The sequence below is a fragment of the Tasmannia lanceolata genome, unplaced genomic scaffold, assembly GCF_043159265.1.
Source record: "Tasmannia lanceolata isolate RefF3 unplaced genomic scaffold, GAP_Taslan_0.1 ptg000044l, whole genome shotgun sequence".
Classification (NCBI taxonomy): Eukaryota; Viridiplantae; Streptophyta; class Magnoliopsida; order Canellales; family Winteraceae; genus Tasmannia; species Tasmannia lanceolata.
The window spans coordinates 10,204,708-10,348,886 of NW_027518721.1; positions in this window are offsets into that span (position 1 = coordinate 10,204,708).

Below are 144,179 nucleotides of genomic sequence, written 5' to 3' on the forward strand. Positions count from 1 at the left end.
CGTAATTCATTTAAATTAGTTTCATTTCGAAGGAATCGAAGTGTAGTTTAAAACAAAAGAAACGGAGATGAAAAACTCCAAGTATTTTGAGAGTTATGATGGAAATAGTTAGACTCGCGCTTTGGTTTAGCAATTTACTGACCTACCTTTGATTGATTGACCATAACTCTCTTAATTTAACTTGTAATTCATTTAAATTAGTTTCATTTCGAAGGAATCGAAGTATAGTTTAAAACGAAAGAAACGGAGATGAAAAACTCCAAGTATTTTGAGAGTTATGATGGAAATAGTTAGACTCGCGCTTTGGTTTAGCGATTTACTGACCTACCTCCGATTGATTGACCATAACTCTCTCAATTTAACTCTTAATTCATTGAAATTAGTTTCATTTCGAAGGAATCAAAGTGTAGTTTAAAACGAAAGAAACGGAGATGAAAAATTCCAAGTATTTTGAGAGTTATGATAGAAATAGTTAGACTCGCGCTTTGGTTTAGCAATTTACTGACCTACCTCCGATTGATTGACCATAACTCTCTCAATTTAACTCGTAATTCATTGAAATTAGTTTCATTTCGAAGGAATCGAAGTGTAGTTTAAAACGAAAGAAACGGAGATGAAAAACTCCAAGTATTTTGAGAGTTATGATGGAAATAGTTAGACTCACGCTTTGGTTTAGCAATTTACTGACCTACCTCCGCTTGATTGACCATAACTCTCTCAATTTAACTCTTAACTCTTTGAAATTAGTTTCATTTCGAAGGAATCGAAGTGTAGTTTAAAACGAAAGAAACGGAGATGAAAAACTCCAAGTATTTTGAGAGTTATGATGGAAATAGTTAGACTCGCGCTTTGGTTTAGCAATTTACTGACCTACCTCCGATTGATTGACCATAACTCTCTCAATTTAACTCGTAATTCATTTAAATTAGTTTCATTTCGAAGGAATCGAAGTGTAATTTAAAACGAAAGAAACGGAGATGAAAAACTCCAAGTATTTTGAGAGTTATGATGGAAATAGTTAGACTCGCGCTTTAGTTTAGCAATTTACTGACCTACCTCCGATTGATTGAACATAACTCACTCAATTTAACTCGTAATTCATTGAAATTAGTTTCATTTCGAAGGAATCGAAGTGTAGTTTAAAACGAAAGAAATGGAGATGAAAAACTCCAAGTATTTTGAGAGTTATGATGGAAATAGTTAGACTCGCGCTTTGGTTTAGCAATTTACTGACCTACCTCCAATTGATTGACCATAACTCTCTCAATTTAACTCTTAATTCATTGAAATTAGTTTCATTTCGAAGGAATCGAAGTGTAGTTTAAGACGAAAGAAACGGAGATGAAAAACTCCAAGTATTTTGAGAGTTATGATGGAAATAGTTAGACTCGCGCTTTGGTTTAGCAATTTACTGACCTACCTCCGATTGATTGACCATAACTCTCTCAATTTAACTCTTAACTCATTGAAATTAGTTTCATTTCGAAGGAATCGAAGTGTAGTTTAAAACGAAAGAAACGGAGATGAAAAACTCCAAGTATTTTGAGAGTTATGATGGAAATAGTTAGACTCGCGCTTTGGTTTAGCAATTTACTGACCTCCCTCCGATTGATTGACCATAAATCACTCAATTTAACTCGTAATTCATTGAAATTAGTTTCATTTCGAAGGAATCGAAGTGTAGTTTAAAACGAAAGAAACGGAGATGAAAAACTCCAAGTATTTTGAGAGTTATGATGGAAATAGTTAGACTCGCGCTTTGGTTTAGCAATTTACTGACCTACCTCCGATTGATTGATCATAACTCTCTCAATTTAACTCTTAATTCATTGAAATTAGTTTCATTTCGAAGGAATCGAAGTGTAGTTTAAAACGAAAGAAACGGAGATGAAAAACTCCAAGTATTCTGAGAGTTATTATGGAAATAGTTAGACTCGCGCTTTGGTTTAGCAATTTACTGATCTACCTCCGATTGATGGACCATAAATCACTCAATTTAAATCGTAATTCATTGAAATTAGTTTCATTTCGAAGGAATCGAAGTGTAGTTTAAAACGAAAGAAACGGAGATGAAAAACTCCAAGTATTTTGAGAGTTATGATGGAAATAGTTAGACTCGCGCTTTGGTTTAGCAATTTACTGACCTACCTCCGATTGATTGACCATAACTGTCACAATTTAACTCTTAATTCATTGAAATTAGTTTCATTTAGAAGGAATCGAAGTGTAGTTTAGGACGAAAGAAACGGAGATGAAAAACTCCAAGTATTTTGAGAGTTATGATGGAAATAGTTAGACTCGCGCTTTGGTTTAGCAATTTACTGACCTACCTCCGATTGATTGACCATAACTGTCACAATTTAACTCTTAATTCATTGAAATTAGTTTCATTTAGAAGGAATCGAAGTGTAGTTTAGGACGAAAGAAACGGAGATGAAAAACTCCAAGTATTTTGAGAGTTATGATGGAAATAGTTAGACTCGCGCTTTGGTTTAGCAATTTACTGACCTACCTCCGATTGATTGACCATAACTCTCTCAATTTAACTCGTAATTCATTTAAATTAGGTTCATTTCGAAGGAATCGAAGTGTAGTTTAAAACGAAAGAAACGGAGATGAAAAACTCCAAGTATTTTGAGAGTTATGATGGAAATAGTTAGACTCGCGCTTTGGTTTAGCAATTTACTGACCTACCTCCGATTGATTGACCATAACTCTCTCAATTTAACTCGTAATTCATTTAAATTAGGTTCATTTCGAAGGAATCGAAGTGTAGTTTAAAACGAAAAAAACGGAGATGAAAAACTCCAAGTATTTTGAGAGTTATGATGGAAATAGTTAGACTCGCGCTTTGGTTTAGCAATTTACTGACCTACCTCCGATTGATTGACCATAACTCTCTCAATTTAACTCTTAACTCATTGAAATTAGTTTCATTTCGAAGGAATCGAAGTGTAGTTTAAAACGAAAGAAACGGAGATGAAAAACTCCAAGTATTTTGAGAGTTATGATGGAAATAGTTAGACTCGCGCTTTGGTTTAGCAATTTACTGACCTACATCCGATTGATTGACCATAACTCTCTCAATTTAACTCTTAACTCATTGAAATTAGTTTCATTTCGAAGGAATCGAAGTGTAGTTTAAAACGAAAGAAACGGAGATGAAAAACTCCAAGTATTTTGAGAGTTATGATGGAAATAGTTAGACTCGCGCTTTGGTTTAGCAATTTACTGACCTACCTCCGATTGATTGACCATAACTCTCTCAATTTAACTCTTAATTCATTGAAATTAGTTTCATTTCGAAGGAATCGAAGTGTAGTTTAAAACGAAAGAAACGGAGATGAAAAATTCTAAGTATTTTGAGAGTTATGATAGAAATAGTTAGAATCGCGCTTTGGTTTAGCAATTTACTGACTTACATCCGATTGATTAACCATAACTCTCTCAATTTAACTCTTAAGTCATTGAAATTAGTTTCATTTCGAAGGAATCGAAGTGTAGTTTAAAACGAAAGAAACGGAGATGAAAAACTCCAAGTATTTTGAGAGTTATGATGGAAATAGTTAGACTCGCGCTTTGGTTTAACAATTTACTGACCTACCTCCGATTGATTGATCATAACTCTCTAAATTTAACTCTTAATTCATTGAAATTAGTTTCATTTCGAAGGAATCGAAGTGTAGTTTAAAACGAAAGAAACGGAGATGAAAAACTCCAAGTATTTTGAGAGTTATGATGGAAATAGTTAGACTCGCGCTTTGGTTTAGCAATTTACCGACGTACCTACGATTGATTGACCATAACTCTCTCAATTTAACTTTTAATTCATTGAAATTTGTTTCATTTCGAAGGAATCGAAGTGTAGTTTAAAACGAAAGAAACGGAGATGAAAAACTCCAAGTATTTTGAGAGTTTTGATGGAAATAGTTAGACTCGCGCTTTGGTTTAGCAATTTACTGACCTACCTCCGATTGATTGACCATTACCCACTCAATTTTACTTGTAATTGATTGAAATTAGTTTCATTTCGAAGGAATCGAAGTTTAGTTTAAAACGAAAGAAACGGAGATGAAAAACTCCAAGTATTTTGAGAGTTATGATGGAAATAGTTAGACTCGGGCTTTGGTTTAGCAATTTACTGACCTACCCCCGATTGATTGAACATAACTCACTCAATTTAACTCGTAATTCATTGAAATAAGTTTCATTTCGAAGGAATCGAAGTGTAGTTTAAAACGAAAGAAACGGAGATGAAAAACTCTAAGTATTTTTAGAGTTATGATGGAAATAGTTAGACTCGCGCTTTGGTTTAGCAATTTACTGACCTACCTCCGATTGATTGACCATAACTCTCTCAATTTAACTCGTAATTCATTTAAATTAGTTTCATTTCGAAGGAATCGAAGTGTAGTTTAAAACAAAAGAAACGGAGATGAAAAACTCCAAGTATTTTGAGAGTTATGATGGAAATAGTTAGACTCGCGCTTTGGTTTAGCAATTTACTGACCTACCTTTGATTGATTGACCATAACTCTCTCAATTTAACTTGTAATTCATTTAAATTAGTTTCATTTCGAAGGAATCGAAGTATAGTTTAAAACGAAAGAAACGGAGATGAAAAACTCCAAGTATTTTGAGAGTTATGATGGAAATAGTTAGACTCGCGCTTTGGTTTAGCGATTTACTGACCTACCTCCGATTGATTGACCATAACTCTCTCAATTTAACTCTTAATTCATTGAAATTAGTTTCATTTCGAAGGAATCAAAGTGTAGTTTAAAACGAAAGAAACGGAGATGAAAAATTCTAAGTATTTTGAGAGTTATGATAGAAATAGTTAGACTCGCGCTTTGGTTTAGCAATTTACTGACCTACCTCCGATTGATTGACCATAACTCTCTCAATTTAACTCGTAATTCATTGAAATTAGTTTCATTTCGAAGGAATCGAAGTGTAGTTTAAAACGAAAGAAACGGAGATGAAAAACTCCAAGTATTTTGAGAGTTATGATGGAAATAGTTAGACTCACGCTTTGGTTTAGCAATTTACTGACCTACCTCCGCTTGATTGACCATAACTCCCTCAATTTAACTCTTAACTCTTTGAAATTAGTTTCATTTCGAAGGAATCGAAGTGTAGTTTAAAACGAAAGAAACGGAGATGAAAAACTCCAAGTATTTTGAGAGTTATGATGGAAATAGTTAGACTCGCGCTTTGGTTTAGCAATTTACTGACCTACCTCCGATTGATTGACCATAACTCTCTCAATTTAACTCGTAATTCATTTAAATTAGTTTCATTTCGAAGGAATCGAAGTGTAATTTAAAACGAAAGAAACGGAGATGAAAAACTCCAAGTATTTTGAAAGTTATGATGGAAATATTTAGACTCGCGCTTTAGTTTAGCAATTTACTGACCTACCTCCGATTGATTGAACATAACTCACTCAATTTAACTCGTAATTCATTGAAATTAGTTTCATTTCGAAGGAATCGAAGTGTAGTTTAAAACGAAAGAAATGGAGATGAAAAACTCCAAGTATTTTGAGAGTTATGATGGAAATAGTTAGACTCGCGCTTTGGTTTAGCAATTTACTGACCTACCTCCGATTGATTGACCATAACTCTCTCAATTTAACTCTTAATTCATTGAAATTAGTTTCATTTCGAAGGAATCGAAGTGTAGTTTAAGACGAAAGAAACGGAGATGAAAAACTCCAAGTATTTTGAGAGTTATGATGGAAATAGTTAGACTCGCGCTTTGGTTTAGCAATTTACTGACCTACCTCCGATTGATTGACCATAACTCTCTCAATTTAACTCTTAACTCATTGAAATTAGTTTCATTTCGAAGGAATCGAAGTGTAGTTTAAAACGAAAGAAACGGAAATGAAAAACTCCAAGTATTTTGAGAGTTATGATGGAAATAGTTAGACTCGCGCTTTGGTTTAGCAATTTACTGACCTCCCTCCGATTGATTGACCATAAATCACTCAATTTAACTCGTAATTCATTGAAATTAGTTTCATTTCGAAGGAATCAAAGTGTAGTTTAAAACGAAAGAAACGGAGATGAAAAACTCCAAGTATTTTGAGAGTTATGATGGAAATAGTTAGACTCGCGCTTTGGTTTAGCAATTTACTGACCTACCTCCGATTGATTGATCATAACTCTCTCAATTTAACTCTTAATTCATTGAAATTAGTTTCATTTCGAAGGAATCGAAGTGTAGTTTAAAACGAAAGAAACGGAGATGAAAAACTCCAAGTATTCAGAGAGTTATTATGGAAATAGTTAGACTCGCGCTTTGGTTTAGCAATTTACTGATCTACCTCCGATTGATGGACCATAAATCACTCAATTTAAATCGTAATTCATTGAAATTAGTTTCATTTCGAAGGAATCGAAGTGTAGTTTAAAACGAAAGAAACGGAGATGAAAAACTCCAAGTATTTTGAGAGTTATGATGGAAATAGTTAGACTCGCGCTTTGGTTTAGCAATTTACTGACCTACCTCCGATTGATTGACCATAACTGTCACAATTTAACTCTTAATTCATTGAAATTAGTTTCATTTCGAAGGAATCGAAGTGTAGTTTAGGACGAAAGAAACGGAGATGAAAAACTCCAAGTATTTTGAGAGTTATGATGGAAATAGTTAGACTCGCGCTTTGGTTTAGCAATTTACTGACCTACCTCCGATTGATTGACCATAACTCTCTCAATTTAACTCGTAATTCATTTAAATTAGGTTCATTTCGAAGGAATCGAAGTGTAGTTTAAAACGAAAGAAACGGAGATGAAAAACTCCAAGTATTTTGAGAGTTATGATGGAAATAGTTAGACTCGCGCTTTGGTTTAGCAATTTACTGACCTACCTCCGATTGATTGACCATAACTCTCTCAATTTAACTCTTAACTCATTGAAATTAGTTTCATTTCGAAGGAATCGAAGTGTAGTTTAAAACGAAAGAAACGGAGATGAAAAACTCCAAGTATTTTGAGAGTTATGATGGAAATAGTTAGACTCGCGCTTTGGTTTAGCAATTTACTGACCTACATCCGATTGATTGACCATAACTCTCTCAATTTAACTCTTAACTCATTGAAATTAGTTTCATTTCGAAGGAATCGAAGTGTAGTTTAAAACGAAAGAAACGGAGATGAAAAACTCCAAGTATTTTGAGAGTTATGATGGAAATAGTTAGACTCGCGCTTTGGTTTAGCAATTTACTGACCTACCTCCGATTGATTGACCATAACTCTCTCAATTTAACTCTTAATTCATTGAAATTAGTTTCATTTCGAAGGAATCGAAGTGTAGTTTAAAACGAAAGAAACGGAGATGAAAAATTCTAAGTATTTTGAGAGTTATGATAGAAATAGTTAGAATCGCGCTTTGGTTTAGCAATTTACTGACTTACATCCGATTGATTAACCATAACTCTCTCAATTTAACTCTTAAGTCATTGAAATTAGTTTCATTTCGAAGGAATCGAAGTGTAGTTTAAAACGAAAGAAACGGAGATGAAAAACTCCAAGTATTTTGAGAGTTATGATGGAAATAGTTAGACTCGCGCTTTGGTTTAGCAATTTACTGACCTACCTCCGATTGATTGATCATAACTCTCTAAATTTAACTCTTAATTCATTGAAATTAGTTTCATTTCGAAGGAATCGAAGTGTAGTTTAAAACGAAAGAAACGGAGATGAAAAACTCCAAGTATTTTGAGAGTTATGATGGAAATAGTTAGACTCGCGCTTTGGTTTAGCAATTTACTGACCTCCCTCCGATTGATTGACCATAAATCACTCAATTTAACTCGTAATTCATTGAAATTAGTTTCATTTCGAAGGAATCGACGTGTAGTTTAAAACGAAAGAAACGGAGATGAAAAACTCCAAGTATTTTGAGAGTTATGATGGAAATAGTTAGACTCGCGCTTTGGTTTAGCAATTTACCGACGTACCTACGATTGATTGACCATAACTCTCTCAATTTAACTTTTAATTCATTGAAATTTGTTTCATTTCGAAGGAATCGAAGTGTAGTTTAAAACGAAAGAAACGGAGATGAAAAACTCCAAGTATTTTGAGAGTTATGATGGAAATAGTTAGACTCGCGCTTTGGTTTAGCAATTTACTGACCTACCTCCGATTGATTGACCATTACCCACTCAATTTTACTTGTAATTGATTGAAATTAGTTTCATTTCGAAGGAATCGAAGTTTAGTTTAAAACGAAAGAAACGGAGATGAAAAACTCCAAGTATTTTGAGAGTTATGATGGAAATAGTTAGACTCGGGCTTTGGTTTAGCAATTTACTGACCTACCCCCGATTGATTGAACATAACTCACTCAATTTAACTCGTAATTCATTGAAATTAGTTTCATTTCGAAGGAATCGAAGTGTAGTTTAAAACGAAAGAAACGGAGATGAAAAACTCCAAGTATTTTTAGAGTTATGATGGAAATAGTTAGACTCGCGCTTTGGTTTAGCAATTTACTGACCTACCTCCGATTGATTGACCATAACTCTCTCAATTTAACTCGTAATTCATTTAAATTAGTTTCATTTCGAAGGAATCGAAGTGTAGTTTAAAACAAAAGAAACGGAGATGAAAAACTCCAAGTATTTTGAGAGTTATGATGGAAATAGTTAGACTCGCGCTTTGGTTTAGCAATTTACTGACCTACCTTTGATTGATTGACCATAACTCTGTCAATTTAACTTGTAATTCATTTAAATTAGTTTCATTTCGAAGGAATCGAAGTATAGTTTAAAACGAAAGAAACGGAGATGAAAAACTCCAAGTATTTTGAGAGTTATGATGGAAATAGTTAGACTCGCGCTTTAGTTTAGCAATTTACTGACCTACCTCCGATTGATTGACCATAACTCACTCAATTTAACTCGTAATTCATTGAAATTAGTTTCATTTCGAAGGAATCGAAGTGTAGTTTAAAACGAAAGAAACGGAGATGAAAAACTCCAAGTATTTTGAGAGTTATGATGGAAATAGTTAGACTCGCGCTTTGGTTTAGCAATTTACTGACCTACCTCCGATTGATTGACCATAACTCTCTCAATTTAACTCTTAACTCATTGAAATTAGTTTCATTTCGAAGGAATCGAAGTGTAGTTTAAAACGAAAGAAACGGAGATGAAAAACTCCAAGTATTTTGAGAGTTATGATGGAAATAGTTAGACTCGCGCTTTGGTTTAGCAATTTACTGACCTCCCTCCGATTGATTGACCATAAATCACTCAATTTAACTCGTAATTCATTGAAATTAGTTTCATTTCGAAGGAATCGAAGTGTAGTTTAAAACGAAAGAAACGGAGATGAAAAACTCCAAGTATTTTGAGAGTTATGATGGAAATAGTTAGACTCGCGCTTTGGTTTAGCAATTTACTGACCTACCTCCGATTGATTGACAATAACTCTCTCAATTTAACTCTTAATTCATTGAAATTAGTTTCATTTCGAAGGAATCAAAGTGTAGTTTAAAACGAAAGAAACGGAGATGAAAAATTCCAAGTATTTTGAGAGTTATGATAGAAATAGTTAGACTCGCGCTTTGGTTTAGCAATTTACTGACCTACCTCCGATTGATTGACCATAACTCTCTCAATTTAACTCGTAATTCATTGAAATTAGTATCATTTCGAAGGAATCGAAGTGTAGTTTAAAACGAAAGAAACGGAGATGAAAAACTCCAAGTATTTTGAGAGTTATGATGGAAATAGTTAGACTCACGCTTTGGTTTAGCAATTTACTGACCTACCTCCGCTTGATTGACCATAACTCTCTCAATTTAACTCTTAACTCTTTGAAATTAGTTTCATTTCGAAGGAATCGAAGTGTAGTTTAAAACGAAAGAAACGGAGATGAAAAACTCCAAGTATTTTGAGAGTTATGATGGAAATAGTTAGACTCGCGCTTTGGTTTAGCAATTTACTGACCTACCTCCGATTGATTGACCATAACTCTCTCAATTTAACTCTTAATTCATTGAAATTAGTTTCATTTCGAAGGAATCGAAGTGTAGTTTAAAACGAAAGAAACGGAGATGAAAAACTCCAAGTATTCAGAGAGTTATGATGGAAATAGTTAGACTCGCGCTTTGGTTTAGCAATTTACTGACCTCCCTCCGATTGATGGACCATAAATCACTCAATTTAAATCGTAATTCATTGAAATTAGTTTCATTTCGAAGGAATCGACGTGTAGTTTAAAACGAAAGAAACGGAGATGAAAAACTCCAAGTATTTTGAGAGTTATGATGGAAATAGTTAGACTCGCGCTTTGGTTTAGCAATTTACCGACGTACCTACGATTGATTGACCATAACTCTCTCAATTTAACTTTTAATTCATTGAAATTTGTTTCATTTCGAAGGAATCGAAGTGTAGTTTAAAACGAAAGAAACGGAGATGAAAAACTCCAAGTATTTTGAGAGTTATGATGGAAATAGTTAGACTCGCGCTTTGGTTTAGCAATTTACTGACCTACCTCCGATTGATTGACCATTACCCACTCAATTTTACTTGTAATTGATTGAAATTAGTTTCATTTCGAAGGAATCGAAGTTTAGTTTAAAACGAAAGAAACGGAGATGAAAAACTCCAAGTATTTTGAGAGTTATGATGGAAATAGTTAGACTCGGGCTTTGGTTTAGCAATTTACTGACCTACCCCCGATTGATTGAACATAACTCACTCAATTTAACTCGTAATTCATTGAAATTAGTTTCATTTCGAAGGAATCGAAGTGTAGTTTAAAACGAAAGAAACGGAGATGAAAAACTCCAAGTATTTTTAGAGTTATGATGGAAATAGTTAGACTCGCGCTTTGGTTTAGCAATTTACTGACCTACCTCCGATTGATTGACCATAACTCTCTCAATTTAACTCGTAATTCATTTAAATTAGTTTCATTTCGAAGGAATCGAAGTGTAGTTTAAAACAAAAGAAACGGAGATGAAAAACTCCAAGTATTTTGAGAGTTATGATGGAAATAGTTAGACTCGCGCTTTGGTTTAGCAATTTACTGACCTACCTTTGATTGATTGACCATAACTCTGTCAATTTAACTTGTAATTCATTTAAATTAGTTTCATTTCGAAGGAATCGAAGTATAGTTTAAAACGAAAGAAACGGAGATGAAAAACTCCAAGTATTTTGAGAGTTATGATGGAAATAGTTAGACTCGCGCTTTAGTTTAGCAATTTACTGACCTCCCTCCGATTGATTGACCATAACTCACTCAATTTAACTCGTAATTCATTGAAATTAGTTTCATTTCGAAGGAATCGAAGTGTAGTTTAAAACGAAAGAAACGGAGATGAAAAACTCCAAGTATTTTGAGAGTTATGATGGAAATAGTTAGACTCGCGCTTTGGTTTAGCAATTTACTGACCTACCTCCGATTGATTGACCATAACTCTCTCAATTTAACTCTTAACTCATTGAAATTAGTTTCATTTCGAAGGAATCGAAGTGTAGTTTAAAACGAAAGAAACGGAGATGAAAAACTCCAAGTATTTTGAGAGTTATGATGGAAATAGTTAGACTCGCGCTTTGGTTTAGCAATTTACTGACCTCCCTCCGATTGATTGACCATAAATCACTCAATTTAACTCGTAATTCATTGAAATTAGTTTCATTTCGAAGGAATCGAAGTGTAGTTTAAAACGAAAGAAACGGAGATGAAAAACTCCAAGTATTTTGAGAGTTATGATGGAAATAGTTAGACTCGCGCTTTGGTTTAGCAATTTACTGACCTACCTCCGATTGATTGACAATAACTCTCTCAATTTAACTCTTAATTCATTGAAATTAGTTTCATTTCGAAGGAATCAAAGTGTAGTTTAAAACGAAAGAAACGGAGATGAAAAATTCCAAGTATTTTGAGAGTTATGATAGAAATAGTTAGACTCGCGCTTTGGTTTAGCAATTTACTGACCTACCTCCGATTGATTGACCATAACTCTCTCAATTTAACTCGTAATTCATTGAAATTAGTATCATTTCGAAGGAATCGAAGTGTAGTTTAAAACGAAAGAAACGGAGATGAAAAACTCCAAGTATTTTGAGAGTTATGATGGAAATAGTTAGACTCACGCTTTGGTTTAGCAATTTACTGACCTACCTCCGCTTGATTGACCATAACTCTCTCAATTTAACTCTTAACTCTTTGAAATTAGTTTCATTTCGAAGGAATCGAAGTGTAGTTTAAAACGAAAGAAACGGAGATGAAAAACTCCAAGTATTTTGAGAGTTATGATGGAAATAGTTAGACTCGCGCTTTGGTTTAGCAATTTACTGACCTACCTCCGATTGATTGACCATAACTCTCTCAATTTAACTCGTAATTCATTTAAATTAGTTTCATTTCGAAGGAATCGAAGTGTAATTTAAAACGAAAGAAACGGAGATGAAAAACTCCAAGTATTTTGAAAGTTATGATGGAAATAGTTAGACTCGCGCTTTAGTTTAGCAATTTACTGACCTACCTCCGATTGATTGAACATAACTCACTCAATTTAACTCGTAATTCATTGAAATTAGTTTCATTTCGAAGGAATCGAAGTGTAGTTTAAAACGAAAGAAATGGAGATGAAAAACTCCAAGTATTTTGAGAGTTATGATGGAAATAGTTAGACTCGCGCTTTGGTTTAGCAATTTACTGACCTACCTCCGATTGATTGACCATAACTCTCTCAATTTAACTCTTAATTCATTGAAATTAGTTTCATTTCGAAGGAATCGAAGTGTAGTTTAAGACGAAAGAAACGGAGATGAAAAACTCCAAGTATTTTGAGAGTTATGATGGAAATAGTTAGACTCGCGCTTTGGTTTAGCAATTTACTGACCTACATCCGATTGATTGACCATAACTCTCTAAATTTAACTCTTAACTCATTGAAATTAGTTTCATTTCGAAGGAATCGAAGTATAGTTTAAAACGAAAGAAACGGAGATGAAAAACTCCAAGTATTTTGAGAGTTATGATGGAAATAGTTAGACTCGCGCTTTAGTTTAGCAATTTACTGACCTCCCTCCGATTGATTGACCATAACTCACTCAATTTAACTCGTAATTCATTGAAATTAGTTTCATTTCGAAGGAATCGAAGTGTAGTTTAAAACGAAAGAAACGGAGATGAAAAACTCCAAGTATTTTGAGAGTTATGATGGAAATAGTTAGACTCGCGCTTTGGTTTAGCAATTTACTGACCTACCTCCGATTGATTGACCATAACTCTCTCAATTTAACTCTTAACTCATTGAAATTAGTTTCATTTCGAAGGAATCGAAGTGTAGTTTAAAACGAAAGAAACGGAGATGAAAAACTCCAAGTATTTTGCGAGTTATGATGGAAATAGTTAGACTCGCGCTTTGGTTTAGCAATTTACTGACCTCCCTCCGATTGATTGACCATAAATCACTCAATTTAACTCGTAATTCATTGAAATTAGTTTCATTTCGAAGGAATCGAAGTGTAGTTTAAAACGAAAGAAACGGAGATGAAAAACTCCAAGTATTTTGAGAGTTATGATGGAAATAGTTAGACTCGCGCTTTGGTTTAGCAATTTACTGACCTACCTCCGATTGATTGACAATAACTCTCTCAATTTAACTCTTAATTCATTGAAATTAGTTTCATTTCGAAGGAATCAAAGTGTAGTTTAAAACGAAAGAAACGGAGATGAAAAATTCCAAGTATTTTGAGAGTTATGATAGAAATAGTTAGACTCGCGCTTTGGTTTAGCAATTTACTGACCTACCTCCGATTGATTGACCATAACTCTCTCAATTTAACTCGTAATTCATTGAAATTAGTATCATTTCGAAGGAATCGAAGTGTAGTTTAAAACGAAAGAAACGGAGATGAAAAACTCCAAGTATTTTGAGAGTTATGATGGAAATAGTTAGACTCACGCTTTGGTTTAGCAATTTACTGACCTACCTCCGCTTGATTGACCATAACTCTCTCAATTTAACTCTTAACTCTTTGAAATTAGTTTCATTTCGAAGGAATCGAAGTGTAGTTTAAAATGAAAGAAACGGAGATGAAAAACTCCAAGTATTTTGAGAGTTATGATGGAAATAGTTAGACTCGCGCTTTGGTTTAGCAATTTACTGACCTCCCTCCGATTGATTGACCATAAATCACTCAATTTAACTCGTAATTCATTGAAATTAGTTTCATTTCGAAGGAATCGAAGTGTAGTTTAAAACGAAAGAAACGGAGATGAAAAACTCCAAGTATTTTGAGAGTTATGATGGAAATAGTTAGACTCGCGCTTTGGTTTAGCAATTTACTGACCTACCTCCGATTGATTGATCATAACTCTCTCAATTTAACTCTTATTTCATTGAAATTAGTTTCATTTCGAAGGAATCGAAGTGTAGTTTAAAACGAAAGAAACGGAGATGAAAAACTCCAAGTATTTTGAGAGTTATGATGGAAATAGTTAGACTCGCGCTTTGGTTTAGCAATTTACTGACCTACCTCCGATTGATTGACAATAACTCTCTCAATTTAACTCTTAATTCATTGAAATTAGTTTCATTTCGAAGGAATCAAAGTGTAGTTTAAAACGAAAGAAACGGAGATGAAAAATTCCAAGTATTTTGAGAGTTATGATAGAAATAGTTAGACTCGCGCTTTGGTTTAGCAATTTACTGACCTACCTCCGATTGATTGACCATAACTCTCTCAATTTAACTCGTAATTCATTGAAATTAGTATCATTTCGAAGGAATCGAAGTGTAGTTTAAAACGAAAGAAACGGAGATGAAAAACTCCAAGTATTTTGAGAGTTATGATGGAAATAGTTAGACTCACGCTTTGGTTTAGCAATTTACTGACCTACCTCCGCTTGATTGACCATAACTCTCTCAATTTAACTCTTAACTCTTTGAAATTAGTTTCATTTCGAAGGAATCGAAGTGTAGTTTAAAATGAAAGAAACGGAGATGAAAAACTCCAAGTATTTTGAGAGTTATGATGGAAATAGTTAGACTCGCGCTTTGGTTTAGCAATTTACTGACCTCCCTCCGATTGATTGACCATAAATCACTCAATTTAACTCGTAATTCATTGAAATTAGTTTCATTTCGAAGGAATCGAAGTGTAGTTTAAAACGAAAGAAACGGAGATGAAAAACTCCAAGTATTTTGAGAGTTATGATGGAAATAGTTAGACTCGCGCTTTGGTTTAGCAATTTACTGACCTACCTCCGATTGATTGATCATAACTCTCTCAATTTAACTCTTATTTCATTGAAATTAGTTTCATTTCGAAGGAATCGAAGTGTAGTTTAAAACGAAAGAAACGGAGATGAAAAACTCCAAGTATTTTGAGAGTTATTATGGAAATAGTTAGAATCTCGCGCTTTGGTTTAGCAATTTACTGATCTACCTCCGATTGATGGACCATAAATCACTCAATTTAAATCGTAATTCATTGAAATTAGTTTCATTTCGAAGGAATCGAAGTGTAGTTTAAAACGAAAGAAACGGAGATGAAAAACTCCAAGTATTTTGAGAGTTATGATGGAAATAGTTAGACTCGCGCTTTGGTTTAGCAATTTACTGACCTACCTCCGATTGATTGACCATAACTCTCTCAATTTAACTCTTAATTCATTGAAATTAGTTTCATTTCGAAGGAATCGAAGTGTAGTTTAAAACGAAAGAAACGGAGATGAAAAATTCTAAGTATTTTGAGAGTTATGATAGAAATAGTTAGAATCGCGCTTTGGTTTAGCAATTTACTGACTTACATCCGATTGATTGACCATAACTCTCTCAATTTAACTCTTAAGTCATTGAAATTAGTTTCATTTCGAAGGAATCGAAGTGTAGTTTAAAACGAAAGAAACGGAGCTGAAAAACTCCAAGTATTTTGAGAGTTATGATGGAAATAGTTAAACTCGCGCTTTGGTTTAGCAATTTACTGACCTACCTCCAATTAATTGATCATAACTCTCTAAATTTAACTCTTAATTCATTGAAATTAGTTTCATTTCGAAGGAATCGAAGTGTAGTTTAAAACGAAAGAAACGGAGATGAAAAACTCCAAGTATTTTGAGAGTTATGATGGAAATAGTTAGACTCGCGCTTTGGTTTAGCAATTTACTGACCTCCCTCCGATTGATTGACCATAAATCACTCAATTTAACTCGTAATTCATTGAAATTAGTTTCATTTCGAAGGAATCGACGTGTAGTTTAAAACGAAAGAAACGGAGATGAAAAACTCCAAGTATTTTGAGAGTTATGATAGAAATAGTTAGACTCGCGCTTTGGTTTAGCAATTTACTGACGTACCTACGATTGATTGACCATAACTCTCTCAATTTAACTCGTAATTCATTTAAATTAGTTTCATTTCGAAGGAATCGAAGTGTAATTTAAAACGAAAGAAACGGAGATGAAAAACTCCAAGTATTTTGAGAGTTATGATGGAAATAGTTAGACTCGCGCTTTAGTTTAGCAATTTACTAACCTACCTCCGATTGATTGAACATAACTCACTCAATTTAACTCGTAATTCATTGAAATTAGTTTCATTTCGAAGGAATCGAAGTGTAGTTTAAAACGAAAGAAATGGAGATGAAAAACTCCAAGTATTTTGAGAGTTATGATGGAAATAGTTAGACTCGTGCTTTGGTTTAGCAATTTACTGACCTACCTCCGATTGATTGACCATAACTCTCTCAATTTAACGCTTAATTCATTGAAATTAGTTTCATTTCGAAGGAATCGAAGTGTAGTTTAAGACGAAAGAAACGGAGATGAAAAACTCCAAGTATTTTGAGAGTTATGATGGAAATAGTTAGACTCGCGCTTTGGTTTAGCAATTTACTGACCTACCTCCGATTGATTGACCATAACTCTCTCAATTTAACTCTTAACTCATTGAAATTAGTTTCATTTCGAAGGAATCGAAGTGTAGTTTAAAACGAAAGAAACGGAGATGAAAAACTCCAAGTATTTTGAGAGTTATGATGGAAATAGTTAGACTCGCGCTTTGGTTTAGCAATTTACTGACCTCCCTCCGATTGATTGACCATAAATCACTCAATTTAACTCGTAATACATTGAAATTAGTTTCATTTCGAAGGAATCGAAGTGTAGTTTAAAACGAAAGAAACGGAGATGAAAAACTCCAAGTATTTTGAGAGTTATGATGGAAATAGTTAGACTCGCGCTTTGGTTTAGCAATTTACTGACCTACCTCCGATTGATTGACCATAACTCTCTCAATTTAACTCTTAACTCATTGAAATTAGTTTCATTTCGAAGGAATCGAAGTGTAGTTTAAAACGAAAGAAACGGAGATGAAAAACTCCAAGTATTTTGAGAGTTATGATGGAAATAGTTAGACTCGCGCTTTAGTTTAGCAATTTACTGACCTACCTCCGATTGATTGAACATAACTCACTCAATTTAACTCGTAATTCATTGAAATTAGTTTCATTTCGAAGGAATCGAAGTGTAGTTTAAAACGAAAGAAATGGAGATGAAAAACTCCAAGTATTTTGAGAGTTATGATGGAAATAGTTAGACTCGCGCTTTGGTTTAGCAATTTACTGACCTACCTCCGATTGATTGACCATAACTCTCTCAATTTAACTCTTAATTCATTGAAATTAGTTTCATTTCGAAGGAATCGAAGTGTAGTTTAAAACGAAAGAAACGGAGATGAAAAACTCCAAGTATTTTGAGAGTTATTATGGAAATATTTAGACTCGCGCTTTGGTTTAGCAATTTACTGATCTACCTCCGATTGATGGACCATAAATCACTCAATTTAAATCGTAATTCATTGAAATTAGTTTCATTTCGAAGGAATCAAAGTGTAGTTTAAAACGAAAGAAACGGAGATGAAAAACTCCAAGTATTTTGAGAGTTATGATGGAAATAGTTAGACTCGCGCTTTGGTTTAGCAATTTACTGACCTACCTCCGATTGATTGACCATAACTCTCTCAATTTAACTCGTAATTCATTTAAATTAGTTTCATTTCGAAGGAATCGAAGTGTAATTTAAAACGAAAGAAACGGAGATGAAAAACTCCAAGTATTTTGAGAGTTATGATGGAAATAGTTAGACTCGCGCTTTAGTTTAGCAATTTACTGACCTACCTCCGATTGATTGAACATAACTCACTCAATTTAACTCGTAATTCATTGAAATTAGTTTCATTTCGAAGGAATCGAAGTGTAGTTTAAAACGAAAGAAATGGAGATGAAAAACTCCAAGTATTTTGAGAGTTATGATGCAAATAGTTAGACTCGCGCTTTGGTTTAGCAATTTACTGACCTACCTCCGATTGATTGACCATAACTCTCTCAATTTAACTCTTAATTCATTGAAATTAGTTTCATTTCGAAGGAATCGAAGTGTAGTTTAAGACGAAAGAAACGGAGATGAAAAACTCCAAGTATTTTGAGAGTTATGATGGAAATAGTTAGACTCGCGCTTTGGTTTAGCAATTTACTGACCTACCTCCGATTGATTGACCATAACTCTCTCAATTTAACTCTTAATTCATTGAAATTAGTTTCATTTCGAAGGAATCGAAGTGTAGTTTAAAACGAAAGAAACGGAGATGAAAAACTCCAAGTATTTTGAGAGTTATGATGGAAATAGTTAGACTCGCGCTTTGGTTTAGCAATTTACTGACCTCCCTCCGATTGATTGACCATAAATCACTCAATTTAACTCGTAATTCATTGAAATTAGTTTCATTTCGAAGGAATCGAAGTGTAGTTTAAAACGAAAGAAACGGAGATGAAAAACTCCAAGTATTTTGAGAGTTATGATGGAAATAGTTAGACTCGCGCTTTGGTTTAGCAATTTACTGACCTACCTCCGATTGATTGATCATAACTCTCTCAATTTAACTCTTAATTCATTGAAATTAGTTTCATTTCGAAGGAATCGAAGTGTAGTTTAAAACGAAAGAAACGGAGATGAAAAACTCCAAGTATTCTGAGAGTTATTATGGAAATAGTTAGACTCGCGCTTTGGTTTAGCAATTTACTGATCTACCTCCGATTGATGGACCATAAATCACTCAATTTAAATCGTAATTCATTGAAATTAGTTTCATTTCGAAGGAATCGAAGTGTAGTTTAAAACGAAAGAAACGGAGATGAAAAACTCCAAGTATTTTGAGAGTTATGATGGAAATAGTTAGACTCGCGCTTTGGTTTAGCAATTTACTGACCTACCTCCGATTGATTGACCATAACTGTCGCAATTTAACTCTTAATTCATTGAAATTAGTTTCATTTCGAAGGAATCGAAGTGTAGTTTAGGACGAAAGAAACGGAGATGAAAAACTCCAAGTATTTTGAGAGTTATGATGGAAATAGTTAGACTCGCGCTTTGGTTTAGCAATTTACTGACCTACCTCCGATTGATTGACCATAACTCTCTCAATTTAACTCGTAATTCATTTAAATTAGGTTCATTTCGAAGGAATCGAAGTGTAGTTTAAAACGAAAGAAACGGAGATGAAAAACTCCAAGTATTTTGAGAGTTATGATGGAAATAGTTAGACTCGCGCTTTGGTTTAGCAATTTACTGACCTACCTCCGATTGATTGACCATAACTCTCTCAATTTAACTCTTAACTCATTGAAATTAGTTTCATTTCGAAGGAATCGAAGTGTAGTTTAAAACGAAAGAAACGGAGATGAAAAACTCCAAGTATTTTGAGAGTTATGCTGGAAATAGTTAGACTCGCGCTTTGGTTTAGCAATTTACTGACCTACATCCGATTGATTGACCATAACTCTCTCAATTTAACTCTTAACTCATTGAAATTAGTTTCATTTCGAAGGAATCGAAGTGTAGTTTAAAACGAAAGAAACGGAGATGAAAAACTCCAAGTATTTTGAGAGTTATGATGGAAATAGTTAGACTCGCGCTTTGGTTTAGCAATTTACTGACCTACCTCCGATTGATTGACCATAACTCTCTCAATTTAACTCTTAATTCATTGAAATTAGTTTCATTTCGAAGGAATCGAAGTGTAGTTTAAAACGAAAGAAACGGAGATGAAAAATTCTAAGTATTTTGAGAGTTATGATAGAAATAGTTAGAATCGCGCTTTGGTTTAGCAATTTACTGACTTACATCCGATTGATTAACCATAACTCTCTCAATTTAACTCTTAAGTCATTGAAATTAGTTTCATTTCGAAGGAATCGAAGTGTAGTTTAAAACGAAAGAAACGGAGATGAAAAACTCCAAGTATTTTGAGAGTTATGATGGAAATAGTTAGACTCGCGCTTTGGTTTAACAATTTACTGACCTACCTCCGATTGATTGATCATAACTCTCTAAATTTAACTCTTAATTCATTGAAATTAGTTTCATTTCGAAGGAATCGAAGTGTAGTTTAAAACGAAAGAAACGGAGATGAAAAACTCCAAGTATTTTGAGAGTTATGATGGAAATAGTTAGACTCGCGCTTTGGTTTAGCAATTTACTGACCTCCCTCCGATTGATTGACCATAAATCACTCAATTTAACTCGTAATTCATTGAAATTAGTTTCATTTCGAAGGAATCGACGTGTAGTTTAAAACGAAAGAAACGGAGATGAAAAACTCCAAGTATTTTGAGAGTTATGATGGAAATAGTTAGACTCGCGCTTTGGTTTAGCAATTTACCGACGTACCTACGATTGATTGACCATAACTCTCTCAATTTAACTTTTAATTCATTGAAATTTGTTTCATTTCGAAGGAATCGAAGTGTAGTTTAAAACGAAAGAAACGGAGATGAAAAACTCCAAGTATTTTGAGAGTTTTGATGGAAATAGTTAGACTCGCGCTTTGGTTTAGCAATTTACTGACCTACCTCCGATTGATTGACCATTACCCACTCAATTTTACTTGTAATTGATTGAAATTAGTTTCATTTCGAAGGAATCGAAGTTTAGTTTAAAACGAAAGAAACGGAGATGAAAAACTCCAAGTATTTTGAGAGTTATGATGGAAATAGTTAGACTCGGGCTTTGGTTTAGCAATTTACTGACCTACCCCCGATTGATTGAACATAACTCACTCAATTTAACTCGTAATTCATTGAAATTAGTTTCATTTCGAAGGAATCGAAGTGTAGTTTAAAACGAAAGAAACGGAGATGAAAAACTCCAAGTATTTTTAGAGTTATGATGGAAATAGTTAGACTCGCGCTTTGGTTTAGCAATTTACTGACCTACCTCCGATTGATTGACCATAACTCTCTCAATTTAACTCGTAATTCATTTAAATTAGTTTCATTTCGAAGGAATCGAAGTGTAGTTTAAAACGAAAGAAACGGAGATGAAAAACTCCAAGTATTCTGAGAGTTATTATGGAAATAGTTAGACTCGCGCTTTGGTTTAGCAATTTACTGATCTACCTCCGATTGATGGACCATAAATCACTCAATTTAAATCGTAATTCATTGAAATTAGTTTCATTTCGAAGGAATCGAAGTGTAGTTTAAAACGAAAGAAACGGAGATGAAAAACTCCAAGTATTTTGAGAGTTATGATGGAAATAGTTAGACTCGCGCTTTGGTTTAGCAATTTACTGACCTACCTCCGATTGATTGACCATAACTGTCGCAATTTAACTCTTAATTCATTGAAATTAGTTTCATTTCGAAGGAATCGAAGTGTAGTTTAGGACGAAAGAAACGGAGATGAAAAACTCCAAGTATTTTGAGAGTTATGATGGAAATAGTTAGACTCGCGCTTTGGTTTAGCAATTTACTGACCTACCTCCGATTGATTGACCATAACTCTCTCAATTTAACTCGTAATTCATTTAAATTAGGTTCATTTCGAAGGAATCGAAGTGTAGTTTAAAACGAAAGAAACGGAGATGAAAAACTCCAAGTATTTTGAGAGTTATGATGGAAATAGTTAGACTCGCGCTTTGGTTTAGCAATTTACTGACCTACCTCCGATTGATTGACCATAACTCTCTCAATTTAACTCTTAACTCATTGAAATTAGTTTCATTTCGAAGGAATCGAAGTGTAGTTTAAAACGAAAGAAACGGAGATGAAAAACTCCAAGTATTTTGAGAGTTATGATGGAAATAGTTAGACTCGCGCTTTGGTTTAGCAATTTACTGACCTACATCCGATTGATTGACCATAACTCTCTCAATTTAACTCTTAACTCATTGAAATTAGTTTCATTTCGAAGGAATCGAAGTGTAGTTTAAAACGAAAGAAACGGAGATGAAAAACTCCAAGTATTTTGAGAGTTATGATGGAAATAGTTAGACTCGCGCTTTGGTTTAGCAATTTACTGACCTACCTCCGATTGATTGACCATAACTCTCTCAATTTAACTCTTAATTCATTGAAATTAGTTTCATTTCGAAGGAATCGAAGTGTAGTTTAAAACGAAAGAAACGGAGATGAAAAATTCTAAGTATTTTGAGAGTTATGATAGAAATAGTTAGAATCGCGCTTTGGTTTAGCAATTTACTGACTTACATCCGATTGATTAACCATAACTCTCTCAATTTAACTCTTAAGTCATTGAAATTAGTTTCATTTCGAAGGAATCGAAGTGTAGTTTAAAACGAAAGAAACGGAGATGAAAAACTACAAGTATTTTGAGAGTTATGATGGAAATAGTTAGACTCGCGCTTTGGTTTAACAATTTACTGACCTACCTCCGATTGATTGATCATAACTCTCTAAATTTAACTCTTAATTCATTGAAATTAGTTTCATTTCGAAGGAATCGAAGTGTAGTTTAAAACGAAAGAAACGGAGATGAAAAACTCCAAGTATTTTGAGAGTTATGATGGAAATAGTTAGACTCGCGCTTTGGTTTAGCAATTTACTGACCTCCCTCCGATTGATTGACCATAAATCACTCAATTTAACTCGTAATTCATTGAAATTAGTTTCATTTCGAAGGAATCGACGTGTAGTTTAAAACGAAAGAAACGGAGATGAAAAACTCCAAGTATTTTGAGAGTTATGATGGAAATAGTTAGACTCGCGCTTTGGTTTAGCAATTTACCGACGTACCTACGATTGATTGACCATAACTCTCTCAATTTAACTTTTAATTCATTGAAATTTGTTTCATTTCGAAGGAATCGAAGTGTAGTTTAAAACGAAAGAAACGGAGATGAAAAACTCCAAGTATTTTGAGAGTTTTGATGGAAATAGTTAGACTCGCGCTTTGGTTTAGCAATTTACTGACCTACCTCCGATTGATTGACCATTACCCACTCAATTTTACTTGTAATTGATTGAAATTAGTTTCATTTCGAAGGAATCGAAGTTTAGTTTAAAACGAAAGAAACGGAGATGAAAAACTCCAAGTATTTTGAGAGTTATGGTGGAAATAGTTAGACTCGGGCTTTGGTTTAGCAATTTACTGACCTACCCCCGATTGATTGAACATAACTCACTCAATTTAACTCGTAATTCATTGAAATTAGTTTCATTTCGAAGGAATCGAAGTGTAGTTTAAAACGAAAGAAACGGAGATGAAAAACTCCAAGTATTTTGAGAGTTATGATGGAAATAGTTAGACTCGCGCTTTGGTTTAACAATTTACTGACCTACCTCCGATTGATTGATCATAACTCTCTAAATTTAACTCTTAATTCATTGAAATTAGTTTCATTTCGAAGGAATCGAAGTGTAGTTTAAAACGAAAGAAACGGAGATGAAAAACTCCAAGTATTTTGAGAGTTATGATGGAAATAGTTAGACTCGCGCTTTGGTTTAGCAATTTACTGACCTCCCTCCGATTGATTGACCATAAATCACTCAATTTAACTCGTAATTCATTGAAATTAGTTTCATTTCGAAGGAATCGACGTGTAGTTTAAAACGAAAGAAACGGAGATGAAAAACTCCAAGTATTTTGAGAGTTATGATGGAAATAGTTAGACTCGCGCTTTGGTTTAGCAATTTACCGACGTACCTACGATTGATTGACCATAACTCTCTCAATTTAACTTTTAATTCATTGAAATTTGTTTCATTTCGAAGGAATCGAAGTGTAGTTTAAAACGAAAGAAACGGAGATGAAAAACTCCAAGTATTTTGAGAGTTTTGATGGAAATAGTTAGACTCGCGCTTTGGTTTAGCAATTTACTGACCTACCTCCGATTGATTGACCATTACCCACTCAATTTTACTTGTAATTGATTGAAATTAGTTTCATTTCGAAGGAATCGAAGTTTAGTTTAAAACGAAAGAAACGGAGATGAAAAACTCCAAGTATTTTGAGAGTTATGATGGAAATAGTTAGACTCGGGCTTTGGTTTAGCAATTTACTGACCTACCCCCGATTGATTGAACATAACTCACTCAATTTAACTCGTAATTCATTGAAATTAGTTTCATTTCGAAGGAATCGAAGTGTAGTTTAAAACGAAAGAAACGGAGATGAAAAACTCCAAGTATTTTTAGAGTTATGATGGAAATAGTTAGACTCGCGCTTTGGTTTAGCAATTTACTGACCTACCTCCGATTGATTGACCATAACTCTCTCAATTTAACTCGTAATTCATTTAAATTAGTTTCATTTCGAAGGAATCGAAGTGTAGTTTAAAACGAAAGAAACGGAGATGAAAAACTCCAAGTATTCTGAGAGTTATTATGGAAATAGTTAGACTCGCGCTTTGGTTTAGCAATTTACTGATCTACCTCCGATTGATGGACCATAAATCACTCAATTTAAATCGTAATTCATTGAAATTAGTTTCATTTCGAAGGAATCGAAGTGTAGTTTAAAACGAAAGAAACGGAGATGAAAAACTCCAAGTATTTTGAGAGTTATGATGGAAATAGTTAGACTCGCGCTTTGGTTTAGCAATTTACTGACCTACCTCCGATTGATTGACCATAACTGTCGCAATTTAACTCTTAATTCATTGAAATTAGTTTCATTTCGAAGGAATCGAAGTGTAGTTTAGGACGAAAGAAACGGAGATGAAAAACTCCAAGTATTTTGAGAGTTATGATGGAAATAGTTAGACTCGCGCTTTGGTTTAGCAATTTACTGACCTACCTCCGATTGATTGACCATAACTCTCTCAATTTAACTCGTAATTCATTTAAATTAGGTTCATTTCGAAGGAATCGAAGTGTAGTTTAAAACGAAAGAAACGGAGATGAAAAACTCCAAGTATTTTGAGAGTTATGATGGAAATAGTTAGACTCGCGCTTTGGTTTAGCAATTTACTGACCTACCTCCGATTGATTGACCATAACTCTCTCAATTTAACTCTTAACTCATTGAAATTAGTTTCATTTCGAAGGAATCGAAGTGTAGTTTAAAACGAAAGAAACGGAGATGAAAAACTCCAAGTATTTTGAGAGTTATGATGGAAATAGTTAGACTCGCGCTTTGGTTTAGCAATTTACTGACCTACATCCGATTGATTGACCATAACTCTCTCAATTTAACTCTTAACTCATTGAAATTAGTTTCATTTCGAAGGAATCGAAGTGTAGTTTAAAACGAAAGAAACGGAGATGAAAAACTCCAAGTATTTTGAGAGTTATGATGGAAATAGTTAGACTCGCGCTTTGGTTTAGCAATTTACTGACCTACCTCCGATTGATTGACCATAACTCTCTCAATTTAACTCTTAATTCATTGAAATTAGTTTCATTTCGAAGGAATCGAAGTGTAGTTTAAAACGAAAGAAACGGAGATGAAAAATTCTAAGTATTTTGAGAGTTATGATAGAAATAGTTAGAATCGCGCTTTGGTTTAGCAATTTACTGACTTACATCCGATTGATTAACCATAACTCTCTCAATTTAACTCTTAAGTCATTGAAATTAGTTTCATTTCGAAGGAATCGAAGTGTAGTTTAAAACGAAAGAAACGGAGATGAAAAACTACAAGTATTTTGAGAGTTATGATGGAAATAGTTAGACTCGCGCTTTGGTTTAACAATTTACTGACCTACCTCTGATTGATTGATCATAACTCTCTAAATTTAACTCTTAATTCATTGAAATTAGTTTCATTTCGAAGGAATCGAAGTGTAGTTTAAAACGAAAGAAACGGAGATGAAAAACTCCAAGTATTTTGAGAGTTATGATGGAAATAGTTAGACTCGCGCTTTGGTTTAGCAATTTACTGACCTCCCTCCGATTGATTGACCATAAATCACTCAATTTAACTCGTAATTCATTGAAATTAGTTTCATTTCGAAGGAATCGACGTGTAGTTTAAAACGAAAGAAACGGAGATGAAAAACTCCAAGTATTTTGAGAGTTATGATGGAAATAGTTAGACTCGCGCTTTGGTTTAGCAATTTACCGACGTACCTACGATTGATTGACCATAACTCTCTCAATTTAACTTTTAATTCATTGAAATTTGTTTCATTTCGAAGGAATCGAAGTGTAGTTTAAAACGAAAGAAACGGAGATGAAAAACTCCAAGTATTTTGAGAGTTTTGATGGAAATAGTTAGACTCGCGCTTTGGTTTAGCAATTTACTGACCTACCTCCGATTGATTGACCATTACCCACTCAATTTTACTTGTAATTGATTGAAATTAGTTTCATTTCGAAGGAATCGAAGTTTAGTTTAAAACGAAAGAAACGGAGATGAAAAACTCCAAGTATTTTGAGAGTTATGATGGAAATAGTTAGACTCGGGCTTTGGTTTAGCAATTTACTGACCTACCCCCGATTGATTGAACATAACTCACTCAATTTAACTCGTAATTCATTGAAATTAGTTTCATTTCGAAGGAATCGAAGTGTAGTTTAAAACGAAAGAAACGGAGATGAAAAACTCCAAGTATTTTTAGAGTTATGATGGAAATAGTTAGACTCGCGCTTTGGTTTAGCAATTTACTGACCTACCTCCGATTGATTGACCATAACTCTCTCAATTTAACTCGTAATTCATTTAAATTAGTTTCATTTCGAAGGAATCGAAGTGTAGTTTAAAACAAAAGAAACGGAGATGAAAAACTCCAAGTATTTTGAGAGTTATGATGGAAATAGTTAGACTCGCGCTTTGGTTTAGCAATTTACTGACCTACCTTTGATTGATTGACCATAACTCTCTCAATTTAACTTGTAATTCATATAAATTAGTTTCATTTCGAAGGAATCGAAGTATAGTTTAAAACGAAAGAAACGGAGATGAAAAACTCCAAGTATTTTGAGAGTTATGATGGAAATAGTTAGACTCGCGCTTTGGTTTAGCGATTTACTGACCTACCTCCGATTGATTGACCATAACTCTCTCAATTTAACTCTTAATTCATTGAAATTAGTTTCATTTCGAAGGAATCAAAGTGTAGTTTAAAACGAAAGAAACGGAGATGAAAAATTCCAAGTATTTTGAGAGTTATGATAGAAATAGTTAGACTCGCGCTTTGGTTTAGCAATTTACTGACCTACCTCCGATTGATTGACCATAACTCTCTCAATTTAACTCGTAATTCATTGAAATTAGTTTCATTTCGAAGGAATCGAAGTGTAGTTTAAAACGAAAGAAACGGAGATGAAAAACTCCAAGTATTTTGAGAGTTATGATGAAAATAGTTAGACTTACGCTTTGGTTTAGCAATTTACTGACCTACCTCCGCTTGATTGACCATAACTCTCTCAATTTAACTCTTAACTCTTTGAAATTAGTTTCATTTCGAAGGAATCGAAGTGTAGTTTAAAACGAAAGAAACGGAGATGAAAAACTCCAAGTATTTTGAGAGTTATGATGGAAATAGTTAGACTCGCGCTTTGGTTTAGCAATTTACTGACCTACCTCCGATTGATTGACCATAACTCTCTCAATTTAACTCGTAATTCATTTAAATTAGTTTCATTTCGAAGGAATCGAAGTGTAATTTAAAACGAAAGAAACGGAGATGAAAAACTCCAAGTATTTTGAGAGTTATGATGGAAATAGTTAGACTCGCGCTTTAGTTTAGCAATTTACTGACCTACCTCCGATTGATTGAACATAACTCACTCAATTTAACTCGTAATTCATTGAAATTAGTTTCATTTCGAAGGAATCGAAGTGTAGTTTAAAACGAAAGAAATGGAGATGAAAAACTCCAAGTATTTTGAGAGTTATGATGGAAATAGTTAGACTCGCGCTTTGGTTTAGCAATTTACTGACCTACCTCCGATTGATTGACCATAACTCTCTCAATTTAACTCTTAATTCATTGAAATTAGTTTCATTTCGAAGGAATCGAAGTGTAGTTTAAGACGAAAGAAACGGAGATGAAAAACTCCAAGTATTTTGAGAGTTATGATGGAAATAGTTAGACTCGCGCTTTGGTTTAGCAATTTACTGACCTACCTCCGATTGATTGACCATAACTCTCTCAATTTAACTCTTAACTCATTGAAATTAGTTTCATTTCGAAGGAATCGAAGTGTAGTTTAAAACGAAAGAAACGGAGATGAAAAACTCCAAGTATTTTGAGAGTTATGATGGAAATAGTTAGACTCGCGCTTTGGTTTAGCAATTTACTGACCTCCCTCCGATTGATTGACCATAAATCACTCAATTTAACTCGTAATTCATTGAAATTAGTTTCATTTCGAAGGAATCGACGTGTAGTTTAAAACGAAAGAAACGGAGATGAAAAACTCCAAGTATTTTGAGAGTTATGATAGAAATAGTTAGACTCGCGCTTTGGTTTAGCAATTTACTGACGTACCTACGATTGATTGACCATAACTCTCTCAATTTAACTCGTAATTCATTTAAATTAGTTTCATTTCGAAGGAATCGAAGTGTAATTTAAAACGAAAGAAACGGAGATGAAAAACTCCAAGTATTTTGAGAGTTATGATGGAAATAGTTAGACTCGCGCTTTAGTTTAGCAATTTACTAACCTACCTCCGATTGATTGAACATAACTCACTCAATTTAACTCGTAATTCATTGAAATTAGTTTCATTTCGAAGGAATCGAAGTGTAGTTTAAAACGAAAGAAATGGAGATGAAAAACTCCAAGTATTTTGAGAGTTATGATGGAAATAGTTAGACTCGTGCTTTGGTTTAGCAATTTACTGACCTACCTCCGATTGATTGACCATAACTCTCTCAATTTAACGCTTAATTTATTGAAATTAGTTTCATTTCGAAGGAATCGAAGTGTAGTTTAAGACGAAAGAAACGGAGATGAAAAACTCCAAGTATTTTGAGAGTTATGATGGAAATAGTTAGACTCGCGCTTTGGTTTAGCAATTTACTGACCTACCTCCGATTGATTGACCATAACTCTCTCAATTTAACTCTTAACTTATTGAAATTAGTTTCATTTCGAAGGAATCGAAGTGTAGTTTAAAACGAAAGAAACGGAGATGAAAAACTCCAAGTATTTTGAGAGTTATGATGGAAATAGTTAGACTCGCGCTTTGGTTTAGCAATTTACTGACCTCCCTCCGATTGATTGACCATAAATCACTCAATTTAACTCGTAATACATTGAAATTAGTTTCATTTCGAAGGAATCGAAGTGTAGTTTAAAACGAAAGAAACGGAGATGAAAAACTCCAAGTATTTTGAGAGTTATGATGGAAATAGTTAGACTCGCGCTTTGGTTTAGCAATTTACTGACCTACCTCCGATTGATTGACCATAACTCTCTCAATTTAACTCTTAACTCATTGAAATTAGTTTCATTTCGAAGGAATCGAAGTGTAGTTTAAAACGAAAGAAACGGAGATGAAAAACTCCAAGTATTTTGAGAGTTATGATGGAAATAGTTAGACTCGCGCTTTAGTTTAGCAATTTACTGACCTACCTCCGATTGATTGAACATAACTCACTCAATTTAACTCGTAATTCATTGAAATTAGTTTCATTTCGAAGGAATCGAAGTGTAGTTTAAAACGAAAGAAATGGAGATGAAAAACTCCAAGTATTTTGAGAGTTATGATGGAAATAGTTAGACTCGCGCTTTGGTTTAGCAATTTACTGACCTACCTCCGATTGATTGACCATAACTCTCTCAATTTAACTCTTAATTCATTGAAATTAGTTTCATTTCGAAGGAATCGAAGTGTAGTTTAAAACGAAAGAAACGGAGATGAAAAACTCCAAGTATTTTGAGAGTTATTATGGAAATATTTAGACTCGCGCTTTGGTTTAGCAATTTACTGATCTACCTCCGATTGATGGACCATAAATCACTCAATTTAAATCGTAATTCATTGAAATTAGTTTCATTTCGAAGGAATCAAAGTGTAGTTTAAAACGAAAGAAACGGAGATGAAAAACTCCAAGTATTTTGAGAGTTATGATGGAAATAGTTAGACTCGCGCTTTGGTTTAGCAATTTACTGACCTACCTCCGATTGATTGACCATAACTCTCTCAATTTAACTCGTAATTCATTTAAATTAGTTTCATTTCGAAGGAATCGAAGTGTAATTTAAAACGAAAGAAACGGAGATGAAAAACTCCAAGTATTTTGAGAGTTATGATGGAAATAGTTAGACTCGCGCTTTAGTTTAGCAATTTACTGACCTACCTCCGATTGATTGACCATAACTCTCTCAATTTAACTCTTAAGTCCTTGAAATTAATTTCATTTCAAATGAATCGAAGTGTAGTTTAAAACGAAAGAAATGGAGATGAAAAACTCCAAGTATTTTGAGAGTTATGATGGAAATAGTTAGACTCGCGCTTTGGTTTAGCAATTTACTGACCTACCTCCGATTGATTGACCATAACTCTCTCAATTTAACTCTTAACTTATTGAAATTAGTTTCATTTCGAAGGAATCGAAGTGTAGTTTAAAACGAAAGAAACGGAGATGAAAAACTCCAAGTATTTTGAGAGTTATGATGGAAATAGTTAGACTCGCGCTTTGGTTTAGCAATTTACTGACCTACCTCCGATTGATTGACCATAACTCTCTCAATTTAACTCGTAATTCATTTAAATTAGTTTCATTTCGAAGGAATCGAAGTGTAATTTAAAACGAAAGAAACGGAGATGAAAAACTCCAAGTATTTTGAGAGTTATGATGGAAATAGTTAGACTCGCGCTTTAGTTTAGCAATTTACTGACCTACCTCCGATTGATTGAACATAACTCACTCAATTTAACTCGTAATTCATTGAAATTAGTTTCATTTCGAAGGAATCGAAGTGTAGTTTAAAACGAAAGAAATGGAGATGAAAAACTCCAAGTATTTTGAGAGTTATGATGCAAATAGTTAGACTCGCGCTTTGGTTTAGCAATTTACTGACCTACCTCCGATTGATTGACCATAACTCTCTCAATTTAACTCTTAATTCATTGAAATTAGTTTCATTTCGAAGGAATCGAAGTGTAGTTTAAGACGAAAGAAACGGAGATGAAAAACTCCAAGTATTTTGAGAGTTATGATGGAAATAGTTAGACTCGCGCTTTGGTTTAGCAATTTACTGACCTACCTCCGATTGATTGACCATAACTCTCTCAATTTAACTCTTAATTCATTGAAATTAGTTTCATTTCGAAGGAATCGAAGTGTAGTTTAAAACGAAAGAAACGGAGATGAAAAACTCCAAGTATTTTGAGAGTTATGATGGAAATAGTTAGACTCGCGCTTTGGTTTAGCAATTTACTGACCTCCCTCCGATTGATTGACCATAAATCACTCAATTTAACTCGTAATTCATTGAAATTAGTTTCATTTCGAAGGAATCGAAGTGTAGTTTAAAACGAAAGAAACGGAGATGAAAAACTCCAAGTATTTTGAGAGTTATGATGGAAATAGTTAGACTCGCGCTTTGGTTTAGCAATTTACTGACCTACCTCCGATTGATTGATCATAACTCTCTCAATTTAACTCTTAATTCATTGAAATTAGTTTCATTTCGAAGGAATCGAAGTGTAGTTTAAAACGAAAGAAACGGAGATGAAAAACTCCAAGTATTCTGAGAGTTATTATGGAAATAGTTAGACTCGCGCTTTGGTTTAGCAATTTACTGATCTACCTCCGATTGATGGACCATAAATCACTCAATTTAAATCGTAATTCATTGAAATTAGTTTCATTTCGAAGGAATCGAAGTGTAGTTTAAAACGAAAGAAACGGAGATGAAAAACTCCAAGTATTTTGAGAGTTATGATGGAAATAGTTAGACTCGCGCTTTGGTTTAGCAATTTACTGACCTACCTCCGATTGATTGACCATAACTGTCGCAATTTAACTCTTAATTCATTGAAATTAGTTTCATTTCGAAGGAATCGAAGTGTAGTTTAGGACGAAAGAAACGGAGATGAAAAACTCCAAGTATTTTGAGAGTTATGATGGAAATAGTTAGACTCGCGCTTTGGTTTAGCAATTTACTGACCTACCTCCGATTGATTGACCATAACTCTCTCAATTTAACTCGTAATTCATTTAAATTAGGTTCATTTCGAAGGAATCGAAGTGTAGTTTAAAACGAAAGAAACGGAGATGAAAAACTCCAAGTATTTTGAGAGTTATGATGGAAATAGTTAGACTCGCGCTTTGGTTTAGCAATTTACTGACCTACCTCCGATTGATTGACCATAACTCTCTCAATTTAACTCTTAACTCATTGAAATTAGTTTCATTTCGAAGGAATCGAAGTGTAGTTTAAAACGAAAGAAACGGAGATGAAAAACTCCAAGTATTTTGAGAGTTATGATGGAAATAGTTAGACTCGCGCTTTGGTTTAGCAATTTACTGACCTACATCCGATTGATTGACCATAACTCTCTCAATTTAACTCTTAACTCATTGAAATTAGTTTCATTTCGAAGGAATCGAAGTGTAGTTTAAAACGAAAGAAACGGAGATGAAAAACTCCAAGTATTTTGAGAGTTATGATGGAAATAGTTAGACTCGCGCTTTGGTTTAGCAATTTACTGACCTACCTCCGATTGATTGACCATAACTCTCTCAATTTAACTCTTAATTCATTGAAATTAGTTTTATTTCGAAGGAATCGACGTGTAGTTTAAAACGAAAGAAACGGAGATGAAAAACTCCAAGTATTTTGAGAGTTATGATAGAAATAGTTAGACTCGCGCTTTGGTTTAGCAATTTACTGACGTACCTACGATTGATTGACCATAACTCTCTCAATTTAACTCGTAATTCATTTAAATTAGTTTCATTTCGAAGGAATCGAAGTGTAATTTAAAACGAAAGAAACGGAGATGAAAAACTCCAAGTATTTTGAGAGTTATGATGGAAATAGTTAGACTCGCGCTTTAGTTTAGCAATTTACTAACCTACCTCCGATTGATTGAACATAACTCACTCAATTTAACTCGTAATTCATTGAAATTAGTTTCATTTCGAAGGAATCGAAGTGTAGTTTAAAACGAAAGAAATGGAGATGAAAAACTCCAAGTATTTTGAGAGTTATGATGGAAATAGTTAGACTCGTGCTTTGGTTTAGCAATTTACTGACCTACCTCCGATTGATTGACCATAACTCTCTCAATTTAACGCTTAATTCATTGAAATTAGTTTCATTTCGAAGGAATCGAAGTGTAGTTTAAGACGAAAGAAACGGAGATGAAAAACTCCAAGTATTTTGAGAGTTATGATGGAAATAGTTAGACTCGCGCTTTGGTTTAGCAATTTACTGACCTACCTCCGATTGATTGACCATAACTCTCTCAATTTAACTCTTAACTTATTGAAATTAGTTTCATTTCGAAGGAATCGAAGTGTAGTTTAAAACGAAAGAAACGGAGATGAAAAACTCCAAGTATTTTGAGAGTTATGATGGAAATAGTTAGACTCGCGCTTTGGTTTAGCAATTTACTGACCTCCCTCCGATTGATTGACCATAAATCACTCAATTTAACTCGTAATACATTGAAATTAGTTTCATTTCGAAGGAATCGAAGTGTAGTTTAAAACGAAAGAAACGGAGATGAAAAACTCCAAGTATTTTGAGAGTTATGATGGAAATAGTTAGACTCGCGCTTTGGTTTAGCAATTTACTGACCTACCTCCGATTGATTGACCATAACTCTCTCAATTTAACTCTTAACTCATTGAAATTAGTTTCATTTCGAAGGAATCGAAGTGTAGTTTAAAACGAAAGAAACGGAGATGAAAAACTCCAAGTATTTTGAGAGTTATGATGGAAATAGTTAGACTCGCGCTTTAGTTTAGCAATTTACTGACCTACCTCCGATTGATTGAACATAACTCACTCAATTTAACTCGTAATTCATTGAAATTAGTTTCATTTCGAAGGAATCGAAGTGTAGTTTAAAACGAAAGAAACGGAGATGAAAAACTCCAAGTATTTTGAGAGTTATGATGGAAATAGTTAGACTCGCGCTTTGGTTTAGCAATTTACTGACCTACCTCCGATTGATTGACCATAACTCTCTCAATTTAACTCTTAATTCATTGAAATTAGTTTCATTTCGAAGGAATCGAAGTGTAGTTTAAAACGAAAGAAACGGAGATGAAAAACTCCAAGTATTTTGAGAGTTATTATGGAAATATTTAGACTCGCGCTTTGGTTTAGCAATTTACTGATCTACCTCCGATTGATGGACCATAAATCACTCAATTTAAATCGTAATTCATTGAAATTAGTTTCATTTCGAAGGAATCAAAGTGTAGTTTAAAACGAAAGAAACGGAGATGAAAAACTCCAAGTATTTTGAGAGTTATGATGGAAATAGTTAGACTCGCGCTTTGGTTTAGCAATTTACTGACCTACCTCCGATTGATTGACCATAACTCTCTCAATTTAACTCGTAATTCATTTAAATTAGTTTCATTTCGAAGGAATCGAAGTGTAATTTAAAACGAAAGAAACGGAGATGAAAAACTCCAAGTATTTTGAGAGTTATGATGGAAATAGTTAGACTCGCGCTTTAGTTTAGCAATTTACTGACCTACCTCCGATTGATTGAACATAACTCACTCAATTTAACTCGTAATTCATTGAAATTAGTTTCATTTCGAAGGAATCGAAGTGTAGTTTAAAACGAAAGAAATGGAGATGAAAAACTCCAAGTATTTTGAGAGTTATGATGCAAATAGTTAGACTCGCGCTTTGGTTTAGCAATTTACTGACCTACCTCCGATTGATTAACCATAACTCTCTCAATTTAACTCTTAATTCATTGAAATTAGTTTCATTTCGAAGGAATCGAAGTGTAGTTTAAGACGAAAGAAACGGAGATGAAAAACTCCAAGTATTTTGAGAGTTATGATGGAAATAGTTAGACTCGCGCTTTGGTTTAGCAATTTACTGACCTACCTCCGATTGATTGACCATAACTCTCTCAATTTAACTCTTAATTCATTGAAATTAGTTTCATTTCGAAGGAATCGAAGTGTAGTTTAAAACGAAAGAAACGGAGATGAAAAACTCCAAGTATTTTGAGAGTTATGATGGAAATAGTTAGACTCGCGCTTTGGTTTAGCAATTTACTGACCTCCCTCCGATTGATTGACCATAAATCACTCAATTTAACTCGTAATTCATTGAAATTAGTTTCATTTCGAAGGAATCGAAGTGTAGTTTAAAACGAAAGAAACGGAGATGAAAAACTCCAAGTATTTTGAGAGTTATGATGGAAATAGTTAGACTCGCGCTTTGGTTTAGCAATTTACTGACCTACCTCCGATTGATTGATCATAACTCTCTCAATTTAACTCTTAATTCATTGAAATTAGTTTCATTTCGAAGGAATCGAAGTGTAGTTTAAAACGAAAGAAACGGAGATGAAAAACTCCAAGTATTCTGAGAGTTATTATGGAAATAGTTAGACTCGCGCTTTGGTTTAGCAATTTACTGATCTACCTCCGATTGATGGACCATAAATCACTCAATTTAAATCGTAATTCATTGAAATTAGTTTCATTTCGAAGGAATCGAAGTGTAGTTTAAAACGAAAGAAACGGAGATGAAAAACTCCAAGTATTTTGAGAGTTATGATGGAAATAGTTAGACTCGCGCTTTGGTTTAGCAATTTACTGACCTACCTCCGATTGATTGACCATAACTGTCGCAATTTAACTCTTAATTCATTGAAATTAGTTTCATTTCGAAGGAATCGAAGTGTAGTTTAGGACGAAAGAAACGGAGATGAAAAACTCCAAGTATTTTGAGAGTTATGATGGAAATAGTTAGACTCGCGCTTTGGTTTAGCAATTTACTGACCTACCTCCGATTGATTGACCATAACTCTCTCAATTTAACTCGTAATTCATTTAAATTAGGTTCATTTCGAAGGAATCGAAGTGTAGTTTAAAACGAAAGAAACGGAGATGAAAAACTCCAAGTATTTTGAGAGTTATGATGGAAATAGTTAGACTCGCGCTTTGGTTTAGCAATTTACTGACCTACCTCCGATTGATTGACCATAACTCTCTCAATTTAACTCTTAACTCATTGAAATTAGTTTCATTTCGAAGGAATCGAAGTGTAGTTTAAAACGAAAGAAACGGAGATGAAAAACTCCAAGTATTTTGAGAGTTATGATGGAAATAGTTAGACTCGCGCTTTGGTTTAGCAATTTACTGACCTACATCCGATTGATTGACCATAACTCTCTCAATTTAACTCTTAACTCATTGAAATTAGTTTCATTTCGAAGGAATCGAAGTGTAGTTTAAAACGAAAGAAACGGAGATGAAAAACTCCAAGTATTTTGAGAGTTATGATGGAAATAGTTAGACTCGCGCTTTGGTTTAGCAATTTACTGACCTACCTCCGATTGATTGACCATAACTCTCTCAATTTAACTCTTAATTCATTGAAATTAGTTTCATTTCGAAGGAATCGAAGTGTAGTTTAAAACGAAAGAAACGGAGATGAAAAATTCTAAGTATTTTGAGAGTTATGATAGAAATAGTTAGAATCGCGCTTTGGTTTAGCAATTTACTGACTTACATCCGATTGATTAACCATAACTCTCTCAATTTAACTCTTAAGTCATTGAAATTAGTTTCATTTCGAAGGAATCGAAGTGTAGTTTAAAACGAAAGAAACGGAGATGAAAAACTCCAAGTATTTTGAGAGTTATGATGGAAATAGTTAGACTCGCGCTTTGGTTTAGCAATTTACTGACCTACCTCCGATTGATTGATCATAACTCTCTCAATTTAAATCTTAATTCATTGAAATTAGTTTCATTTCGAAGGAATCGAAGTGTAGTTTAAAACGAAAGAAACGGAGATGAAAAACTCCAAGTATTCTGAGAGTTATTATGGAAATAGTTAGACTCGCGCTTTGGTTTAGCAATTTACTGATCTACCTCCGATTGATGGACCATAAATCACTCAATTTAAATCGTAATTCATTGAAATTAGTTTCATTTCGAAGGAATCGAAGTGTAGTTTAAAACGAAAGAAACGGAGATGAAAAACTCCAAGTATTTTGAGAGTTATGATGGAAATAGTTAGACTCGCGCTTTGGTTTAGCAATTTACTGACCTACCTCCGATTGATTGACCATAACTGTCGCAATTTAACTCTTAATTCATTGAAATTAGTTTCATTTCGAAGGAATCGAAGTGTAGTTTAGGACGAAAGAAACGGAGATGAAAAACTCCAAGTATTTTGAGAGTTATGATGGAAATAGTTAGACTCGCGCTTTGGTTTAGCAATTTACTGACCTACCTCCGATTGATTGACCATAACTCTCTCAATTTAACTCGTAATTCATTTAAATTAGGTTCATTTCGAAGGAATCGAAGTGTAGTTTAAAACGAAAGAAACGGAGATGAAAAACTCCAAGTATTTTGAGAGTTATGATGGAAATAGTTAGACTCGCGCTTTGGTTTAGCAATTTACTGACCTACCTCCGATTGATTGACCATAACTCTCTCAATTTAACTCTTAACTCATTGAAATTAGTTTCATTTCGAAGGAATCGAAGTGTAGTTTAAAACGAAAGAAACGGAGATGAAAAACTCCAAGTATTTTGAGAGTTATGATGGAAATAGTTAGACTCGCGCTTTGGTTTAGCAATTTACTGACCTACATCCGATTGATTGACCATAACTCTCTCAATTTAACTCTTAACTCATTGAAATTAGTTTCATTTCGAAGGAATCGAAGTGTAGTTTAAAACGAAAGAAACGGAGATGAAAAACTCCAAGTATTTTGAGAGTTATGATGGAAATAGTTAGACTCGCGCTTTGGTTTAGCAATTTACTGACCTACCTCCGATTGATTGACCATAACTCTCTCAATTTAACTCTTAATTCATTGAAATTAGTTTCATTTCGAAGGAATCGAAGTGTAGTTTAAAACGAAAGAAACGGAGATGAAAAATTCTAAGTATTTTGAGAGTTATGATAGAAATAGTTAGAATCGCGCTTTGGTTTAGCAATTTACTGACTTACATCCGATTGATTAACCATAACTCTCTCAATTTAACTCTTAAGTCATTGAAATTAGTTTCATTTCGAAGGAATCGAAGTGTAGTTTAAAACGAAAGAAACGGAGATGAAAAACTCCAAGTATTTTGAGAGTTATGATGGAAATAGTTAGACTCGCGCTTTGGTTTAACAATTTACTGACCTACCTCCGATTGATTGATAATAACTCTCTAAATTTAACTCTTAATTCATTGAAATTAGTTTCATTTCGAAGGAATCGAAGTGTAGTTTAAAACGAAAGAAACGGAGATGAAAAACTCCAAGTATTTTGAGAGTTATGATGGAAATAGTTAGACTCGCGCTTTGGTTTAGCAATTTACTGACCTCCCTCCGATTGATTGACCATAAATCACTCAATTTAACTCGTAATTCATTGAAATTAGTTTCATTTCGAAGGAATCGACGTGTAGTTTAAAACGAAAGAAACGGAGATGAAAAACTCCAAGTATTTTGAGAGTTATGATGGAAATAGTTAGACTCGCGCTTTGGTTTAGCAATTTACCGACGTACCTACGATTGATTGACCATAACTCTCTCAATTTAACTTTTAATTCATTGAAATTTGTTTCATTTCGAAGGAATCGAAGTGTAGTTTAAAACGAAAGAAACGGAGATGAAAAACTCCAAGTATTTTGAGAGTTTTGATGGAAATAGTTAGACTCGCGCTTTGGTTTAGCAATTTACTGACCTACCTCCGATTGATTGACCATTACCCACTCAATTTTACTTGTAATTGATTGAAATTAGTTTCATTTCGAAGGAATCGAAGTTTAGTTTAAAACGAAAGAAACGGAGATGAAAAACTCCAAGTATTTTGAGAGTTATGATGGAAATAGTTAGACTCGGGCTTTGGTTTAGCAATTTACTGACCTACCCCCGATTGATTGAACATAACTCACTCAATTTAACTCGTAATTCATTGAAATTAGTTTCATTTCGAAGGAATCGAAGTGTAGTTTAAAACGAAAGAAACGGAGATGAAAAACTCCAAGTATTTTTAGAGTTATGATGGAAATAGTTAGACTCGCGCTTTGGTTTAGCAATTTACTGACCTACCTCCGATTGATTGACCATAACTCTCTCAATTTAACTCGTAATTCATTTAAATTAGTTTCATTTCGAAGGAATCGAAGTGTAGTTTAAAACAAAAGAAACGGAGATGAAAAACTCCAAGTATTTTGAGAGTTATGATGGAAATAGTTAGACTCGCGCTTTGGTTTAGCAATTTACTGACCTACCTTTGATTGATTGACCATAACTCTCTCAATTTAACTTGTAATTCATATAAATTAGTTTCATTTCGAAGGAATCGAAGTATAGTTTAAAACGAAAGAAACGGAGATGAAAAACTCTAAGTATTTTGAGAGTTATGATGGAAATAGTTAGACTCGCGCTTTGGTTTAGCGATTTACTGACCTACCTCCGATTGATTGACCATAACTCTCTCAATTTAACTCTTAATTCATTGAAATTAGTTTCATTTCGAAGGAATCAAAGTGTAGTTTAAAACGAAAGAAACGGAGATGAAAAATTCCAAGTATTTTGAGAGTTATGATAGAAATAGTTAGACTCGCGCTTTGGTTTAGCAATTTACTGACCTACCTCCGATTGATTGACCATAACTCTCTCAATTTAACTCGTAATTCATTGAAATTAGTTTCATTTCGAAGGAATCGAAGTGTAGTTTAAAACGAAAGAAACGGAGATGAAAAACTCCAAGTATTTTGAGAGTTATGATGGAAATAGTTAGACTCACGCTTTGGTTTAGCAATTTACTGACCTACCTCCGCTTGATTGACCATAACTCTCTCAATTTAACTCTTAACTCTTTGAAATTAGTTTCATTTCGAAGGAATCGAAGTGTAGTTTAAAACGAAAGAAACGGAGATGAAAAACTCCAAGTATTTTGAGAGTTATGATGGAAATAGTTAGACTCGCGCTTTGGTTTAGCAATTTACTGACCTACCTCCGATTGATTGACCATAACTCTCTCAATTTAACTCGTAATTCATTTAAATTAGTTTCATTTCGAAGGAATCGAAGTGTAATTTAAAACGAAAGAAACGGAGATGAAAAACTCCAAGTATTTTGAGAGTTATGATGGAAATAGTTAGACTCGCGCTTTAGTTTAGCAATTTACTGACCTACCTCCGATTGATTGAACATAACTCACTCAATTTAACTCGTAATTCATTGAAATTAGTTTCATTTCGAAGGAATCGAAGTGTAGTTTAAAACGAAAGAAATGGAGATGAAAAACTCCAAGTATTTTGAGAGTTATGATGGAAATAGTTAGACTCGCGCTTTGGTTTAGCAATTTACTGACCTACCTCCGATTGATTGACCATAACTCTCTCAATTTAACTCTTAATTCATTGAAATTAGTTTCATTTCGAAGGAATCGAAGTGTAGTTTAAGACGAAAGAAACGGAGATGAAAAACTCTAAGTATTTTGAGAGTTATGATGGAAATAGTTAGACTCGCGCTTTGGTTTAGCAATTTACTGACCTACCTCCGATTGATTGACCATAACTCTCTCAATTTAACTCTTAACTCATTGAAATTAGTTTCATTTCGAAGGAATCGAAGTGTAGTTTAAAACGAAAGAAACGGAGATGAAAAACTCCAAGTATTTTGAGAGTTATGATGGAAATAGTTAGACTCGCGCTTTGGTTTAGCAATTTACTGACCTCCCTCCGATTGATTGACCATAAATCACTCAATTTAACTCGTAATTCATTGAAATTAGTTTCATTTCGAAGGAATCGAAGTGTAGTTTAAAACGAAAGAAACGGAGATGAAAAACTCCAAGTATTTTGAGAGTTATGATGGAAATAGTTAGACTCGCGCTTTGGTTTAGCAATTTACTGACCTACCTCCGATTGATTGATCATAACTCTCTCAATTTAACTCTTAATTCATTGAAATTAGTTTCATTTCGAAGGAATCGAAGTGTAGTTTAAAACGAAAGAAACGGAGATGAAAAACTCCAAGTATTCTGAGAGTTATTATGGAAATAGTTAGACTCGCGCTTTGGTTTAGCAATTTACTGATCTACCTCCGATTGATGGACCATAAATCACTCAATTTAAATCGTAATTCATTGAAATTAGTTTCATTTCGAAGGAATCGAAGTGTAGTTTAAAACGAAAGAAACGGAGATGAAAAACTCCAAGTATTTTGAGAGTTATGATGGAAATAGTTAGACTCGCGCTTTGGTTTAGCAATTTACTGACCTACCTCCGATTGATTGACCATAACTGTCACAATTTAACTCTTAATTCATTGAAATTAGTTTCATTTCGAAGGAATCGAAGTGTAGTTTAGGACGAAAGAAACGGAGATGAAAAACTCCAAGTATTTTGAGAGTTATGATGGAAATAGTTAGACTCGCGCTTTGGTTTAGCAATTTACTGACCTACCTCCGATTGATTGACCATAACTCTCTCAATTTAACTCGTAATTCATTGAAATTAGTTTCATTTCGAAGGAATCGAAGTGTAGTTTAAAACGAAAGAAACGGAGATGAAAAACTCCAAGTATTTTGAGAGTTATGATGGAAATAGTTAGACTCGCGCTTTGGTTTAGCAATTTACTGACCTACATCCGATTGATTGACCATAACTCTCTCAATTTAACTCTTAACTCATTGAAATTAGTTTCATTTCGAAGGAATCGAAGTGTAGTTTAAAACGAAAGAAACGGAGATGAAAAACTCCAAGTATTTTGAGAGTTATGATGGAAATAGTTAGACTCGCGCTTTGGTTTAGCAATTTACTGACCTACCTCCGATTGATTGACCATAACTCTCTCAATTTAACTCTTAATTCATTGAAATTAGTTTCATTTCGAAGGAATCGAAGTGTAGTTTAAAACGAAAGAAACGGAGATGAAAAATTCTAAGTATTTTGAGAGTTATGATAGAAATAGTTAGACTCGCGCTTTGGTTTAGCAATTTACTGACCTACCTCCGATTGATTAACCATAACTCTCTCAATTTAACTCTTAAGTCATTGAAATTAGTTTCATTTCGAAGGAATCGAAGTGTAGTTTAAAACGAAAGAAACGGAGATGAAAAACTCCAAGTATTTTGAGAGTTATGATGGAAATAGTTAGACTCGCGCTTTGGTTTAACAATTTACTGACCTACCTCCGATTGATTGATCATAACTCTCTAAATTTAACTCTTAATTCATTGAAATTAGTTTCATTTCGAAGGAATCGAAGTGTAGTTTAAAACGAAAGAAACGGAGATGAAAAACTCCAAGTATTTTGAGAGTTATGATGGAAATAGTTAGACTCGCGCTTTGGTTTAGCAATTTACTGACGTACATCCGATTGATTGACCATAACTGTCACAATTTAACTCTTAATTCATTGAAATTAGTTTCATTTCGAAGGAATCGAAGTGTAGTTTAGGACGAAAGAAACGGAGATGAAAAACTCCAAGTATTTTGAAAGTTATGATGGAAATAGTTAGACTCGCGCTTTGGTTTAGCAATTTACTGACCTACCTCCGATTGATTGACCATAACTCTCTCAATTTAACTCGTAATTCATTTAAATTAGGTTCATTTCGAAGGAATCGAAGTGTAGTTTAAAACGAAAGAAACGGAGATGAAAAACTCCAAGTATTTTGAGAGTTATGATGGAAATAGTTAGACTCGCGCTTTGGTTTAGCAATTTACTGACGTACCTCCGATTGATTGACCATAACTGTCACAATTTAACTCTTAATTCATTGAAATTAGTTTCATTTCGAAGGAATCGAAGTGTAGTTTAGGACGAAAGAAACGGAGATGAAAAACTCCAAGTATTTTGAAAGTTATGACGGAAATAGTTAGACTCGCGCTTTGGTTTAGCAATTTACTGACCTACCTCCGATTGATTGACCATAACTCTCTCAATTTAACTCGTAATTCATTTAAATTAGGTTCATTTCGAAGGAATCGAAGTGTAGTTTAAAACGAAAGAAACGGAGATGAAAAACTCCAAGTATTTTGAGAGTTATGATGGAAATAGTTAGACTCGCGCTTTGGTTTAGCAATTTACTGACCTACCTCCGATTGATTGACCATAACTCTCTCAATTTAACTCTTAACTCATTGAAATTAGTTTCATTTCGAAGGAATCGAAGTGTAGTTTAAAACGAAAGAAACGGAGATGAAAAACTCCAAGTATTTTGAGAGTTATGATGGAAATAGTTAGACTCGCGCTTTGGTTTAGCAATTTACTGACCTACATCCGATTGATTGACCATAACTCTCTCAATTTAACTCTTAACTCATTGAAATTAGTTTCATTTCGAAGGAATCGAAGTGTAGTTTAAAACGAAAGAAACGGAGATGAAAAACTCCAAGTATTTTGAGAGTTATGATGGAAATAGTTAGACTCGCGCTTTGGTTTAGCAATTTACTGACCTACCTCCGATTGATTGACCATAACTCTCTCAATTTAACTCTTAATTCATTGAAATTAGTTTCATTTCGAAGGAATCGAAGTGTAGTTTAAAACGAAAGAAACGGAGATGAAAAATTCTAAGTATTTTGAGAGTTATGATAGAAATAGTTAGAATCGCGCTTTGGTTTAGCAATTTACTGACTTACATCCGATTGATTAACCATAACTCTCTCAATTTAACTCTTAAGTCATTGAAATTAGTTTCATTTCGAAGGAATCGAAGTGTAGTTTAAAACGAAAGAAACGGAGATGAAAAACTCCAAGTATTTTGAGAGTTATGATGGAAATAGTTAGACTCGCGCTTTGGTTTAACAATTTACTGACCTACCTCCGATTGATTGATCATAACTCTCTAAATTTAACTCTTAATTCATTGAAATTAGTTTCATTTCGAAGGAATCGAAGTGTAGTTTAAAACGAAAGAAACGGAGATGAAAAACTCCAAGTATTTTGAGAGTTATGATGGAAATAGTTAGACTCGCGCTTTGGTTTAGCAATTTACTGACCTCCCTCCGATTGATTGACCATAAATCACTCAATTTAACTCGTAATTCATTGAAATTAGTTTCATTTCGAAGGAATCGACGTGTAGTTTAAAACGAAAGAAACGGAGATGAAAAACTCTAAGTATTTTGAGAGTTATGATGGAAATAGTTAGACTCGCGCTTTGGTTTAGCAATTTACCGACGTACCTACGATTGATTGACCATAACTCTCTCAATTTAACTTTTAATTCATTGAAATTTGTTTCATTTCGAAGGAATCGAAGTGTAGTTTAAAACGAAAGAAACGGAGATGAAAAACTCCAAGTATTTTGAGAGTTTTGATGGAAATAGTTAGACTCGCGCTTTGGTTTAGCAATTTACTGACCTACCTCCGATTGATTGACCATTACCCACTCAATTTTACTTGTAATTGATTGAAATTAGTTTCATTTCGAAGGAATCGAAGTTTAGTTTAAAACGAAAGAAACGGAGATTAAAAACTCCAAGTATTTTGAGAGTTATGATGGAAATAGTTAGACTCGGGCTTTGGTTTAGCAATTTACTGACCTACCCCCGATTGATTGAACATAACTCACTCAATTTAACTCGTAATTCATTGAAATTAGTTTCATTTCGAAGGAATCGAAGTGTAGTTTAAAACGAAAGAAACGGAGATGAAAAACTCTAAGTATTTTTAGAGTTATGATGGAAATAGTTAGACTCGCGCTTTGGTTTAGCAATTTACTGACCTACCTCCGATTGATTGACCATAACTCTCTCAATTTAACTCGTAATTCATTTAAATTAGTTTCATTTCGAAGGAATCGAAGTGTAGTTTAAAACAAAAGAAACGGAGATGAAAAACTCCAAGTATTTTGAGAGTTATGATGGAAATAGTTAGACTCGCGCTTTGGTTTAGCAATTTACTGACCTACCTTTGATTGATTGACCATAACTCTCTCAATTTAACTTGTAATTCATTTAAATTAGTTTCATTTCGAAGGAATCGAAGTATAGTTTAAAACGAAAGAAACGGAGATGAAAAACTCCAAGTATTTTGAGAGTTATGATGGAAATAGTTAGACTCGCGCTTTGGTTTAGCGATTTACTGACCTACCTCCGATTGATTGACCATACCTTTCTCAATTTAACTCTTAATTCATTGAAATTAGTTTCATTTCGAAGGAATCAAAGTGTAGTTTAAAACGAAAGAAACGGAGATGAAAAATTCCAAGTATTTTGAGAGTTATGATAGAAATAGTTAGACTCGCGCTTTGGTTTAGCAATTTACTGACCTACCTCCGATTGATTGACCATAACTCTCTCAATTTAACTCGTAATTCATTGAAATTAGTTTCATTTCGAAGGAATCGAAGTGTAGTTTAAAACGAAAGAAACGGAGATGAAAAACTCCAAGTATTTTGAGAGTTATGATGGAAATAGTTAGACTCACGCTTTGGTTTAGCAATTTACTGACCTACCTCCGCTTGATTGACCATAACTCTCTCAATTTAACTCTTAACTCTTTGAAATTAGTTTCATTTCGAAGGAATCGAAGTGTAGTTTAAAACGAAAGAAACGGAGATGAAAAACTCCAAGTATTTTGAGAGTTATGATGGAAATAGTTAGACTCGCGCTTTGGTTTAGCAATTTACTGACCTACCTCCGATTGATTGACCATAACTCTCTCAATTTAACTCGTAATTCATTTAAATTAGTTTCATTTCGAAGGAATCGAAGTGTAATTTAAAACGAAAGAAACGGAGATGAAAAACTCCAAGTATTTTGAAAGTTATGATGGAAATAGTTAGACTCGCGCTTTAGTTTAGCAATTTACTGACCTACCTCCGATTGATTGAACATAACTCACTCAATTTAACTCGTAATTCATTGAAATTAGTTTCATTTCGAAGGAATCGAAGTGTAGTTTAAAACGAAAGAAATGGAGATGAAAAACTCCAAGTATTTTGAGAGTTATGATGGAAATAGTTAGACTCGCGCTTTGGTTTAGCAATTTACTGACCTACCTCCGATTGATTGACCATAACTCTCTCAATTTAACTCTTAATTCATTGAAATTAGTTTCATTTCGAAGGAATCGAAGTGTAGTTTAAGACGAAAGAAACGGAGATGAAAAACTCCAAGTATTTTGAGAGTTATGATGGAAATAGTTAGACTCGCGCTTTGGTTTAGCAATTTACTGACCTACCTCCGATTGATTGACCATAACTCTCTCAATTTAACTCTTAACTCATTGAAATTAGTTTCATTTCGAAGGAATCGAAGTGTAGTTTAAAACGAAAGAAACGGAGATGAAAAACTCCAAGTATTTTGAGAGTTATGATGGAAATAGTTAGACTCGCGCTTTGGTTTAGCAATTTACTGACCTCCCTCCGATTGATTGACCATAAATCACTCAATTTAACTCGTAATTCATTGAAATTAGTTTCATTTCGAAGGAATCGAAGTGTAGTTTAAAACGAAAGAAACGGAGATGAAAAACTCCAAGTATTTTGAGAGTTATGATGGAAATAGTTAGACTCGCGCTTTGGTTTAGCAATTTACCGACGTACCTACGATTGATTGACCATAACTCTCTCAATTTAACTTTTAATTCATTGAAATTTGTTTCATTTCGAAGGAATCGAAGTGTAGTTTAAAACGAAAGAAACGGAGATGAAAAACTCCAAGTATTTTGAGAGTTTTGATGGAAATAGTTAGACTCGCGCTTTGGTTTAGCAATTTACTGACCTACCTCCGATTGATTGACCATAACTCTCTCAATTTAACTCGTAATTCATTTAAATTAGTTTCATTTCGAAGGAATCGAAGTGTAATTTAAAACGAAAGAAACGGAGATGAAAAACTCCAAGTATTTTGAAAGTTATGATGGAAATAGTTAGACTCGCGCTTTAGTTTAGCAATTTACTGACCTACCTCCGATTGATTGAACATAACTCACTCAATTTAACTCGTAATTCATTGAAATTAGTTTCATTTCGAAGGAATCGAAGTGTAGTTTAAAACGAAAGAAATGGAGATGAAAAACTCCAAGTATTTTGAGAGTTATGATGGAAATAGTTAGACTCGCGCTTTGGTTTAGCAATTTACTGACCTACCTCCGATTGATTGACCATAACTCTCTCAATTTAACTCTTAATTCATTGAAATTAGTTTCATTTCGAAGGAATCGAAGTGTAGTTTAAGACGAAAGAAACGGAGATGAAAAACTCCAAGTATTTTGAGAGTTATGATGGAAATAGTTAGACTCGCGCTTTGGTTTAGCAATTTACTGACCTACCTCCGATTGATTGACCATAACTCTCTCAATTTAACTCTTAACTCATTGAAATTAGTTTCATTTCGAAGGAATCGAAGTGTAGTTTAAAACGAAAGAAACGGAGATGAAAAACTCCAAGTATTTTGAGAGTTATGATGGAAATAGTTAGACTCGCGCTTTGGTTTAGCAATTTACTGACCTCCCTCCGATTGATTGACCATAAATCACTCAATTTAACTCGTAATTCATTGAAATTAGTTTCATTTCGAAGGAATCGAAGTGTAGTTTAAAACGAAAGAAACGGAGATGAAAAACTCCAAGTATTTTGAGAGTTATGATGGAAATAGTTAGACTCGCGCTTTGGTTTAGCAATTTACCGACGTACCTACGATTGATTGACCATAACTCTCTCAATTTAACTTTTAATTCATTGAAATTTGTTTCATTTCGAAGGAATCGAAGTGTAGTTTAAAACGAAAGAAACGGAGATGAAAAACTCCAAGTATTTTGAGAGTTTTGATGGAAATAGTTAGACTCGCGCTTTGGTTTAGCAATTTACTGACCTACCTCCGATTGATTGACCATTACCCACTCAATTTTACTTGTAATTGATTGAAATTAGTTTCATTTCGAAGGAATCGAAGTTTAGTTTAAAACGAAAGAAACGGAGATGAAAAACTCCAAGTATTTTGAGAGTTATGATGGAAATAGTTAGACTCGGGCTTTGGTTTAGCAATTTACTGACCTACCCCCGATTGATTGAACATAACTCACTCAATTTAACTCGTAATTCATTGAAATTAGTTTCATTTCGAAGGAATCGAAGTGTAGTTTAAAACGAAAGAAACGGAGATGAAAAACTCTAAGTATTTTTAGAGTTATGATGGAAATAGTTAGACTCGCGCTTTGGTTTAGCAATTTACTGACCTACCTCCGATTGATTGACCATAACTCTCTCAATTTAACTCGTAATTCATTTAAATTAGTTTCATTTCGAAGGAATCGAAGTGTAGTTTAAAACAAAAGAAACGGAGATGAAAAACTCCAAGTATTTTGAGAGTTATGATGGAAATAGTTAGACTCGCGCTTTGGTTTAGCAATTTACTGACCTACCTTTGATTGATTGACCATAACTCTCTCAATTTAACTTGTAATTCATTTAAATTAGTTTCATTTCGAAGGAATCGAAGTATAGTTTAAAACGAAAGAAACGGAGATGAAAAACTCCAAGTATTTTGAGAGTTATGATGGAAATAGTTAGACTCGCGCTTTGGTTTAGCGATTTACTGACCTACCTCCGATTGATTGACCATAACTCTCTCAATTTAACTCTTAATTCATTGAAATTAGTTTCATTTCGAAGGAATCAAAGTGTAGTTTAAAACGAAAGAAACGGAGATGAAAAATTCCAAGTATTTTGAGAGTTATGATAGAAATAGTTAGACTCGCGCTTTGGTTTAGCAATTTACTGACCTACCTCCGATTGATTGACCATAACTCTCTCAATTTAACTCGTAATTCATTGAAATTAGTTTCATTTCGAAGGAATCGAAGTGTAGTTTAAAACGAAAGAAACGGAGATGAAAAACTCCAAGTATTTTGAGAGTTATGATGGAAATAGTTAGACTCACGCTTTGGTTTAGCAATTTACTGACCTACCTCCGCTTGATTGACCATAACTCTCTCAATTTAACTCTTAACTCTTTGAAATTAGTTTCATTTCGAAGGAATCGAAGTGTAGTTTAAAACGAAAGAAACGGAGATGAAAAACTCTAAGTATTTTTAGAGTTATGATGGAAATAGTTAGACTCGCGCTTTGGTTTAGCAATTTACTGACCTACCTCCGATTGATTGACCATAACTCTCTCAATTTAACTCGTAATTCATTTAAATTAGTTTCATTTCGAAGGAATCGAAGTGTAGTTTAAAACAAAAGAAACGGAGATGAAAAACTCCAAGTATTTTGAGAGTTATGATGGAAATAGTTAGACTCGCGCTTTGGTTTAGCAATTTACTGACCTACCTTTGATTGATTGACCATAACTCTCTCAATTTAACTTGTAATTCATTTAAATTAGTTTCATTTCGAAGGAATCGAAGTATAGTTTAAAACGAAAGAAACGGAGATGAAAAACTCCAAGTATTTTGAGAGTTATGATGGAAATAGTTAGACTCGCGCTTTGGTTTAGCGATTTACTGACCTACCTCCGATTGATTGACCATACCTTTCTCAATTTAACTCTTAATTCATTGAAATTAGTTTCATTTCGAAGGAATCAAAGTGTAGTTTAAAACGAAAGAAACGGAGATGAAAAATTCCAAGTATTTTGAGAGTTATGATAGAAATAGTTAGACTCGCGCTTTGGTTTAGCAATTTACTGACCTACCTCCGATTGATTGACCATAACTCTCTCAATTTAACTCGTAATTCATTGAAATTAGTTTCATTTCGAAGGAATCGAAGTGTAGTTTAAAACGAAAGAAACGGAGATGAAAAACTCCAAGTATTTTGAGAGTTATGATGGAAATAGTTAGACTCACGCTTTGGTTTAGCAATTTACTGACCTACCTCCGCTTGATTGACCATAACTCTCTCAATTTAACTCTTAACTCTTTGAAATTAGTTTCATTTCGAAGGAATCGAAGTGTAGTTTAAAACGAAAGAAACGGAGATGAAAAACTCCAAGTATTTTGAGAGTTATGATGGAAATAGTTAGACTCGCGCTTTGGTTTAGCAATTTACTGACCTACCTCCGATTGATTGACCATAACTCTCTCAATTTAACTCGTAATTCATTTAAATTAGTTTCATTTCGAAGGAATCGAAGTGTAATTTAAAACGAAAGAAACGGAGATGAAAAACTCCAAGTATTTTGAAAGTTATGATGGAAATAGTTAGACTCGCGCTTTAGTTTAGCAATTTACTGACCTACCTCCGATTGATTGAACATAACTCACTCAATTTAACTCGTAATTCATTGAAATTAGTTTCATTTCGAAGGAATCGAAGTGTAGTTTAAAACGAAAGAAATGGAGATGAAAAACTCCAAGTATTTTGAGAGTTATGATGGAAATAGTTAGACTCGCGCTTTGGTTTAGCAATTTACTGACCTACCTCCGATTGATTGACCATAACTCTCTCAATTTAACTCTTAATTCATTGAAATTAGTTTCATTTCGAAGGAATCGAAGTGTAGTTTAAGACGAAAGAAACGGAGATGAAAAACTCCAAGTATTTTGAGAGTTATGATGGAAATAGTTAGACTCGCGCTTTGGTTTAGCAATTTACTGACCTACCTCCGATTGATTGACCATAACTCTCTCAATTTAACTCTTAACTCATTGAAATTAGTTTCATTTCGAAGGAATCGAAGTGTAGTTTAAAACGAAAGAAACGGAGATGAAAAACTCCAAGTATTTTGAGAGTTATGATGGAAATAGTTAGACTCGCGCTTTGGTTTAGCAATTTACTGACCTCCCTCCGATTGATTGACCATAAATCACTCAATTTAACTCGTAATTCATTGAAATTAGTTTCATTTCGAAGGAATCGAAGTGTAGTTTAAAACGAAAGAAACGGAGATGAAAAACTCCAAGTATTTTGAGAGTTATGATGGAAATAGTTAGACTCGCGCTTTGGTTTAGCAATTTACCGACGTACCTACGATTGATTGACCATAACTCTCTCAATTTAACTTTTAATTCATTGAAATTTGTTTCATTTCGAAGGAATCGAAGTGTAGTTTAAAACGAAAGAAACGGAGATGAAAAACTCCAAGTATTTTGAGAGTTTTGATGGAAATAGTTAGACTCGCGCTTTGGTTTAGCAATTTACTGACCTACCTCCGATTGATTGACCATAACTCTCTCAATTTAACTCGTAATTCATTTAAATTAGTTTCATTTCGAAGGAATCGAAGTGTAATTTAAAACGAAAGAAACGGAGATGAAAAACTCCAAGTATTTTGAAAGTTATGATGGAAATAGTTAGACTCGCGCTTTAGTTTAGCAATTTACTGACCTACCTCCGATTGATTGAACATAACTCACTCAATTTAACTCGTAATTCATTGAAATTAGTTTCATTTCGAAGGAATCGAAGTGTAGTTTAAAACGAAAGAAATGGAGATGAAAAACTCCAAGTATTTTGAGAGTTATGATGGAAATAGTTAGACTCGCGCTTTGGTTTAGCAATTTACTGACCTACCTCCGATTGATTGACCATAACTCTCTCAATTTAACTCTTAATTCATTGAAATTAGTTTCATTTCGAAGGAATCGAAGTGTAGTTTAAGACGAAAGAAACGGAGATGAAAAACTCCAAGTATTTTGAGAGTTATGATGGAAATAGTTAGACTCGCGCTTTGGTTTAGCAATTTACTGACCTACCTCCGATTGATTGACCATAACTCTCTCAATTTAACTCTTAACTCATTGAAATTAGTTTCATTTCGAAGGAATCGAAGTGTAGTTTAAAACGAAAGAAACGGAGATGAAAAACTCCAAGTATTTTGAGAGTTATGATGGAAATAGTTAGACTCGCGCTTTGGTTTAGCAATTTACTGACCTCCCTCCGATTGATTGACCATAAATCACTCAATTTAACTCGTAATTCATTGAAATTAGTTTCATTTCGAAGGAATCGAAGTGTAGTTTAAAACGAAAGAAACGGAGATGAAAAACTCCAAGTATTTTGAGAGTTATGATGGAAATAGTTAGACTCGCGCTTTGGTTTAGCAATTTACCGACGTACCTACGATTGATTGACCATAACTCTCTCAATTTAACTTTTAATTCATTGAAATTTGTTTCATTTCGAAGGAATCGAAGTGTAGTTTAAAACGAAAGAAACGGAGATGAAAAACTCCAAGTATTTTGAGAGTTTTGATGGAAATAGTTAGACTCGCGCTTTGGTTTAGCAATTTACTGACCTACCTCCGATTGATTGACCATTACCCACTCAATTTTACTTGTAATTGATTGAAATTAGTTTCATTTCGAAGGAATCGAAGTTTAGTTTAAAACGAAAGAAACGGAGATGAAAAACTCCAAGTATTTTGAGAGTTATGATGGAAATAGTTAGACTCGGGCTTTGGTTTAGCAATTTACTGACCTACCCCCGATTGATTGAACATAACTCACTCAATTTAACTCGTAATTCATTGAAATTAGTTTCATTTCGAAGGAATCGAAGTGTAGTTTAAAACGAAAGAAACGGAGATGAAAAACTCTAAGTATTTTTAGAGTTATGATGGAAATAGTTAGACTCGCGCTTTGGTTTAGCAATTTACTGACCTACCTCCGATTGATTGACCATAACTCTCTCAATTTAACTCGTAATTCATTTAAATTAGTTTCATTTCGAAGGAATCGAAGTGTAGTTTAAAACAAAAGAAACGGAGATGAAAAACTCCAAGTATTTTGAGAGTTATGATGGAAATAGTTAGACTCGCGCTTTGGTTTAGCAATTTACTGACCTACCTTTGATTGATTGACCATAACTCTCTCAATTTAACTTGTAATTCATTTAAATTAGTTTCATTTCGAAGGAATCGAAGTATAGTTTAAAACGAAAGAAACGGAGATGAAAAACTCCAAGTATTTTGAGAGTTATGATGGAAATAGTTAGACTCGCGCTTTGGTTTAGCGATTTACTGACCTACCTCCGATTGATTGACCATAACTCTCTCAATTTAACTCTTAATTCATTGAAATTAGTTTCATTTCGAAGGAATCAAAGTGTAGTTTAAAACGAAAGAAACGGAGATGAAAAATTCCAAGTATTTTGAGAGTTATGATAGAAATAGTTAGACTCGCGCTTTGGTTTAGCAATTTACTGACCTACCTCCGATTGATTGACCATAACTCTCTCAATTTAACTCGTAATTCATTGAAATTAGTTTCATTTCGAAGGAATCGAAGTGTAGTTTAAAACGAAAGAAACGGAGATGAAAAACTCCAAGTATTTTGAGAGTTATGATGGAAATAGTTAGACTCACGCTTTGGTTTAGCAATTTACTGACCTACCTCCGCTTGATTGACCATAACTCTCTCAATTTAACTCTTAACTCTTTGAAATTAGTTTCATTTCGAAGGAATCGAAGTGTAGTTTAAAACGAAAGAAACGGAGATGAAAAACTCCAAGTATTTTGAGAGTTATGATGGAAATAGTTAGACTCGCGCTTTGGTTTAGCAATTTACTGACCTACCTCCGATTGATTGACCATAACTCTCTCAATTTAACTCGTAATTCATTTAAATTAGTTTCATTTCGAAGGAATCGAAGTGTAATTTAAAACGAAAGAAACGGAGATGAAAAACTCCAAGTATTTTGAAAGTTATGATGGAAATAGTTAGACTCGCGCTTTAGTTTAGCAATTTACTGACCTACCTCCGATTGATTGAACATAACTCACTCAATTTAACTCGTAATTCATTGAAATTAGTTTCATTTCGAAGGAATCGAAGTGTAGTTTAAAACGAAAGAAATGGAGATGAAAAACTCCAAGTATTTTGAGAGTTATGATGGAAATAGTTAGACTCGCGCTTTGGTTTAGCAATTTACTGACCTACCTCCGATTGATTGACCATAACTCTCTCAATTTAACTCTTAATTCATTGAAATTAGTTTCATTTCGAAGGAATCGAAGTGTAGTTTAAGACGAAAGAAACGGAGATGAAAAACTCCAAGTATTTTGAGAGTTATGATGGAAATAGTTAGACTCGCGCTTTGGTTTAGCAATTTACTGACCTACCTCCGATTGATTGACCATAACTCTCTCAATTTAACTCTTAACTCATTGAAATTAGTTTCATTTCGAAGGAATCGAAGTGTAGTTTAAAACGAAAGAAACGGAGATGAAAAACTCCAAGTATTTTGAGAGTTATGATGGAAATAGTTAGACTCGCGCTTTGGTTTAGCAATTTACTGACCTCCCTCCGATTGATTGACCATAAATCACTCAATTTAACTCGTAATTCATTGAAATTAGTTTCATTTCGAAGGAATCGAAGTGTAGTTTAAAACGAAAGAAACGGAGATGAAAAACTCCAAGTATTTTGAGAGTTATGATGGAAATAGTTAGACTCGCGCTTTGGTTTAGCAATTTACTGACCTACCTCCGATTGATTGATCATAACTCTCTCAATTTAACTCTTAATTCATTGAAATTAGTTTCATTTCGAAGGAATCGAAGTGTAGTTTAAAACGAAAGAAACGGAGATGAAAAACTCCAAGTATTCTGAGAGTTATTATGGAAATAGTTAGACTCGCGCTTTGGTTTAGCAATTTACTGATCTACCTCCGATTGATGGACCATAAATCACTCAATTTAAATCGTAATTCATTGAAATTAGTTTCATTTCGAAGGAATCGACGTGTAGTTTAAAACGAAAGAAACGGAGATGAAAAACTCCAAGTATTTTGAGAGTTATGATGGAAATAGTTAGACTCGCGCTTTGGTTTAGCAATTTACCGACGTACCTACGATTGATTGACCATAACTCTCTCAATTTAACTTTTAATTCATTGAAATTTGTTTCATTTCGAAGGAATCGAAGTGTAGTTTAAAACGAAAGAAACGGAGATGAAAAACTCCAAGTATTTTGAGAGTTTTGATGGAAATAGTTAGACTCGCGCTTTGGTTTAGCAATTTACTGACCTACCTCCGATTGATTGACCATTACCCACTCAATTTTACTTGTAATTGATTGAAATTAGTTTCATTTCGAAGGAATCGAAGTTTAGTTTAAAACGAAAGAAACGGAGATGAAAAACTCCAAGTATTTTGAGAGTTATGATGGAAATAGTTAGACTCGGGCTTTGGTTTAGCAATTTACTGACCTACCCCCGATTGATTGAACATAACTCACTCAATTTAACTCGTAATTCATTGAAATTAGTTTCATTTCGAAGGAATCGAAGTGTAGTTTAAAACGAAAGAAACGGAGATGAAAAACTCCAAGTATTTTTAGAGTTATGATGGAAATAGTTAGACTCGCGCTTTGGTTTAGCAATTTACTGACCTACCTCCGATTGATTGACCATAACTCTCTCAATTTAACTCGTAATTCATTTAAATTAGTTTCATTTCGAAGGAATCGAAGTGTAGTTTAAAACAAAAGAAACGGAGATGAAAAACTCCAAGTATTTTGAGAGTTATGATGGAAATAGTTAGACTCGCGCTTTGGTTTAGCAATTTACTGACCTACCTTTGATTGATTGACCATAACTCTCTCAATTTAACTTGTAATTCATATAAATTAGTTTCATTTCGAAGGAATCGAAGTATAGTTTAAAACGAAAGAAACGGAGATGAAAAACTCCAAGTATTTTGAGAGTTATGATGGAAATAGTTAGACTCGCGCTTTGGTTTAGCGATTTACTGACCTACCTCCGATTGATTGACCATAACTTTCTCAATTTAACTCTTAATTCATTGAAATTAGTTTCATTTCGAAGGAATCAAAGTGTAGTTTAAAACGAAAGAAACGGAGATGAAAAATTCCAAGTATTTTGAGAGTTATGATAGAAATAGTTAGACTCGCGCTTTGGTTTAGCAATTTACTGACCTACCTCCGATTGATTGACCATAACTCTCTCAATTTAACTCGTAATTCATTGAAATTAGTTTCATTTCGAAGGAATCGAAGTGTAGTTTAAAACGAAAGAAACGGAGATGAAAAACTCCAAGTATTTTGAGAGTTATGATGGAAATAGTTAGACTCACGCTTTGGTTTAGCAATTTACTGACCTACCTCCGCTTGATTGACCATAACTCTCTCAATTTAACTCTTAACTCTTTGAAATTAGTTTCATTTCGAAGGAATCGAAGTGTAGTTTAAAACGAAAGAAACGGAGATGAAAAACTCCAAGTATTTTGAGACTTATGATGGAAATAGTTAGACTCGCGCTTTGGTTTAGCAATTTACTGACCTACCTCCGATTGATTGACCATAACTCTCTCAATTTAACTCGTAATTCATTTAAATTAGTTTCATTTCGAAGGAATCGAAGTGTAATTTAAAACGAAAGAAACGGAGATGAAAAACTCCAAGTATTTTGAGAGTTATGATGGAAATAGTTAGACTCGCGCTTTAGTTTAGCAATTTACTGACCTACCTCCGATTGATTGAACATAACTCACTCAATTTAACTCGTAATTCATTGAAATTAGTTTCATTTCGAAGGAATCGAAGTGTAGTTTAAAACGAAAGAAATGGAGATGAAAAACTCCAAGTATTTTGAGAGTTATGATGGAAATAGTTAGACTCGCGCTTTGGTTTAGCAATTTACTGACCTACCTCCGATTGATTGACCATAACTCTCTCAATTTAACTCTTAATTCATTGAAATTAGTTTCATTTCGAAGGAATCGAAGTGTAGTTTAAGACGAAAGAAACGGAGATGAAAAACTCCAAGTATTTTGAGAGTTATGATGGAAATAGTTAGACTCGCGCTTTGGTTTAGCAATTTACTGACCTACCTCCGATTGATTGACCATAACTCTCTCAATTTAACTCTTAACTCATTGAAATTAGTTTCATTTCGAAGGAATCGAAGTGTAGTTTAAAACGAAAGAAACGGAGATGAAAAACTCCAAGTATTTTGAGAGTTATGATGGAAATAGTTAGACTCGCGCTTTGGTTTAGCAATTTACTGACCTCCCTCCGATTGATTGACCATAAATCACTCAATTTAACTCGTAATTCATTGAAATTAGTTTCATTTCGAAGGAATCGAAGTGTAGTTTAAAACGAAAGAAACGGAGATGAAAAACTTCAAGTATTTTGAGAGTTATGATGGAAATAGTTAGACTCGCGCTTTGGTTTAGCAATTTACTGACCTACCTCCGATTGATTGATCATAACTCTCTCAATTTAACTCTTAATTCATTGAAATTAGTTTCATTTCGAAGGAATCGAAGTGTAGTTTAAAACGAAAGAAACGGAGATGAAAAACTCCAAGTATTCTGAGAGTTATTATGGAAATAGTTAGACACGCGCTTTGGTTTAGCAATTTACTGATCTACCTCCGATTGATGGACCATAAATCACTCAATTTAAATCGTAATTCATTGAAATTAGTTTCATTTCGAAGGAATCGAAGTGTAGTTTAAAACGAAAGAAACGGAGATGAAAAACTCCAAGTATTTTGAGAGTTATGATGGAAATAGTTTGACTCGCGCTTTGGTTTAGCAATTTACTGACCTACCTCCGATTGATTGACCATAACTGTCACAATTTAACTCTTAATTCATTGAAATTAGTTTCATTTCGAAGGAATCGAAGTGTAGTTTAGGACGAAAGAAACGGAGATGAAAAACTCCAAGTATTTTGAGAGTTATGATGGAAATAGTTAGACTCGCGCTTTGGTTTAGCAATTTACTGACCTACCTCCGATTGATTGACCATAACTCTCTCAATTTAACTCGTAATTCATTTAAATTAGGTTCATTTCGAAGGAATCGAAGTGTAGTTTAAAACGAAAGAAACGGAGATGAAAAACTCCAAGTATTTTGAGAGTTATTATGGAAATAGTTAGACTCGCGCTTTGGTTTAGCAATTTACTGACCTACCTCCGATTGATTGACCATAACTCTCTCAATTTAACTCTTAACTCATTGAAATTAGTTTCATTTCGAAGGAATCGAAGTGTAGTTTAAAACGAAAGAAACGGAGATAAAAAACTCCAAGTATTTTGAGAGTTATGATGGAAATAGTTAGACTCGCGCTTTGGTTTAGCAATTTACTGACCTACATCCGATTGATTGACCATAACTCTCTCAATTTAACTCTTAACTCATTGAAATTAGTTTCATTTCGAAAGAATCGAAGTGTAGTTTAAAACGAAAGAAACGGAGATGAAAAACTCCAAGTATTTTGAGAGTTATGATGGAAATAGTTAGACTCGCGCTTTGGTTTAGCAATTTACTGACCTACCTCCGATTGATTGACCATAACTCTCTCAATTTAACTCTTAATTCATTGAAATTAGTTTCATTTCGAAGGAATCGAAGTGTAGTTTAAAACGAAAGAAACGGAGATGAAAAATTCTAAGTATTTTGAGAGTTATGATAGAAATAGTTAGAATCGCGCTTTGGTTTAGCAATTTACTGACTTACATCCGATTGATTAACCATAACTCTCTCAATTTAACTCTTAAGTCATTGAAATTAGTTTCATTTCGAAGGAATCGAAGTGTAGTTTAAAACGAAAGAAACGGAGATGAAAAACTCCAAGTATTTTGAGAGTTATGATGGAAATAGTTAGACTCGCGCTTTGGTTTAGCAATTTACTGACCTACCTCCGATTGATTGATCATAACTCTCTAAATTTAACTCTTAATTCATTGAAATTAGTTTCATTTCGAAGGAATCGAAGTGTAGTTTAAAACGAAAGAAACGGAGATGAAAAACTCCAAGTATTTTGAGAGTTATGATGGAAATAGTTAGACTCGCGCTTTGGTTTAGCAATTTACTGACCTCCCTCCGATTGATTGACCATAAATCACTCAATTTAACTCGTAATTCATTGAAATTAGTTTCATTTCGAAGGAATCGACGTGTAGTTTAAAACGAAAGAAACGGAGATGAAAAACTCCAAGTATTTTGAGAGTTATGATGGAAATAGTTAGACTCGCGCTTTGGTTTAGCAATTTACCGACGTACCTACGATTGATTGACCATAACTCTCTCAATTTAACTTTTAATTCATTGAAATTTGTTTCATTTCGAAGGAATCGAAGTGTAGTTTAAAACGAAAGAAACGGAGATGAAAAACTCCAAGTATTTTGAGAGTTATGATGGAAATAGTTAGACTCGCGCTTTGGTTTAGCAATTTACTGACCTACCTCCGATTGATTGACCATTACCCACTCAATTTTACTTGTAATTGATTGAAATTAGTTTCATTTCGAAGGAATCGAAGTTTAGTTTAAAACGAAAGAAACGGAGATGAAAAACTCCAAGTATTTTGAGAGTTATGATGGAAATAGTTAGACTCGGGCTTTGGTTTAGCAATTTACTGACCTACCCCCGATTGATTGAACATAACTCACTCAATTTAACTCGTAATTCATTGAAATTAGTTTCATTTCGAAGGAATCGAAGTGTAGTTTAAAACGAAAGAAACGGAGATGAAAAACTCTAAGTATTTTTAGAGTTATGATGGAAATAGTTAGACTCGCGCTTTGGTTTAGCAATTTACTGACCTACCTCCGATTGATTGACCATAACTCTCTCAATTTAACTCGTAATTCATTTAAATTAGTTTCATTTCGAAGGAATCGAAGTGTAGTTTAAAACAAAAGAAACGGAGATGAAAAACTCCAAGTATTTTGAGAGTTATGATGGAAATAGTTAGACTCGCGCTTTGGTTTAGCAATTTACTGACCTACCTTTGATTGATTGACCATAACTCTCTCAATTTAACTTGTAATTCATTTAAATTAGTTTCATTTCGAAGGAATCGAAGTATAGTTTAAAACGAAAGAAACGGAGATGAAAAACTCCAAGTATTTTGAGAGTTATGATGGAAATAGTTAGACTCGCGCTTTAGTTTAGCAATTTACTGACCTCCCTCCGATTGATTGACCATAACTCACTCAATTTAACTCGTAATTCATTGAAATTAGTTTCATTTCGAAGGAATCGAAGTGTAGTTTAAAACGAAAGAAACGGAGATGAAAAACTCCAAGTATTTTGAGAGTTATGATGGAAATAGTTAGACTCGCGCTTTGGTTTAGCAATTTACTGACCTACCTCCGATTGATTGACCATAACTCTCTCAATTTAACTCTTAACTCATTGAAATTAGTTTCATTTCGAAGGAATCGAAGTGTAGTTTAAAACGAAAGAAACGGAGATGAAAAACTCCAAGTATTTTGAGAGTTATGATGGAAATAGTTAGACTCGCGCTTTGGTTTAGCAATTTACTGACCTCCCTCCGATTGATTGACCATAAATCACTCAATTTAACTCGTAATTCATTGAAATTAGTTTCATTTCGAAGGAATCGAAGTGTAGTTTAAAACGAAAGAAACGGAGATGAAAAACTCCAAGTATTTTGAGAGTTATGATGGAAATAGTTAGACTCGCGCTTTGGTTTAGCAATTTACTGACCTACCTCCGATTGATTGACAATAACTCTCTCAATTTAACTCTTAATTCATTGAAATTAGTTTCATTTCGAAGGAATCAAAGTGTAGTTTAAAACGAAAGAAACGGAGATGAAAAATTCCAAGTATTTTGAGAGTTATGATAGAAATAGTTAGACTCGCGCTTTGGTTTAGCAATTTACTGACCTACCTCCGATTGATTGACCATAACTCTCTCAATTTAACTCGTAATTCATTGAAATTAGTATCATTTCGAAGGAATCGAAGTGTAGTTTAAAACGAAAGAAACGGAGATGAAAAACTCCAAGTATTTTGAGAGTTATGATGGAAATAGTTAGACTCACGCTTTGGTTTAGCAATTTACTGACCTACCTCCGCTTGATTGACCATAACTCTCTCAATTTAACTCTTAACTCTTTGAAATTAGTTTCATTTCGAAGGAATCGAAGTGTAGTTTAAAACGAAAGAAACGGAGATGAAAAACTCCAAGTATTTTGAGAGTTATGATGGAAATAGTTAGACTCGCGCTTTGGTTTAGCAATTTACTGACCTACCTCCGATTGATTGACCATAACTCTCTTAATTTAACTCGTAATTCATTTAAATTAGTTTCATTTCGAAGGAATCGAAGTGTAATTTAAAACGAAAGAAACGGAGATGAAAAACTCCAAGTATTTTGAAAGTTATGATGGAAATAGTTAGACTCGCGCTTTAGTTTAGCAATTTACTGACCTACCTCCGATTGATTGAACATAACTCACTCAATTTAACTCGTAATTCATTGAAATTAGTTTCATTTCGAAGGAATCGAAGTGTAGTTTAAAACGAAAGAAATGGAGATGAAAAACTCCAAGTATTTTGAGAGTTATGATGGAAATAGTTAGACTCGCGCTTTGGTTTAGCAATTTACTGACCTACCTACGATTGATTGACCATAACTCTCTCAATTTAACTCTTAATTCATTGAAATTAGTTTCATTTCGAAGGAATCGAAGTGTAGTTTAAGACGAAAGAAACGGAGATGAAAAACTCCAAGTATTTTGAGAGTTATGATGGAAATAGTTAGACTCGCGCTTTGGTTTAGCAATTTACTGACCTACCTCCGATTGATTGACCATAACTCTCTCAATTTAACTCTTAACTCATTGAAATTAGTTTCATTTCGAAGGAATCGAAGTGTAGTTTAAAACGAAAGAAACGGAGATGAAAAACTCCAAGTATTTTGAGAGTTATGATGGAAATAGTTAGACTCGCGCTTTGGTTTAGCAATTTACTGACCTCCCTCCGATTGATTGACCATAAATCACTCAATTTAACTCGTAATTCATTGAAATTAGTTTCATTTCGAAGGAATCGAAGTGTAGTTTAAAACGAAAGAAACGGAGATGAAAAACTCCAAGTATTTTGAGAGTTATGATGGAAATAGTTAGACTCGCGCTTTGGTTTAGCAATTTACTGACCTACCTCCGATTGATTGATCATAACTCTCTCAATTTAACTCTTATTTCATTGAAATTAGTTTCATTTCGAAGGAATCGAAGTGTAGTTTAAAACGAAAGAAACGGAGATGAAAAACTCCAAGTATTTTGAGAGTTATTATGGAAATAGTTAGACTCGCGCTTTGGTTTAGCAATTTACTGATCTACCTCCGATTGATGGACCATAAATCACTCAATTTAAATCGTAATTCATTGAAATTAGTTTCATTTCGAAGGAATCGAAGTGTAGTTTAAAACGAAAGAAACGGAGATGAAAAACTCCAAGTATTTTGAGAGTTATGATGGAAATAGTTAGACTCGCGCTTTGGTTTAGCAATTTACTGACCTACCTCCGATTGATTGACCATAACTCTCTCAATTTAACTCTTAATTCATTGAAATTAGTTTCATTTCGAAGGAATCGAAGTGTAGTTTAAAACGAAAGAAACGGAGATGAAAAATTCTAAGTATTTTGAGAGTTATGATAGAAATAGTTAGAATCGCGCTTTGGTTTAGCAATTAACTGACTTACATCCGATTGATTGACCATAACTCTCTCAATTTAACTCTTAAGTCATTGAAATTAGTTTCATTTCGAAGGAATCGAAGTGTAGTTTAAAACGAAAGAAACGGAGATGAAAAACTCCAAGTATTTTGAGAGTTATGATGGAAATAGTTAAACTCGCGCTTTGGTTTAGCAATTTACTGACCTACCTCCAATTAATTGATCATAACTCTCTAAATTTAACTCTTAATTCATTGAAATTAGTTTCATTTCGAAGGAATCGAAGTGTAGTTTAAAACGAAAGAAACGGAGATGAAAAACTCCAAGTATTTTGAGAGTTATGATGGAAATAGTTAGACTCGCGCTTTGGTTTAGCAATTTACTGACCTCCCTCCGATTGATTGACCATAAATCACTCAATTTAACTCGTAATTCATTGAAATTAGTTTCATTTCGAAGGAATCGACGTGTAGTTTAAAACGAAAGAAACGGAGATGAAAAACTCCAAGTATTTTGAGAGTTATGATAGAAATAGTTAGACTCGCGCTTTGGTTTAGCAATTTACTGACGTACCTACGATTGATTGACCATAACTCTCTCAATTTAACTCGTAATTCATTTAAATTAGTTTCATTTCGAAGGAATCGAAGTGTAGTTTAAAACGAAAGAAACGGAGATGAAAAACTCCAAGTATTTTGAGAGTTATGATGGAAATAATTAGACTCGCGCTTTAGTTTAGCAATTTACTAACCTACCTCCGATTGATTGAACATAACTCACTCAATTTAACTCGTAATTCATTGAAATTAGTTTCATTTCGAAGGAATCGAAGTGTAGTTTAAAACGAAAGAAATGGAGATGAAAAACTCCAAGTATTTTGAGAGTTATGATGGAAATAGTTAGACTCGTGCTTTGGTTTAGCAATTTACTGACCTACCTCCGATTGATTGACCATAACTCTCTCAATTTAACGCTTAATTCATTGAAATTAGTTTCATTTCGAAGGAATCGAAGTGTAGTTTAAGACGAAAGAAACGGAGATGAAAAACTCCAAGTATTTTGAGAGTTATGATGGAAATAGTTAGACTCGCGCTTTGGTTTAGCAATTTACTGACCTACCTCCGATTGATTGACCATAACTCTCTCAATTTAACTCTTAACTCATTGAAATTAGTTTCATTTCGAAGGAATCGAAGTGTAGTTTAAAACGAAAGAAACGGAGATGAAAAACTCCAAGTATTTTGAGAGTTATGATGGAAATAGTTAGACTCGCGCTTTGGTTTAGCAATTTACTGACCTCCCTCCGATTGATTGACCATAAATCACTCAATTTAACTCGTAATACATTGAAATTAGTTTCATTTCGAAGGAATCGAAGTGTAGTTTAAAACGAAAGAAACGGAGATGAAAAACTCCAAGTATTTTGAGAGTTATGATGGAAATAGTTAGACTCGCGCTTTGGTTTAGCAATTTACTGACCTACCTCCGATTGATTGACCATAACTCTCTCAATTTAACTCTTAACTCATTGAAATTAGTTTCATTTCGAAGGAATCGAAGTGTAGTTTAAAACGAAAGAAACGGAGATGAAAAACTCCAAGTATTTTGAGAGTTATGATGGAAATAGTTAGACTCGCGCTTTAGTTTAGCAATTTACTGACCTACCTCCGATTGATTGAACATAACTCACTCAATTTAACTCGTAATTCATTGAAATTAGTTTCATTTCGAAGGAATCGAAGTGTAGTTTAAAACGAAAGAAATGGAGATGAAAAACTCCAAGTATTTTGAGAGTTATGATGGAAATAGTTAGACTCGCGCTTTGGTTTAGCAATTTACTGACCTACCTCCGATTGATTGACCATAACTCTCTCAATTTAACTCTTAATTCATTGAAATTAGTTTCATTTCGAAGGAATCGAAGTGTAGTTTAAAACGAAAGAAACGGAGATGAAAAACTCCAAGTATTTTGAGAGTTATTATGGAAATATTTAGACTCGCGCTTTGGTTTAGCAATTTACTGATCTACCTCCGATTGATGGACCATAAATCACTCAATTTAAATCGTAATTCATTGAAATTAGTTTCATTTCGAAGGAATCAAAGTGTAGTTTAAAACGAAAGAAACGGAGATGAAAAACTCCAACTATTTTGAGAGTTATGATGGAAATAGTTAGACTCGCGCTTTGGTTTAGCAATTTACTGACCTACCTCCGATTGATTGACCATAACTCTCTCAATTTAACTCTTAACTCATTGAAATTAGTTTCATTTCGAAGGAATCGAAGTGTAGTTTAAAACGAAAGAAACGGAGATGAAAAACTCCAAGTATTTTGAGAGTTATGATGGAAATAGTTAGACTCGCGCTTTGGTTTAGCAATTTACTGACCTCCCTCCGATTGATTGACCATAAATCACTCAATTTAACTCGTAATTCATTGAAATTAGTTTCATTTCGAAGGAATCGAAGTGTAGTTTAAAACGAAAGAAACGGAGATGAAAAACTCCAAGTATTTTGAGAGTTATGATGGAAATAGTTAGACTCGCGCTTTGGTTTAGCAATTTACTGACCTACCTCCGATTGATTGATCATAACTCTCTCAATTTAACTCTTAATTCATTGAAATTAGTTTCATTTCGAAGGAATCGAAGTGTAGTTTAAAACGAAAGAAACGGAGATGAAAAACTCCAAGTATTTTGAGAGTTATTATGGAAATAGTTAGACTCGCGCTTTGGTTTAGCAATTTACTGATCTACCTCCGATTGATGGACCATAAATCACTCAATTTAAATCGTAATTCATTGAAATTAGTTTCATTTCGAAGGAATCGAAGTGTAGTTTAAAACGAAAGAAACGGAGATGAAAAACTCCAAGTATTTTGAGAGTTATGATGGAAATAGTTAGACTCGCGCTTTGGTTTAGCAATTTACTGACCTACCTCCGATTGATTGACCATAACTCTCTCAATTTAACTCTTAATTCATTGAAATTAGTTTCATTTCGAAGGAATCGAAGTGTAGTTTAAAACGAAAGAAACGGAGATGAAAAATTCTAAGTATTTTGAGAGTTATGATAGAAATAGTTAGAATCGCGCTTTGGTTTAGCAATTTACTGACTTACATCCGATTGATTGACCATAACTCTCTCAATTTAACTCTTAAGTCATTGAAATTAGTTTCATTTCGAAGGAATCGAAGTGTAGTTTAAAACGAAAGAAACGGAGATGAAAAACACCAAGTATTTTGAGAGTTATGATGGAAATAGTTAAACTCGCGCTTTGGTTTAGCAATTTACTGACCTACCTCCAATTAATTGATCATAACTCTCTAAATTTAACTCTTAATTCATTGAAATTAGTTTCATTTCGAAGGAATCGAAGTGTAGTTTAAAACGAAAGAAACGGAGATGAAAAACTCCAAGTATTTTGAGAGTTATGATGGAAATAGTTAAACTCGCGCTTTGGTTTAGCAATTTACTGACCTACCTCCAATTAATTGATCATAACTCTCTAAATTTAACTCTTAATTCATTGAAATTAGTTTCATTTCGAAGGAATCGAAGTGTAGTTTAAAACGAAAGAAACGGAGATGAAAAACTCCAAGTATTTTGAGAGTTATGATGGAAATAGTTAGACTCGCGCTTTGGTTTAGCAATTTACTGACCTCCCTCCGATTGATTGACCATAAATCACTCAATTTAACTCGTAATTCATTGAAATTAGTTTCATTTCGAAGGAATCGACGTGTAGTTTAAAACGAAAGAAACGGAGATGAAAAACTCCAAGTATTTTGAGAGTTATGATAGAAATAGTTAGACTCGCGCTTTGGTTTAGCAATTTACTGACGTACCTACGATTGATTGACCATAACTCTCTCAATTTAACTCGTAATTCATTTAAATTAGTTTCATTTCGAAGGAATCGAAGTGTAGTTTAAAACGAAAGAAACGGAGATGAAAAACTCCAAGTATTTTGAGAGTTATGATGGAAATAGTTAGACTCGCGCTTTGGTTTAGCAATTTACTGACCTACCTCCGATTGATTGACCATAACTCTCTCAATTTAACTCTTAACTCATTGAAATTAGTTTCATTTCGAAGGAATCGAAGTGTAGTTTAAAACGAAAGAAACGGAGATGAAAAACTCCAAGTATTTTGAGAGTTATGATGGAAATAGTTAGACTCGCGCTTTGGTTTAGCAATTTACTGACCTCCCTCCGATTGATTGACCATAAATCACTCAATTTAACTCGTAATTCATTGAAATTAGTTTCATTTCGAAGGAATCGAAGTGTAGTTTAAAACGAAAGAAACGGAGATGAAAAACTCCTAGTATTTTGAGAGTTATGATGGAAATAGTTAGACTCGCGCTTTGGTTTAGCAATTTACTGACCTACCTCCGATTGATTGACCATAACTCTCTCAATTTAACTCTTAATTCATTGAAATTAGTTTCATTTCGAAGGAATCGAAGTGTAGTTTAAAACGAAAGAAACGGAGATGAAAAATTCCAAGTATTTTGAGAGTTATGATAGAAATAGTTAGACTCGCGCTTTGGTTTAGCAATTTACTGACCTACCTCCGATTGATTGACCTTAACTCTCTCAATTTAACTCTTAACTCATTGAAATTAGTTTCATTTCGAAGGAATCGAAGTGTAGTTTAAAACGAAAGAAACGGAGATGAAAAACTCTAAGTATTTTGAGAGTTATGATGGAAATAGTTAGACTCGCGCTTTAGTTTAGCAATTTACTGACCTACCTCCGATTGATTGACCATAACTCTCTCAATTTAACTCGTAATTCATTTAAATTAGTTTCATTTCGAAGGAATCGAAGTGTAGTTTAAAACGAAAGAAACGGAGATGAAAAACTCCAAGTATTTTGAGAGTTATGATGGAAATAGTTAGACTCGCGCTTTGGTTTAGCAATTTACTGACCTACCTCCGATTGATTGATCATAACTCTCTAAATTTAACTCTTAATTCATTGAAATTAGTTTCATTTCGAAGGAATCGAAGTGTAGTTTAAAACGAAAGAAACGGAGATGAAAAACTCCAAGTATTTTGAGAGTTATGATGGAAATAGTTAGACTTGCGCTTTAGTTTAGCAATTTACTGACCTCCCTCCGATTGATTGACCATAACTCACTCAATTTAACTCGTAATTCATTGAAATTAGTTTCATTTCGAAGGAATCGAAGTGTAGTTTAAAACGAAAGAAACGGAGATGAAAAACTCCAAGTATTTTGAGAGTTATGATGGAAATAGTTAGACTCGCGCTTTGGTTTATCAATTTACTGACCTACCTCCGATTGATTGACCATAACTCTCTCAATTTAACTCTTAATTCATTGAAATTAGTTTCATTTCGAAGGAATCGAAGTGTAGTTTAAAACGAAAGAAACGGAGATGAAAAACTCCAAGTATTTTGAGAGTTATGATGGAAATAGTTAGACTCGCGCTTTGGTTTAGCAATTTACTGACCTACCTCCGATTGATTGACCATAACTCTCTCAATTTAACTCTTAATTCATTGAAATTAGTTTTATTTCGAAGGAATCAAAGTGTAGTTTAAAACGAAAGAAACGGAGATGAAAAATTCCAAGTATTTTGAGAGTTATGATAGAAATAGTTAGACTCGCGCTTTGGTTTAGCAATTTACTGACCTACCTCCGATTGATTGACCATAACTCTCTCAATTTAACTCGTAATTCATTTAAATTAGTTTCATTTCGAAGGAATCGAAGTGTAGTTTAAAACAAAAGAAACGGAGATGAAAAACTCCAAGTATTTTGAGAGTTATGATGGAAATAGTTAGACTCGCGCTTTAGTTTAGCAATTTACTGACCTCCCTCCGATTGATTGACCATAACTCACTCAATTTAACTCGTAATTCATTGAAATTAGTTTCATTTCGAAGGAATCGAAGTGTAGTTTAAAACGAAAGAAACGGAGATGAAAAACTCCAAGTATTTTGAGAGTTATGATGGAAATAGTTAGACTCGCGCTTTGGTTTAGCAATTTACTGACCTCCCTCCGATTAATTGACCATAAATCACTCAATTTAACTCGTAATTCATTGAAATTAGTTTCATTTCGAAGGAATCGACGTGTAGTTTAAAACGAAAGAAACGGAGATGAAAAACTCCAAGTATTTTGAGAGTTATGATGGAAATAATTAGACTCGCGCTTTGGTTTAGCAATTTACTGACCTACCTCCGATTGATTGACCATAACTCTCTCAATTTAACTCTTAACTCATTGAAATTAGTTTCATTTCGAAGGAATCGAAGTGTAGTTTAAAACGAAAGAAACGGAGATGAAAAACTCCAAGTATTTTGAGAGTTATGATGGAAATAGTTAGACTCGCGCTTTAGTTTAGCAATTTACTGACCTACCTCCGATTGATTGAACATAACTCACTCAATTTAACTCGTAATTCATTGAAATTAGTTTCATTTCGAAGGAATCGAAGTGTAGTTTAAAACGAAAGAAAAGGAGATGAAAAACTCCAAGTATTTTGAGAGTTATGATGGAAATAGTTAGACTCGCGCTTTGGTTTAGCAATTTACTGACCTACCTCCGATTGATTGACCATAACTCTCTCAATTTAACGCTTAATTCATTGAAATTAGTTTCATTTCGAAGGAATCGAAGTGTAGTTTAAGACGAAAGAAACGGAGATGAAAAACTCCAAGTATTTTGAGAGTTATGATGGAAATAGTTAGACTCGCGCTTTGGTTTAGCAATTTACTGACCTACCTCCGATTGATTGACCATAACTCTCTCAATTTAACTCTTAACTCATTGAAATTAGTTTTATTTCGAAGGAATCGAAGTGTAGTTTAAAACGAAAGAAACGGAGATGAAAAACTCCAAGTATTTTGAGAGTTATGATGGAAATAGTTAGACTCGCGCTTTGGTTTAGCAATTTACTGACCTACCTCCGATTGATTGACCATAACTCACTCAATTTTACTTGTAATTCATTGAAATTAGTTTCATTTCGAAGGAATCGAAGTGTAGTTTAAAACGAAAGAAACGGAGATGAAAAACTCCAAGTATTTTGAGAGTTATGATGGAAATAGTTAGACTCGCGCTTTAGTTTAGCAATTTACTGACCTACCTCCGATTGATTGAACATAACTCACTCAATTTAACTCGTAATTCATTGAAATTAGTTTCATTTCGAAGGAATCGAAGTGTAGTTTAAAACGAAAGAAATGGAGATGAAAAACTCCAAGTATTTTGAGAGTTATGATGGAAATAGTTAGACTCGCGCTTTGGTTTAGCAATTTACTGACCTACCTCCGATTGATTGACCATAACTCTCTCAATTTAACGCTTAATTCATTGAAATTAGTTTCATTTCGAAGGAATCGAAGTGTAGTTTAAGACGAAAGAAACGGAGATGAAAAACTCCAAGTATTTTGAGAGTTATGATGGAAATAGTTAGACTCGCGCTTTGGTTTAGCAATTTACTGACCTACCTCCGATTGATTGACCATAACTCTCTCAATTTAACTCTTAACTCATTGAAATTAGTTTCATTTCGAAGGAATCGAAGTGTAGTTTAAAACGAAAGAAACGGAGATGAAAAACTCCAAGTATTTTGAGAGTTATGATGGAAATAGTTAGACTCGCGCTTTGGTTTAGCAATTTACTGACCTCCCTCCGATTGATTGACCATAAATCACTCAATTTAACTCGTAATTCATTGAAATTAGTTTCATTTCGAAGGAATCGAAGTGTAGTTTAAAACGAAAGAAACGGAGATGAAAAACTCCTAGTATTTTGAGAGTTATGATGGAAATAGTTAGACTCGCGCTTTGGTTTAGCAATTTACTGACCTACCTCCGATTGATTGACCATAACTCTCTCAATTTAACTCTTAATTCATTGAAATTAGTTTCATTTCGAAGGAATCGAAGTGTAGTTTAAAACGAAAGAAACGGAGATGAAAAATTCCAAGTATTTTGAGAGTTATGATAGAAATAGTTAGACTCGCGCTTTGGTTTAGCAATTTACTGACCTACCTCCGATTGATTGACCATAACTCTCTCAATTTAACTCTTAACTCATTGAAATTAGTTTCATTTCGAAGGAATCGAAGTGTAGTTTAAAACGAAAGAAACGGAGATGAAAAACTCTAAGTATTTTGAGAGTTATGATGGAAATAGTTAGACTCGCGCTTTAGTTTAGCAATTTACTGACCTACCTCCGATTGATTGACCATAACTCTCTCAATTTAACTCGTAATTCATTTAAATTAGTTTCATTTCGAAGGAATCGAAGTGTAGTTTAAAACGAAAGAAACGGAGATGAAAAACTCCAAGTATTTTGAGAGTTATGATGGAAATAGTTAGACTCGCGCTTTGGTTTAGCAATTTACTGACCTACCTCCGATTGATTGATCATAACTCTCTAAATTTAACTCTTAATTCATTGAAATTAGTTTCATTTCGAAGGAATCGAAGTGTAGTTTAAAACGAAAGAAACGGAGATGAAAAACTCCAAGTATTTTGAGAGTTATGATGGAAATAGTTAGACTTGCGCTTTAGTTTAGCAATTTACTGACCTCCCTCCGATTGATTGACCATAACTCACTCAATTTAACTCGTAATTCATTGAAATTAGTTTCATTTCGAAGGAATCGAAGTGTAGTTTAAAACGAAAGAAACGGAGATGAAAAACTCCAAGTATTTTGAGAGTTATGATGGAAATAGTTAGACTCGCGCTTTGGTTTATCAATTTACTGACCTACCTCCGATTGATTGACCATAACTCTCTCAATTTAACTCTTAATTCATTGAAATTAGTTTCATTTCGAAGGAATCGAAGTGTAGTTTAAAACGAAAGAAACGGAGATGAAAAACTCCAAGTATTTTGAGAGTTATGATGGAAATAGTTAGACTCGCGCTTTGGTTTAGCAATTTACTGACCTACCTCCGATTGATTGACCATAACTCTCTCAATTTAACTCTTAATTCATTGAAATTAGTTTTATTTCGAAGGAATCAAAGTGTAGTTTAAAACGAAAGAAACGGAGATGAAAAATTCCAAGTATTTTGAGAGTTATGATAGAAATAGTTAGACTCGCGCTTTGGTTTAGCAATTTACTGACCTACCTCCGATTGATTGACCATAACTCTCTCAATTTAACTCGTAATTCATTTAAATTAGTTTCATTTCGAAGGAATCGAAGTGTAGTTTAAAACAAAAGAAACGGAGATGAAAAACTCCAAGTATTTTGAGAGTTATGATGGAAATAGTTAGACTCGCGCTTTAGTTTAGCAATTTACTGACCTCCCTCCGATTGATTGACCATAACTCACTCAATTTAACTCGTAATTCATTGAAATTAGTTTCATTTCGAAGGAATCGAAGTGTAGTTTAAAACGAAAGAAACGGAGATGAAAAACTCCAAGTATTTTGAGAGTTATGATGGAAATAGTTAGACTCGCGCTTTGGTTTAGCAATTTACTGACCTCCCTCCGATTAATTGACCATAAATCACTCAATTTAACTCGTAATTCATTGAAATTAGTTTCATTTCGAAGGAATCGACGTGTAGTTTAAAACGAAAGAAACGGAGATGAAAAACTCCAAGTATTTTGAGAGTTATGATGGAAATAGTTAGACTCGCGCTTTGGTTTAGCAATTTACTGACGTACCTACGATTGATTGACCATAACTCTCTCAATTTAACTCGTAATTCATTTAAATTAGTTTCATTTCGAAGGAATCGAAGTGTAATTTAAAACGAAAGAAACGGAGATGAAAAACTCCAAGTATTTTGAGAGTTATGATGGAAATAGTTAGACTCGCGCTTTAGTTTAGCAATTTACTGACCTACCTCCGATTGATTGAACATAACTCACTCAATTTAACTCGTAATTCATTGAAATTAGTTTCATTTCGAAGGAATCGAAGTGTAGTTTAAAACGAAAGAAAAGGAGATGAAAAACTCCAAGTATTTTGAGAGTTATGATGGAAATAGTTAGACTCGCGCTTTGGTTTAGCAATTTACTGACCTACCTCCGATTGATTGACCATAACTCTCTCAATTTAACGCTTAATTCATTGAAATTAGTTTCATTTCGAAGGAATCGAAGTGTAGTTTAAGACGAAAGAAACGGAGATGAAAAACTCCAAGTATTTTGAGAGTTATGATGGAAATAGTTAGACTCGCGCTTTGGTTTAGCAATTTACTGACCTACCTCCGATTGATTGACCATAACTCTCTCAATTTAACTCTTAACTCATTGAAATTAGTTTTATTTCGAAGGAATCGAAGTGTAGTTTAAAACGAAAGAAACGGAGATGAAAAACTCCAAGTATTTTGAGAGTTATGATGGAAATAGTTAGACTCGCGCTTTGGTTTAGCAATTTACTGACCTCCCTCCGATTGATTGACCATAAATCACTCAATTTAACTCGTAATTCATTGAAATTAGTTTCATTTCGAAGGAATCGAAGTGTAGTTTAAAACGAAAGAAACGGAGATGAAAAACTCCAAGTATTTTGAGAGTTATGATGGAAATAGTTAGACTCGCGCTTTGGTTTAGCAATTTACTGACCTACCTCCGATTGATTGACCATAACTCTCTCAATTTAACTCTTAATTCATTGAAATTAGTTTCATTTCGAAGGAATCGAAGTGTAGTTTAAAACGAAAGAAACGGAGATGAAAAATTCCAAGTATTTTGAGAGTTATGATAGAAATAGTTAGACTCGCGCTTTGGTTTAGCAATTTACTGACCTACCTCCGATTGATAGACCATAACTCTCTCAATTTAACTCTTAACTCATTGAAATTAGTTTCATTTCGAAGGAATCGAAGTGTAGTTTAAAACGAAAGAAACGGAGATGAAAAACTCTAAGTATTTTGAGAGTTATGATGGAAATAGTTAGACTCGCGCTTTAGTTTAGCAATTTACTGACCTACCTCCGATTGATTGACCATAACTCTCTCAATTTAACTCGTAATTCATTTAAATTAGTTTTATTTCGAAGGAATCGAAGTGTAGTTTAAAACGAAAGAAACGGAGATGAAAAACTCCAAGTATTTTGAGAGTTATGATGGAAATAGTTAGACTCGCGCTTTGGTTTAGCAATTTACTGACATACCTCCGATTGATTGATCATAACTCTCTAAATTTAACTCTTAATTCATTGAAATTAGTTTCATTTCGAAGGAATCGAAGTGTAGTTTAAAACGAAAGAAACGGAGATGAAAAACTCTAAGTATTTTGAGAGTTATGATGGAAATAGTTAGACTTGCGCTTTAGTTTAGCAATTTACTGACCTCCCTCCGATTGATTGACCATAACTCACTCAATTTAACTCGTAATTCATTGAAATTAGTTTCATTTCGAAGGAATCGAAGTGTAGTTTAAAACGAAAGAAACGGAGATGAAAAACTCCAAGTATTTTGAGAGTTATGATGGAAATAGTTAGACTCGCGCTTTGGTTTATCAATTTACTGACCTACCTCCGATTGATTGACCATAACTCTCTCAATTTAACTCTTAATTCATTGAAATTAGTTTCATTTCGAAGGAATCGAAGTGTAGTTTAAAACGAAAGAAACGGAGATGAAAAACTCCAAGTATTTTGAGAGTTATGATGGAAATAGTTAGACTCGCGCTTTGGTTTAGCAATTTACTGACCTACCTCCGATTGATTGACCATAACTCTCTCAATTTAACTCTTAATTCATTGAAATTAGTTTCATTTCGAAGGAATCCAAGTGTAGTTTAAAACGAAAGAAACGGAGATGAAAAATTCCAAGTATTTTGAGAGTTATGATAGAAATAGTTAGACTCGCGCTTTGGTTTAGCAATTTACTGACCTACCTCCGATTGATTGACCATAACTCTCTCAATTTAACTCGTAATTCATTGAAATTAGTTTCATTTCGAAGGAATCGAAGTGTAGTTTAAAACGAAAGAAACGGAGATGAAAAACTCCAAGTATTTTGAGAGTTATGATGGAAATAGTTAGACTCACGCTTTGGTTTAGCAATTTACTGACCTACCTCCGCTTGATTGACCATAACTCTCTCAATTTATCTCTTAACTCTTTGAAATTAGTTTCATTTCGAAGGAATCGAAGTGTAGTTTAAAACGAAAGAAACGGAGATGAAAAACTCCAAGTATTTTGAGAGTTATGATGGAAATAGTTAGACTCGCGTTTTGGTTTAGCAATTTACTGACCTACCTCCGATTGATTGACCATAACTCTCTCAATTTAACTCGTAATTCATTTAAATTAGTTTCATTTCGAAGGAATCGAAGTGTAGTTTAAAACGAAAGAAACGGAGATGAAAAACTCCAAGTATTTTGAGAGTTATGATGGAAATAGTTAGACTCGCGCTTTGGTTTAGCAATTTACTGACCTACCTCCGATTGATTGATCATAACTCTCTAAATTTAACTCTTAATTCATTGAAATTAGTTTCATTTCGAAGGAATCGAAGTGTAGTTTAAAACGAAAGAAACAGAGATGAAAAACTCCAAGTATTTTGAGAGTTATGATGGAAATAGTTAGACTTGCGCTTTAGTTTAGCAATTTACTGACCTCCCTCCGATTGATTGACCATAACTCACTCAATTTAACTCGTAATTCATTGAAATTAGTTTCATTTCGAAGGAATCGAAGTGTAGTTTAAAACGAAAGAAACGGAGATGAAAAACTCCAAGTATTTTGAGAGTTATGATGGAAATAGTTAGACTCGCGCTTTGGTTTATCAATTTACTGACCTACCTCCGATTGATTGACCATAACTCTCTCAATTTAACTCTTAATTCATTGAAATTAGTTTCATTTCGAAGGAATCGAAGTGTAGTTTAAAACGAAAGAAACGGAGATGAAAAACTCCAAGTATTTTGAGAGTTATGATGGAAATAGTTAGACTCGCGCTTTGGTTTAGCAATTTACTGACCTACCTCCGATTGATTGACCATAACTCTCTCAATTTAACTCTTAATTCATTGAAATTAGTTTTATTTCGAAGGAATCAAAGTGTAGTTTAAAACGAAAGAAACGGAGATGAAAAATTCCAAGTATTTTGAGAGTTATGATAGAAATAGTTAGACTCGCGCTTTGGTTTAGCAATTTACTGACCTACCTCCGATTGATTGACCATAACTCTCTCAATTTAACTCGTAATTCATTGAAATTAGTTTCATTTCGAAGGAATCGAAGTGTAGTTTAAAACGAAAGAAACGGAGATGAAAAACTCCAAGTATTTTGAGAGTTATGATGGAAATAGTTAGACTCACGCTTTGGTTTAGCAATTTACTGACCTACCTCCGCTTGATTGACCATAACTCTCTCAATTTAACTCTTAACTCTTTGAAATTAGTTTCATTTCGAAGGAATCGAAGTGTAGTTTAAAACGAAAGAAACGGAGATGAAAAACTCCAAGTATTTTGAGAGTTATGATGGAAATAGTTAGACTCGCGCTTTGGTTTAGCAATTTACTGACCTACCTCCGATTGATTGACCATAACTCTCTCAATTTAACTCGTAATTCATTTAAATTAGTTTCATTTCGAAGGAATCGAAGTGTAATTTAAAACGAAAGAAACGGAGATGAAAAACTCCAAGTATTTTGAGAGTTATGATGGAAATAGTTAGACTCGCGCTTTAGTTTAGCAATTTACTGACCTACCTCCGATTGATTGAACATAACTCACTCAATTTAACTCGTAATTCATTGAAATTAGTTTCATTTCGAAGGAATCGAAGTGTAGTTTAAAACGAAAGAAATGGAGATGAAAAACTCCAAGTATTTTGAGAGTTATGATGGAAATAGTTAGACTCGCGCTTTGGTTTAGCAATTTACTGACCTACCTCCGATTGATTGACCATAACTCTCTCAATTTAACTCGTAATTCATTTAAATTAGTTTCATTTCGAAGGAATCGAAGTGTAGTTTAAAACAAAAGAAACGGAGATGAAAAACTCCAAGTATTTTGAGAGTTATGATGGAAATAGTTAGACTCGCGCTTTGGTTTAGCAATTTACTGACCTACCTTTGATTGATTGACCATAACTCTCTCAATTTAACTTGTAATTCATTGAAATTAGTTTCATTTCGAAGGAATCGAAGTATAGTTTAAAACGAAAGAAACGGAGATGAAAAACTCCAAGTATTTTGAGAGTTATGATGGAAATAGTTAGACTCGCGCTTTAGTTTAGCAATTTACTGACCTCCCTCCGATTGATTGACCATAACTCACTCAATTTAACTCGTAATTCATTGAAATTAGTTTCATTTCGAAGGAATTGAAGTGTAGTTTAAAACGAAAGAAACGGAGATGAAAAACTCCAAGTATTTTGAGAGTTATGATGGAAATAGTTAGACTCGCGCTTTGGTTTAGCAATTTACTGACCTCCCTCCGATTAATTGACCATAAATCACTCAATTTAACTCGTAATTCATTGAAATTAGTTTCATTTCGAAGGAATCGACGTGTAGTTTAAAACGAAAGAAACGGAGATGAAAAACTCCAAGTATTTTGAGAGTTATGATGGAAATAGTTAGACTCGCGCTTTGGTTTAGCAATTTACTGACGTACCTACGATTGATTGACCATAACTCTCTCAATTTAACTCGTAATTCATTTAAATTAGTTTCATTTCGAAGGAATCGAAGTGTAATTTAAAACGAAAGAAACGGAGATGAAAAACTCCAAGTATTTTGAGAGTTATGATGGAAATAGTTAGACTCGCGCTTTAGTTTAGCAATTTACTGACCTACCTCCGATTGATTGACCATAACTCTCTCAATTTAACTCGTAATTCATTTAAATTAGTTTCATTTCGAAGGAATCGAAGTGTAATTTAAAACGAAAGAAACGGAGATGAAAAACTCCAAGTATTTTGAGAGTTATGATGGAAATAGTTAGACTCGCGCTTTGGTTTAGCAATTTACTGACCTACCTCCGATTGATTGACCATAACTCTCTCAATTTAACTCTTAACTCATTGAAATTAGTTTTATTTCGAAGGAATCGAAGTGTAGTTTAAAACGAAAGAAAGGGAGATGAAAAACTCCAAGTATTTTGAGTGTTATGATGGAAATAGTTAGACTCGCGCTTTGGTTTAGCAATTTACTGACCTCCCTCCGATTGATTGACCATAAATCACTCAATTTAACTCGTAATTCATTGAAATTAGTTTCATTTCGAAGGAATCGAAGTGTAGTTTAAAACGAAAGAAACGGAGATGAAAAACTCCAAGTATTTTGAGAGTTATGATGGAAATAGTTAGACTCGCGCTTTGGTTTAGCAATTTACTGACCTACCTCCGATTGATTGACCATAACTCTCTCAATTTAACTCTTAATTCATTGAAATTAGTTTCATTTCGAAGGAATCGAAGTGTAGTTTAAAACGAAAGAAACGGAGATGAAAAACTCTAAGTATTTTGAGAGTTATGATGGAAATAGTTAGACTCGCGCTTTAGTTTAGCAATTTACTGACCTACCTCCGATTGATTGACCATAACTCTCTCAATTTAACTCGTAATTCATTTAAATTAGTTTTATTTCGAAGGAATCGAAGTGTAGTTTAAAACGAAAGAAACGGAGATGAAAAACTCCAAGTATTTTGAGAGTTATGATGGAAATAGTTAGACTCGCGCTTTGGTTTAGCAATTTACTGACATACCTCCGATTGATTGATCATAACTCTCTAAATTTAACTCTTAATTCATTGAAATTAGTTTCATTTCGAAGGAATCGAAGTGTAGTTTAAAACGAAAGAAACGGAGATGAAAAACTCTAAGTATTTTGAGAGTTATGATGGAAATAGTTAGACTTGCGCTTTAGTTTAGCAATTTACTGACCTCCCTCCGATTGATTGACCATAACTCACTCAATTTAACTCGTAATTCATTGAAATTAGTTTCATTTCGAAGGAATCGAAGTGTAGTTTAAAACGAAAGAAACGGAGATGAAAAACTCCAAGTATTTTGAGAGTTATGATGGAAATAGTTAGACTCGCGCTTTGGTTTATCAATTTACTGACCTACCTCCGATTGATTGACCATAACTCTCTCAATTTAACTCTTAATTCATTGAAATTAGTTTCATTTCGAAGGAATCGAAGTGTAGTTTAAAACGAAAGAAACGGAGATGAAAAACTCCAAGTATTTTGAGAGTTATGATGGAAATAGTTAGACTCGCGCTTTGGTTTAGCAATTTACTGACCTACCTCCGATTGATTGACCATAACTCTCTCAATTTAACTCTTAATTCATTGAAATTAGTTTCATTTCGAAGGAATCCAAGTGTAGTTTAAAACGAAAGAAACGGAGATGAAAAATTCCAAGTATTTTGAGAGTTATGATAGAAATAGTTAGACTCGCGCTTTGGTTTAGCAATTTACTGACCTACCTCCGATTGATTGACCATAACTCTCTCAATTTAACTCGTAATTCATTGAAATTAGTTTCATTTCGAAGGAATCGAAGTGTAGTTTAAAACGAAAGAAACGGAGATGAAAAACTCCAAGTATTTTGAGAGTTATGATGGAAATAGTTAGACTCACGCTTTGGTTTAGCAATTTACTGACCTACCTCCGCTTGATTGACCATAACTCTCTCAATTTATCTCTTAACTCTTTGAAATTAGTTTCATTTCGAAGGAATCGAAGTGTAGTTTAAAACGAAAGAAACGGAGATGAAAAACTCCAAGTATTTTGAGAGTTATGATGGAAATAGTTAGACTCGCGCTTTGGTTTAGCAATTTACTGACCTACCTCCGATTGATTGACCATAACTCTCTCAATTTAACTCGTAATTCATTTAAATTAGTTTCATTTCGAAGGAATCGAAGTGTAGTTTAAAACGAAAGAAACGGAGATGAAAAACTCCAAGTATTTTGAGAGTTATGATGGAAATAGTTAGACTCGCGCTTTGGTTTAGCAATTTACTGACCTACCTCCGATTGATTGATCATAACTCTCTAAATTTAACTCTTAATTCATTGAAATTAGTTTCATTTCGAAGGAATCGAAGTGTAGTTTAAAACGAAAGAAACAGAGATGAAAAACTCCAAGTATTTTGAGAGTTATGATGGAAATAGTTAGACTTGCGCTTTAGTTTAGCAATTTACTGACCTCCCTCCGATTGATTGACCATAACTCACTCAATTTAACTCGTAATTCATTGAAATTAGTTTCATTTCGAAGGAATCGAAGTGTAGTTTAAAACGAAAGAAACGGAGATGAAAAACTCCAAGTATTTTGAGAGTTATGATGGAAATAGTTAGACTCGCGCTTTGGTTTATCAATTTACTGACCTACCTCCGATTGATTGACCATAACTCTCTCAATTTAACTCTTAATTCATTGAAATTAGTTTCATTTCGAAGGAATCGAAGTGTAGTTTAAAACGAAAGAAACGGAGATGAAAAACTCCAAGTATTTTGAGAGTTATGATGGAAATAGTTAGACTCGCGCTTTGGTTTAGCAATTTACTGACCTACCTCCGATTGATTGACCATAACTCTCTCAATTTAACTCTTAATTCATTGAAATTAGTTTTATTTCGAAGGAATCAAAGTGTAGTTTAAAACGAAAGAAACGGAGATGAAAAATTCCAAGTATTTTGAGAGTTATGATAGAAATAGTTAGACTCGCGCTTTGGTTTAGCAATTTACTGACCTACCTCCGATTGATTGACCATAACTCTCTCAATTTAACTCGTAATTCATTGAAATTAGTTTCATTTCGAAGGAATCGAAGTGTAGTTTAAAACGAAAGAAACGGAGATGAAAAACTCCAAGTATTTTGAGAGTTATGATGGAAATAGTTAGACTCACGCTTTGGTTTAGCAATTTACTGACCTACCTCCGCTTGATTGACCATAACTCTCTCAATTTAACTCTTAACTCTTTGAAATTAGTTTCATTTCGAAGGAATCGAAGTGTAGTTTAAAACGAAAGAAACGGAGATGAAAAACTCCAAGTATTTTGAGAGTTATGATGGAAATAGTTAGACTCGCGCTTTGGTTTAGCAATTTACTGACCTACCTCCGATTGATTGACCATAACTCTCTCAATTTAACTCGTAATTCATTTAAATTAGTTTCATTTCGAAGGAATCGAAGTGTAATTTAAAACGAAAGAAACGGAGATGAAAAACTCCAAGTATTTTGAGAGTTATGATGGAAATAGTTAGACTCGCGCTTTAGTTTAGCAATTTACTGACCTACCTCCGATTGATTGAACATAACTCACTCAATTTAACTCGTAATTCATTGAAATTAGTTTCATTTCGAAGGAATCGAAGTGTAGTTTAAAACGAAAGAAATGGAGATGAAAAACTCCAAGTATTTTGAGAGTTATGATGGAAATAGTTAGACTCGCGCTTTGGTTTAGCAATTTACTGACCTACCTCCGATTGATTGACCATAACTCTCTCAATTTAACTCGTAATTCATTTAAATTAGTTTCATTTCGAAGGAATCGAAGTGTAGTTTAAAACAAAAGAAACGGAGATGAAAAACTCCAAGTATTTTGAGAGTTATGATGGAAATAGTTAGACTCGCGCTTTGGTTTAGCAATTTACTGACCTACCTTTGATTGATTGACCATAACTCTCTCAATTTAACTTGTAATTCATTGAAATTAGTTTCATTTCGAAGGAATCGAAGTATAGTTTAAAACGAAAGAAACGGAGATGAAAAACTCCAAGTATTTTGAGAGTTATGATGGAAATAGTTAGACTCGCGCTTTAGTTTAGCAATTTACTGACCTCCCTCCGATTGATTGACCATAACTCACTCAATTTAACTCGTAATTCATTGAAATTAGTTTCATTTCGAAGGAATTGAAGTGTAGTTTAAAACGAAAGAAACGGAGATGAAAAACTCCAAGTATTTTGAGAGTTATGATGGAAATAGTTAGACTCGCGCTTTGGTTTAGCAATTTACTGACCTCCCTCCGATTAATTGACCATAAATCACTCAATTTAACTCGTAATTCATTGAAATTAGTTTCATTTCGAAGGAATCGACGTGTAGTTTAAAACGAAAGAAACGGAGATGAAAAACTCCAAGTATTTTGAGAGTTATGATGGAAATAGTTAGACTCGCGCTTTGGTTTAGCAATTTACTGACGTACCTACGATTGATTGACCATAACTCTCTCAATTTAACTCGTAATTCATTTAAATTAGTTTCATTTCGAAGGAATCGAAGTGTAATTTAAAACGAAAGAAACGGAGATGAAAAACTCCAAGTATTTTGAGAGTTATGATGGAAATAGTTAGACTCGCGCTTTAGTTTAGCAATTTACTGACCTACCTCCGATTGATTGACCATAACTCTCTCAATTTAACTCGTAATTCATTTAAATTAGTTTCATTTCGAAGGAATCGAAGTGTAATTTAAAACGAAAGAAACGGAGATGAAAAACTCCAAGTATTTTGAGAGTTATGATGGAAATAGTTAGACTCGCGCTTTGGTTTAGCAATTTACTGACCTACCTCCGATTGATTGACCATAACTCTCTCAATTTAACTCTTAACTCATTGAAATTAGTTTTATTTCGAAGGAATCGAAGTGTAGTTTAAAACGAAAGAAAGGGAGATGAAAAACTCCAAGTATTTTGAGTGTTATGATGGAAATAGTTAGACTCGCGCTTTGGTTTAGCAATTTACTGACCTCCCTCCGATTGATTGACCATAAATCACTCAATTTAACTCGTAATTCATTGAAATTAGTTTCATTTCGAAGGAATCGAAGTGTAGTTTAAAACGAAAGAAACGGAGATGAAAAACTCCAAGTATTTTGAGAGTTATGATGGAAATAGTTAGACTCGCGCTTTGGTTTAGCAATTTACTGACCTACCTCCGATTGATTGACCATAACTCTCTCAATTTAACTCTTAATTCATTGAAATTAGTTTCATTTCGAAGGAATCGAAGTGTAGTTTAAAACGAAAGAAACGGAGATGAAAAATTCCAAGTATTTTGAGAGTTATGATAGAAATAGTTAGACTCGCGCTTTGGTTTAGCAATTTACTGACCTACCTCCGATTGATAGACCATAACTCTCTCAATTTAACTCTTAACTCATTGAAATTAGTTTCATTTCGAAGGAATCGAAGTGTAGTTTAAAACGAAAGAAACGGAGATGAAAAACTCTAAGTATTTTGAGAGTTATGATGGAAATAGTTAGACTCGCGCTTTAGTTTAGCAATTTACTGACCTACCTCCGATTGATTGACCATAACTCTCTCAATTTAACTCGTAATTCATTTAAATTAGTTTCATTTCGAAGGAATCGAAGTGTAGTTTAAAACGAAAGAAACGGAGATGAAAAACTCCAAGTATTTTGAGAGTTATGATGGAAATAGTTAGACTCGCGCTTTGGTTTAGCAATTTACTGACCTACCTCCGATTGATTGATCATAACTCTCTAAATTTAACTCTTAATTCATTGAAATTAGTTTCATTTCGAAGGAATCGAAGTGTAGTTTAAAACGAAAGAAACGGAGATGAAAAAGTCCCAGTATTTTGAGAGTTATGATGGAAATAGTTAGACTTGCGCTTTAGTTTAGCAATTTACTGACCTCCCTCCGATTGATTGACCATAACTCACTCAATTTAACTCGTAATTCATTGAAATTAGTTTCATTTCGAAGGAATCGAAGTGTAGTTTAAAACGAAAGAAACGGAGATGAAAAACTCCAAGTATTTTGAGAGTTATGATGGAAATAGTTAGACTCGCGCTTTGGTTTATCAATTTACTGACCTACCTCCGATTGATTGACCATAACTCTCTCAATTTAACTCTTAATTCATTGAAATTAGTTTCATTTCGAAGGAATCGAAGTGTAGTTTAAAACGAAAGAAACGGAGATGAAAAACTCCAAGTATTTTGAGAGTTATGATGGAAATAGTTAGACTCGCGCTTTGGTTTAGCAATTTACTGACCTACCTCCGATTGATTGACCATAACTCTCTCAATTTAACTCTTAATTCATTGAAATTAGTTTCATTTCGAAGGAATCAAAGTGTAGTTTAAAACGAAAGAAACGGAGATGAAAAATTCCAAGTATTTTGAGAGTTATGATAGAAATAGTTAGACTCGCGCTTTGGTTTAGCAATTTACTGACCTACCTCCGATTGATTGACCATAACTCTCTCAATTTAACTCGTAATTCATTGAAATTAGTTTCATTTCGAAGGAATCGAAGTGTAGTTTAAAACGAAAGAAACGGAGATGAAAAACTCCAAGTATTTTGAGAGTTATGATGGAAATAGTTAGACTCGCGCTTTGGTTTAGCAATTTACTGACCTACCTCCGATTGATTGATCATAACTCTCTAAATTTAACTCTTAATTCATTGAAATTAGTTTCATTTCGAAGGAATCGAAGTGTAGTTTAAAACGAAAGAAACGGAGATGAAAAACTCCAAGTATTTTGAGAGTTATGATGGAAATAGTTAGACTTGCGCTTTAGTTTAGCAATTTACTGACCTCCCTCCGATTGATTGACCATAACTCACTCAATTTAACTCGTAATTCATTGAAATTAGTTTCATTTCGAAGGAATCGAAGTGTAGTTTAAAACGAAAGAAACGGAGATGAAAAACTCCAAGTATTTTGAGAGTTATGATGGAAATAGTTAGACTCGCGCTTTGGTTTATCAATTTACTGACCTACCTCCGATTGATTGACCATAACTCTCTCAATTTAACTCTTAATTCATTGAAATTAGTTTCATTTCGAAGGAATCGAAGTGTAGTTTAAAACGAAAGAAACGGAGATGAAAAACTCCAAGTATTTTGAGAGTTATGATGGAAATAGTTAGACTCGCGCTTTGGTTTAGCAATTTACTGACCTACCTCCGATTGATTGACCATAACTCTCTCAATTTAACTCTTAATTCATTGAAATTAGTTTTATTTCGAAGGAATCAAAGTGTAGTTTAAAACGAAAGAAACGGAGATGAAAAACTCCAAGTATTTTGAGAGTTATGATGGAAATAGTTAGACTCGCGCTTTGGTTTAGCAATTTACTGACCTACCTCCGATTGATTGACCATAACTCTCTCAATTTAACTCTTAATTCATTGAAATTAGTTTTATTTCGAAGGAATCGAAGTGTAGTTTAAAACGAAAGAAACGGAGATGAAAAACTCCTAGTATTTTGAGAGTTATGATGGAAATAGTTAGACTCGCGCTTTGGTTTAGCAATTTACTGACCTACCTCCGATTGATTGGCCATAACTCTCTCAATTTAACTCTTAATTCATTGAAATTAGTTTCATTTCGAAGGAATCGAAGTGTAGTTTAAAACGAAAGAAACGGAGATGAAAAATTCCAAGTATTTTGAGAGTTATGATAGAAATAGTTAGACTCGCGCTTTGGTTTAGCAATTTACTGACCTACCTCCGATTGATTGACCATAACTCTCTCAATTTAACTCTTAACTCATTGAAATTAGTTTCATTTCGAAGGAATCGAAGTGTAGTTTAAAACGAAAGAAACGGAGATGAAAAACTCTAAGTATTTTGAGAGTTATGATGGAAATAGTTAGACTCGCGCTTTAGTTTAGCAATTTACTAACTTACCTCCGATTGATTGACCATAACTCTCTCAATTTAACTCGTAATTCATTTAAATTAGTTTTATTTCGAAGGAATCGAAGTGTAGTTTAAAACGAAAGAAACGGAGATGAAAAACTCCAAGTATTTTGAGAGTTATGATGGAAATAGTTAGACTCGCGCTTTGGTTTAGCAATTTACTGACCTACCTCCGATTGATTGATCATAACTCTCTAAATTTAACTCTTAATTCATTGAAATTAGTTTCATTTCGAAGGAATCGAAGTGTAGTTTAAAACGAAAGAAACGGAGATGAAAAACTCCAAGTATTTTGAGAGTTATGATGGAAATAGTTAGACTTGCGCTTTAGTTTAGCAATTTACTGACCTCCCTCCGATTGATTGACCATAACTCACTCAATTTAACTCGTAATTCATTGAAATTAGTTTCATTTCGAAGGAATCGAAGTGTAGTTTAAAACGAAAGAAACGGAGATGAAAAACTCCAAGTATTTTGAGAGTTATGATGGAAATAGTTAGACTCGCGCTTTGGTTTATCAATTTACTGACCTACCTCCGATTGATTGACCATAACTCTCTCAATTTAACTCTTAATTCATTGAAATTAGTTTCATTTCGAAGGAATCGAAGTGTAGTTTAAAACGAAAGAAACGGAGATGAAAAACTCCAAGTATTTTGAGAGTTATGATGGAAATAGTTAGACTCGCGCTTTGGTTTAGCAATTTACTGACCTACCTCCGATTGATTGACCATAACTCTCTCAATTTAACTCTTAATTCATTGAAATTAGTTTCATTTCGAAGGAATCAAAGTGTAGTTTAAAACGAAAGAAACGGAGATGAAAAATTCCAAGTATTTTGAGAGTTATGATAGAAATAGTTAGACTCGCGCTTTGGTTTAGCAATTTACTGACCTACCTCCGATTGATTGACCATAACTCTCTCAATTTAACTCGTAATTCATTGAAATTAGTTTCATTTCGAAGGAATCGAAGTGTAGTTTAAAACGAAAGAAACGGAGATGAAAAACTCCAAGTATTTTGAGAGTTATGATGGAAATAGTTAGACTCACGCTTTGGTTTAGCAATTTACTGACCTACCTCCGCTTGATTGACCATAACTCTCTCAATTTATCTCTTAACTCTTTGAAATTAGTTTCATTTCGAAGGAATCGAAGTGTAGTTTAAAACGAAAGAAACGGAGATGAAAAACTCCAAGTATTTTGAGAGTTATGATGGAAATAGTTAGACTCGCGCTTTGGTTTAGCAATTTACTGACCTACCTCCGATTGATTGACCATAACTCTCTCAATTTAACTCGTAATTCATTTAAATTAGTTTCATTTCGAAGGAATCGAAGTGTAGTTTAAAACGAAAGAAACGGAGATGAAAAACTCCAAGTATTTTGAGAGTTATGATGGAAATAGTTAGACTCGCGCTTTGGTTTAGCAATTTACTGACCTACCTCCGATTGATTGATCATAACTCTCTAAATTTAACTCTTAATTCATTGAAATTAGTTTCATTTCGAAGGAATCGAAGTGTAGTTTAAAACGAAAGAAACGGAGATGAAAAACTCCAAGTATTTTGAGAGTTATGATGGAAATAGTTAGACTTGCGCTTTAGTTTAGCAATTTACTGACCTCCCTCCGATTGATTGACCATAACTCACTCAATTTAACTCGTAATTCATTGAAATTAGTTTCATTTCGAAGGAATCGAAGTGTAGTTTAAAACGAAAGAAACGGAGATGAAAAACTCCAAGTATTTTGAGAGTTATGATGGAAATAGTTAGACTCGCGCTTTGGTTTATCAATTTACTGACCTACCTCCGATTGATTGACCATAACTCTCTCAATTTAACTCTTAATTCATTGAAATTAGTTTCATTTCGAAGGAATCGAAGTGTAGTTTAAAACGAAAGAAACGGAGATGAAAAACTCCAAGTATTTTGAGAGTTATGATGGAAATAGTTAGACTCGCGCTTTGGTTTAGCAATTTACTGACCTACCTCCGATTGATTGACCATAACTCTCTCAATTTAACTCTTAATTCATTGAAATTAGTTTTATTTCGAAGGAATCAAAGTGTAGTTTAAAACGAAAGAAACGGAGATGAAAAACTCCAAGTATTTTGAGAGTTATGATGGAAATAGTTAGACTCGCGCTTTGGTTTAGCAATTTACTGACCTACCTCCGATTGATTGACCATAACTCTCTCAATTTAACTCTTAATTCATTGAAATTAGTTTTATTTCGAAGGAATCGAAGTGTAGTTTAAAACGAAAGAAACGGAGATGAAAAACTCCTAGTATTTTGAGAGTTATGATGGAAATAGTTAGACTCGCGCTTTGGTTTAGCAATTTACTGACCTACCTCCGATTGATTGGCCATAACTCTCTCAATTTAACTCTTAATTCATTGAAATTAGTTTCATTTCGAAGGAATCGAAGTGTAGTTTAAAACGAAAGAAACGGAGATGAAAAATTCCAAGTATTTTGAGAGTTATGATAGAAATAGTTAGACTCGCGCTTTGGTTTAGCAATTTACTGACCTACCTCCGATTGATTGACCATAACTCTCTCAATTTAACTCTTAACTCATTGAAATTAGTTTCATTTCGAAGGAATCGAAGTGTAGTTTAAAACGAAAGAAACGGAGATGAAAAACTCTAAGTATTTTGAGAGTTATGATGGAAATAGTTAGACTCGCGCTTTAGTTTAGCAATTTACTAACTTACCTCCGATTGATTGACCATAACTCTCTCAATTTAACTCGTAATTCATTTAAATTAGTTTTATTTCGAAGGAATCGAAGTGTAGTTTAAAACGAAAGAAACGGAGATGAAAAACTCCAAGTATTTTGAGAGTTATGATGGAAATAGTTAGACTCGCGCTTTGGTTTAGCAATTTACTGACCTACCTCCGATTGATTGATCATAACTCTCTAAATTTAACTCTTAATTCATTGAAATTAGTTTCATTTCGAAGGAATCGAAGTGTAGTTTAAAACGAAAGAAACGGAGATGAAAAACTCCAAGTATTTTGAGAGTTATGATGGAAATAGTTAGACTTGCGCTTTAGTTTAGCAATTTACTGACCTCCCTCCGATTGATTGACCATAACTCACTCAATTTAACTCGTAATTCATTGAAATTAGTTTCATTTCGAAGGAATCGAAGTGTAGTTTAAAACGAAAGAAACGGAGATGAAAAACTCCAAGTATTTTGAGAGTTATGATGGAAATAGTTAGACTCGCGCTTTGGTTTATCAATTTACTGACCTACCTCCGATTGATTGACCATAACTCTCTCAATTTAACTCTTAATTCATTGAAATTAGTTTCATTTCGAAGGAATCGAAGTGTAGTTTAAAACGAAAGAAACGGAGATGAAAAACTCCAAGTATTTTGAGAGTTATGATGGAAATAGTTAGACTCGCGCTTTGGTTTAGCAATTTACTGACCTACCTCCGATTGATTGACCATAACTCTCTCAATTTAACTCTTAATTCATTGAAATTAGTTTCATTTCGAAGGAATCAAAGTGTAGTTTAAAACGAAAGAAACGGAGATGAAAAATTCCAAGTATTTTGAGAGTTATGATAGAAATAGTTAGACTCGCGCTTTGGTTTAGCAATTTACTGACCTACCTCCGATTGATTGACCATAACTCTCTCAATTTAACTCGTAATTCATTGAAATTAGTTTCATTTCGAAGGAATCGAAGTGTAGTTTAAAACGAAAGAAACGGAGATGAAAAACTCCAAGTATTTTGAGAGTTATGATGGAAATAGTTAGACTCACGCTTTGGTTTAGCAATTTACTGACCTACCTCCGCTTGATTGACCATAACTCTCTCAATTTATCTCTTAACTCTTTGAAATTAGTTTCATTTCGAAGGAATCGAAGTGTAGTTTAAAACGAAAGAAACGGAGATGAAAAACTCCAAGTATTTTGAGAGTTATGATGGAAATAGTTAGACTCGCGCTTTGGTTTAGCAATTTACTGACCTACCTCCGATTGATTGACCATAACTCTCTCAATTTAACTCGTAATTCATTTAAATTAGTTTCATTTCGAAGGAATCGAAGTGTAGTTTAAAACGAAAGAAACGGAGATGAAAAACTCCAAGTATTTTGAGAGTTATGATGGAAATAGTTAGACTCGCGCTTTGGTTTAGCAATTTACTGACCTACCTCCGATTGATTGATCATAACTCTCTAAATTTAACTCTTAATTCATTGAAATTAGTTTCATTTCGAAGGAATCGAAGTGTAGTTTAAAACGAAAGAAACGGAGATGAAAAACTCCAAGTATTTTGAGAGTTATGATGGAAATAGTTAGACTTGCGCTTTAGTTTAGCAATTTACTGACCTCCCTCCGATTGATTGACCATAACTCACTCAATTTAACTCGTAATTCATTGAAATTAGTTTCATTTCGAAGGAATCGAAGTGTAGTTTAAAACGAAAGAAACGGAGATGAAAAACTCCAAGTATTTTGAGAGTTATGATGGAAATAGTTAGACTCGCGCTTTGGTTTATCAATTTACTGACCTACCTCCGATTGATTGACCATAACTCTCTCAATTTAACTCTTAATTCATTGAAATTAGTTTCATTTCGAAGGAATCGAAGTGTAGTTTAAAACGAAAGAAACGGAGATGAAAAACTCCAAGTATTTTGAGAGTTATGATGGAAATAGTTAGACTCGCGCTTTGGTTTAGCAATTTACTGACCTACCTCCGATTGATTGACCATAACTCTCTCAATTTAACTCTTAATTCATTGAAATTAGTTTTATTTCGAAGGAATCAAAGTCTAGTTTAAAACAAAAGAAACGGAGATGAAAAATTCCAAGTATTTTGAGAGTTATGATAGAAATAGTTAGACTCGCGCTTTGGTTTAGCAATTTACTGACCTACCTCCGATTGATTGACCATAACTCTCTCAATTTAACTCGTAATTCATTGAAATTAGTTTCATTTCGAAGGAATCGAAGTGTAGTTTAAAACGAAAGAAACGGAGATGAAAAACTCCAAGTATTTTGAGAGTTATGATGGAAATAGTTAGACTCACGCTTTGGTTTAGCAATTTACTGACCTACCTCCGCTTGATTGACCATAACTCTCTCAATTTAACTCTTAACTCTTTGAAATTAGTTTCATTTCGAAGGAATCGAAGTGTAGTTTAAAACGAAAGAAACGGAGATGAAAAACTCCAAGTATTTTGAGAGTTATGATGGAAATAGTTAGACTCGCGCTTTGGTTTAGCAATTTACTGACCTACCTCCGATTGATTGACCATAACTCTCTCAATTTAACTCGTAATTCATTTAAATTAGTTTCATTTCGAAGGAATCGAAGTGTAGTTTAAAACGAAAGAAACGGAGATGAAAAACTCCAAGTATTTTGAGAGTTATGATGGAAATAGTTAGACTCGCGCTTTGGTTTATCAATTTACTGACCTACCTCCGATTGATTGACCATAACTCTCTCAATTTAACTCTTAATTCATTGAAATTAGTTTCATTTCGAAGGAATCGAAGTGTAGTTTAAAACGAAAGAAACGGAGATGAAAAACTCCAAGTATTTTGAGAGTTATGATGGAAATAGTTAGACTCGCGCTTTGGTTTAGCAATTTACTGACCTACCTCCGATTGATTGACCATAACTCTCTCAATTTAACTCTTAATTCATTGAAATTAGTTTTATTTCGAAGGAATCAAAGTGTAGTTTAAAACAAAAGAAACGGAGATGAAAAATTCCAAGTATTTTGAGAGTTATGATAGAAATAGTTAGACTCGCGCTTTGGTTTAGCAATTTACTGACCTACCTCCGATTGATTGACCATAACTCTCTCAATTTAACTCGTAATTCATTGAAATTAGTTTCATTTCGAAGGAATCGAAGTGTAGTTTAAAACGAAAGAAACGGAGATGAAAAACTCCAAGTATTTTGAGAGTTATGATGGAAATAGTTAGACTCACGCTTTGGTTTAGCAATTTACTGACCTACCTCCGCTTGATTGACCATAACTCTCTCAATTTAACTCTTAACTCTTTGAAATTAGTTTCATTTCGAAGGAATCGAAGTGTAGTTTAAAACGAAAGAAACGGAGATGAAAAACTCCAAGTATTTTGAGAGTTATGATGGAAATAGTTAGACTCGCGCTTTGGTTTAGCAATTTACTGACCTACCTCCGATTGATTGACCATAACTCTCTCAATTTAACTCGTAATTCATTTAAATTAGTTTCATTTCGAAGGAATCGAAGTGTAGTTTAAAACGAAAGAAACGGAGATGAAAAACTCCAAGTATTTTGAGAGTTATGATGGAAATAGTTAGACTCGCGCTTTAGTTTAGCAATTTACTGACCTACCTCCGATTGATTGAACATAACTCACTCAATTTAACTCGTAATTCATTGAAATTAGTTTCATTTCGAAGGAATCGAAGTGTAGTTTAAAACGAAAGAAATGGAGATGAAAAACTCCAAGTATTTTGAGAGTTATGATGGAAATAGTTAAACTCGCGCTTTGGTTTAGCAATTTACTGACCTACCTCCGATTGATTGACCATAACTCTCTCAATTTAACTCGTAATTCATTTAAATTAGTTTCATTTCGAAGGAATCGAAGTGTAGTTTAAAACAAAAGAAACGGAGATGAAAAACTCCAAGTATTTTGAGAGTTATGATGGAAATAGTTAGACTCGCGCTTTGGTTTAGCAATTTACTGACCTACCTTTGATTTATTGACCATAACTCTCTCAATTTAACTTGTAATTCATTGAAATTAGTTTCATTTCGAAGGAATCGAAGTATAGTTTAAAACGAAAGAAACGGAGATGAAAAACTCCAAGTATTTTGAGAGTTATGATGGAAATAGTTAGACTCGCGCTTTAGTTTAGCAATTTACTGACCTCCCTCCGATTGATTGACCATAACTCACTCAATTTAACTCGTAATTCATTGAAATTAGTTTCATTTCGAAGGAATCGAAGTGTAGTTTAAAACGAAAGAAACGGAGATGAAAAACTCCAAGTATTTTGAGAGTTATGATGGAAATAGTTAGACTCGCGCTTTGGTTTAGCAATTTACTGACCTCCCTCCGATTAATTGACCATAAATCACTCAATTTAACTCGTAATTCATTGAAATTAGTTTCATTTCGAAGGAATCGACGTGTAGTTTAAAACGAAAGAAACAGAGATGAAAAACTCCAAGTATTTTGAGAGTTATGATGGAAATAGTTAGACTCGCGCTTTGGTTTAGCAATTTACTGACGTACCTACGATTGATTGACCATAACTCTCTCAATTTAACTCGTAATTCATTTAAATTAGTTTCATTTCGAAGGAATCGAAGTGTAATTTAAAACGAAAGAAACGGAGATGAAAAACTCCAAGTATTTTGAGAGTTATGATGGAAATAGTTAGACTCGCGCTTTAGTTTAGCAATTTACTGACCTACCTCCGATTGATTGAACATAACTCACTCAATTTAACTCGTAATTCATTGAAATTAGTTTCATTTCGAATGAATCGAAGTGTAGTTTAAAACGAAAGAAAAGGAGATGAAAAACTCCAAGTATTTTGAGAGTTATGATGGAAATAGTTAGACTCGCGCTTTGGTTTAGCAATTTACTGACCTACCTCCGATTGATTGACCATAACTCTCTCAATTTAACGCTTAATTCATTGAAATTAGTTTCATTTCGAAGGAATCGAAGTGTAGTTTAAGACGAAAGAAACGGAGATGAAAAACTTCAAGTATTTTGAGAGTTATGATGGAAATAGTTAGACTCGCGCTTTGGTTTAGCAATTTACTGACCTACCTCCGATTGATTGACCATAACTCTCTCAATTTAACTCTTAACTCATTGAAATTAGTTTTATTTCGAAGGAATCGAAGTGTAGTTTAAAACGAAAGAAACGGAGATGAAAAACTCCAAGTATTTTGAGAGTTATGATGGAAATAGTTAGACTCGCGCTTTGGTTTAGCAATTTACTGACCTCCCTCCGATTGATTGACCATAAATCACTCAATTTAACTCGTAATTCATTGAAATTAGTTTCATTTCGAAGGAATCGAAGTGTAGTTTAAAACGAAAGAAACGGAGATGAAAAACTCCAAGTATTTTGAGAGTTATGATGGAAATAGTTAGACTCGCGCTTTGGTTTAGCAATTTACTGACCTACCTCCGATTGATTGACCATAACTCTCTCAATTTAACTCTTAATTCATTGAAATTAGTTTCATTTCGAAGGAATCGAAGTGTAGTTTAAAACGAAAGAAACGGAGATGAAAAATTCCAAGTATTTTGAGAGTTATGATAGAAATAGTTAGACTCGCGCTTTGGTTTAGCAATTTACTGACCTACCTCCGATTGATAGACCATAACTCTCTCAATTTAACTCTTAACTCATTGAAATTAGTTTCATTTCGAAGGAATCGAAGTGTAGTTTAAAACGAAAGAAACGGAGATGAAAAACTCTAAGTATTTTGAGAGTTATGATGGAAATAGTTAGACTCGCGCTTTAGTTTAGCAATTTACTGACCTACCTCCGATTGATTGACCATAACTCTCTCAATTTAACTCGTAATTCATTTAAATTAGTTTCATTTCGAAGGAATCGAAGTGTAGTTTAAAACGAAAGAAACGGAGATGAAAAACTCCAAGTATTTTGAGAGTTATGATGGAAATAGTTAGACTCGCGCTTTGGTTTAGCAATTTACTGACCTACCTCCGATTGATTGATCATAACTCTCTAAATTTAACTCTTAATTCATTGAAATTAGTTTCATTTCGAAGGAATCGAAGTGTAGTTTAAAACGAAAGAAACGGAGATGAAAAACTCCAAGTATTTTGAGAGTTATGATGGAAATAGTTAGACTTGCGCTTTAGTTTAGCAATTTACTGACCTCCCTCCGATTGATTGACCATAACTCACTCAATTTAACTCGTAATTCATTGAAATTAGTTTCATTTCGAAGGAATCGAAGTGTAGTTTAAAACGAAAGAAACGGAGATGAAAAACTCCAAGTATTTTGAGAGTTATGTTGGAAATAGTTAGACTCGCGCTTTGGTTTATCAATTTACTGACCTACCTCCGATTGATTGACCATAACTCTCTCAATTTAACTCTTAATTCATTGAAATTAGTTTCATTTCGAAGGAATCGAAGTGTAGTTTAAAACGAAAGAAACGGAGATGAAAAACTCCAAGTATTTTGAGAGTTATGATGGAAATAGTTAGACTCGCGCTTTGGTTTAGCAATTTACTGACCTACCTCCGATTGATTGACCATAACTCTCTCAATTTAACTCTTAATTCATTGAAATTAGTTTCATTTCGAAGGAATCAAAGTGTAGTTTAAAACGAAAGAAACGGAGATGAAAAATTCCAAGTATTTTGAGAGTTATGATAGAAATAGTTAGACTCGCGCTTTGGTTTAGCAATTTACTGACCTACCTCCGATTGATTGACCATAACTCTCTCAATTTAACTCGTAATTCATTGAAATTAGTTTCATTTCGAAGGAATCGAAGTGTAGTTTAAAACGAAAGAAACGGAGATGAAAAACTCTAAGTATTTTGAGAGTTATGATGGAAATAGTTAGACTCGCGCTTTGGTTTAGCAATTTACTGACCTACCTCCGATTGATTGATCATAACTCTCTAAATTTAACTCTTAATTCATTGAAATTAGTTTCATTTCGAAGGAATCGAAGTGTAGTTTAAAACGAAAGAAACGGAGATGAAAAACTCCAAGTATTTTGAGAGTTATGATGGAAATAGTTAGACTCGCGCTTTGGTTTAGCAATTTACTGACCTACCTCCGATTGATTGACCATAACTCTCTCAATTTAACTCGTAATTCATTTAAATTAGTTTCATTTCGAAGGAATCGAAGTGTAGTTTAAAACGAAAGAAACGGAGATGAAAAACTCCAAGTATTTTGAGAGTTATGATGGAAATAGTTAGACTCGCGCTTTAGTTTAGCAATTTACTGACCTACCTCCGATTGATTGAACATAACTCACTCAATTTAACTCGTAATTCATTGAAATTAGTTTCATTTCGAAGGAATCGAAGTGTAGTTTAAAACGAAAGAAATGGAGATGAAAAACTCCAAGTATTTTGAGAGTTATGATGGAAATAGTTAAACTCGCGCTTTGGTTTAGCAATTTACTGACCTACCTCCGATTGATTGACCATAACTCTCTCAATTTAACTCGTAATTCATTTAAATTAGTTTCATTTCGAAGGAATCGAAGTGTAGTTTAAAACAAAAGAAACGGAGATGAAAAACTCCAAGTATTTTGAGAGTTATGATGGAAATAGTTAGACTCGCGCTTTGGTTTAGCAATTTACTGACCTACCTTTGATTTATTGACCATAACTCTCTCAATTTAACTTGTAATTCATTGAAATTAGTTTCATTTCGAAGGAATCGAAGTATAGTTTAAAACGAAAGAAACGGAGATGAAAAACTCCAAGTATTTTGAGAGTTATGATGGAAATAGTTAGACTCGCGCTTTAGTTTAGCAATTTACTGACCTCCCTCCGATTGATTGACCATAACTCACTCAATTTAACTCCTAATTCATTGAAATTAGTTTCATTTCGAAGGAATCGAAGTGTAGTTTAAAACGAAAGAAACGGAGATGAAAAACTCCAAGTATTTTGAGAGTTATGATGGAAATAGTTAGACTCGCGCTTTGGTTTAGCAATTTACTGACCTCCCTCCGATTAATTGACCATAAATCACTCAATTTAACTCGTAATTCATTGAAATTAGTTTCATTTCGAAGGAATCGACGTGTAGTTTAAAACGAAAGAAACGGAGATGAAAAACTCCAAGTATTTTGAGAGTTATGATGGAAATAGTTAGACTCGCGCTTTGGTTTAGCAATTTACTGACGTACCTACGATTGATTGACCATAACTCTCTCAATTTAACTCGTAATTCATTTAAATTAGTTTCATTTCGAAGGAATCGAAGTGTAATTTAAAACGAAAGAAACGGAGATGAAAAACTCCAAGTATTTTGAGAGTTATGATGGAAATAGTTAGACTCGCGCTTTAGTTTAGCAATTTACTGACCTACCTCCGATTGATTGAACATAACTCACTCAATTTAACTCGTAATTCATTGAAATTAGTTTCATTTCGAATGAATCGAAGTGTAGTTTAAAACGAAAGAAAAGGAGATGAAAAACTCCAAGTATTTTGAGAGTTATGATGGAAATAGTTAGACTCGCGCTTTGGTTTAGCAATTTACTGACCTACCTCCGATTGATTGACCATAACTCTCTCAATTTAACGCTTAATTCATTGAAATTAGTTTCATTTCGAAGGAATCGAAGTGTAGTTTAAGACGAAAGAAACGGAGATGAAAAACTCCAAGTATTTTGAGAGTTATGATGGAAATAGTTAGACTCGCGCTTTGGTTTAGCAATTTACTGACCTACCTCCGATTGATTGATCATAACTCTCTAAATTTAACTCTTAATTCATTGAAATTAGTTTCATTTCGAAGGAATCGAAGTGTAGTTTAAAACGAAAGAAACGGAGATGAAAAAGTCCCAGTATTTTGAGAGTTATGATGGAAATAGTTAGACTTGCGCTTTAGTTTAGCAATTTACTGACCTCCCTCCGATTGATTGACCATAACTCACTCAATTTAACTCGTAATTCATTGAAATTAGTTTCATTTCGAAGGAATCGAAGTGTAGTTTAAAACGAAAGAAACGGAGATGAAAAACTCCAAGTATTTTGAGAGTTATGATGGAAATAGTTAGACTCGCGCTTTGGTTTATCAATTTACTGACCTACCTCCGATTGATTGACCATAACTCTCTCAATTTAACTCTTAATTCATTGAAATTAGTTTCATTTCGAAGGAATCGAAGTGTAGTTTAAAACGAAAGAAACGGAGATGAAAAACTCCAAGTATTTTGAGAGTTATGATGGAAATAGTTAGACTCGCGCTTTGGTTTAGCAATTTACTGACCTACCTCCGATTGATTGACCATAACTCTCTCAATTTAACTCTTAATTCATTGAAATTAGTTTCATTTCGAAGGAATCAAAGTGTAGTTTAAAACGAAAGAAACGGAGATGAAAAATTCCAAGTATTTTGAGAGTTATGATAGAAATAGTTAGACTCGCGCTTTGGTTTAGCAATTTACTGACCTACCTCCGATTGATTGACCATAACTCTCTCAATTTAACTCGTAATTCATTGAAATTAGTTTCATTTCGAAGGAATCGAAGTGTAGTTTAAAACGAAAGAAACGGAGATGAAAAACTCCAAGTATTTTGAGAGTTATGATGGAAATAGTTAGACTCGCGCTTTGGTTTAGCAATTTACTGACCTACCTCCGATTGATTGATCATAACTCTCTAAATTTAACTCTTAATTCATTGAAATTAGTTTCATTTCGAAGGAATCGAAGTGTAGTTTAAAACGAAAGAAACGGAGATGAAAAACTCCAAGTATTTTGAGAGTTATGATGGAAATAGTTAGACTTGCGCTTTAGTTTAGCAATTTACTGACCTCCCTCCGATTGATTGACCATAACTCACTCAATTTAACTCGTAATTCATTGAAATTAGTTTCATTTCGAAGGAATCGAAGTGTAGTTTAAAACGAAAGAAACGGAGATGAAAAACTCCAAGTATTTTGAGAGTTATGATGGAAATAGTTAGACTCGCGCTTTGGTTTATCAATTTACTGACCTACCTCCGATTGATTGACCATAACTCTCTCAATTTAACTCTTAATTCATTGAAATTAGTTTCATTTCGAAGGAATCGAAGTGTAGTTTAAAACGAAAGAAACGGAGATGAAAAACTCCAAGTATTTTGAGAGTTATGATGGAAATAGTTAGACTCGCGCTTTGGTTTAGCAATTTACTGACCTACCTCCGATTGATTGACCATAACTCTCTCAATTTAACTCTTAATTCATTGAAATTAGTTTTATTTCGAAGGAATCAAAGTGTAGTTTAAAACGAAAGAAACGGAGATGAAAAACTCCAAGTATTTTGAGAGTTATGATGGAAATAGTTAGACTCGCGCTTTGGTTTAGCAATTTACTGACCTACCTGCGATTGATTGACCATAACTCTCTCAATTTAACTCTTAATTCATTGAAATTAGTTTTATTTCGAAGGAATCGAAGTGTAGTTTAAAACGAAAGAAACGGAGATGAAAAACTCCTAGTATTTTGAGAGTTATGATGGAAATAGTTAGACTCGCGCTTTGGTTTAGCAATTTACTGACCTACCTCCGATTGATTGGCCATAACTCTCTCAATTTAACTCTTAATTCATTGAAATTAGTTTCATTTCGAAGGAATCGAAGTGTAGTTTAAAACGAAAGAAACGGAGATGAAAAATTCCAAGTATTTTGAGAGTTATGATAGAAATAGTTAGACTCGCGCTTTGGTTTAGCAATTTACTGACCTACCTCCGATTGATTGACCATAACTCTCTCAATTTAACTCTTAACTCATTGAAATTAGTTTCATTTCGAAGGAATCGAAGTGTAGTTTAAAACGAAAGAAACGGAGATGAAAAACTCTAAGTATTTTGAGAGTTATGATGGAAATAGTTAGACTCGCGCTTTAGTTTAGCAATTTACTAACTTACCTCCGATTGATTGACCATAACTCTCTCAATTTAACTCGTAATTCATTTAAATTAGTTTTATTTCGAAGGAATCGAAGTGTAGTTTAAAACGAAAGAAACGGAGATGAAAAACTCCAAGTATTTTGAGAGTTATGATGGAAATAGTTAGACTCGCGCTTTGGTTTAGCAATTTACTGACCTACCTCCGATTGATTGATCATAACTCTCTAAATTTAACTCTTAATTCATTGAAATTAGTTTCATTTCGAAGGAATCGAAGTGTAGTTTAAAACGAAAGAAACGGAGATGAAAAACTCCAAGTATTTTGAGAGTTATGATGGAAATAGTTAGACTTGCGCTTTAGTTTAGCAATTTACTGACCTCCCTCCGATTGATTGACCATAACTCACTCAATTTAACTCGTAATTCATTGAAATTAGTTTCATTTCGAAGGAATCGAAGTGTAGTTTAAAACGAAAGAAACGGAGATGAAAAACTCCAAGTATTTTGAGAGTTATGATGGAAATAGTTAGACTCGCGCTTTGGTTTATCAATTTACTGACCTACCTCCGATTGATTGACCATAACTCTCTCAATTTAACTCTTAATTCATTGAAATTAGTTTCATTTCGAAGGAATCGAAGTGTAGTTTAAAACGAAAGAAACGGAGATGAAAAACTCCAAGTATTTTGAGAGTTATGATGGAAATAGTTAGACTCGCGCTTTGGTTTAGCAATTTACTGACCTACCTCCGATTGATTGACCATAACTCTCTCAATTTAACTCTTAATTCATTGAAATTAGTTTCATTTCGAAGGAATCAAAGTGTAGTTTAAAACGAAAGAAACGGAGATGAAAAATTCCAAGTATTTTGAGAGTTATGATAGAAATAGTTAGACTCGCGCTTTGGTTTAGCAATTTACTGACCTACCTCCGATTGATTGACCATAACTCTCTCAATTTAACTCGTAATTCATTGAAATTAGTTTCATTTCGAAGGAATCGAAGTGTAGTTTAAAACGAAAGAAACGGAGATGAAAAACTCCAAGTATTTTGAGAGTTATGATGGAAATAGTTAGACTCACGCTTTGGTTTAGCAATTTACTGACCTACCTCCGCTTGATTGACCATAACTCTCTCAATTTATCTCTTAACTCTTTGAAATTAGTTTCATTTCGAAGGAATCGAAGTGTAGTTTAAAACGAAAGAAACGGAGATGAAAAACTCCAAGTATTTTGAGAGTTATGATGGAAATAGTTAGACTCGCGCTTTGGTTTAGCAATTTACTGACCTACCTCCGATTGATTGACCATAACTCTCTCAATTTAACTCGTAATTCATTTAAATTAGTTTCATTTCGAAGGAATCGAAGTGTAGTTTAAAACGAAAGAAACGGAGATGAAAAACTCCAAGTATTTTGAGAGTTATGATGGAAATAGTTAGACTCGCGCTTTGGTTTAGCAATTTACTGACCTACCTCCGATTGATTGATCATAACTCTCTAAATTTAACTCTTAATTCATTGAAATTAGTTTCATTTCGAAGGAATCGAAGTGTAGTTTAAAACGAAAGAAACGGAGATGAAAAACTCCAAGTATTTTGAGAGTTATGATGGAAATAGTTAGACTTGCGCTTTAGTTTAGCAATTTACTGACCTCCCTCCGATTGATTGACCATAACTCACTCAATTTAACTCGTAATTCATTGAAATTAGTTTCATTTCGAAGGAATCGAAGTGTAGTTTAAAACGAAAGAAACGGAGATGAAAAACTCCAAGTATTTTGAGAGTTATGATGGAAATAGTTAGACTCGCGCTTTGGTTTATCAATTTACTGACCTACCTCCGATTGATTGACCATAACTCTCTCAATTTAACTCTTAATTCATTGAAATTAGTTTCATTTCGAAGGAATCGAAGTGTAGTTTAAAACGAAAGAAACGGAGATGAAAAACTCCAAGTATTTTGAGAGTTATGATGGAAATAGTTAGACTCGCGCTTTGGTTTAGCAATTTACTGACCTACCTCCGATTGATTGACCATAACTCTCTCAATTTAACTCTTAATTCATTGAAATTAGTTTTATTTCGAAGGAATCAAAGTGTAGTTTAAAACGAAAGAAACGGAGATGAAAAACTCCAAGTATTTTGAGAGTTATGATGGAAATAGTTAGACTCGCGCTTTGGTTTAGCAATTTACTGACCTACCTCCGATTGATTGACCATAACTCTCTCAATTTAACTCTTAATTCATTGAAATTAGTTTTATTTCGAAGGAATCGAAGTGTAGTTTAAAACGAAAGAAACGGAGATGAAAAACTCCTAGTATTTTGAGAGTTATGATGGAAATAGTTAGACTCGCGCTTTGGTTTAGCAATTTACTGACCTACCTCCGATTGATTGGCCATAACTCTCTCAATTTAACTCTTAATTCATTGAAATTAGTTTCATTTCGAAGGAATCGAAGTGTAGTTTAAAACGAAAGAAACGGAGATGAAAAATTCCAAGTATTTTGAGAGTTATGATAGAAATAGTTAGACTCGCGCTTTGGTTTAGCAATTTACTGACCTACCTCCGATTGATTGACCATAACTCTCTCAATTTAACTCTTAACTCATTGAAATTAGTTTCATTTCGAAGGAATCGAAGTGTAGTTTAAAACGAAAGAAACGGAGATGAAAAACTCTAAGTATTTTGAGAGTTATGATGGAAATAGTTAGACTCGCGCTTTAGTTTAGCAATTTACTAACTTACCTCCGATTGATTGACCATAACTCTCTCAATTTAACTCGTAATTCATTTAAATTAGTTTTATTTCGAAGGAATCGAAGTGTAGTTTAAAACGAAAGAAACGGAGATGAAAAACTCCAAGTATTTTGAGAGTTATGATGGAAATAGTTAGACTCGCGCTTTGGTTTAGCAATTTACTGACCTACCTCCGATTGATTGATCATAACTCTCTAAATTTAACTCTTAATTCATTGAAATTAGTTTCATTTCGAAGGAATCGAAGTGTAGTTTAAAACGAAAGAAACGGAGATGAAAAACTCCAAGTATTTTGAGAGTTATGATGGAAATAGTTAGACTTGCGCTTTAGTTTAGCAATTTACTGACCTCCCTCCGATTGATTGACCATAACTCACTCAATTTAACTCGTAATTCATTGAAATTAGTTTCATTTCGAAGGAATCGAAGTGTAGTTTAAAACGAAAGAAACGGAGATGAAAAACTCCAAGTATTTTGAGAGTTATGATGGAAATAGTTAGACTCGCGCTTTGGTTTATCAATTTACTGACCTACCTCCGATTGATTGACCATAACTCTCTCAATTTAACTCTTAATTCATTGAAATTAGTTTCATTTCGAAGGAATCGAAGTGTAGTTTAAAACGAAAGAAACGGAGATGAAAAACTCCAAGTATTTTGAGAGTTATGATGGAAATAGTTAGACTCGCGCTTTGGTTTAGCAATTTACTGACCTACCTCCGATTGATTGACCATAACTCTCTCAATTTAACTCTTAATTCATTGAAATTAGTTTCATTTCGAAGGAATCAAAGTGTAGTTTAAAACGAAAGAAACGGAGATGAAAAATTCCAAGTATTTTGAGAGTTATGATAGAAATAGTTAGACTCGCGCTTTGGTTTAGCAATTTACTGACCTACCTCCGATTGATTGACCATAACTCTCTCAATTTAACTCGTAATTCATTGAAATTAGTTTCATTTCGAAGGAATCGAAGTGTAGTTTAAAACGAAAGAAACGGAGATGAAAAACTCCAAGTATTTTGAGAGTTATGATGGAAATAGTTAGACTCACGCTTTGGTTTAGCAATTTACTGACCTACCTCCGCTTGATTGACCATAACTCTCTCAATTTATCTCTTAACTCTTTGAAATTAGTTTCATTTCGAAGGAATCGAAGTGTAGTTTAAAACGAAAGAAACGGAGATGAAAAACTCCAAGTATTTTGAGAGTTATGATGGAAATAGTTAGACTCGCGCTTTGGTTTAGCAATTTACTGACCTACCTCCGATTGATTGACCATAACTCTCTCAATTTAACTCGTAATTCATTTAAATTAGTTTCATTTCGAAGGAATCGAAGTGTAGTTTAAAACGAAAGAAACGGAGATGAAAAACTCCAAGTATTTTGAGAGTTATGATGGAAATAGTTAGACTCGCGCTTTGGTTTAGCAATTTACTGACCTACCTCCGATTGATTGATCATAACTCTCTAAATTTAACTCTTAATTCATTGAAATTAGTTTCATTTCGAAGGAATCGAAGTGTAGTTTAAAACGAAAGAAACGGAGATGAAAAACTCCAAGTATTTTGAGAGTTATGATGGAAATAGTTAGACTTGCGCTTTAGTTTAGCAATTTACTGACCTCCCTCCGATTGATTGACCATAACTCACTCAATTTAACTCGTAATTCATTGAAATTAGTTTCATTTCGAAGGAATCGAAGTGTAGTTTAAAACGAAAGAAACGGAGATGAAAAACTCCAAGTATTTTGAGAGTTATGATGGAAATAGTTAGACTCGCGCTTTGGTTTATCAATTTACTGACCTACCTCCGATTGATTGACCATAACTCTCTCAATTTAACTCTTAATTCATTGAAATTAGTTTCATTTCGAAGGAATCGAAGTGTAGTTTAAAACGAAAGAAACGGAGATGAAAAACTCCAAGTATTTTGAGAGTTATGATGGAAATAGTTAGACTCGCGCTTTGGTTTAGCAATTTACTGACCTACCTCCGATTGATTGACCATAACTCTCTCAATTTAACTCTTAATTCATTGAAATTAGTTTTATTTCGAAGGAATCAAAGTCTAGTTTAAAACAAAAGAAACGGAGATGAAAAATTCCAAGTATTTTGAGAGTTATGATAGAAATAGTTAGACTCGCGCTTTGGTTTAGCAATTTACTGACCTACCTCCGATTGATTGACCATAACTCTCTCAATTTAACTCGTAATTCATTGAAATTAGTTTCATTTCGAAGGAATCGAAGTGTAGTTTAAAACGAAAGAAACGGAGATGAAAAACTCCAAGTATTTTGAGAGTTATGATGGAAATAGTTAGACTCACGCTTTGGTTTAGCAATTTACTGACCTACCTCCGCTTGATTGACCATAACTCTCTCAATTTAACTCTTAACTCTTTGAAATTAGTTTCATTTCGAAGGAATCGAAGTGTAGTTTAAAACGAAAGAAACGGAGATGAAAAACTCCAAGTATTTTGAGAGTTATGATGGAAATAGTTAGACTCGCGCTTTGGTTTAGCAATTTACTGACCTACCTCCGATTGATTGACCATAACTCTCTCAATTTAACTCGTAATTCATTTAAATTAGTTTCATTTCGAAGGAATCGAAGTGTAGTTTAAAACGAAAGAAACGGAGATGAAAAACTCCAAGTATTTTGAGAGTTATGATGGAAATAGTTAGACTCGCGCTTTGGTTTATCAATTTACTGACCTACCTCCGATTGATTGACCATAACTCTCTCAATTTAACTCTTAATTCATTGAAATTAGTTTCATTTCGAAGGAATCGAAGTGTAGTTTAAAACGAAAGAAACGGAGATGAAAAACTCCAAGTATTTTGAGAGTTATTATGGAAATAGTTAGACTCGCGCTTTGGTTTAGCAATTTACTGACCTACCTCCGATTGATTGACCATAACTCTCTCAATTTAACTCTTAATTCATTGAAATTAGTTTTATTTCGAAGGAATCAAAGTGTAGTTTAAAACAAAAGAAACGGAGATGAAAAATTCCAAGTATTTTGAGAGTTATGATAGAAATAGTTAGACTCGCGCTTTGGTTTAGCAATTTACTGACCTACCTCCGATTGATTGACCATAACTCTCTCAATTTAACTCGTAATTCATTGAAATTAGTTTCATTTCGAAGGAATCGAAGTGTAGTTTAAAACGAAAGAAACGGAGATGAAAAACTCCAAGTATTTTGAGAGTTATGATGGAAATAGTTAGACTCACGCTTTGGTTTAGCAATTTACTGACCTACCTCCGCTTGATTGACCATAACTCTCTCAATTTAACTCTTAACTCTTTGAAATTAGTTTCATTTCGAAGGAATCGAAGTGTAGTTTAAAACGAAAGAAACGGAGATGAAAAACTCCAAGTATTTTGAGAGTTATGATGGAAATAGTTAGACTCGCGCTTTGGTTTAGCAATTTACTGACCTACCTCCGATTGATTGACCATAACTCTCTCAATTTAACTCGTAATTCATTTAAATTAGTTTCATTTCGAAGGAATCGAAGTGTAGTTTAAAACGAAAGAAACGGAGATGAAAAACTCCAAGTATTTTGAGAGTTATGATGGAAATAGTTAGACTCGCGCTTTAGTTTAGCAATTTACTGACCTACCTCCGATTGATTGAACATAACTCACTCAATTTAACTCGTAATTCATTGAAATTAGTTTCATTTCGAAGGAATCGAAGTGTAGTTTAAAACGAAAGAAATGGAGATGAAAAACTCCAAGTATTTTGAGAGTTATGATGGAAATAGTTAAACTCGCGCTTTGGTTTAGCAATTTACTGACCTACCTCCGATTGATTGACCATAACTCTCTCAATTTAACTCGTAATTCATTTAAATTAGTTTCATTTCGAAGGAATCGAAGTGTAGTTTAAAACAAAAGAAACGGAGATGAAAAACTCCAAGTATTTTGAGAGTTATGATGGAAATAGTTAGACTCGCGCTTTGGTTTAGCAATTTACTGACCTACCTTTGATTTATTGACCATAACTCTCTCAATTTAACTTGTAATTCATTGAAATTAGTTTCATTTCGAAGGAATCGAAGTATAGTTTAAAACGAAAGAAACGGAGATGAAAAACTCCAAGTATTTTGAGAGTTATGATGGAAATAGTTAGACTCGCGCTTTAGTTTAGCAATTTACTGACCTCCCTCCGATTGATTGACCATAACTCACTCAATTTAACTCGTAATTCATTGAAATTAGTTTCATTTCGAAGGAATCGAAGTGTAGTTTAAAACGAAAGAAACGGAGATGAAAAACTCCAAGTATTTTGAGAGTTATGATGGAAATAGTTAGACTCGCGCTTTGGTTTAGCAATTTACTGACCTCCCTCCGATTAATTGACCATAAATCACTCAATTTAACTCGTAATTCATTGAAATTAGTTTCATTTCGAAGGAATCGACGTGTAGTTTAAAACGAAAGAAACAGAGATGAAAAACTCCAAGTATTTTGAGAGTTATGATGGAAATAGTTAGACTCGCGCTTTGGTTTAGCAATTTACTGACGTACCTACGATTGATTGACCATAACTCTCTCAATTTAACTCGTAATTCATTTAAATTAGTTTCATTTCGAAGGAATCGAAGTGTAATTTAAAACGAAAGAAACGGAGATGAAAAACTCCAAGTATTTTGAGAGTTATGATGGAAATAGTTAGACTCGCGCTTTAGTTTAGCAATTTACTGACCTACCTCCGATTGATTGAACATAACTCACTCAATTTAACTCGTAATTCATTGAAATTAGTTTCATTTCGAATGAATCGAAGTGTAGTTTAAAACGAAAGAAAAGGAGATGAAAAACTCCAAGTATTTTGAGAGTTATGATGGAAATAGTTAGACTCGCGCTTTGGTTTAGCAATTTACTGACCTACCTCCGATTGATTGACCATAACTCTCTCAATTTAACGCTTAATTCATTGAAATTAGTTTCATTTCGAAGGAATCGAAGTGTAGTTTAAGACGAAAGAAACGGAGATGAAAAACTTCAAGTATTTTGAGAGTTATGATGGAAATAGTTAGACTCGCGCTTTGGTTTAGCAATTTACTGACCTACCTCCGATTGATTGACCATAACTCTCTCAATTTAACTCTTAACTCATTGAAATTAGTTTTATTTCGAAGGAATCGAAGTGTAGTTTAAAACGAAAGAAACGGAGATGAAAAACTCCAAGTATTTTGAGAGTTATGATGGAAATAGTTAGACTCGCGCTTTGGTTTAGCAATTTACTGACCTCCCTCCGATTGATTGACCATAAATCACTCAATTTAACTCGTAATTCATTGAAATTAGTTTCATTTCGAAGGAATCGAAGTGTAGTTTAAAACGAAAGAAACGGAGATGAAAAACTCCAAGTATTTTGAGAGTTATGATGGAAATAGTTAGACTCGCGCTTTGGTTTAGCAATTTACTGACCTACCTCCGATTGATTGACCATAACTCTCTCAATTTAACTCTTAATTCATTGAAATTAGTTTCATTTCGAAGGAATCGAAGTGTAGTTTAAAACGAAAGAAACGGAGATGAAAAATTCCAAGTATTTTGAGAGTTATGATAGAAATAGTTAGACTCGCGCTTTGGTTTAGCAATTTACTGACCTACCTCCGATTGATAGACCATAACTCTCTCAATTTAACTCTTAACTCATTGAAATTAGTTTCATTTCGAAGGAATCGAAGTGTAGTTTAAAACGAAAGAAACGGAGATGAAAAACTCTAAGTATTTTGAGAGTTATGATGGAAATAGTTAGACTCGCGCTTTAGTTTAGCAATTTACTGACCTACCTCCGATTGATTGACCATAACTCTCTCAATTTAACTCGTAATTCATTTAAATTAGTTTCATTTCGAAGGAATCGAAGTGTAGTTTAAAACGAAAGAAACGGAGATGAAAAACTCCAAGTATTTTGAGAGTTATGATGGAAATAGTTAGACTCGCGCTTTGGTTTAGCAATTTACTGACCTACCTCCGATTGATTGATCATAACTCTCTAAATTTAACTCTTAATTCATTGAAATTAGTTTCATTTCGAAGGAATCGAAGTGTAGTTTAAAACGAAAGAAACGGAGATGAAAAACTCCAAGTATTTTGAGAGTTATGATGGAAATAGTTAGACTTGCGCTTTAGTTTAGCAATTTACTGACCTCCCTCCGATTGATTGACCATAACTCACTCAATTTAACTCGTAATTCATTGAAATTAGTTTCATTTCGAAGGAATCGAAGTGTAGTTTAAAACGAAAGAAACGGAGATGAAAAACTCCAAGTATTTTGAGAGTTATGTTGGAAATAGTTAGACTCGCGCTTTGGTTTATCAATTTACTGACCTACCTCCGATTGATTGACCATAACTCTCTCAATTTAACTCTTAATTCATTGAAATTAGTTTCATTTCGAAGGAATCGAAGTGTAGTTTAAAACGAAAGAAACGGAGATGAAAAACTCCAAGTATTTTGAGAGTTATGATGGAAATAGTTAGACTCGCGCTTTGGTTTAGCAATTTACTGACCTACCTCCGATTGATTGACCATAACTCTCTCAATTTAACTCTTAATTCATTGAAATTAGTTTCATTTCGAAGGAATCAAAGTGTAGTTTAAAACGAAAGAAACGGAGATGAAAAATTCCAAGTATTTTGAGAGTTATGATAGAAATAGTTAGACTCGCGCTTTGGTTTAGCAATTTACTGACCTACCTCCGATTGATTGACCATAACTCTCTCAATTTAACTCGTAATTCATTGAAATTAGTTTCATTTCGAAGGAATCGAAGTGTAGTTTAAAACGAAAGAAACGGAGATGAAAAACTCTAAGTATTTTGAGAGTTATGATGGAAATAGTTAGACTCGCGCTTTGGTTTAGCAATTTACTGACCTACCTCCGATTGATTGATCATAACTCTCTAAATTTAACTCTTAATTCATTGAAATTAGTTTCATTTCGAAGGAATCGAAGTGTAGTTTAAAACGAAAGAAACGGAGATGAAAAACTCCAAGTATTTTGAGAGTTATGATGGAAATAGTTAGACTCGCGCTTTGGTTTAGCAATTTACTGACCTACCTCCGATTGATTGACCATAACTCTCTCAATTTAACTCGTAATTCATTTAAATTAGTTTCATTTCGAAGGAATCGAAGTGTAGTTTAAAACGAAAGAAACGGAGATGAAAAACTCCAAGTATTTTGAGAGTTATGATGGAAATAGTTAGACTCGCGCTTTAGTTTAGCAATTTACTGACCTACCTCCGATTGATTGAACATAACTCACTCAATTTAACTCGTAATTCATTGAAATTAGTTTCATTTCGAAGGAATCGAAGTGTAGTTTAAAACGAAAGAAATGGAGATGAAAAACTCCAAGTATTTTGAGAGTTATGATGGAAATAGTTAAACTCGCGCTTTGGTTTAGCAATTTACTGACCTACCTCCGATTGATTGACCATAACTCTCTCAATTTAACTCGTAATTCATTTAAATTAGTTTCATTTCGAAGGAATCGAAGTGTAGTTTAAAACAAAAGAAACGGAGATGAAAAACTCCAAGTATTTTGAGAGTTATGATGGAAATAGTTAGACTCGCGCTTTGGTTTAGCAATTTACTGACCTACCTTTGATTTATTGACCATAACTCTCTCAATTTAACTTGTAATTCATTGAAATTAGTTTCATTTCGAAGGAATCGAAGTATAGTTTAAAACGAAAGAAACGGAGATGAAAAACTCCAAGTATTTTGAGAGTTATGATGGAAATAGTTAGACTCGCGCTTTAGTTTAGCAATTTACTGACCTCCCTCCGATTGATTGACCATAACTCACTCAATTTAACTCCTAATTCATTGAAATTAGTTTCATTTCGAAGGAATCGAAGTGTAGTTTAAAACGAAAGAAACGGAGATGAAAAACTCCAAGTATTTTGAGAGTTATGATGGAAATAGTTAGACTCGCGCTTTGGTTTAGCAATTTACTGACCTCCCTCCGATTAATTGACCATAAATCACTCAATTTAACTCGTAATTCATTGAAATTAGTTTCATTTCGAAGGAATCGACGTGTAGTTTAAAACGAAAGAAACGGAGATGAAAAACTCCAAGTATTTTGAGAGTTATGATGGAAATAGTTAGACTCGCGCTTTGGTTTAGCAATTTACTGACGTACCTACGATTGATTGACCATAACTCTCTCAATTTAACTCGTAATTCATTTAAATTAGTTTCATTTCGAAGGAATCGAAGTGTAATTTAAAACGAAAGAAACGGAGATGAAAAACTCCAAGTATTTTGAGAGTTATGATGGAAATAGTTAGACTCGCGCTTTAGTTTAGCAATTTACTGACCTACCTCCGATTGATTGAACATAACTCACTCAATTTAACTCGTAATTCATTGAAATTAGTTTCATTTCGAATGAATCGAAGTGTAGTTTAAAACGAAAGAAAAGGAGATGAAAAACTCCAAGTATTTTGAGAGTTATGATGGAAATAGTTAGACTCGCGCTTTGGTTTAGCAATTTACTGACCTACCTCCGATTGATTGACCATAACTCTCTCAATTTAACGCTTAATTCATTGAAATTAGTTTCATTTCGAAGGAATCGAAGTGTAGTTTAAGACGAAAGAAACGGAGATGAAAAACTCCAAGTATTTTGAGAGTTATGATGGAAATAGTTAGACTCGCGCTTTGGTTTAGCAATTTACTGACCTACCTCCGATTGATTGATCATAACTCTCTAAATTTAACTCTTAATTCATTGAAATTAGTTTCATTTCGAAGGAATCGAAGTGTAGTTTAAAACGAAAGAAACGGAGATGAAAAACTCCAAGTATTTTGAGAGTTATGATGGAAATAGTTAGACTTGCGCTTTAGTTTAGCAATTTACTGACCTCCCTCCGATTGATTGACCATAACTCACTCAATTTAACTCGTAATTCATTGAAATTAGTTTCATTTCGAAGGAATCAAAGTGTAGTTTAAAACGAAAGAAACGGAGATGAAAAACTCCAAGTATTTTGAGAGTTATGATGGAAATAGTTAGACTCGCGCTTTGGTTTATCAATTTACTGACCTACCTCCGATTGATTGACCATAACTCTCTCAATTTAACTCTTAATTCATTGAAATTAGTTTCATTTCGAAGGAATCGAAGTGTAGTTTAAAACGAAAGAAACGGAGATGAAAAACTCCAAGTATTTTGAGAGTTATGATGGAAATAGTTAGACTCGCGCTTTGGTTTAGCAATTTACTGACCTACCTCCGATTGATTGACCATAACTCTCTCAATTTAACTCTTAATTCATTGAAATTAGTTTCATTTCGAAGGAATCAAAGTGTAGTTTAAAACGAAAGAAACGGAGATGAAAAATTCCAAGTATTTTGAGAGTTATGATAGAAATAGTTAGACTCGCGCTTTGGTTTAGCAATTTACTGACCTACCTCCGATTGATTGACCATAACTCTCTCAATTTAACTCGTAATTCATTGAAATTAGTTTCATTTCGAAGGAATCGAAGTGTAGTTTAAAACGAAAGAAACGGAGATGAAAAACTCCAAGTATTTTGAGAGTTATGATGGAAATAGTTAGACTCGCGCTTTGGTTTAGCAATTTACTGACCTACCTCCGATTGATTGATCATAACTCTCTAAATTTAACTCTTAATTCATTGAAATTAGTTTCATTTCGAAGGAATCGAAGTGTAGTTTAAAACGAAAGAAACGGAGATGAAAAACTCCAAGTATTTTGAGAGTTATGATGGAAATAGTTAGACTTGCGCTTTAGTTTAGCAATTTACTGACCTCCCTCCGATTGATTGACCATAACTCACTCAATTTAACTCGTAATTCATTGAAATTAGTTTCATTTCGAAGGAATCGAAGTGTAGTTTAAAACGAAAGAAACGGAGATGAAAAACTCCAAGTATTTTGAGAGTTATGATGGAAATAGTTAGACTCGCGCTTTGGTTTATCAATTTACTGACCTACCTCCGATTGATTGACCATAACTCTCTCAATTTAACTCTTAATTCATTGAAATTAGTTTCATTTCGAAGGAATCGAAGTGTAGTTTAAAACGAAAGAAACGGAGATGAAAAACTCCAAGTATTTTGAGAGTTATGATGGAAATAGTTAGACTCGCGCTTTGGTTTAGCAATTTACTGACCTACCTCCGATTGATTGACCATAACTCTCTCAATTTAACTCTTAATTCATTGAAATTAGTTTTATTTCGAAGGAATCAAAGTGTAGTTTAAAACGAAAGAAACGGAGATGAAAAACTCCAAGTATTTTGAGAGTTATGATGGAAATAGTTAGACTCGCGCTTTGGTTTAGCAATTTACTGACCTACCTCCGATTGATTGACCATAACTCTCTCAATTTAACTCTTAATTCATTGAAATTAGTTTTATTTCGAAGGAATCGAAGTGTAGTTTAAAACGAAAGAAACGGAGATGAAAAACTCCTAGTATTTTGAGAGTTATGATGGAAATAGTTAGACTCGCGCTTTGGTTTAGCAATTTACTGACCTACCTCCGATTGATTGGCCATAACTCTCTCAATTTAACTCTTAATTCATTGAAATTAGTTTCATTTCGAAGGAATCGAAGTGTAGTTTAAAACGAAAGAAACGGAGATGAAAAATTCCAAGTATTTTGAGAGTTATGATAGAAATAGTTAGACTCGCGCTTTGGTTTAGCAATTTACTGACCTACCTCCGATTGATTGACCATAACTCTCTCAATTTAACTCGTAATTCATTTAAATTAGTTTCATTTCGAAGGAATCGAAGTGTAGTTTAAAACAAAAGAAACGGAGATGAAAAACTCCAAGTATTTTGAGAGTTATGATGGAAATAGTTAGACTCGCGCTTTGGTTTAGCAATTTACTGACCTACCTTTGATTTATTGACCATAACTCTCTCAATTTAACTTGTAATTCATTGAAATTAGTTTCATTTCGAAGGAATCGAAGTATAGTTTAAAACGAAAGAAACGGAGATGAAAAACTCCAAGTATTTTGAGAGTTATGATGGAAATAGTTAGACTCGCGCTTTGGTTTAGCAATTTACTGACCTACCTCCGATTGATTGACCATAACTCTCTCAATTTAACTCTTAATTCATTGAAATTAGTTTCATTTCGAAGGAATCGAAGTGTAGTTTAAAACGAAAGAAACGGAGATGAAAAACTCTAAGTATTTTGAGAGTTATGATGGAAATAGTTAGACTCGCGCTTTAGTTTAGCAATTTACTGACCTACCTCCGATTGATTGACCATAACTCTCTCAATTTAACTCGTAATTCATTTAAATTAGTTTTATTTCGAAGGAATCGAAGTGTAGTTTAAAACGAAAGAAACGGAGATGAAAAACTCCAAGTATTTTGAGAGTTATGATGGAAATAGTTAGACTCGCGCTTTGGTTTAGCAATTTACTGACCTACCTCCGATTGATTGATCATAACTCTCTAAATTTAACTCTTAATTCATTGAAATTAGTTTCATTTCGAAGGAATCGAAGTGTAGTTTAAAACGAAAGAAACGGAGATGAAAAACTCCAAGTATTTTGAGAGTTATGATGGAAATAGTTAGACTTGCGCTTTAGTTTAGCAATTTACTGACCTCCCTCCGATTGATTGACCATAACTCACTCAATTTAACTCGTAATTCATTGAAATTAGTTTCATTTCGAAGGAATCGAAGTGTAGTTTAAAACGAAAGAAACGGAGATGAAAAACTCCAAGTATTTTGAGAGTTATGATGGAAATAGTTAGACTCGCGCTTTGGTTTATCAATTTACTGACCTACCTCCGATTGATTGACCATAACTCTCTCAATTTAACTCTTAATTCATTGAAATTAGTTTCATTTCGAAGGAATCGAAGTGTAGTTTAAAACGAAAGAAACGGAGATGAAAAACTCCAAGTATTTTGAGAGTTATGATGGAAATAGTTAGACTCGCGCTTTGGTTTAGCAATTTACTGACCTACCTCCGATTGATTGACCATAACTCTCTCAATTTAACTCTTAATTCATTGAAATTAGTTTCATTTCGAAGGAATCAAAGTGTAGTTTAAAACGAAAGAAACGGAGATGAAAAATTCCAAGTATTTTGAGAGTTATGATAGAAATAGTTAGACTCGCGCTTTGGTTTAGCAATTTACTGACCTACCTCCGATTGATTGACCATAACTCTCTCAATTTAACTCGTAATTCATTGAAATTAGTTTCATTTCGAAGGAATCGAAGTGTAGTTTAAAACGAAAGAAACGGAGATGAAAAACTCCAAGTATTTTGAGAGTTATGATGGAAATAGTTAGACTCACGCTTTGGTTTAGCAATTTACTGACCTACCTCCGCTTGATTGACCATAACTCTCTCAATTTATCTCTTAACTCTTTGAAATTAGTTTCATTTCGAAGGAATCGAAGTGTAGTTTAAAACGAAAGAAACGGAGATGAAAAACTCCAAGTATTTTGAGAGTTATGATGGAAATAGTTAGACTCGCGCTTTGGTTTAGCAATTTACTGACCTACCTCCGATTGATTGACCATAACTCTCTCAATTTAACTCGTAATTCATTTAAATTAGTTTCATTTCGAAGGAATCGAAGTGTAGTTTAAAACGAAAGAAACGGAGATGAAAAACTCCAAGTATTTTGAGAGTTATGATGGAAATAGTTAGACTCGCGCTTTGGTTTAGCAATTTACTGACCTACCTCCGATTGATTGATCATAACTCTCTAAATTTAACTCTTAATTCATTGAAATTAGTTTCATTTCGAAGGAATCGAAGTGTAGTTTAAAACGAAAGAAACGGAGATGAAAAACTCCAAGTATTTTGAGAGTTATGATGGAAATAGTTAGACTTGCGCTTTAGTTTAGCAATTTACTGACCTCCCTCCGATTGATTGACCATAACTCACTCAATTTAACTCGTAATTCATTGAAATTAGTTTCATTTCGAAGGAATCGAAGTGTAGTTTAAAACGAAAGAAACGGAGATGAAAAACTCCAAGTATTTTGAGAGTTATGATGGAAATAGTTAGACTCGCGCTTTGGTTTATCAATTTACTGACCTACCTCCGATTGATTGACCATAACTCTCTCAATTTAACGCTTAATTCATTGAAATTAGTTTCATTTCGAAGGAATCGAAGTGTAGTTTAAAACGAAAGAAACGGAGATGAAAAACTCCAAGTATTTTGAGAGTTATGATGGAAATAGTTAGACTCGCGCTTTGGTTTAGCAATTTACTGACCTACCTCCGATTGATTGACCATAACTCTCTCAATTTAACTCTTAATTCATTGAAATTAGTTTTATTTCGAAGGAATCAAAGTGTAGTTTAAAACGAAAGAAACGGAGATGAAAAATTCCAAGTATTTTGAGAGTTATGATAGAAATAGTTAGACTCGCGCTTTGGTTTAGCAATTTACTGACCTACCTCCGATTGATTGACCATAACTCTCTCAATTTAACTCGTAATTCATTGAAATTAGTTTCATTTCGAAGGAATCGAAGTGTAGTTTAAAACGAAAGAAACGGAGATGAAAAACTCCAAGTATTTTGAGAGTTATGATGGAAATAGTTAGACTCACGCTTTGGTTTAGCAATTTACTGACCTACCTCCGCTTGATTGACCATAACTCTCTCAATTTAACTCTTAACTCTTTGAAATTAGTTTCATTTCGAAGGAATCGAAGTGTAGTTTAAAACGAAAGAAACGGAGATGAAAAACTCCAAGTATTTTGAGAGTTATGATGGAAATAGTTAGACTCGCGCTTTGGTTTAGCAATTTACTGACCTACCTCCGATTGATTGACCATAACTCTCTCAATTTAACTCGTAATTCATTTAAATTAGTTTCATTTCGAAGGAATCGAAGTGTAGTTTAAAACGAAAGAAACGGAGATGAAAAACTCCAAGTATTTTGAGAGTTATGATGGAAATAGTTAGACTCGCGCTTTAGTTTAGCAATTTACTGACCTACCTCCGATTGATTGAACATAACTCACTCAATTTAACTCGTAATTCATTGAAATTAGTTTCATTTCGAAGGAATCGAAGTGTAGTTTAAAACGAAAGAAATGGAGATGAAAAACTCCAAGTATTTTGAGAGTTATGATGGAAATAGTTAAACTCGCGCTTTGGTTTAGCAATTTACTGACCTACCTCCGATTGATTGACCATAACTCTCTCAATTTAACTCGTAATTCATTTAAATTAGTTTCATTTCGAAGGAATCGAAGTGTAGTTTAAAACAAAAGAAACGGAGATGAAAAACTCCAAGTATTTTGAGAGTTATGATGGAAATAGTTAGACTCGCGCTTTGGTTTAGCAATTTACTGACCTACCTTTGATTTATTGACCATAACTCTCTCAATTTAACTTGTAATTCATTGAAATTAGTTTCATTTCGAAGGAATCGAAGTATAGTTTAAAACGAAAGAAACGGAGATGAAAAACTCCAAGTATTTTGAGAGTTATGATGGAAATAGTTAGACTCGCGCTTTAGTTTAGCAATTTACTGACCTCCCTCCGATTGATTGACCATAACTCACTCAATTTAACTCGTAATTCATTGAAATTAGTTTCATTTCGAAGGAATCGAAGTGTAGTTTAAAACGAAAGAAACGGAGATGAAAAACTCCAAGTATTTTGAGAGTTATGATGGAAATAGTTAGACTCGCGCTTTGGTTTAGCAATTTACTGACCTCCCTCCGATTAATTGACCATAAATCACTCAATTTAACTCGTAATTCATTGAAATTAGTTTCATTTCGAAGGAATCGACGTGTAGTTTAAAACGAAAGAAACGGAGATGAAAAACTCCAAGTATTTTGAGAGTTATGATGGAAATAGTTAGACTCGCGCTTTGGTTTAGCAATTTACTGACGTACCTACGATTGATTGACCATAACTCTCTCAATTTAACTCGTAATTCATTTAAATTAGTTTCATTTCGAAGGAATCGAAGTGTAATTTAAAACGAAAGAAACGGAGATGAAAAACTCCAAGTATTTTGAGAGTTATGATGGAAATAGTTAGACTCGCGCTTTAGTTTAGCAATTTACTGACCTACCTCCGATTGATTGAACATAACTCACTCAATTTAACTCGTAATTCATTGAAATTAGTTTCATTTCGAATGAATCGAAGTGTAGTTTAAAACGAAAGAAAAGGAGATGAAAAACTCCAAGTATTTTGAGAGTTATGATGGAAATAGTTAGACTCGCGCTTTGGTTTAGCAATTTACTGACCTACCTCCGATTGATTGACCATAACTCTCTCAATTTAACGCTTAATTCATTGAAATTAGTTTCATTTCGAAGGAATCGAAGTGTAGTTTAAGACGAAAGAAACGGAGATGAAAAACTCCAAGTATTTTGAGAGTTATGATGGAAATAGTTAGACTCGCGCTTTGGTTTAGCAATTTACTGACCTACCTCCGATTGATTGACCATAACTCTCTCAATTTAACTCTTAACTCATTGAAATTAGTTTTATTTCGAAGGAATCGAAGTGTAGTTTAAAACGAAAGAAACGGAGATGAAAAACTCCAAGTATTTTGAGAGTTATGATGGAAATAGTTAGACTCGCGCTTTGGTTTAGCAATTTACTGACCTCCCTCCGATTGATTGACCATAAATCACTCAATTTAACTCGTAATTCATTGAAATTAGTTTCATTTCGAAGGAATCGAAGTGTAGTTTAAAACGAAAGAAACGGAGATGAAAAACTCCAAGTATTTTGAGAGTTATGATGGAAATAGTTAGACTCGCGCTTTGGTTTAGCAATTTACTGACCTACCTCCGATTGATTGACCATAACTCTCTCAATTTAACTCTTAATTCATTGAAATTAGTTTCATTTCGAAGGAATCGAAGTGTAGTTTAAAACGAAAGAAACGGAGATGAAAAATTCCAAGTATTTTGAGAGTTATGATAGAAATAGTTAGACTCGCGCTTTGGTTTAGCAATTTACTGACCTACCTCCGATTGATAGACCATAACTCTCTCAATTTAACTCTTAACTCATTGAAATTAGTTTCATTTCGAAGGAATCGAAGTGTAGTTTAAAACGAAAGAAACGGAGATGAAAAACTCTAAGTATTTTGAGAGTTATGATGGAAATAGTTAGACTCGCGCTTTAGTTTAGCAATTTACTGACCTACCTCCGATTGATTGACCATAACTCTCTCAATTTAACTCGTAATTCATTTAAATTAGTTTCATTTCGAAGGAATCGAAGTGTAGTTTAAAACGAAAGAAACGGAGATGAAAAACTCCAAGTATTTTGAGAGTTATGATGGAAATAGTTAGACTCGCGCTTTGGTTTAGCAATTTACTGACCTACCTCCGATTGGTTGATCATAACTCTCTAAATTTAACTCTTAATTCATTGAAATTAGTTTCATTTCGAAGGAATCGAAGTGTAGTTTAAAACGAAAGAAACGGAGATGAAAAACTCCAAGTATTTTGAGAGTTATGATGGAAATAGTTAGACTTGCGCTTTAGTTTAGCAATTTACTGACCTCCCTCCGATTGATTGACCATAACTCACTCAATTTAACTCGTAATTCATTGAAATTAGTTTCATTTCGAAGGAATCGAAGTGTAGTTTAAAACGAAAGAAACGGAGATGAAAAACTCCAAGTATTTTGAGAGTTATGATGGAAATAGTTAGACTCGCGCTTTGGTTTATCAATTTACTGACCTACCTCCGATTGATTGACCATAACTCTCTCAATTTAACTCTTAATTCATTGAAATTTGTTTCATTTCGAAGGAATCGAAGTGTAGTTTAAAACGAAAGAAACGGAGATGAAAAACTCCAAGTATTTTGAGAGTTATGATGGAAATAGTTAGACTCGCGCTTTGGTTTAGCAATTTACTGACCTACCTCCGATTGATTGACCATAACTCTCTCAATTTAACTCTTAATTCATTGAAATTAGTTTCATTTCGAAGGAATCAAAGTGTAGTTTAAAACGAAAGAAACGGAGATGAAAAATTCCAAGTATTTTGAGAGTTATGATAGAAATAGTTAGACTCGCGCTTTGGTTTAGCAATTTACTGACCTACCTCCGATTGATTGACCATAACTCTCTCAATTTAACTCGTAATTCATTGAAATTAGTTTCATTTCGAAGGAATCGAAGTGTAGTTTAAAACGAAAGAAACGGAGATGAAAAACTCCAAGTATTTTGAGAGTTATGATGGAAATAGTTAGACTCGCGCTTTGGTTTAGCAATTTACTGACCTACCTCCGATTGATTGATCATAACTCTCTAAATTTAACTCTTAATTCATTGAAATTAGTTTCATTTCGAAGGAATCGAAGTGTAGTTTAAAACGAAAGAAACGGAGATGAAAAACTCCAAGTATTTTGAGAGTTATGATGGAAATAGTTAGACTCGCGCTTTGGTTTAGCAATTTACTGACCTACCTCCGATTGATTGACCATAACTCACTCAATTTAACTCGTAATTCATTGAAATTAGTTTCATTTCGAAGGAATCGAAGTGTAGTTTAAAACAAAAGAAACGGAGATGAAAAACTCCAAGTATTTTGAGAGTTATGATGGAAATAGTTAGACTCGCGCTTTGGTTTAGCAATTTACTGACCTACCTTTGATTTATTGACCATAACTCTCTCAATTTAACTTGTAATTCATTGAAATTAGTTTCATTTCGAAGGAATCGAAGTATAGTTTAAAACGAAAGAAACGGAGATGAAAAACTCCAAGTATTTTGAGAGTTATGATGGAAATAGTTAGACTCGCGCTTTAGTTTAGCAATTTACTGACCTCCCTCCGATTGATTGACCATAACTCACTCAATTTAACTCGTAATTCATTGAAATTAGTTTCATTTCGAAGGAATCGAAGTGTAGTTTAAAACGAAAGAAACGGAGATGAAAAACTCCAAGTATTTTGAGAGTTATGATGGAAATAGTTAGACTCGCGCTTTGGTTTAGCAATTTACTGACCTCCCTCCGATTAATTGACCATAAATCACTCAATTTAACTCGTAATTCATTGAAATTAGTTTCATTTCGAAGGAATCGACGTGTAGTTTAAAACGAAAGAAACGGAGATGAAAAACTCCAAGTATTTTGAGAGTTATGATGGAAATAGTTAGACTCGCGCTTTGGTTTAGCAATTTACTGACGTACCTACGATTGATTGACCATAACTCTCTCAATTTAACTCGTAATTCATTTAAATTAGTTTCATTTCGAAGGAATCGAAGTGTAATTTAAAACGAAAGAAACGGAGATGAAAAACTCCAAGTATTTTGAGAGTTATGATGGAAATAGTTAGACTCGCGCTTTAGTTTAGCAATTTACTGACCTACCTCCGATTGATTGAACATAACTCACTCAATTTAACTCGTAATTCATTGAAATTAGTTTCATTTCGAATGAATCGAAGTGTAGTTTAAAACGAAAGAAAAGGAGATGAAAAACTCCAAGTATTTTGAGAGTTATGATGGAAATAGTTAGACTCGCGCTTTGGTTTAGCAATTTACTGACCTACCTCCGATTGATTGACCATAACTCTCTCAATTTAACGCTTAATTCATTGAAATTAGTTTCATTTCGAAGGAATCGAAGTGTAGTTTAAGACGAAAGAAACGGAGATGAAAAACTCCAAGTATTTTGAGAGTTATGATGGAAATAGTTAGACTCGCGCTTTGGTTTAGCAATTTACTGACCTACCTCCGATTGATTGACCATAACTCTCTCAATTTAACTCTTAACTCATTGAAATTAGTTTTATTTCGAAGGAATCGAAGTGTAGTTTAAAACGAAAGAAACGGAGATGAAAAACTCCAAGTATTTTGAGAGTTATGATGGAAATAGTTAGACTCGCGCTTTGGTTTAGCAATTTACTGACCTCCCTCCGATTGATTGACCATAAATCACTCAATTTAACTCGTAATTCATTGAAATTAGTTTCATTTCGAAGGAATCGAAGTGTAGTTTAAAACGAAAGAAACGGAGATGAAAAACTCCAAGTATTTTGAGAGTTATGATGGAAATAGTTAGACTCGCGCTTTGGTTTAGCAATTTACTGACCTCCCTCCGATTGATTGACCATAAATCACTCAATTTAACTCGTAATTCATTGAAATTAGTTTCATTTCGAAGGAATCGAAGTGTAGTTTAAAACGAAAGAAACGGAGATGAAAAACTCCAAGTATTTTGAGAGTTATGATGGAAATAGTTAGACTCGCGCTTTGGTTTAGCAATTTACTGACCTACCTCCGATTGATTGACCATAACTCTCTCAATTTAACTCTTAATTCATTGAAATTAGTTTCATTTCGAAGGAATCGAAGTGTAGTTTAAAACGAAAGAAACGGAGATGAAAAATTCCAAGTATTTTGAGAGTTATGATAGAAATAGTTAGACTCGCGCTTTGGTTTAGCAATTTACTGACCTACCTCCGATTGATTGAACATAACTCACTCAATTTAACTCGTAATTCATTGAAATTAGTTTCATTTCGAATGAATCGAAGTGTAGTTTAAAACGAAAGAAAAGGAGATGAAAAACTCCAAGTATTTTGAGAGTTATGATGGAAATAGTTAGACTCGCGCTTTGGTTTAGCAATTTACTGACCTACCTCCGATTGATTGACCATAACTCTCTCAATTTAACGCTTAATTCATTGAAATTAGTTTCATTTCGAAGGAATCGAAGTGTAGTTTAAGACGAAAGAAACGGAGATGAAAAACTCCAAGTATTTTGAGAGTTATGATGGAAATAGTTAGACTCGCGCTTTGGTTTAGCAATTTACTGACCTACCTCCGATTGATTGACCATAACTCTCTCAATTTAACTCTTAACTCATTGAAATTAGTTTTATTTCGAAGGAATCGAAGTGTAGTTTAAAACGAAAGAAACGGAGATGAAAAACTCCAAGTATTTTGAGAGTTATGATGGAAATAGTTAGACTCGCGCTTTGGTTTAGCAATTTACTGACCTCCCTCCGATTGATTGACCATAAATCACTCAATTTAACTCGTAATTCATTGAAATTAGTTTCATTTCGAAGGAATCGAAGTGTAGTTTAAAACGAAAGAAACGGAGATGAAAAACTCCAAGTATTTTGAGAGTTATGATGGAAATAGTTAGACTCGCGCTTTGGTTTAGCAATTTACTGACCTCCCTCCGATTGATTGACCATAAATCACTCAATTTAACTCGTAATTCATTGAAATTAGTTTCATTTCGAAGGAATCGAAGTGTAGTTTAAAACGAAAGAAACGGAGATGAAAAACTCCAAGTATTTTGAGAGTTATGATGGAAATAGTTAGACTCGCGCTTTGGTTTAGCAATTTACTGACCTACCTCCGATTGATTGACCATAACTCTCTCAATTTAACTCTTAATTCATTGAAATTAGTTTCATTTCGAAGGAATCGAAGTGTAGTTTAAAACGAAAGAAACGGAGATGAAAAATTCCAAGTATTTTGAGAGTTATGATAGAAATAGTTAGACTCGCGCTTTGGTTTAGCAATTTACTGACCTACCTCCGATTGATAGACCATAACTCTCTCAATTTAACTCTTAACTCATTGAAATTAGTTTCATTTCGAAGGAATCGAAGTGTAGTTTAAAACGAAAGAAACGGAGATGAAAAACTCTAAGTATTTTGAGAGTTATGATGGAAATAGTTAGACTCGCGCTTTAGTTTAGCAATTTACTGACCTACCTCCGATTGATTGACCATAACTCTCTCAATTTAACTCGTAATTCATTTAAATTAGTTTCATTTCGAAGGAATCGAAGTGTAGTTTAAAACGAAAGAAACGGAGATGAAAAACTCCAAGTATTTTGAGAGTTATGATGGAAATAGTTAGACTCGCGCTTTGGTTTAGCAATTTACTGACCTACCTCCGATTGGTTGATCATAACTCTCTAAATTTAACTCTTAATTCATTGAAATTAGTTTCATTTCGAAGGAATCGAAGTGTAGTTTAAAACGAAAGAAACGGAGATGAAAAACTCCAAGTATTTTGAGAGTTATGATGGAAATAGTTAGACTTGCGCTTTAGTTTAGCAATTTACTGACCTCCCTCCGATTGATTGACCATAACTCACTCAATTTAACTCGTAATTCATTGAAATTAGTTTCATTTCGAAGGAATCGAAGTGTAGTTTAAAACGAAAGAAACGGAGATGAAAAACTCCAAGTATTTTGAGAGTTATGATGGAAATAGTTAGACTCGCGCTTTGGTTTATCAATTTACTGACCTACCTCCGATTGATTGACCATAACTCTCTCAATTTAACTCTTAATTCATTGAAATTAGTTTCATTTCGAAGGAATCGAAGTGTAGTTTAAAACGAAAGAAACGGAGATGAAAAACTCCAAGTATTTTGAGAGTTATGATGGAAATAGTTAGACTCGCGCTTTGGTTTAGCAATTTACTGACCTACCTCCGATTGATTGACCATAACTCTCTCAATTTAACTCTTAATTCATTGAAATTAGTTTCATTTCGAAGGAATCAAAGTGTAGTTTAAAACGAAAGAAACGGAGATGAAAAATTCCAAGTATTTTGAGAGTTATGATAGAAATAGTTAGACTCGCGCTTTGGTTTAGCAATTTACTGACCTACCTCCGATTGATTGACCATAACTCTCTCAATTTAACTCGTAATTCATTGAAATTAGTTTCATTTCGAAGGAATCGAAGTGTAGTTTAAAACGAAAGAAACGGAGATGAAAAACTCCAAGTATTTTGAGAGTTATGATGGAAATAGTTAGACTCGCGCTTTGGTTTAGCAATTTACTGACCTACCTCCGATTGATTGATCATAACTCTCTAAATTTAACTCTTAATTCATTGAAATTAGTTTCATTTCGAAGGAATCGAAGTGTAGTTTAAAACGAAAGAAACGGAGATGAAAAACTCCAAGTATTTTGAGAGTTATGATGGAAATAGTTAGACTCGCGCTTTGGTTTAGCAATTTACTGACCTACCTCCGATTGATTGACCATAACTCTCTCAATTTAACTCGTAATTCATTTAAATTAGTTTCATTTCGAAGGAATCGAAGTGTAGTTTAAAACGAAAGAAACGGAGATGAAAAACTCCAAGTATTTTGAGAGTTATGTTGGAAATAGTTAGACTCGCGCTTTAGTTTAGCAATTTACTGACCTACCTCCGATTGATTGAACATAACTCACTCAATTTAACTCGTAATTCATTGAAATTAGTTTCATTTCGAAGGAATCGAAGTGTAGTTTAAAACGAAAGAAATGGAGATGAAAAACTCCAAGTATTTTGAGAGTTATGATGGAAATAGTTAAACTCGCGCTTTGGTTTAGCAATTTACTGACCTACCTCCGATTGATTGACCATAACTCTCTCAATTTAACTCGTAATTCATTTAAATTAGTTTCATTTCGAAGGAATCGAAGTGTAGTTTAAAACAAAAGAAACGGAGATGAAAAACTCCAAGTATTTTGAGAGTTATGATGGAAATAGTTAGACTCGCGCTTTGGTTTAGCAATTTACTGACCTACCTTTGATTTATTGACCATAACTCTCTCAATTTAACTTGTAATTCATTGAAATTAGTTTCATTTCGAAGGAATCGAAGTATAGTTTAAAACGAAAGAAACGGAGATGAAAAACTCCAAGTATTTTGAGAGTTATGATGGAAATAGTTAGACTCGCGCTTTGGTTTAGCAATTTACTGACCTACCTCCGATTGATTGACCATAACTCTCTCAATTTAACTCTTAATTCATTGAAATTAGTTTCATTTCGAAGGAATCGAAGTGTAGTTTAAAACGAAAGAAACGGAGATGAAAAACTCTAAGTATTTTGAGAGTTATGATGGAAATAGTTAGACTCGCGCTTTAGTTTAGCAATTTACTGACCTACCTCCGATTGATTGACCATAACTCTCTCAATTTAACTCGTAATTCATTTAAATTAGTTTCATTTCGAAGGAATCGAAGTGTAGTTTAAAACGAAACAAACGGAGATGAAAAACTCCAAGTATTTTGAGAGTTATGATGGAAATAGTTAGACTCGCGCTTTGGTTTAGCAATTTACTGACCTACCTCCGATTGGTTGATCATAACTCTCTAAATTTAACTCTTAATTCATTGAAATTAGTTTCATTTCGAAGGAATCGAAGTGTAGTTTAAAACGAAAGAAACGGAGATGAAAAACTCCAAGTATTTTGAGAGTTATGATGGAAATAGTTAGACTTGCGCTTTAGTTTAGCAATTTACTGACCTCCCTCCGATTGATTGACCATAACTCACTCAATTTAACTCGTAATTCATTGAAATTAGTTTCATTTCGAAGGAATCGAAGTGTAGTTTAAAACGAAAGAAACGGAGATGAAAAACTCCAAGTATTTTGAGAGTTATGATGGAAATAGTTAGACTCGCGCTTTGGTTTATCAATTTACTGACCTACCTCCGATTGATTGACCATAACTCTCTCAATTTAACTCTTAATTCATTGAAATTAGTTTCATTTCGAAGGAATCGAAGTGTAGTTTAAAACGAAAGAAACGGAGATGAAAAACTCCAAGTATTTTGAGAGTTATGATGGAAATAGTTAGACTCGCGCTTTGGTTTAGCAATTTACTGACCTACCTCCGATTGATTGACCATAACTCTCTCAATTTAACTCTTAATTCATTGAAATTAGTTTCATTTCGAAGGAATCAAAGTGTAGTTTAAAACGAAAGAAACGGAGATGAAAAATTCCAAGTATTTTGAGAGTTATGATAGAAATAGTTAGACTCGCGCTTTGGTTTAGCAATTTACTGACCTACCTCCGATTGATTGACCATAACTCTCTCAATTTAACTCGTAATTCATTGAAATTAGTTTCATTTCGAAGGAATCGAAGTGTAGTTTAAAACGAAAGAAACGGAGATGAAAAACTCCAAGTATTTTGAGAGTTATGATGGAAATAGTTAGACTCGCGCTTTGGTTTAGCAATTTACTGACCTACCTCCGATTGATTGATCATAACTCTCTAAATTTAACTCTTAATTCATTGAAATTAGTTTCATTTCGAAGGAATCGAAGTGTAGTTTAAAACGAAAGAAACGGAGATGAAAAACTCCAAGTATTTTGAGAGTTATGATGGAAATAGTTAGACTCGCGCTTTGGTTTAGCAATTTACTGACCTACCTCCGATTGATTGACCATAACTCACTCAATTTAACTCGTAATTCATTGAAATTAGTTTCATTTCGAAGGAATCGAAGTGTAGTTTAAAACAAAAGAAACGGAGATGAAAAACTCCAAGTATTTTGAGAGTTATGATGGAAATAGTTAGACTCGCGCTTTGGTTTAGCAATTTACTGACCTACCTTTGATTTATTGACCATAACTCTCTCAATTTAACTTGTAATTCATTGAAATTAGTTTCATTTCGAAGGAATCGAAGTATAGTTTAAAACGAAAGAAACGGAGATGAAAAACTCCAAGTATTTTGAGAGTTATGATGGAAATAGTTAGACTCGCGCTTTAGTTTAGCAATTTACTGACCTCCCTCCGATTGATTGACCATAACTCACTCAATTTAACTCGTAATTCATTGAAATTAGTTTCATTTCGAAGGAATCGAAGTGTAGTTTAAAACGAAAGAAACGGAGATGAAAAACTCCAAGTATTTTGAGAGTTATGATGGAAATAGTTAGACTCGCGCTTTGGTTTAGCAATTTACTGACCTCCCTCCGATTAATTGACCATAAATCACTCAATTTAACTCGTAATTCATTGAAATTAGTTTCATTTCGAAGGAATCGACGTGTAGTTTAAAACGAAAGAAACGGAGATGAAAAACTCCAAGTATTTTGAGAGTTATGATGGAAATAGTTAGACTCGCGCTTTGGTTTAGCAATTTACTGACGTACCTACGATTGATTGACCATAACTCTCTCAATTTAACTCGTAATTCATTTAAATTAGTTTCATTTCGAAGGAATCGAAGTGTAATTTAAAACGAAAGAAACGGAGATGAAAAACTCCAAGTATTTTGAGAGTTATGATGGAAATAGTTAGACTCGCGCTTTAGTTTAGCAATTTACTGACCTACCTCCGATTGATTGAACATAACTCACTCAATTTAACTCGTAATTCATTGAAATTAGTTTCATTTCGAATGAATCGAAGTGTAGTTTAAAACGAAAGAAAAGGAGATGAAAAACTCCAAGTATTTTGAGAGTTATGATGGAAATAGTTAGACTCGCGCTTTGGTTTAGCAATTTACTGACCTACCTCCGATTGATTGACCATAACTCTCTCAATTTAACGCTTAATTCATTGAAATTAGTTTCATTTCGAAGGAATCGAAGTGTAGTTTAAGACGAAAGAAACGGAGATGAAAAACTCCAAGTATTTTGAGAGTTATGATGGAAATAGTTAGACTCGCGCTTTGGTTTAGCAATTTACTGACCTACCTCCGATTGATTGACCATAACTCTCTCAATTTAACTCTTAACTCATTGAAATTAGTTTTATTTCGAAGGAATCGAAGTGTAGTTTAAAACGAAAGAAACGGAGATGAAAAACTCCAAGTATTTTGAGAGTTATGATGGAAATAGTTAGACTCGCGCTTTGGTTTAGCAATTTACTGACCTCCCTCCGATTGATTGACCATAAATCACTCAATTTAACTCGTAATTCATTGAAATTAGTTTCATTTCGAAGGAATCGAAGTGTAGTTTAAAACGAAAGAAACGGAGATGAAAAACTCCAAGTATTTTGAGAGTTATGATGGAAATAGTTAGACTCGCGCTTTGGTTTAGCAATTTACTGACCTCCCTCCGATTGATTGACCATAAATCACTCAATTTAACTCTTAATTCATTGAAATTAGTTTCATTTCGAAGGAATCGAAGTGTAGTTTAAAACGAAAGAAACGGAGATGAAAAACTCCAAGTATTTTGAGAGTTATGATGGAAATAGTTAGACTCGCGCTTTGGTTTAGCAATTTACTGACCTACCTCCGATTGATTGACCATAACTCTCTCAATTTAACTCTTAATTCATTGAAATTAGTTTCATTTCGAAGGAATCGAAGTGTAGTTTAAAACGAAAGAAACGGAGATGAAAAATTCCAAGTATTTTGAGAGTTATGATAGAAATAGTTAGACTCGCGCTTTGGTTTAGCAATTTACTGACCTACCTCCGATTGATAGACCATAACTCTCTCAATTTAACTCTTAACTCATTGAAATTAGTTTCATTTCGAAGGAATCGAAGTGTAGTTTAAAACGAAAGAAACGGAGATGAAAAACTCTAAGTATTTTGAGAGTTATGATGGAAATAGTTAGACTCGCGCTTTAGTTTAGCAATTTACTGACCTACCTCCGATTGATTGACCATAACTCTCTCAATTTAACTCGTAATTCATTTAAATTAGTTTCATTTCGAAGGAATCGAAGTGTAGTTTAAAACGAAAGAAACGGAGATGAAAAACTCCAAGTATTTTGAGAGTTATGATGGAAATAGTTAGACTCGCGCTTTGGTTTAGCAATTTACTGACCTACCTCCGATTGGTTGATCATAACTCTCTAAATTTAACTCTTAATTCATTGAAATTAGTTTCATTTCGAAGGAATCGAAGTGTAGTTTAAAACGAAAGAAACGGAGATGAAAAACTCCAAGTATTTTGAGAGTTATGATGGAAATAGTTAGACTTGCGCTTTAGTTTAGCAATTTACTGACCTCCCTCCGATTGATTGACCATAACTCACTCAATTTAACTCGTAATTCATTGAAATTAGTTTCATTTCGAAGGAATCGAAGTGTAGTTTAAAACGAAAGAAACGGAGATGAAAAACTCCAAGTATTTTGAGAGTTATGATGGAAATAGTTAGACTCGCGCTTTGGTTTATCAATTTACTGACCTACCTCCGATTGATTGACCATAACTCTCTCAATTTAACTCTTAATTCATTGAAATTAGTTTCATTTCGAAGGAATCGAAGTGTAGTTTAAAACGAAAGAAACGGAGATGAAAAACTCCAAGTATTTTGAGAGTTATGATGGAAATAGTTAGACTCGCGCTTTGGTTTAGCAATTTACTGACCTACCTCCGATTGATTGACCATAACTCTCTCAATTTAAATCTTAATTCATTGAAATTAGTTTCATTTCGAAGGAATCAAAGTGTAGTTTAAAACGAAAGAAACGGAGATGAAAAATTCCAAGTATTTTGAGAGTTATGATAGAAATAGTTAGACTCGCGCTTTGGTTTAGCAATTTACTGACCTACCTCCGATTGATTGACCATAACTCTCTCAATTTAACTCGTAATTCATTGAAATTAGTTTCATTTCGAAGGAATCGAAGTGTAGTTTAAAACGAAAGAAACGGAGATGAAAAACTCCAAGTATTTTGAGAGTTATGATGGAAATAGTTAGACTCGCGCTTTGGTTTAGCAATTTACTGACCTACCTCCGATTGATTGATCATAACTCTCTAAATTTAACTCTTAATTCATTGAAATTAGTTTCATTTCGAAGGAATCGAAGTGTAGTTTAAAACGAAAGAAACGGAGATGAAAAACTCCAAGTATTTTGAGAGTTATGATGGAAATAGTTAGACTCGCGCTTTGGTTTAGCAATTTACTGACCTACCTCCGATTGATTGACCATAACTCTCTCAATTTAACTCGTAATTCATTTAAATTAGTTTCATTTCGAAGGAATCGAAGTGTAGTTTAAAACGAAAGAAACGGAGATGAAAAACTCCAAGTATTTTGAGAGTTATGATGGAAATAGTTAGACTCGCGCTTTAGTTTAGCAATTTACTGACCTACCTCCGATTGATTGAACATAACTCACTCAATTTAACTCGTAATTCATTGAAATTAGTTTCATTTCGAAGGAATCGAAGTGTAGTTTAAAACGAAAGAAATGGAGATGAAAAACTCCAAGTATTTTGAGAGTTATGATGGAAATAGTTAAACTCGCGCTTTGGTTTAGCAATTTACTGACCTACCTCCGATTGATTGACCATAACTCTCTCAATTTAACTCGTAATTCATTTAAATTAGTTTCATTTCGAAGGAATCGAAGTGTAGTTTAAAACAAAAGAAACGGAGATGAAAAACTCCAAGTATTTTGAGAGTTATGATGGAAATAGTTAGACTCGCGCTTTGGTTTAGCAATTTACTGACCTACCTTTGATTTATTGACCATAACTCTCTCAATTTAACTTGTAATTCATTGAAATTAGTTTCATTTCGAAGGAATCGAAGTATAGTTTAAAACGAAAGAAACGGAGATGAAAAACTCCAAGTATTTTGAGAGTTATGATGGAAATAGTTAGACTCGCGCTTTAGTTTAGCAATTTACTGACCTCCCTCCGATTGATTGACCATAACTCACTCAATTTAACTCGTAATTCATTGAAATTAGTTTCATTTCGAAGGAATCGAAGTGTAGTTTAAAACGAAAGAAACGGAGATGAAAAACTCCAAGTATTTTGAGAGTTATGATGGAAATAGTTAGACTCGCGCTTTGGTTTAGCAATTTACTGACCTCCCTCCGATTAATTGACCATAAATCACTCAATTTAACTCGTAATTCATTGAAATTAGTTTCATTTCGAAGGAATCGACGTGTAGTTTAAAACGAAAGAAACGGAGATGAAAAACTCCAAGTATTTTGAGAGTTATGATGGAAATAGTTAGACTCGCGCTTTGGTTTAGCAATTTACTGACGTACCTACGATTGATTGACCATAACTCTCTCAATTTAACTCGTAATTCATTTAAATTAGTTTCATTTCGAAGGAATCGAAGTGTAATTTAAAACGAAAGAAACGGAGATGAAAAACTCCAAGTATTTTGAGAGTTATGATGGAAATAGTTAGACTCGCGCTTTAGTTTAGCAATTTACTGACCTACCTCCGATTGATTGAACATAACTCACTCAATTTAACTCGTAATTCATTGAAATTAGTTTCATTTCGAATGAATCGAAGTGTAGTTTAAAACGAAAGAAAAGGAGATGAAAAACTCCAAGTATTTTGAGAGTTATGATGGAAATACTTAGACTCGCGCTTTGGTTTAGCAATTTACTGACCTACCTCCGATTGATTGACCATAACTCTCTCAATTTAACGCTTAATTCATTGAAATTAGTTTCATTTCGAAGGAATCGAAGTGTAGTTTAAGACGAAAGAAACGGAGATGAAAAACTCCAAGTATTTTGAGAGTTATGATGGAAATAGTTAGACTCGCGCTTTGGTTTAGCAATTTACTGACCTACCTCCGATTGATTGACCATAACTCTCTCAATTTAACTCTTAACTCATTGAAATTAGTTTTATTTCGAAGGAATCGAAGTGTAGTTTAAAACGAAAGAAACGGAGATGAAAAACTCCAAGTATTTTGAGAGTTATGATGGAAATAGTTAGACTCGCGCTTTGGTTTAGCAATTTACTGACCTCCCTCCGATTGATTGACCATAAATCACTCAATTTAACTCGTAATTCATTGAAATTAGTTTCATTTCGAAGGAATCGAAGTGTAGTTTAAAACGAAAGAAACGGAGATGAAAAACTCCAAGTATTTTGAGAGTTATGATGGAAATAGTTAGACTCGCGCTTTGGTTTAGCAATTTACTGACCTACCTCCGATTGATTGACCATAACTCTCTCAATTTAACTCTTAATTCATTGAAATTAGTTTCATTTCGAAGGAATCGAAGTGTAGTTTAAAACGAAAGAAACGGAGATGAAAAATTCCAAGTATTTTGAGAGTTATGATAGAAATAGTTAGACTCGCGCTTTGGTTTAGCAATTTACTGACCTACCTCCGATTGATAGACCATAACTCTCTCAATTTAACTCTTAACTCATTGAAATTAGTTTCATTTCGAAGGAATCGAAGTGTAGTTTAAAACGAAAGAAACGGAGATGAAAAACTCTAAGTATTTTGAGAGTTATGATGGAAATAGTTAGACTCGCGCTTTAGTTTAGCAATTTACTGACCTACCTCCGATTGATTGACCATAACTCTCTCAATTTAACTCGTAATTCATTTAAATTAGTTTCATTTCGAAGGAATCGAAGTGTAGTTTAAAACGAAAGAAACGGAGATGAAAAACTCCAAGTATTTTGAGAGTTATGATGGAAATAGTTAGACTCGCGCTTTGGTTTAGCAATTTACTGACCTACCTCCGATTGATTGATCATAACTCTCTAAATTTAACTCTTAATTCATTGAAATTAGTTTCATTTCGAAGGAATCGAAGTGTAGTTTAAAACGAAAGAAACGGAGATGAAAAACTCCAAGTATTTTGAGAGTTATGATGGAAATAGTTAGACTTGCGCTTTAGTTTAGCAATTTACTGACCTCCCTCCGATTGATTGACCATAACTCACTCAATTTAACTCGTAATTCATTGAAATTAGTTTCATTTCGAAGGAATCGAAGTGTAGTTTAAAACGAAAGAAACGAAGATGAAAAACTCCAAGTATTTTGAGAGTTATGATGGAAATAGTTAGACTCGCGCTTTGGTTTATCAATTTACTGACCTACCTCCGATTGATTGACCATAACTCTCTCAATTTAACTCTTAATTCATTGAAATTAGTTTCATTTCGAAGGAATCGAAGTGTAGTTTAAAACGAAAGAAACGGAGATGAAAAACTCCAAGTATTTTGAGAGTTATGATGGAAATAGTTAGACTCGCGCTTTGGTTTAGCAATTTACTGACCTACCTCCGATTGATTGACCATAACTCTCTCAATTTAACTCTTAATTCATTGAAATTAGTTTCATTTCGAAGGAATCAAAGTGTAGTTTAAAACGAAAGAAACGGAGATGAAAAATTCCAAGTATTTTGAGAGTTATGATAGAAATAGTTAGACTCGCGCTTTGGTTTAGCAATTTACTGACCTACCTCCGATTGATTGACCATAACTCTCTCAATTTAACTCGTAATTCATTGAAATTAGTTTCATTTCGAAGGAATCGAAGTGTAGTTTAAAACGAAAGAAACGGAGATGAAAAACTCCAAGTATTTTGAGAGTTATGATGGAAATAGTTAGACTCGCGCTTTGGTTTAGCAATTTACTGACCTACCTCCGATTGATTGATCATAACTCTCTAAATTTAACTCTTAATTCATTGAAATTAGTTTCATTTCGAAGGAATCGAAGTGTAGTTTAAAACGAAAGAAACGGAGATGAAAAACTCCAAGTATTTTGAGAGTTATGATGGAAATAGTTAGACTTGCGCTTTAGTTTAGCAATTTACTGACCTCCCTCCGATTGATTGACCATAACTCACTCAATTTAACTCGTAATTCATTGAAATTAGTTTCATTTCGAAGGAATCGAAGTGTAGTTTAAAACGAAAGAAATGGAGATGAAAAACTCCAAGTATTTTGAGAGTTATGATGGAAATAGTTAGACTCGCGCTTTGGTTTATCAATTTACTGACCTACCTCCGATTGATTGACCATAACTCTCTCAATTTAACTCTTAATTCATTGAAATTAGTTTCATTTCGAAGGAATCGAAGTGTAGTTTAAAACGAAAGAAACGGAGATGAAAAACTCCAAGTATTTTGAGAGTTATGATGGAAATAGTTAGACTCGGGCTTTGGTTTAGTAATTTACTGACCTACCTCCGATTGATTGACCATAACTCTCTCAATTTAACTCTTAATTCATTGAAATTAGTTTTATTTCGAAGGAATCAAAGTGTAGTTTAAAACGAAAGAAACGGAGATGAAAAATTCCAAGTATTTTGAGAGTTATGATAGAAATAGTTAGACTCGCGCTTTGGTTTAGCAATTTACTGACCTACCTCCGATTGATTGACCATAACTCTCTCAATTTAACTCGTAATTCATTTAAATTAGTTTCATTTCGAAGGAATCGAAGTGTAGTTTAAAACAAAAGAAACGGAGATGAAAAACTCCAAGTATTTTGAGAGTTATGATGGAAATAGTTAGACTCGCGCTTTAGTTTAGCAATTTACTGACCTCCCTCCGATTGATTGACCATAACTCACTCAATTTAACTCGTAATTCATTGAAATTAGTTTCATTTCGAAGGAATCGAAGTGTAGTTTAAAACGAAAGAAACGGAGATGAAAAACTCCAAGTATTTTGAGAGTTATGATGGAAATAGTTAGACTCGCGCTTTGGTTTAGCAATTTACTGACCTCCCTCCGATTAATTGACCATAAATCACTCAATTTAACTCGTAATTCATTGAAATTAGTTTCATTTCGAAGGAATCGACGTGTAGTTTAAAACGAAAGAAACGGAGATGCAAAACTCCAAGTATTTTGAGAGTTATGATGGAAATAGTTAGACTCGCGCTTTGGTTTAGCAATTTACTGACGTACCTACGATTGATTGACCATAACTCTCTCAATTTAACTCGTAATTCATTTAAATTAGTTTCATTTCGAAGGAATCGAAGTGTAATTTAAAACGAAAGAAACGGAGATGAAAAACTCCAAGTATTTTGAGAGTTATGATGGAAATAGTTAGACTCGCGCTTTAATTTAGCAATTTACTGACCTACCTCCGATTGATTGAACATAACTCACTCAATTTAACTCGTAATTCATTGAAATTAGTTTCATTTCGAAGGAATCGAAGTGTAGTTTAAAACGAAAGAAAAGGAGATGAAAAACTCCAAGTATTTTGAGAGTTATGATGGAAATAGTTAGACTCGCGCTTTGGTTTAGCAATTTACTGACCTACCTCCGATTGATTGACCATAACTCTCTCAATTTAACGCTTAATTCATTGAAATTAGTTTCATTTCGAAGGAATCGAAGTGTAGTTTAAGACGAAAGAAACGGAGATGAAAAACTCCAAGTATTTTGAGAGTTATGATGGAAATAGTTAGACTCGCGCTTTGGTTTAGCAATTTACTGACCTACCTCCGATTGATAGACCATAACTCTCTCAATTTAACTCTTAACTCATTGAAATTAGTTTTATTTCGAAGGAATCGAAGTGTAGTTTAAAACGAAAGAAACGGAGATGAAAAACTCCAAGTATTTTGAGAGTTATGATGGAAATAGTTAGACTCGCGCTTTGGTTTAGCAATTTACTGACCTCCCTCCGATTGATTGACCATAAATCACTCAATTTAACTCGTAATTCATTGAAATTAGTTTCATTTCGAAGGAATCGAAGTGTAGTTTAAAACGAAAGAAACGGAGATGAAAAACTCCAAGTATTTTACGAGTTATGATGGAAATAGTTAGACTCGCGCTTTGGTTTAGCAATTTACTGACCTACCTCCGATTGATTGACCATAACTCTCTCAATTTAACTCTTAATTCATTGAAATTAGTTTCATTTCGAAGGAATCGAAGTGTAGTTTAAAACGAAAGAAACGGAGATGAAAAATTCCAAGTATTTTGAGAGTTATGATAGAAATAGTTAGACTCGCGCTTTGGTTTAGCAATTTACTGACCTACCTCCGATTGATAGACCATAACTCTCTCAATTTAACTCTTAACTCATTGAAATTAGTTTCATTTCGAAGGAATCGAAGTGTAGTTTAAAACGAAAGAAACGGAGATGAAAAACTCTAAGTATTTTGAGAGTTATGATGGAAATAGTTAGACTCGCGCTTTAGTTTAGCAATTTACTGACCTACCTCCGATTGATTGACCATAACTCTCTCAATTTAACTCGTAATTCATTTAAATTAGTTTCATTTCGAAGGAATCGAAGTGTAGTTTAAAACGAAAGAAACGGAGATGAAAAACTCCAAGTATTTTGAGAGTTATGATGGAAATAGTTAGACTCGCGCTTTGGTTTAGCAATTTACTGACCTACCTCCGATTGATTGATCATAACTCTCTAAATTTAACTCTTAATTCATTGAAATTAGTTTCATTTCGAAGGAATCGAAGTGTAGTTTAAAACGAAAGAAACGGAGATGAAAAACTCCAAGTATTTTGAGAGTTATGATGGAAATAGTTAGACTTGCGCTTTAGTTTAGCAATTTACTGACCTCCCTCCGATTGATTGACCATAACTCACTCAATTTAACTCGTAATTCATTGAAATTAGTTTCATTTCGAAGGAATCGAAGTGTAGTTTAAAACGAAAGAAACGGAGATGAAAAACTCCAAGTATTTTGAGAGTTATGATGGAAATAGTTAGACTCGCGCTTTGGTTTATCAATTTACTGACCTACCTCCGATTGATTGACCATAACTCTCTCAATTTAACTCTTAATTCATTGAAATTAGTTTCATTTCGAAGGAATCGAAGTGTAGTTTAAAACGAAAGAAACGGAGATGAAAAACTCCAAGTATTTTGAGAGTTATGATGGAAATAGTTAGACTCGCGCTTTGGTTTAGCAATTTACTGACCTACCTCCGATTGATTGACCATAACTCTCTCAATTTAACTCTTAATTCATTGAAATTAGTTTCATTTCGAAGGAATCAAAGTGTAGTTTAAAACGAAAGAAACGGAGATGAAAAATTCCAAGTATTTTGAGAGTTATGATAGAAATAGTTAGACTCGCGCTTTGGTTTAGCAATTTACTGACCTACCTCCGATTGATTGACCATAACTCTCTCAATTTAACTCGTAATTCATTGAAATTAGTTTCATTTCGAAGTAATCGAAGTGTAGTTTAAAACGAAAGAAACGGAGATGAAAAACTCCAAGTATTTTGAGAGTTATGATGGAAATAGTTAGACTCACGCTTTGGTTTAGCAATTTACTGACCTACCTCCGCTTGATTGACCATAACTCTCTCAATTTATCTCTTAACTCTTTGAAATTAGTTTCATTTCGAAGGAATCGAAGTGTAGTTTAAAACGAAAGAAACGGAGATGAAAAACTCCAAGTATTTTGAGAGTTATGATGGAAATAGTTAGACTCGCGCTTTGGTTTAGCAATTTACTGACCTACCTCCGATTGATTGATCATAACTCTCTAAATTTAACTCTTAATTCATTGAAATTAGTTTCATTTCGAAGGAATCGAAGTGTAGTTTAAAACGAAAGAAACGGAGATGAAAAACTCCAAGTATTTTGAGAGTTATGATGGAAATAGTTAGACTTGCGCTTTAGTTTAGCAATTTACTGACCTCCCTCCGATTGATTGACCATAACTCACTCAATTTAACTCGTAATTCATTGAAATTAGTTTCATTTCGAAGGAATCGAAGTGTAGTTTAAAACGAAAGAAACGGAGATGAAAAACTCCAAGTATTTTGAGAGTTATGATGGAAATAGTTAGACTCGCGCTTTGGTTTATCAATTTACTGACCTACCTCCGATTGATTGACCATAACTCTCTCAATTTAACTCTTAATTCATTGAAATTAGTTTCATTTCGAAGGAATCGAAGTGTAGTTTAAAACGAAAGAAACGGAGATGAAAAACTCCAAGTATTTTGAGAGTTATGATGGAAATAGTTAGACTCGCGCTTTGGTTTAGCAATTTACTGACCTACCTCCGATTGATTGACCATAACTCTCTCAATTTAACTCTTAATTCATTGAAATTAGTTTTATTTCGAAGGAATCAAAGTGTAGTTTAAAACGAAAGAAACGGAGATGAAAAACTCCAAGTATTTTGAGAGTTATGATGGAAATAGTTAGACTCGCGCTTTGGTTTAGCAATTTACTGACCTACCTCCGATTGATTGACCATAACTCTCTCAATTTAACTCTTAATTCATTGAAATTAGTTTTATTTCGAAGGAATCGAAGTGTAGTTTAAAACGAAAGAAACGGAGATGAAAAACTCCTAGTATTTTGAGAGTTATGATGGAAATAGTTAGACTCGCGCTTTGGTTTAGCAATTTACTGACCAACCTCCGATTGATTGGCCATAACTCTCTCAATTTAACTCTTAATTCATTGAAATTAGTTTCATTTCGAAGGAATCGAAGTGTAGTTTAAAACGAAAGAAACGGAGATGAAAAATTCCAAGTATTTTGAGAGTTATGATGGAAATAGTTAGACTCGCGCTTTGGTTTATCAATTTACTGACCTACCTCCGATTGATTGACCATAACTCTCTCAATTTAACTCTTAATTCATTGAAATTAGTTTCATTTCGAAGGAATCGAAGTGTAGTTTAAAACGAAAGAAACGGAGATGAAAAACTCCAAGTATTTTGAGAGTTATGATGGAAATAGTTAGACTCGCGCTTTGGTTTAGCAATTTACTGACCTACCTCCGATTGATTGACCATAACTCTCTCAATTTAACTCTTAATTCATTGAAATTAGTTTTATTTCGAAGGAATCAAAGTGTAGTTTAAAACGAAAGAAACGGAGATGAAAAATTCCAAGTATTTTGAGAGTTATGATAGAAATAGTTAGACTCGCGCTTTGGTTTAGCAATTTACTGACCTACCTCCGATTGATTGACCATAACTCTCTCAATTTAACTCGTAATTCATTGAAATTAGTTTCATTTCGAAGGAATCGAAGTGTAGTTTAAAACGAAAGAAACGGAGATGAAAAACTCCAAGTATTTTGAGAGTTATGATGGAAATAGTTAGACTCACGCTTTGGTTTAGCAATTTACTGACCTACCTCCGCTTGATTGACCATAACTCTCTCAATTTAACTCTTAACTCTTTGAAATTAGTTTCATTTCGAAGGAATCGAAGTGTAGTTTAAAACGAAAGAAACGGAGATGAAAAACTCCAAGTATTTTGAGAGTTATGATGGAAATAGTTAGACTCGCGCTTTGGTTTAGCAATTTACTGACCTACCTCCGATTGATTGACCATAACTCTCTCAATTTAACTCGTAATTCATTTAAATTAGTTTCATTTCGAAGGAATCGAAGTGTAATTTAAAACGAAAGAAACGGAGATGAAAAACTCCAAGTATTTTGAGAGTTATGATGGAAATAGTTAGACTCGCGCTTTAGTTTAGCAATTTACTGACCTACCTCCGATTGATTGAACATAACTCACTCAATTTAACTCGTAATTCATTGAAATTAGTTTCATTTCGAAGGAATCGAAGTGTAGTTTAAAACGAAAGAAATGGAGATGAAAAACTCCAAGTATTTTGAGAGTTATGATGGAAATAGTTAGACTCGCGCTTTGGTTTAGCAATTTACTGACCAACCTCCGATTGATTGACCATAACTCTCTCAATTTAACTCGTAATTCATTTAAATTAGTTTCATTTCGAAGGAATCGAAGTGTAGTTTAAAACAAAAGAAACGGAGATGAAAAACTCCAAGTATTTTGAGAGTTATAATGGAAATAGTTAGACTCGCGCTTTGCTTTAGCAATTTACTGACCTACCTTTGATTGATTGACCATAACTCTCTCAATTTAACTTGTAATTCATTGAAATTAGTTTCATTTCGAAGGAATCGAAGTATAGTTTAAAACGAAAGAAACGGAGATGAAAAACTCCAAGTATTTTGAGAGTTATGATGGAAATAGTTAGACTCGCGCTTTAGTTTAGCAATTTACTGACCTCCCTCCGATTGATTGACCATAACTCACTCAATTTAACTCGTAATTCATTGAAATTAGTTTCATTTCGAAGGAATCGAAGTGTAGTTTAAAACGAAAGAAACGGAGATGAAACACTCCAAGTATTTTGAGAGTTATGATGGAAATAGTTAGACTCGCGCTTTGGTTTAGCAATTTACTGACCTACCTCCGATTGATTGATCATAACTCTCTAAATTTAACTCTTAATTCATTGAAATTAGTTTCATTTCGAAGGAATCGAAGTGTAGTTTAAAACGAAAGAAACGGAGATGAAAAACTCCAAGTATTTTGAGAGTTATGATGGAAATAGTTAGACTTGCGCTTTAGTTTAGCAATTTACTGACCTCCCTCCGATTGATTGACCATAACTCACTCAATTTAACTCGTAATTCATTGAAATTAGTTTCATTTCGAAGGAATCGAAGTGTAGTTTAAAACGAAAGAAACGGAGATGAAAAACTCCAAGTATTTTGAGAGTTATGATGGAAATAGTTAGACTCGCGCTTTGGTTTATCAATTTACTGACCTACCTCCGATTGATTGACCATAACTCTCTCAATTTAACTCTTAATTCATTGAAATTAGTTTCATTTCGAAGGAATCGAAGTGTAGTTTAAAACGAAAGAAACGGAGATGAAAAACTCCAAGTATTTTGAGAGTTATGATGGAAATAGTTAGACTCGCGCTTTGGTTTAGCAATTTACTGACCTACCTCCGATTGATTGACCATAACTCTCTCAATTTAACTCGTAATTCATTTAAATTAGTTTCATTTCGAAGGAATCGAAGTGTAGTTTAAAACGAAAGAAACGGAGATGAAAAACTCCAAGTATTTTGAGAGTTATGATGGAAATAGTTAGACTCGCGCTTTGGTTTAGCAATTTACTGACCTACCTCCGATTGATTGACCATAACTCTCTCAATTTAACTCTTAATTCATTGAAATTAGTTTTATTTCGAAGGAATCAAAGTGTAGTTTAAAACGAAAGAAACGGAGATGAAAAATTCCAAGTATTTTGAGAGTTATGATAGAAATAGTTAGACTCGCGCTTTGGTTTAGCAATTTACTGACCTACCTTCGATTGATTGACCATAACTCTCTCAATTTAACTCGTAATTCATTGAAATTAGTTTCATTTCGAAGGAATCGAAGTGTAGTTTAAAACGAAAGAAACGGAGATGAAAAACTCCAAGTATTTTGAGAGTTATGATGGAAATAGTTAGACTCACGCTTTGGTTTAGCAATTTACTGACCTACCTCCGCTTGATTGACCATAACTCTCTCAATTTAACTCTTAACTCTTTGAAATTAGTTTCATTTCGAAGGAATCGAAGTGTAGTTTAAAACGAAAGAAACGGAGATGAAAAACTCCAAGTATTTTGAGAGTTATGATGGAAATAGTTAGACTCGCGCTTTGGTTTAGCAATTTACTGACCTACCTCCGATTGATTGACCATAACTCTCTCAATTTAACTCGTAATTCATTTAAATTAGTTTCATTTCGAAGGAATCGAAGTGTAATTTAAAACGAAAGAAACGGAGATGAAAAACTCCAAGTATTTTGAGAGTTATGATGGAAATAGTTAGACTCGCGCTTTAGTTTAGCAATTTACTGACCTACCTCCGATTGATTGAACATAACTCACTCAATTTAACTCGTAATTCATTGAAATTAGTTTCATTTCGAAGGAATCGAAGTGTAGTTTAAAACGAAAGAAATGGAGATGAAAAACTCCAAGTATTTTGAGAGTTATGATGGAAATAGTTAGACTCGCGCTTTGGTTTAGCAATTTACTGACCAACCTCCGATTGATTGACCATAACTCTCTCAATTTAACTCGTAATTCATTTAAATTAGTTTCATTTCGAAGGAATCGAAGTGTAGTTTAAAACAAAAGAAACGGAGATGAAAAACTCCAAGTATTTTGAGAGTTATAATGGAAATAGTTAGACTCGCGCTTTGCTTTAGCAATTTACTGACCTACCTTTGATTGATTGACCATAACTCTCTCAATTTAACTTGTAATTCATTGAAATTAGTTTCATTTCGAAGGAATCGAAGTATAGTTTAAAACGAAAGAAACGGAGATGAAAAACTCCAAGTATTTTGAGAGTTATGATGGAAATAGTTAGACTCGCGCTTTAGTTTAGCAATTTACTGACCTCCCTCCGATTGATTGACCATAACTCACTCAATTTAACTCGTAATTCATTGAAATTAGTTTCATTTCGAAGGAATCGAAGTGTAGTTTAAAACGAAAGAAACGGAGATGAAACACTCCAAGTATTTTGAGAGTTATGATGGAAATAGTTAGACTCGCGCTTTGGTTTAGCAATTTACTGACCTCCCTCCGATTAATTGACCATAAATCACTCAATTTAACTCGTAATTCATTTAAATTAGTTTCATTTCGAAGGAATCGACGTGTAGTTTAAAACGAAAGAAACGGAGATGAAAAACTCCAAGTATTTTGAGAGTTATGATGGAAATAGTTAGACTCGCGCTTTGGTTTAGCAATTTACTGACGTACCTACGATTGATTGACCATAACTCTCTCAATTTAACTCGTAATTCATTTAAATTAGTTTCATTTCGAAGGAATCGAAGTGTAATTTAAAACGAAAGAAACGGAGATGAAAAACTCCAAGTATTTTGAGAGTTATGATGGAAATAGTTAGACTCGCGCTTTAGTTTAGCAATTTACTGACCTACCTCCGATTGATTGAACATAACTCACTCAATTTAACTCGTAATTCATTTAAATTAGTTTCATTTCGAAGGAATCGAAGTGTAGTTTAAAACGAAAGAAAAGGAGATGAAAAACTCCAAGTATTTTGAGAGTTATGATGGAAATAGTTAGACTCGCGCTTTGGTTTAGCAATTTACTGACCTACCTCCGATTGATTGACCATAACTCTCTCAATTTAACGCTTAATTCATTGAAATTAGTTTCATTTCGAAGGAATCGAAGTGTAGTTTAAGACGAAAGAAACGGAGATGAAAAACTCCAAGTATTTTGAGAGTTATGATGGAAATAGTTAGACTCGCGCTTTGGTTTAGCAATTTACTGACCTACCTCCGATTGATTGACCATAACTCTCTCAATTTAACTCTTAACTCATTGAAATTAGTTTTATTTCGAAGGAATCGAAGTGTAGTTTAAAACGAAAGAAACGGAGATGAAAAACTCCAAGTATTTTGAGAGTTATGATGGAAATAGTTAGACTCGCGCTTTGGTTTAGCAATTTACTGACCTCCCTCCGATTGATTGACCATAAATCACTCAATTTAACTCGTAATTCATTGAAATTAGTTTCATTTCGAAGGAATCGAAGTGTAGTTTAAAACGAAAGAAACGGAGATGAAAAACTCCAAGTATTTTGAGAGTTATGATGGAAATAGTTAGACTCGCGCTTTGGTTTAGCAATTTACTGACCTACCTCCGATTGATTGACCATAACTCTCTCAATTTAACTCTTAATTCATTGAAATTAGTTTCATTTCGAAGGAATCGAAGTGTAGTTTAAAACGAAAGAAACGGAGATGAAAAATTCCAAGTATTTTGAGAGTTATGATAGAAATAGTTAGACTCGCGCTTTGGTTTAGCAATTTACTGACCTACCTCCGATTGATAGACCATAACTCTCTCAATTTAACTCTTAACTCATTGAAATTAGTTTCATTTCGAAGGAATCGAAGTGTAGTTTAAAACGAAAGAAACGGAGATGAAAAACTCTAAGTATTTTGAGAGTTATGATGGAAATAGTTAGACTCGCGCTTTAGTTTAGCAATTTACTGACCTACCTCCGATTGATTGACCATAACTCTCTCAATTTAACTCGTAATTCATTTAAATTAGTTTCATTTCGAAGGAATCGAAGTGTAGTTTAAAACGAAAGAAACGGAGATGAAAAACTCCAAGTATTTTGAGAGTTATGATGGAAATAGTTAGACTCGCGCTTTGGTTTAGCAATTTACTGACCTACCTCCGATTGATTGATCATAACTCTCTAAATTTAACTCTTAATTCATTGAAATTAGTTTCATTTCGAAGGAATCGAAGTGTAGTTTAAAACGAAAGAAACGGAGATGAAAAACTCCAAGTATTTTGAGAGTTATGATGGAAATAGTTAGACTCGCGCTTTGGTTTAGCAATTTACTGACCTACATCCGATTGATTGACCATAACTCTCTCAATTTAACTCTTAACTCATTGAAATTAGTTTCATTTCGAAGGAATCGAAGTGTAGTTTAAAACGAAAGAAACGGAGATGAAAAACTCCAAGTATTTTGAGAGTTATGATGGAAATAGTTAGACTCGCGCTTTGGTTTAGCAATTTACTGACCTACCTCCGATTGATTGATCATAACTCTCTAAATTTAACTCTTAATTCATTGAAATTAGTTTCATTTCGAAGGAATCGAAGTGTAGTTTAAAACGAAAGAAACGGAGATGAAAAACTCCAAGTATTTTGAGAGTTATGATGGAAATAGTTAGACTTGCGCTTTAGTTTAGCAATTTACTGACCTCCCTCCGATTGATTGACCATAACTCACTCAATTTAACTCGTAATTCATTGAAATTAGTTTCATTTCGAAGGAATCGAAGTGTAGTTTAAAACGAAAGAAACGGAGATGAAAAACTCCAAGTATTTTGAGAGTTATGATGGAAATAGTTAGACTCGCGCTTTGGTTTATCAATTTACTGACCTACCTCCGATTGATTGACCATAACTCTCTCAATTTAACTCTTAATTCATTGAAATTAGTTTCATTTCGAAGGAATCGAAGTGTAGTTTAAAACGAAAGAAACGGAGATGAAAAACTCCAAGTATTTTGAGAGTTATGATGGAAATAGTTAGACTCGCGCTTTGGTTTAGCAATTTACTGACCTACCTCCGATTGATTGACCATAACTCTCTCAATTTAACTCTTAATTCATTGAAATTAGTTTCATTTCGAAGG